Below are 144179 nucleotides of genomic sequence, written 5' to 3'. Positions count from 1 at the left end.
TCAAAGTTTAATTTAAAAGCTGACTTGGGCTCATCACATTGAACCTGGCAAATTCAATATGAGGTTCTGTAACTGTCCTGCAGCTTGTTCAGTCAAACCCGAGCAACAGCCATAATCCTCTATCTCTTGCACAAATTCACTACAGGTTTTTACCTGTGCAGTCTGCTGTGGAAGCTGTGCTTGAGCTGTGGCAGCATTCCTGGCATGGGGAGTTTATATGCGGCCCTAGGCATTAGTTACACACAACTGAAAGCTGTCTGGGAGGACATGGATAAGGAGAACTAACCATGCAATGTCTTAAGGCTGCCCAGGAGGTCATGGATAAGGGGAGCTAACAGTGCAGGGTCAATAGAAGCTGACATTGGAGACCTCCTTAACTCATCCCTCTCAGAGATGGTTTGTATGCAGGCTGCTTTTTGTACAGATGCTGTGAGATCCCAGAAGCCAGTAGTTTTAATAATAAGAGCCTCTCTCTCCTTTCCTGTGGGTCTATGCCACTGGTCCCATAAATAGCCCCCACAGTTAATGAGCAATTATGATAGCCTGGTTCAGTGGTTAGAGATAGTCCAAGACCCCAGTAGCTTCCTCCTTTTTCTTCACTTAATGGGATTCAATTCTCACTCCATACCCCTCCCCCCAGCTCCCAGGGGAAATTTGCCACACAATTTCCACCTCCAATCCCCTCCAGACACCTGTAATACTTTTCCTGTAACCTGACTAACTCAGCAGAAGACCACAGAGCAGAGCATACCACAACATGACCATTACCATCCTCCTCATTTGCAACTTTGATTTTAACCAAAAGTGTATGTTCAAGGGGTAGATCAAAATCTTTCATCAGAACATCATCATCATCATCCCAGATGTCTTCATCCCACATCTTTGGATCCACACAATGTATTAATTTGCAGATTTGTTTAACTGGGCTCTGGCGCAGTAAAGGACCTAATTTTTCCTCTAATTTCCTTTCTCAATTTTCAGCTGAGGAAACTAGTTTTTTTTAATTCTTTGCTTTCCCTATCTAGACTTTGGGGGTACCTACTCACACTTCAAGTTTTTCTCAGCTCTCCCTTTCAAAAGCCAAAAGTATTTCCAGTTTCTCCTGCCACTCCCCCTCAAAAATCAATAATGCTTTCAATTTCTATTTCTCAGAGATCAACGTTTGGGTTTGTTTGTTTTTTTTTTAATTATTATTGGTTTGGGTTGTTTTTTTTTTCAATTTCCCCCAACTCCCCCTCTCTAAATCCAGCCAAACTTTGAATACTTAACTTTCAGACTTCAGGATGGGATATTCTACATTTGCAGTTCACTCAGGGGTAGGTAGCTCAATAAGCAAGGTCCAAATTCTTCAAAAATCTGTTTTGAAGCTGTGTGACTGTTGTTTTAACTGTGCTTCCTTAGTTTTAGCCAAAACAGGGCCATCTTATCTTCACAAGATTCCCTTCTTTGCTGGTTATTGGGTCATCTCCACAGATCTTCATTCCCAGAGATAATATACACATCTCCTCCTTGCAAACATGTTAAAGTTTTTCCTGAAGTGCTCTCAATCAACTTTACTCCTGTCCCACGGTAAGAGAGGCAGTTTTCCCACACTGTCATCAGTGGCCTTCAGAGTCAACCTGCCAGATAGCAGAAGGTTGGAAGAGGGAAAGTTCACACTGGACACAAATACTGGCAGAATGTTGGTCGGCAGGGCAAAAACAAGACGTCCTCAGTTACACATGGTCCACAGCCCACTTCCAAACACCATTTTTTTTCTCTGCTAAAAGTTCTCCAAATGGATACAAATACTCCAAAATACTTCAGTGCCAGAGAAAAATGTGTTCCTCTGAGGCCAGGTTTTATCTTTCAGTTTCTTGGGCAGTGAGGACCCTCATGGCAAATATGAAATGGATGTGCATTACCTCTGCAGAGATGGAGTTGACAGTGAATGAGCACATGGAGTGGCTTCCATAACCGAGACACAATGTAGCATCTATCCAAGGAACAGCAGTGGAGAGCACTGCTACCAGGAGTAGCCATGATTTCTGAAAGGTAAGCTTCCAAAAGCTCTGCCAGCCAGTCCAAAGAACAAAACCAGAAAGCAAGTACCTTCCTCTGCTGCTTTCCTGTGATGTGAGGCAATCTCCACTACATTGGAACCTTATCTTGTGGTTGTGGTCACAAGAGCATAGTTTGGTGTTTTCAGACTACTGGTGTTAACATCACTTGCAGCAATAAGGTTACGACTACCCTGGACAGTGGGAAGAAAGGGGAAGCTCTGTTTGGGTTGCAAAACACTGAAATGGTAAAAATGTTTGGGTATCTGCTCAGTCAGCAGAGAAGGAGTAGCGCTGGCTTAGTCATTCAGCAGTCCTGACATCAGGCTACTACGATACAATAGGTTTCTGAAGTTTGGATGCTAAGTACCACTTCCTTATGAACCCCTAAGCCCTGAATTTAAATAAAGCATTTAGTGGCAGTGCTTACATAGCTCCTGATATCATGTTATGACCACCTCTTAGTCCTCAGTATTAAATTCTGCTAGATTTTCTCAACTGCCTGGCTCTCCTCCCTGTTCTGCAGTGGCAGGGATGAGGAAGCGTATCTAGGGAGAGGGGAGGTATGCTGCATTCCCAGTTGGGCAGTGGTGCCTGCAACCTCTGGCCAAGCTGACCCCCAGAACAAAGCCCAGAAGCTGCTCTGTTGTTGTAATGGAGGGTGGGAATTCAAGAGCCTTGCAACAGTGGTCTTGTCAGTCTTTAGAGAGGTAAGGACAGGGTCAGACTTTGCATGTGGGTAGCAGTGTATTTTCAGGTATCCAGAACCTCCTCCTAACCTAAAAAATATTTTAGGACAAGCAAAGGGTGCAAGAACACATTGTAAAATCTGTGCATGTGTTAACGTGAACAAACATACCCATTTATAGCCTGAAGAGCAGTCTATCTTTCTGCCTAAGATCCCAGCACTAGCTTCACTCACTTGCTTCCAGTTTTTCACAGCTACACTGATTTGAAGCCATGATCATGGTTTTCTTCTCACTTCCATCTGGGATGAAGTTAGATGCCTGCAATGTCACATACTATGAAGCTTCCTTCTCTTTCTTTGTGAAAGACTCTCACAAAATCAGAAAGGTAGCCCTTCAGTTCCACTTTCCTAGTCTAAATCCTTTTATCTGTGACCTCATGTTCAGATCAACATGGGCCTGCCGTTATAAAAGAGGGGAAAATTGGTTTTCCTTGTCCAGCATTCCAATCTTGGCATTAAAATCACGCACTGAAATGTGTGGTAGTGGCTGCAGGTGGGGATGGAAAATGTTCCTTCAGTGAAAGAGGAAAGATGTTTTTGAGACTGACTCATGGAGAAGCTCTCTGCAGCATGCTCTCCAAGGATGATAATCACCTCTGCATCGTGATCCAGCAGGAGGGCTTAGCACCTAAATGGTCATATCCTTTGAGGATTAAATGGTAGACAGTCCTCCTGATGCCTTGGCATGTAGCTGGATTTGACCCTGAGAGTTTCCTCCTGGTGTACAAGGTTGAATAGTTTTCATGATTTGTCTTCTTTCACAGCTTTTATTCCTTCTCGTTTAGTTTGAGGCTTCTGCTTGCTTCCATGTGCATTATACAGTGTGCTACTCCAGAGACTTCTAAACTTTTCTGTACAACTATCACATCATTATTTTGAATGGCAGTAAACAGAGGGGTTGTGAGAGGGTAGAAGAGAAAGAAAAAAAAATGTTTGGTAACAAAAATATCTTGTAGTCTGTAGTTTCAACCAAAAATTAACATTTTTGGTATTTTGGTTCCCATTCCTACTGATGGGCAGAGGGAGCCCTGCAGTCAGTGGCACTGGATGAGAACCCCGAGGAGGAGAGAATTTGCAGGCTCTCTGATGGTCCCATTCTTTGTGCAAGTGCCCTACTTACAGCATTTGCAGCATGTGTATGGCTTTATCCATATATTGTAGCAATCTGATCATCCAAACAGCACAGAAACCCTCTCATGCTCCTGTCATTCTGCTTAACAGTTGCACTTAAAATACAAGTTAAAAAGCATAAATTCCATAACTGACTGGACACTGCCTGCAACATAATCAGATTTGCTTTAGAGCAATTGCATTTCAAATTCATTGTGGACTAAGCTCAGCTGTCTGGTCTAATTTCTCCACGGGGTTACAGTAATTATTATTCTGTGATTGTTTGTTATACATTTCATGAATGATGACTTTGAAAGACATCCCAAGCAGAGATGTATATTTCTCATTACCCCAACCTGTGTAACTCATGTGTGCAATATTTTATAAAATAAAGAGCTAGCCAAAAAAAAAAAAATCTGATCTGTTTCTCTTCCTTCTCCAGCACTGGGTTTGTTTCTGAAAGTGGATAGATTTAATTTTATTAAAAGAGCTTTATTACAGCTTTAATATCACAATCATTTACCATAAACAATTGCAGATATGTTAGTCTATTACATATGATTAAAGGCATGCTGTTTTGGTGGGTTAAACTGTGTGCTACAGGGACACATTAAGATACTGTAGACTGAATGAGACCTTCAAACAAAGAAGAAAATTAGGTTGCTCTGGAGAAGGACACATTGTGGGACAGTGTCCAGGCCAGATGAGCACTGATCACTTAGTTCTCAACATGACTAGTCCCTGTTCTGACACTAATGAGAGAGGATCCCAAGAGGATATTATCCCAAGAGGAGAGAAAGGAGGATATTTTTACAGCATTGTGGGCAGGAGTCCTTTGACCACTTCACCACAATGAAAGATGTCTCATGTAGATGGGGACAACATCTGCCTCCCTCCTGAGTCCTATTGTCATTTGTGCCTGGATTCTGATCTCATGTCTAGCTGGGCTTGCAATGAAGTTGTGGCGTAAAGTCAAAAGCGGGTGGAGTTTGCTGTCTGTATAACACAGCTAAGAAAAGTTTGTCACTAAAGAGTCATAACTCCTTTTTCTACACATGGTTCTTGAAGACAAACTCATTCAGTAAATTATGGGAATTATAACTATTTTGAAATTCATTGCAAACATGTGACAATAGAACTCGGGAGTAAACTCAAACTTGCTGTCTACAATTAGCCAGGCAAATGATGAAGCACATTCTTCCTTCTTTCTTTCATCCAAATATGCTGTAAAAGGTTTTCTGCAAATAGTCTGGCTTGAAATCTCACTGAGAAAGTCAGTACTGAACTAGGAAAAGAGTTACTTTTTGTGTCCTTTCAATCAGGGTGAATCGTTATAAAAGGGTTGGCTCTTGCATGCTAAGTTTTTTCAAGGGGCAAGAAGTATCAGGACCCATCGCAAAGCAAGGTGATTTTTGAGTGCTTAGAGACAGATGCCTTTAGCCTGGAATAAAAAGTGTATTCTACTACAGAACTCATTGTCTTCAGCAGTGTGATCACTACCAGGTTCTTCTCTCTCCAGCCCCTTCTGAGATCACCTGAACTAGCCAGCACAAGCAGATATCCCCAATGTCATGAGCCAGAGCCACCCTGAGTATGTTGGTTAGTACAGTAATGTCGACTGCCCTGCAAATGGGAGGAGCATGTGGCTGGGGAGAGCAGTGGTGTGTAATGGATTATCTAATTTTCCTTGGCTTTGACTTATGCTCTCATGAACACATAAGACTGTGTTTGTGTGTTTGCCTGTGTGTGTATGAGAATAAGCAGGGTGAGGAAGCACAATTTGTGCAGGGGAGAAAGGTTTGTTCCAGTCAGCCCTGTGTACAAATCCCTTGTTGTGTCTTTTAAAATCTTCACATCACACATTTCCATTCTGTTTAAAATTTCCCATCTTCAGCTGGATGCCTCCTCAAAGGGAACCTGAGGTCCTAAGAGGCTTTCACAATTTCTCTGACTTTGTGGAGTCTGCTTCACTGGAGACATTCAAAACCGGCCTGGATGCATTCCTGTGCCACCTGCTCTACGTGATCCTGCTCTGGCAGGGAGGTTGGACTAGATGACCTTTCAAGGTGCCTTCCAACCCCTAAGATTCTGTGATTCTGTGACAGGAGGACTGATGCCCTCTTTGCTGCTGGTGTGGAGCTCAGAAGTAAATGTGAAACTGCTTTCCTTATTTCATAAAGAATTGGATCCTGCCAGCAGCTGTCAAATGCAGGACTAGGATATTTTACTTAGCAAGAAGGAAATAAAAGGGGAAGAAAGAAAACTCCTGCCAATTTACCAATGCCTGCCAATTTACCAGCTCCACCTAAGACACAGAACCTGTCATAATAAGGTCATGGATCTTTTCAAATTTCTCAGCCTCAGGAGAGGAGATACACACACATTCACTGGAAAATCTTTAAAAACTCACTTATTTTACAGTCTTGTTGTATGTAGACAAAAGCGTTCCCTAGAGGCAGCTGTGTCCTGCAAAAGGAGTAATATCTGAGAGGCTCAAAGCTGCCCTTAAATCCAGTGCCTGCAATTTTCTTTGACACAGAAGGTGGTGGCCTGAACTGCACGTTGTACCATGATATATTCTGCACTAATACAGCATCTTCTAATGTGCTGAAAAATCTAAGATTAAGTAAATAAGAGTTTTATGAGAGAATTGCACTAACATGTGATCAATTAATTAATTGATTCTGTTTATTAAAGAAATATTTTACTCTGTCTGCTGGGATGCTTTAAATCTCATGCCATTTATATGCTGATGTGTTTACTCTGACTCTGAGACAACCACACTGTGCAGTTCTCCTGGACATGAGTGAACATGTTGAGGCACTTGTATGTTTATCTGCCCTCCCCCATGGCTCTTATGTAAAACAGATATTAAAGATCAGGAGTTTATGTAGGCTAGCAAATCTTTATGTAAACAAAAAACTTAATGGAAGCGGGGATCTGTGCAGAAATGAGGAGTGTTGGACGAATGAATGGGGGTTATTCACTCATCTAGAAGTTGAGCTCATGGTGTGCTAAATTTAACTTCTTATTTAAAGCAGTCCTAATTTCACAGCAGCAACACTGGAGAACAGGCAGGCTTTGGTTACAGTGAAGACAGGGAACTTCCCGCGGATGTTTGGAAGCAGGCAGAATGACACAGGATATCTGCAGGGAAAGCACAGCAGGGAATGGGGTGTTCCTCACCGGAGGAGCATGCCATTTTCCCGAGGGATGCAATACCAGGTGCACTCAATCCTGTGCTGAAATCACTCAGGTGAAATTCTCTCCCACTGCCTGTGCTTTGATTCTTCCTGTTCCGGAGCATAGTGAGCTGCCGGCGCTCTAAGGCCGTGAGCTCCCCGTATCTTGTGCTTTTTTTCAAGGAAAGCAGGAGGTTCCTTCTCTCCTTACTTCCTCCCAGTGCCGCACCACTTTGATCTGCACATCTGCAGAGCAAGGCAGCGCTCGCAAACGAGGTGCGTGTTTGCGCAACTCCCGCAGCAGCAGCGGGATGTTGGCTGCGCGGCCCCTGCTCAGACGGGCGCTGCCCTTGCCGCAGGCGGGCACCTGACTGACGTGTGATACGGCCGCAGGGCTGCGTGGGGCTGAGAGGCTGCGCCCTGTTTAGAAAAAGCTCCTGGCGAGGTCTGTACAAAATGTTCAGATCAAAACCTCCAGCAATGCGAAGCCACTTGCGTTTGGGTGTCATTACTCGCTCCAGTGAGATTTGCTAAGAGGAGCTGCGAGCCGCCGGGCTGCTGCTCGGCTCCATTTCAAAAGAAACTGGCCTGATTTATAGTTTGGCATCAGTAGCATGTTCCAGTCCAACAGTCATGGACTGGCAGGGGAGCGGACAAAGTATCAGTATGTCTTGCATGAGAGATCTCCAAGTCAACAGCAAAGCACGCTAATGATCTCCCCTGTCATTAATCTAGGATGTGAAACATTGTGAAATACTCTCTGGGCATCAGGTGCCACCTGTCTAGACAAAACAGTAAAGTTTTGGGACAATCTGTTTTACTGTGCAACACATCACGTGCAGGTACAACTCTGATGTTTACACACTGTGCTGACACAGGGCTGCTGTCTCTGTTGCAGACGAGGTGCACAATTTCCCTGAGAGTGTAGGGCAGCAGAGTATTGGATTTGGCTTGTATGAGATAAATCCTGTCAATAAAACAGACACACTGGATATTTGGAAACATCCCCTGACTCAGCAAGACTTGCACAAATATTTTTCTTGGACAGTTACCATATAACCAAGTAGCTGCTACTACACATTTGCCCTTTTATGCCACTCTAGACAAAGGATTATCTGTTAGCAAGATTATTTTGAAAACAACTTGAAATAAAATGTTAGATTAAAATCTTGCACAAGAGATAAAAGTGTCTCTGGCTATGATATGAAAAATATGTACAGTTCATCCTTTAGGAACTCTCAGATCTCTTTGGCTTCGCTGGCAAGCTTTCTAACTTCACTCAGAGTTTAGTGGGGCTGGTGGTTATTCCCTGCTTCCCCCAACACAGGAATTAAGGACCCTCCAAGGAATTTATCAACAAGGAAGCAAAAAATCTTACACAGCATAGGAGGCTACAGATGCTAAAAGTATGAACAAATTTAAAGGGGGGAAAAAAAGAGAGAGACTGCACAATTTTGATGGTTTCAATCCCTTAAAGTGCTGTTTTCTAGAAGCTTTTAGAGGAACACAGGGCAAAGAATGTTCTTTATGGATGTAGGTGTGGCCTGACCTGTTGCTTTTCTTAAAATATCTGCTGGCAGTAGCTGGAGTCAGGATACCAAATGTCTGATCTTCTGATGAACAATTTACTGCTTCTGCTGTGAGATTCACTTGTAAACAGGCCTAGGGTGTAAAATTCAGATGGGAGGTGTCTCCTACCTGAGGGATATTTGGTTGGTCTGAATTGGACAAAGGGTATGTAGCTGGACAAATAAACAACCAAACCAAACCAAAACAAAACACACTATGTTTTCCTGTGCAGTGTTTTAGTGTCTCTTGGTTAGTAATGTAATACCTGACAAAAAAACATCTGAGCACCATCTTCACAGCCAAGGGGATCAGAAAAAAACTCTTTTTGGTATAACTTGCAGTGCTTCTACTCATTAATTTGTTCGAAAGATTTTGATGCCTTTACCATGTTTCCAGCCAACAAAGATGCAACATTACTAAAAATTGAAGGGAAATAACTGGGAGATGTAATAAAAAGTAAACTAGAGGATACAGAGCAAGGAGCTAAGCTCATGTGCAGAGGCAACAGATAGAGGCCAGGGCTGAAAGGCTGTGGCTGCACTGGTATGTGGGAGTCTGGCCCTGCAATCCCACTGTGCCCCCTGGGATTTCACACAATCATTTTCCAAGGTGAAATCAAGCTAACGTGTTTTTGGAGTCCTCACCTCTGAGCCAGACATAGGGAAATTTGTGCTGAAAGATGACTTCACACCTCACCAGTTTCAGAGGTCCAGTCATGTTCCTAAGGCTGCTCCTGTGCTGAACTGATTTGATGTACCAACATTTAAGGATCGAGTAATTTTCTTCCCACAGTTTTTTTCCAATGCTTTTCCTTGTAAAACACCAACACAGCATCAGCAATGGCATTTCTTAGCAAGTGCTGTTTCCATTTAGTCACTGCCATCTCTTAGTCCCCCAGCTTCAAATAACTGAGGTCAAACATGGTTCTTTCAGTTCCATACCCTGAAACTGTCCATCTAAGCAGCTGGCTGCCTTGTCTCCCATGGGCAGGCTTTTTTTTCCAAGGAAATCCATGATTCATCTGCAGATGGTTCCCTGGATCAGCAGGCAGCTCCACCCACAGCCAAGGAAACCAGAAGTCCCAGTACTTGCTGCCCCAGCAAGAACATGAACCCCAATACCACCATGGGTATTTCCCCATTTCCAGAAGCTCCTTGCCGTTCATTTTGGACACAATGCCTGGCTGAGCAGAAGGAAGGAGAATGGGTAGTGGACACACTATTCTTGTGATGAAATCATTCTCCTGCCAGTCCACCTTGCAGAAACAGGGGTACTGCAGAATGACATCCATGAGTCCCCCCTGGACAGGTGTGACTACTTTTGGGGTGACTGTTCTATCCTCCCGAGGAATGTGATTTGTTCTGGTCAAGCAGCAGCAAGCCTGTTGGTACTGTTACCATGTAACAGGCATGGTGGAATGCAGCAGGGAGCATTTCATGATCCACTTCATTTCCTGATCCACTTCATTTCCTGGGGAAGGAAAAGTGGGGCAGAAGTATGAGACTCCTCTTTCACTCTTCCCCTATATAGTAAGTGCTGCTTGCTGACCCTTGAAGTCAGACTTCTCTTGCATTTGGCACCAGCAGGAGAATTTGGCTTGCTCAGAGCATGGTTGAAAATGCCACCCTCACTGTTGACAGCAAGGTTTTCATTATGTCAGTGGTTATGCAAGGCAAAGATTTACATTATCTATGTTGATGTGAATCCAGGCAGTTTTGATCCCATAACTCAAGCTTTTTGAGTTGCTGCATTTTCATGCTGGATTTGTATAAGAATGACCTGCACCTGACCTCCCCTGGCAGCTTCACAAATGTAATTAGAGATCTCATGGTGATAAATTTATTTGTGGGTCCAAATAGTTTGGCAAATTCCAGATACAGTAACTTCTGGCAAGCTCTAAATCCAAATAGCCTGATGCTGCCCCTGGAACTTCTTCCCAGGGAATGCATACTTCTGGTGGCAGATGGACAAGGAAAATATCCTCCCTCCCTCTTTCCACCTTCTTCTTTTCTCAGAGGTACTTTCATAACGAAAAGTCTCTTGGCATCTGCTGCCTGGCTGAATTAATAGCAAACTCTGAGGAAGTGTCCTTTCTATGAGATTTATCTTTAAAATCAGATGTATGTTTTGATATAGTCAAATCCTGCCATCCACCGCCTACACCAGAGCATGTTCATGCTCTGAGGCTCCCAACTTAAAATGACAGGAGGTCATTGGATGTCCACTCCCTCCTTAATGCTAGTGACACAGCATTCATCATTGCAGTGGAAGAAGAGCGAACTGGAAAAACAGAGAGACATAAAACACTTTGCTAGGTCGGGTAGTTGTCACCTAAACATGAAGTAGTGGGAAGTAGATGCTGTAGCCCATGGCACTAATGAGGCAAATCATCAGCTCCAGGACTTAAGTGAAGGCCAGTCCTAGGACAACTAGAGCTATAGTGTTGGCCCCATGGGAGACCCAGAAGACAAATGCTGATGAGGCCACTGAGATACTTTACCCTTATTTTTATCTATTACAAATGTAGCCTGGACAGGCACATGGGTGGGCTTAAGGCCATGGTGAGTTGCTCAGCAATGTTCAATGAAGCATGGATTTGTCTAAAACCCATTTCCTTCATTCTGTCCAAACAGAGGCATCAAACATACTCCCGCAGTAGCATAATGGAAATTTTTTGAGACCCACCACAGCCGACTCATTATTTGAGGCTCATACAAAACGGGATAGTCTGTCTGGTGGTCAGCAAAGAGAAACTCTCTAGTACTATTGTGAGTGGGTTGAGATCCAGCTAGTAATTAATCCCTGTGGTGTATTTAGTGTGAGCTGCTGAGAGCTGCTCCTGCAGAGCCAATAGGTGCGAATACTTAATAGAACTTGCCACAAGGGTGTGTGCAGTTTGTCCCTTTCTGAGCACAAAAGTTCAGTGTTTGACACAGTCTAGAAACCACAAACCCATTGCCACACAAACACAACCGCTCTCTGAAACATGTTCTTCACCTGCCATAATCTTGGGTAAAGTACAAAGTTAGGGTATGTACCACCTATCACGTTAGAGCTATCTACTATATAGAGCATAGTGGGGTCTGATTCAGCTTTCATTCAAGTCAGTTGAACAATTCGCATGGACCTTGCCTGGGAGATAGCTAGATTCCACAGCAAACTGCAGTTATTTTGAACACAATCCAAACCACTCAGAAAGCGATGAGGAGTGCCACAAAGTCTGTTTTTCCCTGGTGCTGGCATCATTGGGGATAATACAAGACAATAAACATGCCTGAATTTTTCTGGGAGAAGGGATTTCACAAAGAAACAGACCCTTCCATGGGCTCCTTCTGGGAATAAAACAACTTTTTTTTCCCACAGAGGTACTATACTAAATCAGTCAGACTGCAGGTGCTACAACACTCTTTGGGAAACTGTCTTGGAGGCCTCTGCGTAAGGATCTCTGTTGCTTTGTTTCTTTGTTTCCTGCATATATAACTTTACTGGCTGTTGGGACTGGCTGTGCCCTGGCATTCTCTGTCAAAGAAGTAACAAATGTCTGCCGATGTCCCTGGGCACAAAACATTGCTATTGGGTGCATAGTGGACAAAATTAACAGTGCTGCAGACTTGGAAGAGGTTTTGGACCACACAGGTTGCATCATCACTAATAGACATGGCTCCTGGCTAGGCACCTTTGTGCTGTCTCTGATGCAGCGTTGTTTGAAGAAAGAGGAGAGGGGTGGGAGGAATCAAGTCATCAACTCTTACACTGACTGCCCAAAATTTTCACAGTCCTGACTAATGGAGACCTTCTCCCCTCTCCTCCCTTCAGATTCTGAGAAAACAAGGCAGTAATTCACATGACTCAACGCCTCTTTGAGCTGGGCGACTTTGCTCTTCTGCCTTCTCTCATTGCAACAGCAAATTGAGGACAAGAGAAACATTGCACTCAGTAGCACTGAAGTTTGTGGAGGTTGAGACAAAAGTAGTCACTAGCTTTTGGGTGCATATAAAGCTACAGGTTGCACTGTTATCAGGTGGAAACACAGAAAGTTAGAAATTCATGGAGAAGAAAAGAATCCAAACAGAAAACATCTGTGGCCTTCCACGTGGGACTAGAGAAATGCAAAAAAGAAGTAAGTTTGTCTCTGAGAAAAAAAAAAATCCACACAAGAGGATTGATTGATTGATGCTGAGGCCTCTGGCTCATGCAGCAGAGTGAGCAGTGGTCACACAAGAGAAAGCTATGCAGATGTAAAGAGTAAAGGACTGGGAAAGTTACAGCAGGTTTGTGGAGGTCCAATGAATCGACAGGGGCGTGTGTCTACTCCTTAGAGGATGCTAGTCTGCCAAAAGATGATGCACATTCAGATCACAGCCACAGACTATGCTGCCACAAGGGAAAAGACAGCACAGCATATTTTTCTATGAGGAGAATGAAATCAGAAAAGCAAAAATTGTGAGCTGACTGAGGGTCATTTACCACTTCCTTCAGTTCAGTTGTCCTTGCACGCTGGATAAAACTGACTCTCAGCTAGCTGATAGTGCTTCCATGAGGGGAAGCATGAAGGTTAACAGCTTTCACTTCATGCTTTGCTTCTGGATCACAGATTTCCTTGCCAGCACATTTTGTGTGTCTCTGTGTATGCTTGCAAGCTTAAAGCAACATCTGCCAACTTGAGCAGGCTCAGGCCACATACAGCATCTATGGGCTCTTAGAAACAACAGCCATTGCTTTTCGGGGCAGGAAACCATAAATATGCTCATAAATATTTACAAGACTGTCAGTTACTGGGATGCAGAGCTGTTAGCAAGACAGTTCTGATCAAAATATGGGAGATGGGGCTTCAGCTTGTCACTCTAATCTAGTCTGGTAATTGTCCAGCAAATTCATTTCTGAGCATGAGGAAAACAGTTTCCCTCCCTCTGCTTCACAAATAAACAACAGCCTCCATTGGAGGAGGGCTGCAAAATCCAGCACTGCTCAAAACATGACCCTTGAGGCTACATTTTTCAGCCCATATTTAAGGATGCCTCTCTTTCAGAGGGGCTACATAATTTCTCCCTGCACCCTCATATGTGGTAGGAAATCAAACACAGATATATCAGCTTAACCATCACCCAGAGTCCCAGGTCACACACCCCTGGCTCCACTCAGGCCAGTGCCAGCAGGAGAGACTCAAGTCACCCCAGTGTCCTGACTGACTGTATTGCTTCTTAATGAGGAAAGGAGACCATGCTGAGCATCTCCTGCAGGCACAAATGCTGACTTAACAGCAAGGTGCTTATGTGTCTGGATGGCTTGCTTCTAATATCCCTTGGAGCTCTCTGTGGCTGGGTCACATCTGCTGGCACTAAATCAAGCCTCTGAAAACTACGCTCACACTTGTAGAACCGGAAATTCACTGCTGCAAGCTGGATGCCATCCTTGCCTGAAGGAGCCAATTTGCACACTTCCAGGATGGGCCCTTCGAAAAAGTAATGCCTGCCTCAAAATTCAGATGGATTTTAAATTTATTTTTAAAGAGGTCATGGATTTTTTCAGTAGATGTTTGGTGTTAAAAAATTAGGAAGGCTTTTGCTTTGTTTTGTTTTGTTTTGTTTCGCTTTGCTTTGTTTTTTAATGACCATGTGGTAAAAGATGTCAAGGCTTGTGTGGTGGGTTTACACCACACAGAATTTGGAATTTAGAATCATAGAGTTATAGAATCAGTCAGGGTTGGAAGGGACCACAAGGATCATTAAGTTCCAACCCCCTGCCATGGGCAGGGACACCTCACACTACATCAGGCTGGCCAGACCCTCATCCAGCCTGGCCTTAAACACCTCCAGGGATGGGACCTCAACCACCTCCCTGGACAACCCATTCCAGGCTCTCACCACTCTCAAGGTGAAGAACTTCTTCCTCACTTCCAGCCTGAATCTCCCCACTTCCAGCTTTATTCCATTCCCCCCAGTCCTGTCACTACCTAATAGCCTAAAAAGTCCCTCCCCAGCTTTCTTGTAGGCCCCCTTCAGATACTGGAAGGCCACAATAAGGTCACCTCAGAGCCTTCTCATCTCCAGACCGAACAGCCCCAACTCTTTCAGTCTGTCCTCATAGGAGAGGTGCTTCAGCCCTCTGATCATCCTGCTGGCCCTTCTCTGGACACCTTCCAGCATGTCCATATCCCTCTTGTAATAGGGGCTCCAGAACTGGACACAGTACTCCAGGTGGGGTCTCACCAGAGCTGAGTAGAGGGGGAGAATCACCTCCCTTGACTGCTGGCCACACTTCTCTTGATGCAGCCCAGGCTCTGGTTGGCTTTCTGGGCTGCAAGTGCACATTGACAGCTCATGTTGAGCTTCTCATCCACCAGCACCCCCAAGTGCTTTTCCTCAGGGCTGCTCTCAAGCCAGTCACTGCCCAGCCTGTATAGGTGCTTGGGATTGCCCCAGTGCAGGACCTTGCACTTGATCTTGTTGAACCTCATGAGGTTGTCATGTGCCCACCTCTCCAGCCTGTCAAGGTCCCTCTGGATGGATCCCTTCCCTCCAGCGTGTCTGCTGCACCACACAGCTTGGTGTCATCAGCAAACTTGCTGATTTACCCTGAATTTACCCTGAATTGGTACATATCCACACTTACTCAGAATCTGGAAGTTAAATGAAAAAGATTTACAAATGTAGATTAAATACAACTGTAAATTAAATATAAATTGTAATAAACATATATACATATATATAACCCAACAAAGACCAGACCCCCCTGAACACCCTCCTGTACACTCCCCCGGACAAAGCCCACAGGGCTGTTGCCCGCTAAGAATTTATCTCTCTCTTGTCCTTGCTACTCTTCTTACCATAACCCAAACAGGAGTGAGCAAAGCCAAGCAAGCAAGGTCAGAAGAACAGGCAGGGCAAGAAGAGGAGCAGGAAAGAACAGGCAAAACCAATCTGTGTTTCAGATTATATAGAAATGTTGCAGACCAATGGAATGGGATAAAGATATCTCTTGTGTTCTGTTCAGCCCCTTTGGGCACGTTCATCCCCCTGGACTCTCTCAAATTCTCTGGGAAACTTTTATTTACAATCAGAACAGTAGTCCTTAAGCCTGTAACTGCTGGGCACAGTGTTTTAAATAGTACTCCACATCAGTAATCCAAAGGACAGAAAGCAAAAGGTGGCCACCATGACTAAGTGAAAGACTCCAGCATATGAAGAAATAAGAGGGTTGATACACATCATCTCATTTTCCCTCATCCAATCCACAATGGACACCAGTAGAAAACAAAAGTCTGGGAGTATTGGCTGGACTGGTCAGCAGGAAGCCCAGCAATGGGAATTGAGGTGGACTTAGTGCTCCTGGTTTGGTCAGAAGCCCACAGCTTTGCCAGACATGGGGAAGTCTGAGACCCATGCATGGAGCTGAGATTCATTGTTCCATTTTCAGTTGTTTGACTTCTGATTCTTCCTTAATGTGTCTTTTGGCCCAGCATGTGGCATTGACTTAGGCCTTGTTCTGGCTGACCTGTTGTGGGGCACCTTCCCTTAGGCAATGTATAACCCTGGAGCACACCAGGCTCTATCCACACAATTGTGGGATCAGATCTTGAAAGCAAGATTTCCTGGGGAGAGGTTGCCTTTTACTCTGTGTTTTTCCAACACATAGCTTAAGGGAGCTGCTATCCCAGTCAAATCTGGGCATGGCAGTCATATTACAACAGCAAAAGACCAGCAGCCTCTTGGTGTATCTTATCCAGTAGGCACTCACTTTGTAGAGTAACTTAGAGTCTTAAACCATGGCTCATGTTCAGGAAGTGTTTTGGTCAGTACTTCTGCATATTTTCAGGTCTGTGTAGAAAGACTCGCTCTTTTTTGCTAGTTGTTTTGGCTCTCAGCTGTCAGCTACATGAAAAAGTGGGAAAATAAGCAACTTTGTTAAGTTTCCCTGTGGCTTTTGCAAGGCACAGAAACTCAAGATACTGAAGACTTCCTCAGGTGTGCTGAGAACAAAGGGACCCTTCCAGTGGAGGCTGAAAACCCTGAGTCCGACCTAACTTATACTGCTGCATCTGCCCTGGGGAGCATGTGAAGCTTCATTATGATTCCTCTCCCCAGCCTGCTGTGAGTGAAGAATGACACACACACTCACTGTACCAGTGTCACTTGAGAGACCCTGATGCCCAGTGAGATGGTATGAGGGAGGTGTTCAGCAGCTCCAGGGTGTCTGATGCACAAGAACAAAGGCAGCCAGCACATGAGGTATTTGCCAGAGATGCCAATAACATACCTGATCCTGCCCATGCTATCTACCCCTGTGGCAACTCACAAAACCCTGGCACTGGCAGCTCTGCTGCAGATGCTGCTCTGCAGATGCTGCAGAGGTGAGCATCTGCACAGCTAAGTCCTAATGTAGCTGGAGTGATTCCATGCAGTTCCCTATCTCCCAATGGCACTGATCTCTCCATCCTGGACAGGAATCCTGAGGGGGTGTCAGCCCTTCACTTCTTTATGAAAATCTTCTTTCAAAAGCTGTGAGTACACTCTGCTTGCTCTGATCTGGCAGTAAACTATAGAGACTGATAATGGCTGTTCTGTGGGAGGTCAGCAGTATTCAGGAGAAAAAGAGAGGATGCAAAATGATGAGACACACTCCAACACATTCTTTTCACAGCTCTTGATGTGGTTTATAATATAAGATATGAACAGTGGGTGACTAATGAACTACAAATTTAACAACAGGTTTGGGGGATAATGGAGAACAAATAATTTATTATATATATATTATATATATATAAGATATATATTATTATTATCATTATCATTATTATTATTATTATTATTATTATTATTATTATTATTATTATTATTATTATTATTATTATTATTATTATATACATTTTATATATATATATCTAGCAGGGAGACAGAGAAAAAAATGCCACTTTTGTAGGGACTTGGTCTCTTGAAATGTTGAACAGCAGGTTTCTTTTCTAGTGTTTTCTTCATTTGCAGTCCTCTTGCTGAGACAGAGAAAGGTCAAACTATATGTATGAATGATGAAACTAGGTATGCATGAAGGATATAACTAGTTATCTGAAAAAGTTCTGAAGAGCCATGGTGAACACAACAGATATTTTGGAAAAAAAAAAGAAAGAAAAAAGTAAAAGAAAAAAAAAAAAAGAAACACCTGTAAGCAAGGAACTCTCTTTTTGAAGAGTCAAAGCCTAATTCACTACTGTGTCAAGACCTACAGGAAAATGGATTTGTCAAAGGCCCCTGGGGCTAGGGGTTTTCCAAGTGCATGATCATATTTTTCTCAGTCACATGTAAATAAAAGTGCTGTTCTGAAAGGAAGAAAAATTTGTATAACTCAATGACTTAACGTGACATTTATATTACACTTCAAAATATCAGCGTTATTGCTGGCCTCAATTCTACTGCCCTGCCTTGCTCAGTAAAACACAGACATTCCTGTTTATTTTCAACCACATGTTGAGATGCTTTGCTGAAGCAGTACAGCAGTCTTAACTCCCTGGTTGAAGCTGACCTTTGCAGCGACTGCTGTGACACCCTGGCATCAGGGAAGCCATCAGGGCTTTCCCCACCATCTTTTGCAGAGCTAGGAATTGGCTCCAGCACCCCATGGGAATTGCTCAAGAATGTGATGGATCAAACATTTTTCCTTAATATAAAACAGGAGCTGAAATGTGGCTCTTTGCCCATTTGGCTCCCAAGTACTCCCAGGAAGCTTTCATGCAGAAGAACTGTTAACCTGTTGGCAGTATTATGTCCCTGGGCTTTGAGGATGCTCCCCTGCCTGCTCTCTGGAGGAAGAAAGCCTGCTGTAGGATGGCATTGAAACTGCCAGAAGACTCATCAGGCATCAGGAAGTGCAATGTATATTCTATTTAAGGCTGTATTTCACATAGAATCACAGAGTGACAGAAGTTGGAAGAGACCTCTGGAGATCATCTAGTCCAAGCCCCGTGCCAAAGCAATTTCACCTAGGGCAGGTTTGTACCATATTAGTTTTATTGAAGGACTTAAAAAACACAAAGTAGGAGTCCCCAGAGGATAATGTAAGCCTCACTCCCTTCAGCATTAGTAACTTCACAAAAGAGAATTGAACCCCAGAAGATAACTGGTTAATATTTTCTCCCCTAATTAAATCATATCTGAAGAGTATGAAGGCACTGTAGGATTAATCGAAGAAATATGATCTCCTAAGCACTGTCTTGTGTTTCTGAAGCACATTTCCATTACAGGTCATGCATCTTACTTGGTCAGCAGGCAGAAGTTGGGGAAAGAACATATCCCCAGTCTACCCTTTCATTCACATTTACCTTGTTATTTGCAACTCAGTGCCACAGAAATTCCCAGCTGAGCTTCTGCTACAGATAGGAGAGAAACTCTCACCTAAAAACAAAGACAATATCTTTCTGCATTATTCAGCGCAAAAAAGAGAGTTGTCTCTTCCTGCTCAATGCATAAAGCACTAGAGCTTCTGCAGGCACTAGTCTGAAAAGAACAGGCAATGCTTGCTTGGAAGGTCCTGCATGTGGTCATGGTGGTGTCCATGATGTAAGAGGATAGTCACAGCCTTTGAGACATGACATGCCTCAGACAATGAGGACAATGTCTTTTGTGCAGAGGAAGTACATGCCCTGGAGGGGAACACATATTTTGTTTCACGCCGCAGAAGATGGAAGCAGTTACAAAGCCTTGGCTGCTGAGTTGCTCATGTTTGCAGTCCTGGACACCCTCTGTTCCTCAACTCCCTGGCTGCTGGCCAAGGAAGGCTTGCGAATAAACAATTAAACAATATCATCAGAGGAAAATTTTCCAGGAGTTCTGTAAAACATTGTGGTCAACTGAAAACAAAACAAGGCCCGATCCCTGGCAGGAGATGTTCAGGATGTTGGAAGGTTGAGCCTGAGCTGAGCCAAAATAAATCCCAAGGAGCAACAATAAGTCAGCAACCTCCACACTAAACAAGAATTTCCTTCAGTTTATCCACTGCTGCAGTGTTACTGCTCTGGTGTCCAGGTCCTGAAGAAAGCATTTTCTCAGAGACCTGAGGTCAAAAAGTAATGCTTCAAAAGTAATAGACACCTTCTCACAGTGCTCAGGACCACACACTACTGCAAGCTTTGGGCATGTCTCCAAAGAGAGGAGGGGAAGGCTTCAGACATACTGGTAACTGCAAATTTAGAAATGTTGCTCCTATTATCTTAAGAAAATAGTAATAAGTGCCCTATATGCAAACTGCAGAGTGAGGTTGCCCCGAGCTTGTGCTTTAGGAGAACCCTCTTTGCTGCTTCATGACAAATCATAGCGATGCAAAGGCAAAGATGGTCTGTCCATAAACAAGTCTGTGAAGATATGAGTTGGGTCAAGGAGATCTTGCTGTCTGATTCTTCAGACTACCACAGAGATGCCATTGGTGTCATGTAATGGACTCAGTTTAAAAGCACAGATTGAGGTTTTCAAGGTAGCTTGCAAAACCTGACCACCTAGCTCTCTGCAGATTACAGGGTGTCTGAGTGAGCAGAGATTACACAAGGTAGAGCACAGAGCAGTCGAAAAAGTAACCCAAAGTAACCTCCTCATCTGTTTTCAAACACTAGGCTTCATTCAATTTCAGATTACAAATTCAGCAAATCCTGGTATTTAAGTCTCAATGTCTACCTTCCAGATATCCCTGAGGTAGATCACAGCATTTTTCCAAGTCTGGGCAGGAATTCCGCACCTTCCTAAAGTTGATAGGAAAATGCTGGAACACTGGAATACCTGGAGAGGGGACAACCAGCAGGCAAAATTTCCCTAAATGTATTTTTTGGAAATATTTATGGATTTTAATGCAATTTGTGGATGCTTGAGTCTAGACTTACAGCTAAACTTCGATATCAAAGCAATGTATTTAATTCCAAAAATATTGTGTGCAACAATCATGGTCTTTGTTGCTCAGAGGCCGTGCACCCACATCAAACCTCCAGCATTCAACCACAGATGCAGTTGCACACTGAAGGGTTTTAATACTGAGTTTCACACCACAGATTTTTAATGTCTCCTTGTATTCTCTCACTCAGCTCTTGAATATCTCATGGTATGTATATACTGTTACACAAGAATTTATTACACACAGAGTCATCTCAGAGCAATAGGAAATCACAAAATTCAGAAGAAATAAGTTACCAAAGAGTTAAAAAAAAAAAAAGTTGACGTAACTTCTTTGTGACAGGACAGGAAAAGTAGAGGAGTGCACATTCATTTTCTTGTCAGAGGATTAAGACAATCAGAAATAATATTAAATTCACCTCAAACTTTAATATGCACAATAATTTTAAAAGATGTAACAATGTCACACACTCAGAGCCAAATAAAACTGCTGGGGTCATATTGAACAATTGTATTAAAACAAGAGAAACTGTAAAAAACAGCAGAAATAGATTTTTAGGACTACTACAGAAAACCTTGAAGAGTTGAAATTTTGTTCCTTGAGAGTAGCCCTGAAAAAAAGAACTTGGGATTGCTGGTGGATGAGAAGCTCAATATGAGCCACCAGTGTGCACTTGCAGCCCAGAAAGCCAACCAGATCCTGGGCTGCATCAAGACTTCAACAAGAGCAAATGCAGGGTCCTGCACTGGGGCAATCCCAAGCACCAATACAGGCTGGGCAATGACTGGCTTGAGAGCAGCCCTGAGGAAAAGCACTTGGGGGTGCTGGTGGACGAGAAGCTCAACATGAGCTGTCAATGTGCACTTGCAGCCCAGAAAGCCAACCAGAGCCTGGGCTGCATCAGGAGAAGTGTGGCCAGCAGGTGAAGGGAGGTGATTCTCCCCCTCTACCCAGCTCTGGTGAGACCCCACCTGGAGTACTGCATCCAGTTCTGGAGCCCCTATTACAAGAGGGATATGGACATGCTGGAAGGTGTCCAGAGAAGGGCCAGCAGGATGATCAGAGGGCTGGAGCACCTCTCCTGTGAGGACAGACTGAGAGAGTTGGGGCTATTCTCTGGAGAAGAGAAAGTTCTGAGGGGACCTTATTGTGGCCTTCCAGTATCTGTAGGGGACCTACAAGAAAGCTGGGGAGGGACTTTTTAGGGTGTCAGGTAGTGATAGGACTAGGGGGAATGGATCCAAGCTAAAGGAGGGGGCATTTAGATTAGATGTTAGAAAGAAATTCTTCACCATGAGGGTGGTGAGACACTGGATCAGGTTGCCCAGGGAGGTGGTAGAAACCCCATCCATGGATGTTTTTGAGGCCAGGATGGATGTGGCTCTGAGCAACCTGATCTAGTAGAGGATATCCCTGCCCATGGCAGGGTAGTTGGAACTAGATGATGCTTGAGGTCCCTTCCAACATGACAATTTTGTGATTCTGTTTGATTCCTTCCAGAAGTGCACAGACATTAGTGGTGCATGAGGGGTTTCTGGCTTCATGCAAACTAGAAATAGCACAGAAAGCTACTGTCTCAGATTAGTTCATCAATTTCTAGTTTTAGCCACAAGCAAGCCTAGAAAATTAAGGGAAAAAAAAAAAAAAGACCAAAGGAAATATTTGGATCCTGAATAAAGTGCAGATCTAGAGAAGCTAAAAATATTGATGAATTGCCAGAAGGGTCCTTATTTCAGAAAAAAAAAAAAAAAAAAAAAAAAGGCTGGTCTAGCCCTGACTTTAAGGGCATTGGGCCCAATCCCATTGCCACTTAAAAAGAAAAAAAGTGTCTTATCTTTGCCAAATGTGAACAAGCAAATCCATGGCAGGAGTGCTGAAATGGATGAAAAACAGCAGGATGAGTTCCTGATGAAAATGGAAAAATGGTTGAAAGTGTGCACACATACAAGCTAATAGCTTCCTTTTCTCCCTTCTCTGGGTCTTGCCTAAGGCCAAAATAACACAGTGGTCTAGCTAACAAACGGATGTCTGCTCTGTCTTTCAGTGGCAAAAACATAGACTTGCATTATCCAGAAGGTCTGACTTAAATGCTAGAGGAATCAGTAAAGCCAGCCAGAGTCTTTGAAGAGTGTTTTACAAAATAGTGAGGTGAGTGTATTAAGCATCTTGGGAATCTTCACAATTAGCAAACTCTGCACAGGAACTTGCCACACGTTTTCCAATAAAAAGAAAAAAACAACCCCCCCCAACCCCCCAGACAGAACACAAAACTCTCCCAAAAAACCCCAAACAACAAAAAACAAACACACAAAACACACACAAAAAACCAACACACAAAACAAAAAAAAAAAAAAAAAAAAAAAAAAAAAAAGAAAGAACCCAACAAGACATATCTCCCTCTAGGAAAGCCAGCAGCTCTTTTTTCCTCCTCTTTGTGTTGCACCAAGCCTGCATAGGAATGAGCCTCAGCCATCATTCTGCTCCCTTTGATTTCAACCATGCTTTCTCAGGAGCAGCGCAACAATGGAACAAGAGAGGGAAAGTGAAATCCAGAGATGGAAGCAAGGAGAGGCAAGATATGGAAAACTAATGAAGGAGAGAGATGCTGAAAGGCCAAATGGCAGTCATACTACTCCATTAGGCTCAGTAATATGGCAAGTGGCTCAGGATTTCTATTATTTTACTCTAAGTGGATCATGGGTGTGTACTGGGCAGCTGAGTACTTCATACGTCTTGGCTTTGTTCATACACAGCTTTTTTTTTCTTCTCTTCAGGTTTCCTCCTGTGGCATTTGCTGATGTAGGTCAATTTCTGACAGCAAGAGAGAACATGCTAGCACATGGCATTTAACCATGATGCCAGCCAGAGCTCCACCCAAAACACTCAGAAAATGTCTCTCAGGCCAAATCCCAGTTTTCACAAGATGTAAGTCCTGTCAGGATGCATCATTTGACAGCTGATTTAAATGAGTTTGGATGGAGCACTGTGTATGAGGAAAGAGGTGAGAGGAGAGAAGGCACTACCATTTCCTAGTTCTTCAAGCCCTGAAAAGCTTTACTGGGAAAAATCCAACTGGAAATGAAAAGAAAAAAAAAAGCTATCAAACCCCAAGGTGTAAGGTAATGGCCTCATGTACCACATGAATTCCAGGTGCTGGTGCATTAGAAACCTGCAAAGACTGACAGGTGCCAAATCTGGGCTGGGGGAAGGAGCTAGGGACAGTGTGAAGCCAACACCCCAGAGGGCAATTTTTCAAGGTCCAGAGGCACAGGCTACCTAGCTATGAATCACGAGTGGCATGCAGTGGAGGGCTCCATGAGCAGAATGGGGATGAAGGGCAGGATGCAGCTGAAAAAAAAAAAAGGACCACTCTCAGCAATGCTCCCATCCAATGCTGTGAAGAAACAGAAGGGGGAAAACCCCAAAGTCTTTCTCAAGAGGAATTTTATCTGAGAAAAAACTATGTAAAAAGCAGGAGCTCTTCTCTTCAGCCAACAGTTAAACACAAGATGAGCTGAAGGAAAAGCCTTTCGTTTTCACATCCTCCAAAGAGCCCCAAGCACACCTGTCCTTCTAAAATTGCTTTTAACTCCTCCCTTACCACAGTAGGGCTCTAAAAGTCTTTCCTGACCAGATGCATCCTTGGTGCCCTGCTCTGCTAATTAGGGATGGTTATTCCTTAAAAAGTAGTGCACTCAACTGTGTGTAGAAAAAGGTAGAAACCAGTTTACTCCCAAACACCTCTTCATGAGCTTTCCATGGAGTGTTTTCTAATAATGTGAACTGATGTGCAGAAAACCTGATTTCCTAATTGTGTGGCTGGGCTTTTTCCTAGCTTCAAGAGCCAAGCTATTAAAACTACCTTGGTGCTTTCTTTTATGCTCTTTCCTTCTACAAGGACAGACAGGCTGCTTTTACTTTGCTGCAGTGGAGTAATGATAATGCAGTGTGGGTTTAATGAGTTAGTTGGAGTGCAGATCTGTTTTCCAGGGGCAAGTGGTTTTGTCATCTGTATCCACTCCTGCCTTGGTGCCTGGCAGGCACAGTTGCCTCACCCATCCTGACTCTATCTTCTACATTGCAAACTGGCTGAAAACATCTCTTACTTGCTATCTCTCCATGAATATCTGGTCAATTTTCTCCTTCTTGATGGAAAAAAAAAATATCAAAATTCTCTTTCAGGATAACAGGGGTTATGAAATAGATTTTGCCTCACTTGATCAGTGTAAGTTGTACTTTTCTCTGAGAACAGCTCCCCTGGAAATGATGAATTGTGCTGTGAGGTTCAAGTAAGTAGAGGCAGCAACTGCTCACTGCAGGGAATTTTGCAGTTGAAGAAGATTTAGAAATTAAATGTAGATCGAAGTTTTCATTGAGGCTTATATACAAATAACTTATGCAAAGTTACTAGTGACTTAATGACTGGCAATCAATTTTTACTTTACAAGGGCAATGAGTTGCCTCTGGCCACCAATTATTTCAGAGTTACTTGAAATCCACCATGACAAACACTAGGCATGAAGCATCTAAAATCTTTCATCAACTTGTAATAAACCTTTTCCATCAGAACTTTCATGCAGGTTACGCAGTCCACGGTGCCTTTCCTGTTTGGATAGTGTCCAGCAGAATGCACCTATGTCACTAGGATGACATAGGATAAGGTGATCTGCTTTTTCTGTCATCTTGTCCAGGATAGCATGACAGGTTTGGAAAGATGAAGAATGACTCTGATAGGGCTGTGCTGATTTATGGGAGTTTTAGTTGTGCCCCTATAGCAATATTTAATTAAAAGTAAGAAGGGTTATTAGTGAAACAACAACAAAACCCCCCAATCTGCTAAAGATTAGTTCCTAAAGTTTTAATTTCAAGGCATATGGCTGTGAGAATTAAATTAGTATAGGGTCATTCTGGGGTTTTCCCCTTCTTTAGAGTCACTTTGGGAACAATTTTCCATCTTTGCATAATGTTGTGCCACTGCAACGTGATAAAATTCCCATACCAGTTCTGTGCTCACAAGATTTATTTCTTATTAAAGGGTCTCTGTGACTAGCCAAAAATTCCTCCCAGCACAATTTCATGGAAAACAGTTGCCAGCTCAGAGAGTTTTGGTTCATTAAGCAGACTGCTGATAGGAAGTGGACTGGGAACAGTCTTTAATGACTTGTATGAAGTAACTCTTAAAGTTTCCAATTTGTTTGACCAGTCCCTGTGTGCACACAGCCACCCTTCTCTTGCCTGGGACTTCAAGAGTGATTCAGTGCCTGCAACAAGAACAAGCCAGTACTCCTCATGTAGATCACACTTACCTGCTCATCCAGTCCCACTAAACCCAGTACAACCAGCAGTCACGGATGACTAAGTCAAACAGGTCTGATAAATGAGAAGATATTTAATGGCATACAGCTATGGAAAAGTCATACAGTTAATGGCATGCAGCTACTGAAGAGGAAAGCTTATGAAATAGAAAAAGAGAGAAATTCTGACACAAACAAAATGAACAGAACACTGTGAAAGTGTGGGGGGGCAGGAGGGAGGGGGAGAGAATGGCCAGGAAACATGTATCTATCATGTATCTTCTCAAACTTGTGCTAACTGCTCCCCACAGTCCTGACTTTGTTGTTTGGTTTTGTTTTTTTTTTTTTTCCAGCAAGATTATTCAAGTTGTGGAATCCAGAGAGCACCAGAAAACATCTTGCCCGATTCATACGTTCACTGATCCAATAGCCAGTTTTATAATTGAATCAGTGTCCTTGGAGGAGTAACTGTATATTTGTCCAAAAGCATTTTAAAGGGCTTAGCAACCAATTGAGACAGAACTTCCTAAGCAACACTCCACACCACCAAATATGCAGCTCATGAGTTTAGCATGCCATTTCTCTGACAGCAGACTTCTTCCTTCACTTTAACACGCAAAGATAGGCAGACCAGAGCCTCCCAGAGAGTTCTTTCTATAGAGGGGAAAAAGATGAGATTATAAAAAGCTATAATTTTGATATGATCCTTACTCACGTGCAAAACACCAAACTTTATTTTTTTCCTGCTGGAGTAAATCTTCAAAACATATCCCTTGTCTCTAACCCAACAGGTCTAAATTGGCTGCAAATTTCTTGGTTGTGCCCAGGGACTCTCTGTGCAGTGAGGACTTTATGGTTCTAGGTGCTGCAGAAAAGCATGCAGGAAAGAGGATACATTTTGCTCCATATGTATGACAACATGCAAACAGTCAGGGAAACAAGAGGGCAGGGAGGAAGGTGGAGAGAGCGAGACAGCAATATAAGCATGTGTTTCATGTAGCCAAGTGCAGCTAAGTTGTTGTGAGCTGCCATCTGAAGTCGACTATCTGTAGATGTGCTTCTTCCTAGATCATACAGACTTCTTCCTCTCTTCTCATGGAACTTGGAGACAAAGACATGCTGAGACTGGATGATCTTAAAGAATTATGCCTAGGACATGCAGAGCTATAGCTGACAACTTCTTTCACAAGGATGAGGGGTGAGCTCCAAATGGAAAGAGTTGTAGCTAAAATGGAAATTCTGGAAGGTCCTGCTTTGTCAGGGGAGGTGGACTTGACAGTCTCTGGAGGTCCCTTCCAACCTCCAGTGTTCTGTGATTCTGTGATAGGAATATTGGCACCATTTCATCTTCAGGTACTGTTCTTGAAGACAGTGTGATGCAGAAATGTGCTAACAGAAAGAAATCTGGAGGAGCATTGCTCAAAGTAGGTAATTCAACAGGGAGCACCTCTGAAAGTCAGAGCATCACTGGGTCAGGAAGTGTTTGGGAGATGAGGAGCATGGTCAGAGGTTAGTGTGCTGTTATGTGGCAACAGAGCTGAAGCAATCAGCATGTCCAGCTGCTGGAAAGTGAGGAATTCCTCTTTGATTTTAAGGAGGATACCTTTCACCTGCAATGGTCAAGCTATCTTTTAGCTGCCTTGCATATTTTCCAGGCAGTTAGGTTTTTCCAAAACACCTCTAGACTTTTATCGTAGAAAAGGTCACTTAACAACACCTCTTCTTGCAAGAATCCATGCTGCAGGAATGTCCAATAATCCCTTCACCACTGCATTGCTGGAATATGGATTTTCCAGCTGCGGGCAGAGAGTTAGTAAAGTGAGCAAAACTGCTCATGGTGCTGTGCAGTATCCTCAGGAGCACGTTTTGATTCACTTTAAGATAATTTAAAGACAGATTAGATGATTAATCTGCCTCTTCTGGATGCAGAGCTGAAATATGCAGAGTTAATGGATTTCCAGATTTCTGTTTTACCATAGAAAGAAGACAGCTGTGAATGAAGAGGTTTGGTCTGTTGCTCCCAAGGTGCAGAGTCATTACCATTCCAGGCACATGGGCTGTTGAGTGCTTTGGGCCATTCTAGGGTGCAGGAGCCTCCCAGTGGAAGGACACTTTCTCCTTGCTGCAGCAATGTTTCTTTTTTCCTCTTAGATGCCCCAGGACAGATGCTTGCCTGCCTTTCTCTCTCTTTGGTCTGCTCTTAGCTCAGGTTTCAGCTGGGATCCTGACAAACATTTCCAGAGCACTGGTGTTTGAATTGTGTCAGCATAGGAGTTAAAAGCTTTTCCATCTCACAGTAGCCAAAGAAAGATACTTTAAAAAAAAAAAAAAAAAAAAAAAAAAAAAAAAAAAGGGTCTTTGTACTGGTTTTGCTGTTTTCCTCTCCTGTAGTGGAAACTGGCATTGCTTCCAGTGAAACACAGCTGACACATTATTTCCATGCTCTTGCATGTCAGTCTTTGTGTTTATGGTTTGCAGAAAGGGTTGGATCTTTGATGTTATACCATTGAATGCTTTGTTTCTCTGGTGCAGAACAGTCTGTCCACAGCCTTCTGGTATAGCCTCGCTGCAGACCCTGGCACAGCCTAAACAAAGCAAGGGGGGGGGTCCAGCTAGTGTTTTCCTGGGATGCCCTCCAGAAGCAGTCAGTCAGCCCCTGAGGACAAAACATCCAACCAACTGTACCACATCATCAAAGCTTCTACCCTCTGGGGTACCAGCAAGCCTCTGCACAATGTTTCACAAGGCTCCTAGAAATGCTCCTTCTGGGTCACCCACACTGATGTTAAGAGTCTTCCATCTCTCCAAGTACTACCTTTTAGCCACCAAATGCTCTTCTTCCAGTCAAACCCTGAGACATGGCATTCTGAAAGGAATGACTGTGTTGTAAAATACTAGAAAATACAGTGAATGAGACAAAAATCCCTCAGTTATTCATGAAAAATGGAACTGATGGTGCAATCAGTATTGGATATTCATGTTTTCTTCCATTTGTCAGGTTTATTTCTTTTTGAAACAATGTGCTGCTTGAATAATCTCCTCTAAGTGATGATCACATAATACCTTTCACATTGTAAGGATGCACACTAACACATAACACCACTAAGTTATCATATCAGCTAAGGTTACCAACAGGATGACTGTCTCAACATATTGTTTGAGCTCAAGGAGCTCTGTCAAACCTTTGTACATTTGCACTGACAGACAAACATCAGGATGGGACCTGCTCAAAGATCACAAGAATTTAGGAGTGATGCAGAGTATTAGAAGAAAGATGTACATGAAGCAGGAAGATGAGTGATGGTTTTCAGCCACATGTGGAACTATTAATCTTTAATGACAGTTGATCTCATGTTGAAGCTGCTTGTACCTGTCTGATCATCCACTGTGAAAGGCTGGCTCTGTGTAGGATTTTGAAGGGACATTGTCTCTTTGGCAAACAAAGGGGGAATGGATCAGCAGCAGTATTTTTGTTGCTGCTTGAGTTTATGCCAATACTAAAGAAATCCTAGCTTTTGTGGCTAGCCCTGAAGCCTGCAGAGTTGTAGAATGTCACTGGCTACAGCTTGTCAGAGCAGGAAGGATGAGAGCTCAAGAAATGCCGAGCACTGGGAAAACTTCCCTTTCTGAAGCCACTGTGAGTATTTGTATCCATTCCAGGGATAGGGTAGTGCCAAATGCTATGGAAAAATTCATCTCTGGAACCATAAGGAAGCTGATTTAAACAACTGCATGAGAGAAATATTTACCTGGGTGCAAACAGTATGTGTGCTGGATTGGAATATCCAAGGCAACAATTCTCAAACCATTTTGTAGTGACACCATTCCCTGGATTAGACAGATGGGCTCAGCTTTCAGTTTCCATTTCCTCTTTACAGCCTTCACACTTTCTTTACCCAGAAATGTCTCCCTTCCTGCTATTAACACCTCTCCATGCCGTGAATGTCATCACGCCATCTCTTTTCTCAAGTCCTCAGTCAGCTCATTTCTAGTCTTTCCACACCAAGTGCTCATTCAAAAATTAAAAAGAAACACAGTCAATATTCCTAACATGGCTGTGCTAATAATGTATGAAGGATCATTTCTGGAAAGACCTCCAGCAGCCTGTCCTCATTCAGCTATGTTATTTCTGGTCACTCAGTCAGAGTTTGCTGTTTGTTGCTTCAGAGTATGCTAACAGCAAATGATCACAGTTCAGCTCAGGCTTCTCAACCCTCCTACTGCAGCTGGAGATGGGAGAGGCAATTTCTGGGATTTGCAAGGGCTGGTGATACACTAGGCCCCACCTTGCAGCTCATAGAAATAATCCTTGGAGGTCAAAAATGCTAGGTATTTTGTAAAGGCAGCCCTATCTTCATGCCTGGAGCAGTGAGCATTCCCCAGCTGGTTCAAATCATCTCTTTTGGCCAATAAAGTGTATGTCAAAAGCATGCTTCATGCAGTCTCCTATACATTCCCCAAGTTTTCCACTCTACAACATCCCATGACCTCTGCTATTTATAAACATCACAACACAGTGAGGATTTCTCACAAGAGAGTAAGGTCGCCCTCAGCCAATGGACAAACAAACCTGGCAAACACCTCCTGAGAACAACTGACTGAAGATCCCAGTTGGAGGCTGGTTTTGAACAGGTGAGGAAGGGACCTATAGGCCAAACACTACACCTATATTACCGGTTATCCTCCATTTCACTTTTCTTTTGGATGTCAAAAGATTTGCTGAAAAAGAAATACACTAAAATAAAATCACTTTGTCTACCAGTGCAAAATTTATTGTAGCTGGACACCCAGCTAGATAACAGGTAAAACCAGTGAATAATCAAGCTAAATGGTAATTAATTTTATTTTCATCTCTTTTTCTCTTATTCTTGACTCTAAAATCTCTCTGAAACATATATGACATGAACAGCACATAGTAGTTGCAGGCTTGTAGGAAATGTTGAGTTTGGATGGGAAACACTGGAAACTGAAACACATTCACAGTGTCAGATTGGGATTCCCACGGGTTGTGAACAGTATTTATTTCCCCCCCACACACCATTAGCAATAATTATATCTGAGATGTTCAAAATGACTTGGAAAGCTTTTGTTTGGAAATCTCAGCTGTTTCATGAGTACGATTTCAAGATAAGAACTTGATCTGTACCTTAAAAAAAAAAAAAGAGAAAAAAAAAGAGAAAAGCAAAAGCATTATGAGAATAATGACAAGGACAGTAGGAAATCCAAATTCAAAGCCAGTGCTCATCCAAGTATTATCACTCCCATGGTGACACTTGTAGCCTTTCATGCACTGATTACTTGCTGTCGTGGAGACAACCCAGATCCTTGTCACTTTGCCTTTGACCTGAGTTAATATGGACTTTAGTCTTTGGTTTTATTTTCGTGAGTTTTCAGGGATTACACACTGCCAAAGGCAGGTTTAGCTTGTGCTTGAAAAACAGCAGAAGCAATGCCTACATTTTGGTCCTGGTTTTATAGACTCACATTTTGATGATCCTGAGGGTCTTTTCCAACCTGAATGTTTCTGTCATTCTGTGATCTGGAGTTGCTCTTCTGATTGCAATAGCATCATCTGGCATTTACAGAGAAATGAGACAAGACCATGATGGTATGCATGACAGTAACACTGTTTTCTGTATTTCATCTCATGTGACTTTGAAAACTGCTTAAATGGTTTATTTTAGTAAGAATTTAAAGCCTGCAACAATTGATTTCTTTCCAGGGTATGCCACCCACAAATCTCTGAGAGCAAGTCAACAAACTTATTGCAGAAGTAGTTCCCACCAGTGTGTTGAACACTGAAGCAAATCTGACAGAGATTTCATAGAAGAGGAATGCAATTTCCTTCCTAAGAATGGCCACTGGCCTGTCTGGAGAACACTTGTTTGTTCTGATAGACAAATTCTCTTATGAAATGGACACAAACAGTTGGTATTGTGCATTTTCTGCCTCCAAGGAGATGTCCAGGGACTGAACAGGTACTGGCATCCTGAGCATCCTGAACATCCCACTCTGAGGCATGCTGTTGGGCAGCATAGAATCATAGAATCATAGAATCAACCAAGTTGGAAGAGACCTCCAAGATCATCCAGTCCAACCTCTCACCCAGCCCTATCCAATCAACTAGACCATGGCACTAAGTGCCTCATCCAGTCTCCTCTTGAACATCTCCAGTGATGGCGACTCCACCACCTCCCTGGGCAGCATATTCCAATGGGCAATCACTCTCTCTGTGAAGAACTTCCTCCTAATATCCAGCCTAAACCTCCCCTGGCACAAGTTGAGACTCTGTCCTCTTGTTCTGGTGCTGGTTGCCTGGGAGAAGAGACCAACCCCCACCTGGCTACAACCTCCCTTCAGGTAGCTGTAGACAGCAATAAGGTCTCCCTTGAGCCTCCTCTTCTCCAGGCTAAACACCCCCAGCTCCCTCAGCCTCTCCTCATAGGGTTTGTGTTCCAGACCCCTCACCAGCTTCATTGCCCTTCTCTGGACACGTTCCAGTACCTCAACATCTCTCTTGAATTGAGGAGCCCAGAACTGGACACAGGACTCAAGGTGTGGCCTGACCAGTGCTGAGTACAGGGGAAGAATAACCTCCCTTGTCCTGCTGGCCACACTATTCCTGATCCAGGCCAGGATGCCATTGGCTCTCCTGGCCACCTGGGCACACTGCTGGCTCATGTTCAGCCTACTATCACCCAGGTCCCTTTCTTCCTGGCTGCTCTCCAGCCACTCTGTCCCCAGCCTGTAGCACTGCATGGGGTTGTTGTGGCCAAAGTGTAGAACCCTGCACTTAGCCTTGTTCAATCTCATCCCATTGGCCTCTGCCCACCCATCCAGCCTGTCAAGGTCCCTCTGCAGGGCCCTCCTACCCTCTAACAGATCAACACCTGCTCCTAACTTGGTGTCATCTGCAAACTTACTGATGATGGACTCAATTCCTTCATCTACATCACCAATAAAGATATTGGGAAGCTCTATGCTGGCTTCAGTCTCTGGGACCATCAGTGAGACTTTTGATTCCCTCCAGAGCGGGAGAGTTCCCACTCAAACTTCTCTGAATTCAGCAGAACCTCCTTTCTGTCACCTTTAGTGGCCTGACAGAAGAGAGCAGCCCCCTGAATTCAACATGTTTTCAAAACAGCTTAAATAAGAAGTCTTGTCTGTGCCACGAGACTGTAAGCATTCCTTAACATCAGTTATTCTAGAAGCAAAATCCTTCCAATGACCCCAAACCTGTTACTCCCAGATGTCATATTCCCATTCAGTTATGCTTGCACCTGCAGTGGAAAATCCATGCTGCCTTTCTTTCTGCCTCTACACAGAGACACAACTACTCTGCCATAAAGCCAACTTCAAGCCACTGTACTACCTTTCTTCAGCTTGGCTGAACTTGATTGTTGCAAACAAATTTGGCAAGACAGTGTCAGGCTGATTGTTTCAGAAAAAGCATGGCTATGGCCATGCACTTGGCTCTGGTGACGGAAACCAGGAACACATTTCCAGCAGTCACAAAGAGGAAAGAAATAAACCCAACTAAACTCAACACAACAGAGGGACTGGCAGCTAGATGGCTTGGGCTTCATTCCACACGAAGTCCAATGGAAACCAGCCCCAGTCAGCTGGCAGCTGGCCCACAAAGGATCAGTTTAACCTTTGTCTCTCCATATTAGACACTTCATCCTGGTATTTATGAATTAAATCTCTCAGTTGACCCTGGGGAATTGTCATACATGAAAGAACCATAGACCCAGGAGAGAAAACCAGGATAAATGGCCAGGGAAAACCCAGGTCATGTTTTATACAGGGTGCTGTGGATTCGTTCTCCCATCCAATGACCATCACACCCACTAGCGAGTGTGAGGCTGTAGGTTCAGCCAGGATCCTTCATAATAGATCTCTTGTTGTCAGTTCAGTCTGCTTTAACAAATGCTGCTCTGTGCTGCAGTCACATTTTGGAGCTGAATTGCTCTGCTTCTTGTTTTGCAGGCAGAATCCAGTTGCTCATCTCACCTCCTGAGCACCATGGGCTCAGAGGTCTACATGGTCCCACTGATTTTCCATAACCCTACTCAACAAATGTTAGGATCTGAGTTTCTTTGAAAGATAAACCTGCTGACTAACTCAGCCCTTCCAGGCTTTCAGGAAATACAGCCATTTCCTGCTGGACAGTACTTCAGCATCCCATCTTTCAGTAGGTCTTTTAATGTCTTCCTCCTCTCCAGTCCTGCACAATAACAAGCCTTTCAGTCCTATGTAGTCCTCTGGCAGTGGTTTAGCAAAGCTTAACTGCATGGAGTTTTTCAACTTTATATTTGATCCATTATATTCACTTTTCCCTACATTTCTGCTTTTGGTGTATCATTATTGAACATATATTTTGCCTTCCTCCTTCATTACTAGTTTTTGGTGTCCAACTGCATTCTGATGTAATTCCCTCTTTCTGCTTTCCTCTCCAAGCTCTTCTCCAAGAATGAGGTAAGTACATCACTAATCAACTCATGCCTGAGTTGACAGTGAGTCAGCTGGGTGACTGAGTTGCTCAACAGAGGTACTCAAGTTCTGCACCAGAAATGGTCTCATTTCCTGGTGGAAATGCTCTTCCATGGAGATGTTAATTTATTGCTCTGGGTCCTGCAAAAATACACTATGAAGAGGCATTTACCATAATGTGGAATTCAAGGTGGAAAGGGAGTAGATAGAACAAACCTATGACCCCTCACTGAAATGGAAATATTAGATATTGAGGAGAAATTGCCTAGTCATATACAGACTGTGGCAGAGCCAGCCTTCACCTCCATCTGGGGAGACTTGGCACAATACTTCATTCAGCTGGCCATATTTCCTCTTTCTTTTAATGGCTCCTTGCATTTACTGACCACGTTGTGGATCCCTGTGTTACAGGCAGGAATGGAAGGGAAGGCACAGGATGGCACAGGGACCAAACCACTGCCTTGTATCATGTGGTGGTTTCATGCACAGTCACTGAGCCCCAGGAGAGGGGCACATGCAGGGACCACAGCCACAGAGCTTCTTAGCACAGCCCTCCACTGCTGGCTGCAGGGATAAATCCAACCATGAATGGGCTGGGGATGGTTAGGAAAGAAGGAGGGGGCAGAAGCCCACCCAGCCTGGTGGTGTGATTGCAAAGGCTCATGTAGCTTTATTGATGAACGATTCTTTGATGAATGAGTGGCTGTGCTTTGTTTTTCATTGTATGCTTGACTTGCACACAGTGCTAACTAATGAAATCATGGTTTTCTTTATTAAAATCACACGTATGTCACTGTTAGTTCACAGCAAACAACATGGCTTCATAGTAAATTTATACACTGTGTAATTTTTTTCCACTCTTAATGAAAAACACACTGTTTTGTTTGGACTGTCTCCAGACTTTTCAGTTATGAAGTTACTCACTGAAGGTGGAAGCATGTGGGAGGTTGCTTTAAGGAACATTACTATCAAAGCCATTTACTCTGAATATTGGCTGCTCTTTTACTTTATTTGGATGAAGAGCAGTATTTTCAAAAGTGTCTGAGCTACTTACGAGTCCATGGCCTGTACCAGAAAAATTTCACTGGTGCATGCTGGAGTGACTGTAATGTTTTTCCTTCAACAGTTGCACCTTCACACAGTAACACGAGGCACTGGAACAAAGGTGCCTTTTACTAGTGCAGTTTCTTTTGGTCCCTGAACCAGAATAACCTGGACTGGCACAAGCAGTGCTAGACTGGCAAAGATATATTGTCACAGGCAGAGTTGTGTCTCTTCCATTGTACTCAGCAAAATGAATGAAGCCACATTTGTGTGTGACTTAGGGCACTTGGGAACAAAAGTCCTTTTGACATTCAGCCAAAATTTTCTACTCAAACTTTATACTTCTTCAGCTATGTGAGCTTTTTGGTGAAATGCTAGCCTTGCAAGTATAGGCACAGAGCACTAATGTTAAAATAATCAAGCCTGTGCTATGAAGGCTTTCTTTTATAGCACTGTACACTAGAAAAAGCAGGAACTTGAATTTTGCATGGATGACTTAGATGTTTTTTCTTACACCACTACCTATTGTCTGCTTATTAATAAAATACCTAGCTTGGCTTACAGCTGTGCTCTAGGAAACCTCCAAAATACTCTTCAAATGCTGGAGAGAAAGAAAACCATGAACCCTGTTGGAATATGTGACATGAATGCCTACTGCTGGTAGTATCTGCTGCAGGACAGATTCTGCTGACACAGTTCAACCACTCTGCAAGACAATGCAAGCTAGAAATGCCCACTGGCTGGAAGCCACTGGAGAGGCAGAACTGTCATTTTTTCCATGTTCCTGGGATGACCCTCTCATATCAACAAAGCCATATATGTTCTTTGATGCATCCTTCTTGGCTATCAACAAAGCCATATATGTTCTTTGATGCATCCTTCTTGGCTGAGTTACAGCCATGGAGCATGAGTTAAAGTCAGTGCTGAGGAGTCCATCCTGAGTTCATTGTGGAGCACTGCAACTGGCATTCCTGAAAACAGGCATTAAAGCCTCAGCCCAGGCAAAATTTATATCCTTGCTTCCTGGGCCAGGTATGCAATTATTATAATCCACATTATGGATTCATTATAACTATATAATTCCTTCCATCCCAACCTGGTGGAGTTCTGTTGTATCCCAGAGACTTTACTCTCTGTAGAAAATGCTAAAGGCAGGGAAGAGGTTAGTCCAGCCTGGCTTCACTTCGTATCACTACTTACAAACATTTTTGGCCACGTCTGTCTTGCAGCTCAGCCAAGTGGCTTACCTGTGGTTGCTGCTCCTGCCAAGGCTGCCCTGGCACAGCAGTCCTTCTCCTTCCCCTTCTCCAAGGCTGACTTCTTTCCCTGTTGTTACAGTTTGAAGGGGGAACTCCATTGGATGTAAAAGAAAAATAATGATAAGGTCTATATTATTAATTGGATTGCTAATGGGATATAGAGCAGAGGCATAAAACAGTTCTCACTCTCTTTTCTTCTTCTGTCCCTTCTGCTTTCAACTTTCTCCTCTCTCTCCCCTGTGGTCTTGCCAGGGGTATCTCTGTTTTGACTACTGTGTGAGGTAATGGGAAGGAGGGAGGGAGGAGGGAAGGAGGTGAACAGCTCCCCTGGATCCATCCAAGGGGGTCTGAGGAGTTTCTGTGTTGTTTATAAATTGCAAATATATAGATATAAAAAACATATATTGCATATTTTGTACATATTCATTGCTTTCCATATTTCTACATTTTAGTTAGCTTGTAAATATCGCTTCATTTGCTTCCAAAACCTTCTGAGCTAGTCTGGCAATATTTTTCTTTTTTTTTTTTGAGGGGGTAGTAATACTCTTAAATTGGTTGGGGGGTAATTTCAACCCACCACACCTGGTGAGACATGGGCTTTCCCCTTGCCTCCCACAGCCTCTTTGGTCCCTGCCTTTCTCTGCACTGCTGCAGCCATGACAGAGCAGAAACTGGGCAGGGTGATCAAAACCTTCCTAACCATGTACCCTGAACTCACTAAGCACAGGTCAGATTCATAAGATGGTGAGGGCAGCTTTCAAGGACTGAAGTCTTTCTATAGCAGCTGGTTTACATGGTTTGTTTAAAAAAGAGAAGCTCTAATCTATGGATGGCAATAATGAAAACAAAACAAAACAGAAACCATCGTTTCTCCATTTCCAGGATTTTGCAGCACATACTCAGGGTAAAGCAAAACTCAAAACAAACCCAAAACAACACAAACCAAAAAACCCTACCAAACAAACAAACCCAAGAAAAACAAACAAATAAAAAACCAAACTAGCAAAAAAACCCAAGTGTCTGCCAGTTTTCTGCATAGAAATATATAACAATAATAATAATAATAATAATAATAATAATAATAATAATAATAATAATAATAATAATAATAATAATAATAATAAAATGCATATAGTTAAGTGGAAGTCTTCTAATTCTGCAAGTTTTCATGGAGTTTGTCTAAGCAAAATTACTGCCTGTGTTGCAATTGGGTTTTATTTGCGCACTTACAATAAATCATTAAACATGCCTGGTGCTCCCAGATGAAAACAGACATCACAGCACTGACACTAAGCATGTGTCCAGCTGACATGAAAAGAGGTCTGACAGTTGAGGGCCCCATTTCTTGCTTTTCTTTCCTGTCCACTCCCTCTGGTAGATTTGGTGTGGATGGATTGTGCTTTTATCTATGAGGACTGAAAAGCTGGACTTTATAGACATTTTGTACTTTTTTTCTCCTTTTGTATTCACCCCCAAACTATGCTTTTGAGGAATGATAATCCAGAAGGAAGACCAGTGTTTCTGAACTGTCAGCATCTTCCATTTCCAGCACACTTTTCTGCTGCCATATGTCTGCACAAGCTTGATGTGGGCATGCCCAGATGCCCCTGCTCGGCCATCCCTTCCCCTGCACAAGGCTGTCCACCCTTGCAGCCCTGTGCCAAACACTCATGAGCTCACCTTCATTGGCCCCTCCCAGATTCCTGAACCTCATAATGATCTTTCCCAAAATGGGGAAGTCCTCTCTGTCCTAGCAGAGGAGGCAAATGGGCATGGGCACAATAGGTTGCCATTTCAAGAGCTAATGCTATCACCAGCCCTGCTTGTGAGCGCATGACCCTTTGGCCAGAAACCTGGAAAGTCTGTCTGCTGATGAACCTCCTTTTGTTGGGTGCTGTGTACCTGCAGAGGGATGTCCCAAGGTGGACGTCCAAGGTGATGTGGGAAGGACAAAACAGCCACAAGTAAGAGTAATGTCAAGAGTCAGATTTCTACAGATGTCCACAGCACCACAATTTAACCCTTGATTTTCTCAGGTATAGGCTGGAAATCTTCCTCATTGTCATGGTAGTCATGGTTGTCATTGCCATCCTCCTTCCCCACATTTTGCTGAATACTTCCAATGGTCAGCACTGACAAACTTGGGGTCTAGAAGCCCACACAGCATTTCTGATACCAATGGGTTAGAGCAAGCTTGTGCTGTCCAGAGCTGGACCATTCTTGAGGCCTTTGACAGACTGTCTCCTCTTTCTGCCCCCTGCACCTCTCCCAGGTCATGCACTCCTCATGCCACCACTCCTCCCACTGACAGTACTCTGGGTAGGAGTGCCATGGACAGGAGTGTGCATATCTCTGAACAGCAGGGAAAAAGACAGATGATCTGAAGACTGAACAACAACTCACCTCTAACCTTGTCCATGATAAGATGTAGGAATGATGTTTCACAAAACAAAACAATGGTTGGTCACCTTTTCCAAACCCTTAACCCAGCCCACCTCAGGACAGTCTCTTTCCCTAATGTGCCTCTTTAAGAAATGCCATCAGGGCAGCCAGCTTTCCTGCAGCATAGTGTGTGAGCTGTAAGGACATACACATGATATTGGCATCTCCCCAGGCACAAAAATTTCTAAACAAAGTGATTGTCACTTGCTAGCATCTAGCTGTGGCTCAAAATCAGACTTCAGTGTGAGCAAACAGGACAGGGGTCTGGAAGGCAACAGCAGCTGGACTATCTCTAACCAGGCACATTTTTGAGTAACTCCCTTGAAATAAGGAGTGTTTACATATTTTGAAAAAGCAGGATTGCAAAGAGACACTTGAGGACAAGAAGAATGTACAAACTTCAAAATCTGTGGCAGGACAAGTATTAAAATATCCAGATATCATGAACTCTGGAAAAACAAACAAGTAAAAAAAAAAAACAAACCCACAATCTATGTCAGTCCTTGAAGCATCCTTCAATTTCTTAGTGGTAAAACACCATTTATATAAAAACAGTTTAATTTTGTGTTGAGCGTGGGTGGGAAATGGGAAACTTCTCCATATTTCAGTTGGCCTTTTGAGCTCTTGATAAATGAAATACACCTAAACCAACAAAGTCTTCCACCAGAAAAAAAAAAAAACAAAAAACAAAAAACAAAACAAACCAAAACCAGAAAACCAAACCAAACCACAAACAAACAAAAAGAAGCCCCATAATGCCATGGAAAGGGCATTGTTCTTTCTGAGCAAAAAAACCCCACAATCCAAAATCCATTCCTGAACTGGCCAGAAAGCCATTGAAAGGATCATAGACCAAATCCTGCACAGAAGGCAGGGAGTTTTCTCCTGCGCTGTGCCTCCCTCCCCACAATTTTTTACTTCCCCTTTCTCTGTGTACTGTGCCTGTTTATTTCCTGTAGAGTCATAGAACATTCAGATTGGAAAAACTATTAAGATCATAGAGTCCAACCATAAACCTAACACTGCCAGGGCCAGCACTAAACCACGTACCACAGCGTCACATCTATACATCTTTTAAATACCTCCAGATATAGTGACCTCACCATCTCCCTGGGCAGCTCTTTCCAATGCTTAATAACCATTTTGATGAAGAATTTTCCCCCAATATCCAATCTAAACCTCCCCTGGTACATCTTCAGGTTGTTTCCTCTTGTCCTACTGCTTGTTACTTGGAAGAAGAGCCCAATGCCCCCTCACCACAACCACCTTTCAGGTAGTTGTAGAGAGCAATAAAGTCTACTCTCAGCCTCCTTTTCTCCAGGCAAAACAATGCCCATCCCCTTGGCTGCTCCTCACCAGACCTTTTCTCCAGACCTTTCACCAGCTTTGTTGCTCTTCCATGGACACACTCCAGCACCTCCACTTCCTTCTTGTAGTGAGGGACCCAAAACTGAACACAGGATTCAAGGTGCAGCCTCATTGGTGATGAGTACAGGACACATTCCTGACACAGGTCAAGATGCTGTTGGCCTTCTTGGCCACCTGAGCACACCACTGGCTCATGTTCAGCTGGCTGTCAGGCAGCACCCCCAGGTCCTTTTCTGCCAAGCAGCTTTCAGCCACTCTGCCCCAAGCCTGTAGCAGTGCATGGGGTTGTTGTGACCCAAGTGCAGGACCCAGCAGTTGGCCTTGTTAAACCTCACACAACTGGCCTCAGCCCATCAGACCATCCTGGCTGATCAATCTGCACAGCCTTCCTACCTTTGAGCAGATCAACTCTCTCATCCAGTTTGGTGTCATCTGCAAACTTGCTAAGCAAGCACTCAATCCCCTTATCCATATCATTGATAAAGACATTGAACAAAACTGGCTCCAATCCTGAGCTCTGGGGAACACCACTAGTGACTGGCCACCAACTGAATTTAACTCCATTCACTGCTGCTCTTTGGGCCCAGCCATACAGCCAGTTTTCTACCCAGTGAAGTGTCCATCCATCCAAACCATAAGCATCCAGTTTCTCCAGGAGGATGCTGTGGGAGAAGTTGGCAAATGCCATGCTAAAGTCCAGATAAACAACATCTACACCCTTTCCCTCATCCACTAAGAAGGTCATTTTGTCATAGAAGATGAGGTTCATAAAGCAGGAGTCCATGCTGACTGGGTGTGATCACCTGGTTATCCTGCACATGCTGCACAATGGCACTCAAGATGATCTGCTCCACGACCTTCCCTGGAGAGGTCAGACTGATAAGTCTGTAGTTCCATGGGTCCTCCTTCTGGCATTCCCACCTCATTCCACGGACTCACAAAGAAATCCTATCTGTGGTGGAAAGTACCTGGTTTTTACCTTGCAACTTGACTCAGAGATGGTTTAGGCTACCTGGAGGAGGTTCAGAGAGCAATACAAATGAAGAACTGGAGGGGCTCTTTGGAGTGACAAGAAAGTCTGACAAGAGCTTGAGCGTGCAACAACTAGAGTAGGGAGCAGCAGATCCAGAACCACATGAAGGCTAAGAACAAGAAGGCTTTAGGCAAAATGGAAGAGGCCTAGTCACATCTGCTCCTGCAGCAGTTTTGTTCTCCCAGCCACACCTGGCCTGAGGGGGCAGATCTCAAAAGACTCAAAGCAGGATGTGGAGTAGACCCATACCCAGTGCTGGGGAGTGTGCCATGGACTCTGGGCATCATCACCCCAAACAAGTTGTCTCTCCAAGCTCCTGCTCTGCATGCTGCTTGCTGCTTGCTGGGGCTGCGTCCTGCGTCGCTGCACGTGTTGTGTATTTAGTGTTAGCAGATCACCATATAAACAGCCTGACCTTGCCAGCAAATGGTGATCCAGGGCTTCAAACAAAAAACCCCAGAGGCACTGCCATGTGTTTTCAGCAGGCGTTGATTTATTTAGCAGTTGTGTATCTTGGCTTTCTGCATGTTACATCCAGCAATCAAGTTCTGCAGGGCTGCTTTACTTTACGCATGCCATGTCATGGAAAGCCCAGCAGCACTAGGGCATGAGTCACAAGTCACCAGGGTTTGGGGAAAGGAAAAAGAAAATACAAAAATAAAATCAAACTCTTCCTTTCTTATAGTTTTGTGTTTAATAATGCCTCAGGTGATCAGTAATGCAATTTTCCTAGGAATGCCAACTTTCTGCTATTTTGCTTGAAGCAGACACTTGGCTTCTCTCAGTGTATTAAGTGTTTAGGTTCTTTAACAAAAGCCAGGTGGTGAATCAGCCCTTCACCTAAGACCTTGTTTCTTCAAATGTAAACTAGGAATTAGCATAGAGTCTTAAACCAGCTATGCTCAAACAGCATCAAAATAATAGTTTGGGGTTTTTTTAACCTTTTCCTCCTCCCCTCCCCCTTCCCCCCCCCCTCCCCCCCCAACTCTTTCTCTTTCCTATGGTTTTGCAAATCTCTGTGTGGACAGCTTCATCTATATATAAGCCAAGCAGCTTTGGTTCAGTCATTGTATGACCTTCTGTGGTTAAATCAAAAGTGGGAACACAGTCTAAGAAAAACATAGCTGTGCATAGCAGAAAAAGGAATGGGAGGAGAAAGGAGATTGGAAGAGGCAAGGAGGAAGAAAGGAAAGAAGAGGGAGAGAGGAAAGAAGCAGCAGGTTTTTTCCCTGCGCAGGAAAACTTTTCTATATAGAAACAAGGACAGGCCAGAGGTCAAAAGGTCCAAATGTGGATTTGAAAGGAAGGAAGACAGGCAGATAGGAGTAAGGAACAAAACTAATTAATAAGTGACTTTCATGAAATAAACTGTCCCTTGTCTCTGTTCTTTTTCATTCCTGTTCCGTTTCCTAAAGCAGACCAGTCTGTACTTCCACACAGACACACTTTTATGAGTAATTCCCCAAAAAAATAGCAGCTCTCCCAAGAAAGGGCATTTCTTGCACACTCCACACTGCACATGCTAAATACTTTATTGTACTAGATACAACCTCTAAACATTTACAGTAAGTGCACTTAATAGCAAATTTTTTTTTGCCAAACCTCACTGGCTTTCTCCATACTTGTGAGTTATAAACGTGGTCTTGTTTAAACAGGAAAACAAATGAACAGATTCCTGAGTCTCCCACATACACTTCTGGTTATCAGAAGTTTATCAAAGGCAAACAGGAACATTTCATAAAGGCTCTTGTTAAAATGCCATCAGCTTATCAGCGGGTTGGATTTCCATATGTCTCAGAAGACAGCATCATAATTTCATTTCCTTGTTTTGTTGTTGTTGTGTGGTTTGGTTTTTTTTTAATCAACTTCCTTTTGTCTCTCATAGACTTAGAAAACTACAGCAGGATGAAAAACTTCTTGGAAAATCCTCCAAGAGAAGAAAACCAGAGAAAAGAAAAGGGAACATATTCTTGAGCTGGCATGGCTGGACAGGTGAGTGACCTACACCAAGCCTTCGCTGTCAGCTTATGGCACAAGTTGTGCCACAGCTGTGACTTGTTGGGAAAGACAGAGTTAAAAAATCAGTCAGATCTTAGGGCAACTATTAAAAAAACCCTCATTACTGCCTTACTATAGTCAGACAGGTGTGCTTGGTTTCAGGAATCACTGAAAGAGCTCTTTATTGATCTGCCCTTCCTCCTCATGCTAGCTAACTCCTCCTCCAGCATTGAGCATCCTGGTTTGCAATCATACGATCCCAGAGAATGTGGCGGTTGACAAGAACTGCAATGTGTGTCAAGCACAGAATGCATTTTTCAACTTTTTATGTAAATGCTGTGAAGAACGACTCTACAGACCAATGCCTTTTTAAATGTGATAGCAACAGGGAGCTGAAATTCTACTTCATGATCCTTCTCTGAAAAAATCATAGTAGGAAATACACATTTTCTTCAACCTGCAGATGATTTCATTATTTATATTCCCTTTAATGCACAACTCTCCACCACTACAGCTGCTGAAACAAACACCATTGCATTTGAACTTCAAGAGGATATACTTGGACTAAAGGCAGCCAGCAGCAGAAGAATTTTAATGACTGCGGGAGGATCGTTGGTATTTTAAGAAGTCTTCTAAAACCTTTTGAAGGATTTGAGATAAGTAAAAACAAGTGGAGCAATTTTTTCTTCCCTAAGTACTTTACACTATGTTTTCACATAGCAGAAGTGAGTCTTAAAACTGCACAATGAAGCTGGAAAATCTGAACTGAGAAGTAAAAGTTAGAAAATGTTTGAGATGAAACCAAGTGGCATGGGAACCACTCTAAAGAAGAGAGTAAATGAATCCCTCTATTCCAAGCTCTGTTTTTTATTCTCTTTGCTCACAGCAGCTTTAACTTCATAAGCTTGCAAAGAAACACTCAATCCACAGATCAGATTCCTCAAGGATATAGGGAGATCATGTCAACAAAACAAAGCACTAATTAAATTCTTAAACAGTATCCACATGCTCAGTGAGTTCCTCTAGTGGAATCATACAAGCAAACTCTCCTGGATAAATCTACCCCAAGACTGAAATTTAACTGCTGTCAAGTGTTCAAAAGGTCCAGCTTCTTGAATTGTTGAGTGGCTCCTTGGAGAAGAGCTCATCTATGTATCTGGGCAGCAACTTCCACCTGTTTATTTGTCTTTGCAAGGGACTTCTGGATCCACCTGCATGTTACAAATGATGACACTCCTTGTTTAAAATTATTCACCCTTGGCTTCTCCAAAACCATTACACTTCCATCACAGTACACTAGGGTGAATCATTTGCTGCTATTTTTTAATACCATCCTCCCACCCTATCCAGGAGAGATTCAACAAAGAGCATGCAAACATCAGTAAAAATGGCACTTGGACAGGTCAGTCATACCCTTCTCCCCATGTGGGCAAGTTGGGGACAGGAAACAGTGCTCTCCCTGGATCCAGGGAAGAAAGCAACTGTGGGCGCTCTTGAGAAAAGGAAATTGCTTTTCAGTCAGATGTTCTCTGTCTTTGGAGACATTCTTACCCTCTCATCTCTTCTGCTTACCTGCACTAGCTTAACCATAAGGCAGACACTAAGAAAAATTTATGAGTGGCTTAGCAGGCAGTTGCTTCAAAATGAGAAAGTTCACACAGCCTGCTCTTCCCTCTCAGTACAGTGGGTAGTATGTATACCCACATATGAGTGCACGTGGATACAAAAACAAATCAACCTTTAACTTCACTTACTCTCAAAAACAGGCAGAAAAAAAAAGAGCTTTTTTGTCCAAAGCTCCAAATCCCCTCTGCCCACTCCATTTCAGTGTCCACACATTTGGCTTGACAGTACAGGTGAACTTCAGTTTTACTGAAAGCAGTGGCAAAACTTTCACTTTATTCATTGAAGCAGCAAAGCACTTTGCTCAACTGCTGTTCTTCCTTCCCTCAGCAAGGAACTGCCTTTTCCAAGCAATTTTGTGCTTGTAATCATAACATCCAAGCATCCCTTCCAAGCAAGAGATGCTAAAAACTCCGCTTTTTGCCAGGCTGACCCTCTCCCCTTTATACCTTCCCTCCCCAAACGGAAGAATATTGTCCCTTATGTCACATTCCAGTAGGGTACACTGAAGAATATACCTCTAATTTTTCTTTTCCCTTTGGCATTTTTTGTTGCTGTTATTATAGAGGCAAATTACGATGAGGAAAACAGCCCCAGGAATTTACTGTTGAGATATAGTTTACATTGTTAGGAGAACAGAGAGTTTCCCATAGAAAGGTCCCAAGTCTTTTTATCAGCAAGATCCCATCTTTGCTCACATTTCCCCCTGTCAAGGAGTTCTAATTAATGTCAGTGATTCTTGATAACTGAGATTCACATGAGTAGCATTTCTCTTCAAAACAGCCATACATGAAAAACTCCACGTGTTAGCTTAGCTACTCATAGCAATGGGCATGCACACCTGCTAGATGCACTATTAGATGCATCTCATGCAGCACATTGTAATCATTTGCAGCAGATGACTACTCATGTTGTCTTGACATGACAAAACAAAATTTTGTTCTTAATAGCCCACTGCTTTGGAAATGAAGGCTGCCTGATTTAAGAGGTACCCTGGAAATATTTTCCAGTGCAAAAATGCAGGTGTTTTGTTTTCAGTTACAAGAAAGTTTCTATTAAAAACATATAAACCTTTTTCACATTAAAGACCCCTTTGCTTTCTGCCATGAACAAGAAAAGCATCCCAATGCCAAAAATACTTTCATTAAAAAAAAAATCAACCTACCAACCTGACTGTAGCCCTTTAAGAGCTGTAGGGATGTGTTTTAGGAACTCGCCCATGGAAAGCCTTGGGACCCTTCACATGTTACATGTGTCACACCACACTTCAAAAAAAGAACATTAAATACCTTGTGACTAGAGTACTGTTTATTTCATAATCTAAACAAACACTGGGATACAGTCTATGCTTTTCTACTTTCCTGCAGACTTTACAATGAGCTTTATTTTTTTTCATAATTAAAACAATCTGCATACACACAGAACATGCATGCTCTCTAACACCAGTAATGAAAAGTAAGAAGAGTCAGTTTCCATCATCTTCCTGTTGCCTGTATTAGAAGAAAAATACTTTTGTTTTTACTGTAGTTAGGGCAGTGTGGCTAAGGATACGAAGACTAGAGCACGGTTTTACTCCCTGCACAGAAAATGTTCATCACAAGCATGCTGATGGTGATAAATATTACATGTCTATTAAATGATAGGCATACTTTTATCCCCTTTACTCCCTTTTTTAAAAAGACTAAGTGGCTACATGTAAATGCAGTGAAGCAGGTATAAGCTTAATTAATCAGAGTCTATTCAGACTGGCACCAAGACGCAGCAAAGTCCGACAAATTCTCAGCAAGGCTTTCCATGGGCTGTTGATGACCTTTGCCACAAGGCACCTGCCTTCCACTTTCTGAAAGTAGAAATCAAAGGCCTTGCAGGATGGCCAGTCCTGCAGACAAAGTACACTGCGCCGGCATGTCAAGCTCCCTGGAAAAGAAGCTCTTGCAGTCCATTAGTGTTTGAGAATAACTTGTGAGTGGGTTACCTTCCCCAGGGCCGTCTACCCACCCCACTCTGCAGCGTCGGCCGCTGCCCTTCGTCAGCCACGTGGCTGGCTGCGGTTCTACACCACCGAGTGGTCGTTGCTGTGGACACCAGCCAAGATGGTGTGGTTGAGCGAGGATGCTGACCGGTCTGAGCCTTCAGTTGGGCCATTGGTGCTCTCGCTGCGCTGGCAGCAGAGTATCTGCTTGAAGGTTGCACTCATCTCCTTGTCCCGGTAGGAGTAGATGATGGGGTTCATGGCAGAGTTGAACTCTGCCAGGAGCAGGAAGAATTTCTCATAGGCCAGGACGTTGCACTGCGGACAGCAAACGTCTAGGAGCAGCAAGACTAATCCTGGGGTCCAGCAGATTATGAAAGCACCTAGGAAGAGAAAGAGCAGGCAAAATGTAACAACACCCACAAATTAACTGCACAATTGCTCATCAAAATACCACGAGAATCTTTCCAACTGGAAGGGGTACTGTTTATTTTTCTCTTTCCAGAATATCATTCCCACATTATTTCTTCACCAACCTGATGAGAGGGATGCCTTTCAATGACCTCTAAATGGTTACAGGCAGCACATCAAAAGAGCAAGGCACTCCCCTCCACACTCAACATGTGAAACTCTGCTTGGCAAATACATTTGCATTTAAAGTTGATAATGAGGAACATTTTTTCCCTTCAGCTAGAGACCTCTGACTAATCAATCTCTTGATCGGGAGAAACAATGCTGCAATTTACTTCTCAAACTAACATCAACAAAGAAAACCTTTCTGTGAGTGCTGTGACCAAAGCATCAGTAATAGAGAAAGAGTGGTGCAGGCAGCAGTTCTCAAGAAGAAGAAAGGCTGGGTCTTGTTAATCCATTTCAGCCCCATTATGTAATGGAAAGTCCTAAACGCACATACTGCTTGAACTGAAATGCTGTCCTTCAACAGATCTACTTCTTTTCTTAGGGCTCTATTCAATAGACATTCAGAGGCTCCTCAGGCTTCAACAGTGCAAATACCAAAAAGCCTTACCCTGATTAAAATGCTTCCCCCTTCTTTCTCTGATTTGCAAGGCTCTGATGGGAATAAGGGCCAGAACAAAATTCAGAGTTCAATGCAGAAATAAAATTAGATGTTTCACACTTTATTGGAAGTAATGAGTTAAATGAAGATGCTAACTCCTTGCAAGGTTAAAGAGGTTTTAAATATAAGCATCACTGGGGAAGCCCTTACACATCTATTATGTCTCAGCAAAGATGGTGCTCCTGAGATCTTCCAGGCTGACATGCTTGACTGAGGTGGAAACCAAGGTCTTACCATCATCAGCCATGCTTAGTGCAGGCAGCAGCAATAGGGTTCCTGGTACTACCCAGTGAGTGCTGTTTTCAAACAGGTTCCCCTGTCACTCTGGTATTTATTTGTTAACATATTGCCTCTGATTTTCCGTTCAGTAATGCTCTCTGCAGGTCTAGCATCTGTCTACAGTCAGCCTTCACAGCACGCAGAATTTCTGCTGTGTCTGCCAAGGAGGTGCCAGCTATTTCCAGCTAGAGCAGTGGTGACTGTAAGCTGTGCAGACACCTTTCTGTTTGCATACCAAACTTACCTATACCAAACAGAAGAATGTTTTCCAAAGGCCTCTGCAAACATGCTGGGTGTGCCAGGCTACCGTCACGGGTTGCCAACCAGGCAACCACACACAGGCTTTCTACATACCAAGAAGTATCCATAAACTGAGCTTGCTTTGCAACTGATGATGCCACAGTGCCACTCAATGCCTATCACTTCTCAGACCAACAAAGCTCACAAAGGAGAAGAAGTTGGAAGCCAAGCTGCCAGTACAAAGCACCAATGTCTCTGGCCAAATGACTTTGTTAGGGAATGGCAGCAATTTTACAGCACCAGGATGGAACTCTCCCACGCTAAAGTGGCATCAAACATATGAACCCACTTCATAGCTTTTGTTTGCAGTTCTTTTAGATTCCAGCAGTCTTAGAAAAGAGTACTTGAAACCCATGCAAAGAACTGAAGTCTTTTGTCCCTTTATTCTGTCTGTTTCCAGAAAAGCAGAAAACGGCATCTCTTTATTTGCAAGATAGTCTGCCCTGATACCGAGGCTGAGGAGCAGCTCTGCTGAGCTGGTTTCTGCAGAAACTAATCCAGTCTTTCAAACTCAATCACTTGCTGCTGAAACTGTGCATGTTGTGTTCAACACACGTTGAACTAGTGAGCTAGTGAGGCAGTCATGGACTTTGTTCCAGTTTGAGCATGTATTTTCTGCCTCAGGAGAACATCAGAGAGGGGAACGCTGCAAGTCATGGAATCTACAGTCAAGGACAAAAGATGATGACAGCATCCTCATCAGGCCTGTAGCAGAAAAGTTCAAAGTGAGAACAATGGGGCTGGCAGGAAAGCTCTCCCAGTGTTGTTCAAAGCTGCAATTGAAAGCTTCCAATTTTCCAACATTTTTTTGTTGTTGTTGATGTTTTAAAAATCTTTTGTTAAGAAACTAAATAAGCCAGACAGAATACTCTGTTGATATAATTGTTTGGGTATGTTAAAAGCAGCAACAAAAAGAAGCAGTACAGTAAATCAGGTAGGCATTTGACCCTGAGAATGCCCCAAAGTCTTTGACGAAAGTCCGTATTCAGCCCTCTGCACTGAACACTGGTCTCAGATGGAGTTTCTGAGCCTCTTTGGGCTTCTTAGTATCTCAGATAGTCCAATAACCTATATGCTGAGGCCTGACATGGATGCACTCAAGAAAACGTGGACTGTGGTTCAGCAAGAAACTAAATGCTCTGTATAGATCATGTTAATGATGAAATAAAGATAAAAACACAGGGTCGCCTTCACACCCAACTCTGGAAGAGAATGCAAGTCGTTACTCTGCAAGTTACCACCCAGCTACTCATGCCAGACTTGGAGCTGGGTCAATGACAGGCTGGCAGCCAGAGTGTGGAGAGGAGAAACCCATGCTGCCCAGCTCCAGTCCCCAAGGGCAGTGTGGGCTTTTCACTGCCCTGGCTCCCAGCTGCAGACCAGGCTGACTTTCCAGTCAGTGTCTTCCACATGGCAGAAGTGGTAGCAGAAGAGCATGAAGCCTTCAGCATCACACCTATGTGCAAGCAGGGCTACCTTCAAGCTTCTCAACAGATTGCTCATCTTTCACCAGGATTTAAGGCCATTGAAGCCAACCTCATTCAGTCTAGTAGGTTTTGTTTTGTTTTAGCCCCTGGGATTTTCCTAGCAAAACTTCCCACCAGGCTAATGGCTCCCGCAGCTTATTAAATTAAGTGCTTGCAAATGGTGACACAAACAATGCCTTGGGTTTTCTCATTTGTTATTTAACTGTCTGTCCCCTGGAAAATACTGAAAAGGGGCATGTTGGAATTAGGTATAATGCAAGTAACATAAAAATGTTTGGCTTCTATTCAGATTTAGTAAACATCATCTGTTAAAAAGTTGAATTCTTTCCCTGAAAGGAAAAAAAAAAAAAAAAAGAAAGAGCCTGGAGCTTATTTTTTACTACTTCTTACTTGAAATGTTTGTCAAAGTAAAATGATACTAAGCTAGAAGGTTAAATTCTTCCCTGCCCAGAAATCTGTTGTGCATTGCTTTCATCAAGAACGAAGATCTAAACATATCACACATAATAAAACAGTGAGATCCAACAGCTCCCTGATGCCATATACACCAAAATCTTGTTGGATTCTGCTGAAAGCAGTCCAAAGCGCAGCATGAGTAATTTCCAGGTTAATTTTACAGATTTGGTCAAACCTACATCAACAACAACATACAAAGCATTCAGTGAATCAAATCTGCTCATCTTGGTGGATATGTCATTGCCATGCCATGGTACTAGGAGAGACTAACATGCACAAATAAAATTGCAGTTGGTAAGTCCTTGGGTGGCTGAAGCCCACTGTTGCCTGGAGAGATAGCTGCTTGAGGTGTTACCTCCAACCCTGTCAGTCCTTAGGAGCACAAAGCTGACTGAGCTGTTCATTTGCAGCAGAAGGTACACGTCTGTGGTGCATGGTCTGCCATGCAGGTCTGGCAGGCAAGGAGTGGGTGAGGAAGAAATGCCCACCAGGTTGAGGGATAAACATGAGACAGGAAAGCTGGAAGCAACCACTGAAATGGTACTGCATCTTTTGAAAAGCCTCAAGAAGACAAGATGAGAAAGGTCCATATAGACTGAGAAGCATGCATTACAGCAGGGTATCTGACTTACATCAAAGCAGTCATGACATTAATCTCATTTTCTGTTGCTGTGTGCTTTCTGCCACCCAGCGCTGGAACTGCAACTCCTCATGAAGAGTGTCTTGCTGTGCTGTGGTCCAAGTCCTCTGGGGGCTTTTCCAATGACCACAATATGTTTACATCACATCTGTCTTGAACCCTTGTCTGAGGCACCACTGTGAACTGTATTTCCATGGTAGGTAGATGCTTGGAAAATCCAGGATAAGAATGACAGCCTCACAGCAAGATTTGATTGCAAGAGAGTAAAATCTGTTGTGGGCATTAGGTATATGAAACAACTATGGTAAATCACATACAAAAAAATGAAAAACAAGAGGAAAGAAGAAACAGCAGTTGAAAAGAAACAAGGTAGGTGAGAATAAACACAGATTAACTAGTCAGTCATTACTAGGATACCAGACTGGACAGCTATTCATGAAACTTCTCAGGCTAGCAAGCAAAGCATTTCATGAGCAACCATTTTTTTATTTTGGTTTGAGGTTTCTTTGCCTTTTGCCTTGGACAGTGCAAGTCTGCATTGGTTCCACAAACATTCCTCTAACTCACAACAGCAAAATAAAAGAAATGCTTCTGCTCCTGCCAAGTCACACACTATGTCCCTTGGAGACTCCTGTGGTAGGCAGCTCTTGTCCATGCACACCTATTCTGAAACACCCTTTACTGTGTCCTTTGTGTTCACCCTCTTCCACCCATCCTGAGTGTTGACCCTGACTTTACTGATTTCTGTCATAGTCTCACTACATCCTGCAAATATGCAGAAGTCCATATGGAGGAGAAATATAGGGAAATGGCCTCTCTTAGGGAGCAAGGGGAGTGAATGGGGAAAAACCGACCTCACTTGAGGTTGGAGTTTTGGTTAAGATTACAGAAACAGGATAAGGCACTACCATATCAAAACCAGAAAATACCCATTTCAGCTGAACTGTGGGGACACTGACATTCTGCCACTGCTGCCTGCTTCCCCTAGTCCTCTCCAAATCTCCTCCTGTTCTCAGAGTCACACTTTTGATGTGTGGCTACACTACCTCTTCCATTTAGACAGCAGTGGAGAGGAAATGACACTTATCATCACTGCCAGGGACCAACAAGGAGAAGGGTCTTGTGGTACTTTCTGCAAGCTGAAAGCAATGCTGTGGGGTGATGATTTAACAAAACCATAGCCAAAAAGGGCTACAGAAATGCCTGTGATTTTCCATATCCCAGTACAATCCCGCCCTCAGCAGGGAAAGCCACTTGCTATGCTGGCTGAGAAGCAAGCTCATTAACTCCAACACAACTGCCCTTCTTTATGCCCTAGCCATCTGTAAGTTGTATCAATAACCCTCCTTATCACACTGTGGATTGTCTTGTGCATAACATGAATAAAGATAAGTCCTGCATGAAATAGTTTTTATTTGTAGCTACGTATTCTTTTCCCCAGGCACAAATATTAGAGAATGAAATCTAAACTGAATGCTGAGGAGTTATATATGGAGAAGATCCATGAAGATCATTTATCACAGTAAACACAGAGTGCAGAAGTAATTCTTTTCATTCTATTCTGACATCACTTTCACCAATTCACAACATTACTACAATAAAGCTTACAGTTCTTGGTGGCTGAAAATACTGTTGCTGTTTTTTTGTGGTTTCTGCTGGAAACAGTCGATGTTGGGGTAAGGTTTGTGTCCATCCATGGGATTTTTATGTGAACAAAATACTAAAATAAAAGTGACTACCACATATGGACCTGATTAAATAAATGTAAAATAATTTTATGCTAAATTTGGCAAATTTTGCAGAACTTCAGATATGAAAGGCTTGCCTCCTCATCCACAGACTCCAAAAGGCTTGGGGAGAATGACAGTGAAAGACAGACCTTGCAAAACACCCCAGGTCATGGAGAGCAGCATGCAGCATGCCAGCTAAGAATGGTCTTGTTGAAAAGGAGCTACCAAAACTCCTTCATTCATTTACTTAAGGTATCCTTCTGTGGGATTTTGAGCTATAGAGCTTGGTCACACTTTACATGAAGCGATGGCTGGATAGTGTAGGAACACAGAAAATGTGTCTTGCTCCAAAACTTATTTTTCCTTCCTGGGAGGAACACAGCATGTGTCTACCTCAAGTATCTGTCTTCACCTTTGAACTCCTGTGCAGAGAATTTACACATTCCTTAAGGCATGGCTACCTTTGTCAACAAACCACCCCCACTCTGAGGAGCCTGACTGCTTTCCTCTTGAGCCATTTATCCAGTTTAAAACATGCTAATGATTGAACAAGAAAGCTCCCTTGGGGCTCTGCCTGTGCTCTGGCTGGACTAGCAGAAGCAGCAAGCCATGCTCACGAAGACAGAAGTTCCAGTATATGTTTACCATCAACTCACTCTGGGCCTTAACACTTAGTATTTCACCTGTGTTTGTTTATCACTTTAATCCTCATCACCTTCTTTCCTTTCAGAACAAATAAAACAAATTTTAAAACATTTCCTAAATGGCCATAAGTCTTGACTACAACTGATGCTCCTGCTGGTGTACAGGCAGCTACAGGCTTTGCTACAGGCTGGCCTTTGCTCTACCTCTTTTCATCCAATGCTTACATTCCCATATTGCTCTTGACAACTTATTATTTAAATATTCACCTTACAAGTTGCTTGGTGGAATCTTTAGGTCTAAGCCCTCCTTTTAAACCAGACACATTTGTGCATCTATACCTGCTGCCTGTAGAGCCAAGTGAAGATAGAGATGACCCACTGTGACATTCACAGGGTGCTGACAACAACCATCAGCCAGCAAACCCATTGGCAGCAGTAGCCACACAACCACTGTCTTTGAGCATGGAGATGCTCAGACAGAAAATGCCTATGGTTGGTGGAACTGCATCTGCAATCCTCATACCTTCTTAGTTACACTTGGGGTGACTGACACCACTGATCTTCTCTTCCCACACCAGTGTGCAAGCCCAGACCAGAGGTAATGAAGAGCAGCAAGCTTCCCTCAGCAGGACTTTATAAAGGATATCTGTGGGAGTCCTCATGAACTTCCTTTCTGCACCAAGTGCTGGAGATGGGGTACATTGACACTTGGCCTCCTGGCTTTCCACTGAGAGATCCTATCTGTTGTGTATATTGCCACCTGGACCCTGTGTGGCCTTTCTACAGAGCAAGCCACCATAACTGACCCATCTATTTCATGGGTGGTCATTCAACTCTAGCCTAGGTTAGCATTTGCTTGGTGTCATTCTCTGATTTGTGCTTGCAAACGAGTTTGCTGTTCTCTGCCCACCTGATGCAGCTGCCCTCAAGTATTCCTTGGCTGACATCTCTGAAGGAGAAATCAAGCACTAAGGGTAATGGAGGAGACCAGCATTGTTTTTCAACTGACACCTGCAAACCAAAGAAAGGTGTTCAACTACCTCCTTGTTTCAAATGTACACTTGTCATGTTTTAAAGAACACCTGGCAAAGACAGCACGTGCAAACTGCTTCCCAAAAACAAAAGAGAACTCTCAAGCCCATGGCAGCTTATCTGTGTCCATTTCAATCCCTTGGACTGAAAGGTCATTAAGGAAAAAAATGGAATTCACCATTAACCTAGTGACTGCAGGACAGACACGGTGTTCCTACCACCACCCCCTGCTGAAGAGGAAAGTAAGCCTTTTATCTATAAAAGGCATTTTAGACAAAAACAGGAAGTCATTAAACACCAGCGGTCAGGATTCCAACTAATTTCTAAATTCATAAAGATATGAAAAGCTAATCTCTGAATAAAAGTCTGGCTGTTGCCAAAGCAATCTGAGCATTTACCTCTGTGTAAAGACAAAAATAGTCCCCATGGAGTTGTGCTGTTGCCAAAAAACTTGACACACAGAGGAAATTTTGGTGTCTTTTTCAACTTCCAGGCAGCCTAGATGAGCCTTTCTGCTCTGTTATGGACACAAATGCTCCTACAGTCCAAAGTGATGATAGCTTTGCTGGAAAAAGAGCACAAAAGCACTCCTGAGGCGTATGGTACTAGTCTCCCTGGGTCACAGTGACAAAGGACAGTGACAGGACTAAGAAAAGCATGCAACAGATGTCTAGGGGAAATTAGAAGCAAGAAACTGCCTTTCAGTCCATACCTGGCAATCTGGTTGCATTCCCTAGTTCTAACTCAGCCAGGATCCTCTTTATGGGTACCGATTGCTCATGGTCATGACTTGGGTCACCAGGTGGGTGATAGACTCATCCCTGAATCATAGAATTTTTAGGGTTGGAAGGGACCTCAAAGATCATTCAGTTCCAACCCCTCTGCCATGGGAAGGGACACCTCACACTAGATCAGGTTGCTCAGAGCCACATCCAGCCTGGCCTTAAAAACCTCCAGGGATGAGGCTTCCACCACTTCCCTGGGCAATCTGCTCAAGTGTCTCACCACCCTCATGGTGAAGAATTTTTTCCTAACATCCAGTCTGAATCTGGTGAGAGGCTTGTTGTAGGGCTCTGTGTGAGGCTTTCTGGTCCCAGACACAGAACACCCTGGAGGTGACCAGGTCTAGTGGCAAAGTGAACATGCCTACAGAAACGTGAAGGCTTGCAACAAGAGGTCGTCTGAGGAGGAGCAAGACATCTGGCAATATGCATGCAGGGCTCACAAACCAGTCTTTGTTCTGCCTGCCTCTGCAAGGTATATTTAGCATGCTTGGGACTTGGGTGTTTGACCACTTCTCAAGTACCTGCAGTTTTTGATCACATAAAAATCATGCCTGGCTGTGTTGAAACCCTCCTCTTTTGCCCATTTTTCCTTTGGAAATCCATATACCCCCTGCAGCGCTCTGGTACTTTCCCAGGGACAGTCACAATGCAACACTCAGACAACACAGTTTGTTCATCAGATTCCAAACAACTCTGCTTTAAAAGATTGTTTAATTGTATTTTCTTTTGTTGTTAAGGACATTAAGTGTTATGGGTATTATGTCTGGATAAGCTCCAGTGGCAACAGAAGTTTCCAAATGAAGCCTGGGCGGGTGCAATTTAATATGTAAAGAACTGCTTTGACTCTTACATAAGATGAAACTAATAATATTAGGAGAAAAATACTAGCCTCTCTGTGCTTCCTTAATAGGAATAAAATCTTTTTTCTCCCATGCTAGTACCAGAGTGTGAATAGCAAAAAGCATTACAAAAAGGTAGAGATACTTGAAGTGACTGTGTTATCAGCTCTGCCTCAACTGCAAGAGAACCTTGTGTGCTTTCCTTTTCCTTTGTGTGCAAGTTATGTGATAATAGCTAGCTGGTAAAGTTATGGTAGACACCCCTCAAGGGAACTGCATTAAAACTAGTTACACAAACCAGTTTTAAGAAGCAGAATCCACCATGGAAGCTGAGTTCCTCTGGGGAAATGGTGTGCATAAGCTTCAGAGTGGACAACAGGAGGTAAGGCCTCTTGGTTATGGAGTATCACTGATCTTCTTGGAAAAAGATCTTCCTGGAAAATCAGCATGTCTCTTGGGTTGGTTAGGATAGCCTGCTCCCCAAAAAGACCTTCTAGTCTCCATTTAAATGATAGCAAATCAAAATACTGCCCTAAAGCAGGAGCAGCTTTGCACAGACTGTACTACAGACAGCACTGTAGCAATTCACTTTTACACATCACCACTCAAGCAGGACCCAGACTTTCCTTGTGGTAAGTATACACTGACAGCTTATCAGAAGAGTAAATTCCAGGGTTTTAGCACCTAATTATATTTAATCATTTAAACTTAGAATCATGGAATCATTTTATTTGAAAAAGACCTTTAAGGTCCAATCATTACCTAACTCTACCAAGCCTGGTGCTAAACCATGTCCCTCAGCACTACATCTCTGGGGTTTTTCAACACCCCCAGGGACAGGGATTCAACCATCTCCCTGGGAAGCACATTCCAGTGTTTGATAATGGGTTCAGTGAAGAAGTTTCTTCTAACATTGAATCTAAACCTCTGCTGCAGCAACCTGAGGCCATGCCTGTCACTTGCTGTTAGGAAGAAGAGACCAATGCCCACCTCACTTACAAGTAGGTAGTTGTAGAGAGTGATAAAGTCTCCCTATAGCCTCCTCTACTCCAGACTAAAAAGCTTATGCAGAAAATACATTTTTTTTCCCATGTCTGTGTTTCTACAATGAACATGAGACATGGCTTAAAGGGCTGCAGCTACCTCTTGTTTTTCAGAGATGCCTCTGAATTTTCTTTGTCTGGACAAATATGCCATCACACCATAACTTACATCTTAGTTGCCAGGGAGAGTAAAAGTTTAGTGTTTTATCAACTTCTATGAAACCACTGTCTAGATTCATTAAAAATACTATCAGGCAGAAATAATCACTGCAACAGTGTACAGTAGGTTTTTTTTTTCCCCTGTCAGAAGGGTGTTTGCCATCCTACAGCACATAATTTTACTGGGGTAAAGACAGTATTTCCCATATTTCAAATATACTTGAAGTGGGAAACACAGTGAACAAGTCTGGAAATGTTTCATTTTTTGTGGTAAATATCTGGATTCCAGAGGCACCTTCTCTGTGTTTTCATTTGTACATAATAGGACAAAATCTATACTGATTTAAAGTCTTCAGGCAGACACAGAAGACATTGATAAAATTTACCCTTTATTTCAAAGCATAGCTTCAAGAATCATGCTGCCAAACCATGTATAATACTGGGGGGGGAAAAGAAGGTGCATCTTCAGCTATCCTATTCTCTTACCAGTACAGACCTGTGGAAAACCCTGGGAACTAACAGAAAAGTTAAAATCATAGAATCATAGAATTGTTTTGGTTGGAAAAGTCCTTTAAGATCATCAAGTCCAACCATTAACTGCCAGGTCACCACCACTAAGCCACTCAGCACCACATCTACAAGGCTTTTAAATCCCTGTAGGAAAGAAGACTCCTCCATCACTTTCCTGGACAGCCTGTTCTAACCCATGAGCCCATGCCCAGGGCCTGTGGTCATGGTGGTGGCTGGTGTCACTGTGCTCATTTGTATGCGGAAGCCTTTGCATCCTTCAGCATATTGAACTGATCCTGGTGTTTTCAGCTGGTTTTCAGGAACAGTGCTCTACCTCAAGCAGTCTGCTCCCTTGCTCTAAATTTAGCTCCAGCTAAGCAAAGTATAGCACCTAAAAGTGTCCACAAATAGTGCTTGCCTTTCAGCTACTGTGTTAGTAACACATTCTGCGTCACTGTGGCTTAAAGATTTGTATATAAATAGCCTCTGAAACCACAAAAAAGAGCACTACCATACTGTTCTGAAGGTTGCTCAATCTGCATGTTTCTGAGGATGTGATTCCATTGACCTCTGGCACACAGTTTGCTCCAGCGTCCCCAAAAAAGAATGTAGATTTTGGCTATGATAAAAAGAAACAATAATAATGAAGGGAAAAGAAAAGAAAAAAGAAAAAAGTACTCTCTTTCAGTTCAGTTACTCCCACCTATTCATGAAAGACTGATTGTATTGCAGCAGAATACTGAAATACTTTCAATGCCCAAATTGGGCTGGTTCCCAGCCACCTTCATCTCTTTCAAGAGTGTTCATGAGAACTGCCAGACAAAGGTCATTTAAACCCAGGCCCATATCTCCCAATCAAGGAAGGAAGACAAATTAACATTGCTGTTTTCTCTGCAGCATGCCTTGACCGCAGCTCAGCTTTGTCCTCTGTCTTCTGCTGCTGGGCATGAAAGAACTGTCTCTGTTCCCACTGAACTCTTCTTGGTCTCTCTAAGGAGACTGACAAGGATGAAAGTAATTATTTTCTACTGTCACCTGTCCTCAAAGGGCAAAGAAAACTTGACTCTCAGAGTGACACAGAGAGGGCAAGCTGCTGCTAGGGCAGAGCTCATGGCTGTGCTCATGCAAGCCCTCCTTACAGACCCGCTGGGGAGTTCACTGCTTCTGCAGGGCAAGAACTTGAAAATTCTTCCCTCTTAGCATTCCCTGCTTGCCAGGGACTTCAGCCTTCAAGGGACAAGGGATTTAAACAAAGTTCAGTATAAAATCTTTGTTACCTGAAACCTAAACCATGGACAGTTATTCAAAATACAAGACACCTTAAAAAATTCCCTGAGATGCAGCTCAAGCTGACCTGATAATAATTCACGTCAGCATTACGTATGGCAGAGCTGTACTTTACATCCTAAAATAACCTAATACATCTTAAAATAACTAATAACAGTTCAATTCAATGTGGAAGATCAGTTATATACAGTGCAGACCACACCAATGCCTGCCAGAGGCAGGAGATAGCTACCTGTGAAAGCATTTGCTTCACACTTGGAAAGCCTCAGACTGCATTCAGAGAATGACAAGGCAGTAGCATCCAAAACAACAAGCCTAATTTGTTCTGCATGCTCTGAATGGCCCTTAGAGATACCTAATCCCTCCTAGCTGATCTTGCACACTTGGTCCACTCACAACATCTGCAAGGCACACTGCTTTGATCACTCCATAGGCACAGGTCATAGATGCAGGGCTGAGCTGCCTGCTCAAAGAAAGGGGACAGCAGATAAGCAGGGAGTCAGCTGTCAAAGAAATTGTAACTCTGCTGACTTCCAGAAGCAGTTTTAAAACCAGCTGCAAATGGTATATCTGCACTGAAAGTCTCCAAAAGAGGAAAAAAAAAAAAGAAAAAAGGGGAAAAAAATAAAAGAAGAAGGAGGAAAAAAAGGCTCCTCTGTTCTCTTTCTGTGGAAAAACACAAGAACTCTCTGCAAGGTTATCAGTTCTCAAGAGAAGGTCTTGTTATGTCAAAACCACCTACTGTATTGCAGCCTTCTGTTTTACACAATACAGGGTTGAGATCATGAGTCTGTGTTGCAAAACAGAAAATCTAACCAGCATAACACCAGCTGTTGTTCCTCAATAAAAGAACTGTAGAATCAAGACTACTACCAAAACACAAAGGCAGCTTCCAGCTAATTACCTTCAGCAGCTGCACGGGTCTGCAGCTCACCTATGGGGCTGAGGAGGCAGCAAAAGGAGAGACTAAGAGAAAGGGTGAAACAGGGACACGATGATTAATAAAAGGCAGTTCTTCCAATTCCTGCCACGAGCTTCTGGATTGCTTCATGTTAAAAAAGCCCTGCAGCACCAAGAAGATAGTGTGTGCCCACCTGCATTGCTCAGTGGTACCAGCATGTCCAGGAGGTGGGCCTTGAGGACACAGGAAATATGTTCCATTGCAATGCCAGCCAATTAAAGCACTTAACACTGAGTACTCCTCCTCCAGTACACACACCAAACAGTGTCTGTGGGATGTTTTTGTTCAGCACTTCTCACAGTAAGTCAGATTGTTTTGGAACAGACACACTGATGTATGAATCCAAAAGGTTTCTACAGCTGTCTTTTTTAGCAGGTATGTGTGGGCTTGCACCTAAAGCAAGTGGGAAGGCTGCATAAGAGAAACTGAGAACTTTGAGGCAAAAGGCTCTTCACCAAGGAATTTTTGGGTTGAAACACAAAAAGAACAAAAAACCAAATAGTACATTTTAAGAAAATTGCTTGAAAAATCCTTCCAGTCAACAAAGTAATTGCTTCCAATGAGCAGCTCTGCTAGTCTAAATGAAATACACAGCTTTATTTTCTTCTTCAGGGAAGAACAAAAGCCCTTTCCATTCAGCAACACACTGAAGGAAGCCAATCAGAGCTAGCCTCATTTTCTTTTCAAATGCTTTAACAATGAAAGGAATATTGAGGCAAGCTCCAACACAGCAGCAGCATGTAGGGGAGTTGCATAAAGGAGGAGTCCTGATGCAAACTCAGATCAGATTTTGCTGGAGTTCATTTAAAGCTCTTGTTGATACATGCTGGCTTCTCACCATTTTCCTGCAGAGCTCAGATCAGTGGCCATAACAAAGCCAGGTTAGCAAAACTGGGTATGAGTACAGCAAGGCAGAGAGGCCATGTCAGTGCTGTAGGAAAAGCCAATGCCTACAGCTGTTTGTCTTTAATAGGCAGGCTTTGTAGTCTGGAGATTTATCATGGTTGTCTCAGCTAATAAAGATCCAAACCAACCTGCCTGATAAGCTTCAGATCTGCTAGGTTTTTACCAGCTGTTCTGCAAACTATGAGGTGAGGAGAGGAGCACAGGTTTTCCTATCTCTGGTACCTTCTTGGAGAGGTGAGGAACAAGAGATGAATCCACTTGCTCCTCCTCCAAAACTAATGAGCATTCCTTAGTCACCTGGTGACACCAGCATTTTTACCAACACCAGATCTCTCTCTGCTGTCCTGAACTTTGATACTGTAACTGTGCTCGTTAATGCTTTGCCTATGCACACAAGAATATATGGCTGGGAACAGCAAACAATCAGACAGGTTTTCCAGACAGACATCCTGCAAATGTGATGATTCTACAGTACTTCCAGCACAATTTTTCTCAAAACAATTCCTGTTTATATTTATCATTGACTATGCTCCTGCCTTAAAGAGCATTTATCAGAGGAGACACAAGTCTCACCAGCTCTTTAAAAAGATGCAGCATTGGCATCCACAGTAAGGCTACAGGTGCAGGGCAGGTAATGTGATCTGGGCAGGAGAGTCTTCACTCCCTGCTAAATGAATCAGCATTTGGCTGATCTTATGTCTGAAGCTGATTGAGCACTCTACAAAGCCTGTCACACTGGGATCACATCTGAGCTACTCGAGTTGGCAAGCTCTGTGTTCCAGTGCACAAGATGTTGCTTCTATTTGAAATTCAGCCAGCCTCCTCCTTTACTGGCATGCAGAGTTTTCTCTCCTCCTACCTGACCCACAGCTGGAGAAGCCTGCATTAGTGCTCAGACCACAGGGGTTTTGCAAAACCTGAGCTCTGCATGACTGAGGAACAGAATGAGTGAGAACACAGAGAAGGAGGAGCACTGCTGGACCCTGCTTCCCCTCTTGCTCTCCCAAAACCAGGACAGTTTTTTCCCAGGAAGTCATAAATGGTGTCACCATCTCTCACACAGTGATGGCCTTACTTTTCCTACAAATCATTCAGAGATGTTCTCATAAGTTAAAACCTGCTACTCTTGCCTGTCACAGTGACTGTCTGCTGGCACCTATGTTCTGTACATTACTGCAGCCGGCTCTACATTACTTCTACATAAAAAGACAAAAAGTGCTTGTAACGAATCCACAGCCTGGATATTCCTCTTGTCCTTTTCCTTAGCTGGCATCACAGAACTGTATTCACCAGGGTCACTTTGGGCAGGAGTTTATGTTGATAAAAGAGCATTGGATGCAGAGATCTCTCAGGATTCCTTCATGGCTGTCAAACACTGCTGCCCAGAAGCACTTTGAGTGTAAAATTCAGTCACTCTCAGAAGATGGTGCAAGGTGCAGGCAGGAACAAACACATCAAAAAGCAAGGAAAAGAGTTTGCCCACTCAACACTGTACACACTGTCAGGAGGCTTTGAGATAAGCAGGGAAACACTACATACAAAATCACAGAACGTTAGAGGTTGGAAGGGGCCTCAGGAGATCATAGGGTCCAACCCCCCTGCCAAAGCAGGATCACCTAGGGTAGTCCACCTAGGGTAGGAATGCATCCAAGTGGGTTTTGAATGTGTCCAGAGGAGGAGACTCCACAACCTCCCTGGGCAGCCTGTTCCAGTGCTCTGTCACCCTCACTGTAAAGAAGTTTCTCCTCATGTTGAGTTGAAATCTTCTGTGTTCAAGTTTGTATCGTATCCACTGTTCCTTGTCTTATTACTGTGCACCACCGAAAAGAGCCTGGCCCCCTCCACTTGACACCCACCCCTCAGATATTATAGACATTGATCAGATTCCCTCTCAGTCTTCTCTTCTCAAGACTAAACAGGCTCAGGACTCTCAGTCTCTCTTCACAGGGGAGATGCTCAAGTCCCCTAATCACCCTCATGGCTCTACACCGAATTCCCTGTCCCTGTCTCTCTTGAACTGAGGAGCCCAGAACTGGACACAGTATTCCAAATGTAGTCTCACTAGGGCAGAGTAGAGAGGGAGAAGAACCCCCCTAGACCTGCTGGACACACTTTTCTTGATGCACCCCAGGATACCATTGGCTCTCTTGGCCAGTAGAACAAGGACAGGGAAAGGCAGAGGAAAATCTAGGAATGTCCATAAGCTCATTGCATAGCACTGCAACAGACACATGTAAACACTTACATTTACAGATGCAGTTTAAAACTTAATCTCCTCCCCAGAAATGTTCTACGGAGACATGTGTAGAACAGATTTAAAGTGACGACCCCAAAAGTTATTTACAGCAGAAAAGGGCTGTCCATGACCTACCACCTATTCATCTTTCTCCCTGGTTGTGATTTCTGAGTTTCATGACACTATTGAAAGCTGTCCCATCAAGCTGGCATCACAAAAGCATGAGCTGTCTCCTTCTTGTGTGGAATAACCAGCAGCACAAACCCACTGACAAAACCCTTGCCACAACTCTTAGGTAAGTTTTCTGGGAACATTCATATTTAACACAATCTGCAACATGGTAAGAAAAGAGAAGGAAAGGAGTGTGAATTAAGCACCAACACTGCTGTTTCTCTCTGTCCATTGGAATGGGCTACCCAGGGTGCTGGTGGAGTCACCATCCCTGGAAGGATTTTAAAAAAGACTGGATGAGACACTTAATGCCATGGTTTAGTTGATTAGATGGTGTTGGGTGATAGGTTGATGATCTGAAAGGCCTTTTCCAACCTGTTTAATTCTGTGGTTCTGATTCTGTGATTTAGCACTTAATTGTTTTCCAAAAGCATGTTGTTATCACAAGTCTAGAAATTAAGTAATGCCACTGTGGCATTGTGTCTGTGTTGCCTGGTTTGGGTTTTGGGTTTTGAGGACCTGTGAAAGCCAAAACACTAGAATGCTTCCAAGGCAAAGGAAAGGACAGCACTGTCTGGGAGCTGTTGCTGGAAGGTGCCCTGGAGGGACCAGGACAAAGAGTCGAAGCAGCCTTCACTTGTGGCTTTCTCAGAGAAAAGGGCCAAGCAGTTTACTTTGGTTCCCCAAGGGAGAATCATGGCCACTCTCCATAATATTCCTTGACATCATGGCAATACAAAGGAGCCAAAAACCTCACTTATTGGAGGGAGATCTAAGCCCCAACCCAAACTTTCCATCCTAGTCATCTGTTTGGGTTCAGAGGCAATGGCTATAATCAGAATTTGAGGGCTCCTCTTTCTAGGGCAGACTCACCACTTACACCATGATTGGGGGTTTATTTCAAGCTTTTGTAGTAACTCAGGGACAGGAAACAATGCATCACATGCAGATGAAAGGCACATTTTATCAGCTCCAGTGCTCATGAACTCTAAGTGAGTCCTGGAGCCAGAGCTGACACTGCCACAACAAGGGCAGCTGTGGTCACAGCAGTGAGGGATCCCCTGGAAAAAATTCACACCGAGGGCACAAATTGCAATATGCGTGCACACCCTTCAATGTCAAATGATGAAAATAATCTAATACAAGTTCTCTCCATTTAAATTAAGGAACAATTCATACATGAAGTGAGCTATCAAATAATTAAATATTTCCAGATGTTTCTGTTACTGGTATCTCTCATGCTGGTTCAGGAAGTTTCTGAACCTATCACTACCCTAGCAATTCTTCTCTCACAGCTCTTTAAAATGCTGGCAGTCTGCCAGCCTTTTCCAAGCACTTTGCATTTAATTTTCCTAGGGCATGAAAAATGGAGGTGTTTAAACAAAGAAAACACACTGCCAAGCTTACAAGCATGCAGACTTCCTTTTTTTTTTTTTTTTTTTTAAATGGTCAGTCCATGTCACAGAAGTGGAGGAGATGGTTTCAAGATGTGATAACATACATCTCTTCTTATCACAATTTTCAGCATACATGGAACTCCACCATATCACACCACTGCAAAACCCTCCTTGCAAACTCATATACGTGCAGTTTTACAGGCAATTGTATTATCAGGACACCAGTGCCTTTCCTACACACTGTACTAATACTACTTTCATAACAACAAAAAAGTCCTAGCTCTTTAAAACACTGTCATAAGCCCATTACTTGTGCTGACTTTCTGTTGTTGTGGTGGTGGTTTATACTTTCTCACACATACTCAAAGAGATGCTCAGTGAAACTGCTGTACCCAACAGGCATTTTCCTTCCCTGTTTAAAAGGAAGAGCAGCAAAAAGAGGCAGTGAACTTAAACTTCAAAGAAAAAGAAGGACGTCAAAGCTTCTCTAATAAAACCTCTTGCGAGTATAATATTTTCTTTAGTAATTTTGGGGTTTTTGGGGGGAGATTTGCAGTCAACAGTGCAGTATGTAATAGGGACATCCCATAACTGACACTTTTCAAGATTCCCTCTAGTCTATGAGTGAAGGGTAACTCTTGATAGTCAACCTGTGGATGCAGGAGATCATTCTTAAAGCTTTTGGCAGAAAAGAATTGCTGTGGAGCGAAGTGCATAAGGTACAATGCTTACAAATGGATCATGCTCAGAGTTTTTTCACCTTTTTTTAAGGTCAGGACAGGTTTTAAAATCTGGTTCATGTCGTTGCTAAGATTTCACCAAGGTTTGCAGTGAAATCCTGGTGTTAACCAAATGCAGAACTTGTGCTTCGTCCAGCTCTGGATCCAGACCTATCCACTTGTTTTAAATGGAAAAGGAGACACTGGAAATTTGAGGCACTGACCTATGCAGTGTATCTCAGAGAATCACTATGCCTATGGCTGAACATCCCTCCTGAAGGGAAGTACTCACACAGATACAATTTCTTTCTGGATCAAGCCCTGGCTGTATATTACCTCTATGCAATCTAGCTTTTCATTTCTGGTGCTTAATGAGGTTCTGAGCTTAGTAGCTGAAAATATGTAAAAACTAGTTTAAAACAGATTATTTTTTCAAAAATTACCTTTTTTGGTGTTGAGTTTCTCAAAGCACTGAGGAGGTATTCAAAACAGGCAAAATACTGGGGAGCCTGGCAGAAAATGTACCCTCTGTACCTCTAACCACTGATGTGCAAGAGGACATGCCCCTGTCCTGATCAGCTTCTGTGGGCTCTGCTGGACCCAGAGGGAGCTACTCAAGGGAAGAAACACCAAAAAAACTCCAGAATCTTAGCAGCAATAGTAAAACCTGTGCAGGCCAGTGGGTTCTACTGCATCTTGGTACCCAATCCCACTTCCTAGGGAAGCTGGGAAGCCAACACCTGCCTAATCCAGCATTGCAGACAAAGTACTCACTACTCCTCCTGCTGAAGCAGTTCTCTCCTTCAGTCAGAGAAAGAAATCTACACAAAGGGCTCAGTGGTGAACATTTAACTGCACTATTTTCTAAACCTGATATGTGAACTATTTTACAGTTCCATATTAAAATGTAATATTTAAATTCTTTGTTCAAAATTCTTAGCAAGTCAATGTTTCTAGGAATTTCTGAATTTCTTCTGAGTGCAAGTAACTTGCAGATTGGCTGCAGGGTATGAAACAGAAAATTTTAGGGAAGGAAAAAAAAAAGAAGCCAAAACCCCTGGGAAAAAAAAAAAACAACAACAAAACAGAACAAAAACTTAAAGATTTTAGCAAAACAGCCTAGTGAATTAAGGCCTCCCTGTTCATTAAATCACGTTTGCTTGTAAAATCAACAGCCACATTCATTAAAAAAAAAGGTAAGAAATAAAATCCTCAACATATATTACCAATAACAAACAATTTGATTAGATCTACTCTTATGGTTCGACTACATCTGTTTTTAATGCACATTAAAAAAAAACATGGTTGCCACTGGCAGGGTGAGAATGCAGCAGAGACTTCTTCCATTTCACAGCCAGGTTCCAAAAACTCAGATGAAAAAAAGACTAAAATTGCTCCACTCCCAGCAGTAAATCTCTGTGTTCTGGGTATTTATACCTATGACCACAGTTTGCAGGAAAGTAGCTATCCTTTCTTTTCTGGGAATTGCCTGGGATTGCTTTTCCCTGCCACACCACGAGAGCCTGGCAGCCCACTCCAGCTCAGAGGCACCTAAGCTGGGGCCACCAAGGCTGTGGGACAGGGCTGTAATGACCCTGCAACATGCTCCCACAGCTCATGCTCCCGCACCATCCTGGTGGCTGGGCTGGCTCTCAGAGGTGCTGCTCCTGCCTGCCAGCTGAACAGAGGCAAGGCCACCAAGATAAAAGTTATAAAGAAAGGGAGTGGAGAGATGGGAACAGAGGAAGGGTGGGTGAAGAATCAAAAACATTTAACTAAAAGGAAAAATCTCAGAGCAAAGAGCGTCAGCCAGTGCTATGTTCCCTGGAATGTGCTTCAGAGGTCACATTTTTGAGTGCCCACAGCTTCATACACACCTCTCATGCTTACTTGATGGGGCAAGCAAGGCCAGTGATGTGTATCTGAAAGCCTTCTGCTCTTTAACACCATCACTCAGCAGTACAAGGTGAATGCAGCATGTGGATATTTGGTGGATTAATAGACGGAATGCTGAAGTGTTCATCTGAAGATTGACACGTTAATTATTTCCAGTTAATTAGTTTGCTTTCTTTGTTTATTTAAATTGATCTCTCCTCACTCTAGACTGAACCAAGCCAAGTTTTTCTGCTGGAAAGAGAGAACCCATCGCAGCTCATTTCACACAGAACACTGCTAAGCAGCCAAGGATAAGATGCTGATTATCCTCAGTGAAGGGTATATAGGAGCCATATGGAGTATTCAAAGTGGAGCTTGACAGGGCTCTGGGCAGCCTTATCTAGTTGAGGATGTCCCTGCTTACTACAGAGGGGGTTGGACTAGATGACCTTCAGAGGTCCCTTCCAAGACAGACCACTCTATCATTCTGTGATTACCCAATATAGATTCCCTTTACCTTTTTTTGTGTGACAGTAATAGGAAGGACACTAAGCTGTAACACATTCTGATATTACTCTCTTCTTGCTGAAGAAGATTAAATCCAAAATGCAATCAGAAGGCAAAGCCTATCCACAAGGCTGAACATTAGGCAGCAAATAAGCAGCAAGTAGTGATCCCTTGGTGTCTAGCAACCCTACATCTACAACTCCCAGCATTGCTTCTGCTCAGGACAAGGGCTTTCTGGGAAACTGGTTGCTAAATGCACAACAGGGACACTGCAAGTGACACTGAGGGGCCAAGCAGAGGAGGGAGATTTTGCAGGTGATAATTTCATGGTGTGGACAGAAGTCCCTGCCAAAACTCAGGGAGGAGGGAGCAGTCAACTGCCACATTAACAGATCTCTGGAGGAGTATCTATCTTCCCTCCTCACCTGGGCTGACAGGCTTTTTCAAGAGAGATTTCATTAAGCCTGGAGTGTGCCTGAGGGAAAAAAAGAATTAAAAAGGAAGAAACCCGCAGATCCTCACATCTTCAGGTGAATCCTGCAAATCACTCTATATTCTGGAACCAGAATGAAAGCAGAACAAGCAAAAAGCCAATCTGCTTAATTTCCCATTTTACTATGTGGCATAAGAAGTGCCTATATTGAAACAGTAGTTAAAAAGATATCTGCAATCTCTTTAATGAACAATGAACACATTCCATTGCTGTATACTGCACAAGATACTTCCAAAAGGCATGTTGTTGAAACAAATGCACAAATCTTCATGGAGCACTCAAACAAGCTCCAGAAACTATGCCAAGCATTATCAAAAATGCCAATACCTTCTGTATTTCACAGCATACACAGTGGCCAAGTATGTCAGTGACCAAGGTACTGCATCACCTCTTCAACTCTCACCTAATGGTGGGAGTGTAACCTCTTTTTCTCTAATATCAATTGTTGGCTTCAACACAAGAATTTCAGTCGGGACATTTTCTTGGGAAATCATTCTTCAGCTTACTAAATGCTGCTTGGTATGAACTGGCATATAGGGAAGAAAGGAAGAAAGAAAAAAACCAAAAAAAACAAAAAACCAAAACCAAACCCAGGCAAACACTTCGCAACTGCTTGCTTCAAATTAACTTTATGGGTAGTTTAACTTCTGAAACAAAATACAACACAAATTCAAATTTGACCGATTTATCTATTCATCTTGCCCGAATGTAAGTCTTTCCTTCCTGTTACTGTCAACTCTGTAGATTTATTTTCTTTTTAGCCTTTAAAGGTTCTATAGCACCCCACCACATCCATCCTGCACATTAAAACAGGAAACCCTTTCAGTAACCACTGGAATCCATGTGGCTTCTAGCAGCACAATCTACATTTCAGGTGACTTCTACCAAGTCAGTTTGAAGACCTTCTTCAAAAAATATCTTCCATGGCACTGAAAGTTATATCCATCTCAATGCCAACCACTCACACCTGAAACTGAAGTAATTTAGAAGTCTAATTTGTGGCTAGTGCAGTTACCAAATGGAAACTGTGCCTTTAATACACAGAATCACAGCATTTTAGAGGTTGAAAGGGACCTCCAGAGATCATCAAGCCCAACCCGCCTGCCAAAAGCAGGATCACCTAAGGCAGGCTTCACAGGAATAGAGTTGAAAGTCTCCAGAGAAGGAGACTCCACAGCCTCTCTGAGCAGCCTGTTCCAGGGCTCTGTCCCCCTCACCATAAAGAAGTGTGGAGGAACCTCCTGTGGTCTAGCTTGCACCTGTTGGTCCTTGTCCTATCACCAGGCACCACTGAACAGTCTATCACCTTCATCTTGACACCCATCCCTCAGGTATTTATAGACGTTGGTAAGATCCCTTCTCAGCCTTTTCTTCTCATGAGCACACACTTGAGAGCCCACAGCAGAAAAGTAGCTGATCCTGCAAGCTCTTTGCTATTCTGAAATTATATGAAAAAAAACCCACAAAAACAAAAACATATTCAGATGATTTGAAAATGAAGCATTAGATTACAAAATGGGCATTTTGATTCTGAGCTATCTAAAATGTGGGTCATGACCTCACCATGTCCTCACAGGTAGGAAAGATAACAGAATTTTCTCAGTTTCACCTGGAGACTGAAACAGCTGAGGACGTCTGCAGAACCACAAGATACTATGTTCACATCTTGCTTTGAGGTAGCAGACGGCTGGTGGTCTCCCCAGATGCACTCCACCATGCCTCCAGGACTCAGGAAGGGCAAAGTTTTAAAGCTGCGAACTGTTTTACTATGTGTTTGGAAAGCTCAAAAGGTAGTTCAAATGAAAACTCTAAGAAATACATTGCAGTTGCTTTTGTGTGCAGCAGCACATAAACAAGAGGGCTGCTGGGGTAGAGAAACTGGATAATGTCAATGGGAAACTCAGAGCGGGTAAAGGCATTTGATTCGGAAAGCAGAGAGCAAGTATCTCTCTGCATAGACATTACTTCAGAAATCATCCCTTGTAAACTAAAAATACACTACTTTTTATAGGGTGGAAGGAGTCTCATTTGTAGCTTTTCGTCTTCAGTCAAATCCTTTTTTTTTTTTTTTTTTTTTGTGTCTTCTTTCCACTTGGGGTCATGCATGGCAAAGGCAAGAGATCTCCTGGAAAACAAACTGGTCAGGCACTGAACTCCATCTCACTATTTGCCTCCAGAAGGGGAAACAGAACACAGTGTGCTCTGCAGACATGTCTTTGAACACCAAACATTAGCAGACATGGAATCATAGAATGGATTAGGTTGGAAGAGAACTTAGACATCATCTATTCCAACCCCCCCACCAGGATAGGGATGCCTCTGTGGTAGCTTTATTTTGGGGGGGGAGTAATTTCAACCCACCACAGCCTCTCAACTAGACTCAGCTGCTCAAGGCTTCATCCAACCCAGCCTTGAGCACCCCAAGCAAGGAGACATCCATGATCTCCTTGAGCAACTTATTCTAGAGTCCTTCTTATGACGGGGACTCCAGAACTGGACACAGTATTTGAGGTGGGATCTAACAAGAGCAGAGTAAAGGGGCAGAATCACCTCTCTTGACCCACTGTGCTTTCTACAGCATGGTACAAGCAGACAGGAGGTGTTGGGCTTTTTATTTGTAGAGAAGACATGACTTTTCTCTTTCAGCCTGCACCCTTCCCCATCCATAAGGCTCTTCACAGCCTGGGGTTGAGTTTTTGTAGTCCTTTTCCAAATTAACTGAGAGCAAGGAGCTGTTTTTCACCCAAAGTTGACAGTTTCTTACTATGTACTGAAAGAAACATACTTCCCCATTAAACAATTATAACCTGAAAGCAGACACCTCACTGCTTAAAGTAATGTACACAAACTCATGGCTATGCTAGCAAAGTTTTAGTTGTAACCCACTTCTATAAAAAAGTAGACCTTGTAGCACCAGCTGCTGATTAACAGGCACAACATGATTGACTTTTTAAGTTATTCACCAGACTCTTCAATCCTCACTCTGCATGCCAGCTGAAGAGATAAATAGAAAAACTGCCTGTTCCTCATATGCTGAAATGAAACTTTTTTTTTTTTTGGTAACTATATAGAAATTTTTCCTTCTAAATCCTGAGAGGTAAGCCAAATGCATGTGTAATAGCATTGGCACCGAAGCAGTGGGGCTATGAGGGGCAGCACGTCACACAGGAGACTGGCAGGACCGCTGGGTCCCTGGTGTGGTACTCCAGCCTGTTTTGGGGTGTTAGTACAACCCCTCCAAGTTCTGAAGAGTGAGCACATTTTTCCATTGCATCCTCTTATACAAGCAGGATACACTTATGGTAGACTGTATTAATTAAATATGCTTATTTTGATAGTTGATGAAGGTAACCAACTTCAAAAAATCCAACATATCATCATGGCAATCCACTTACATATCTAAAACCATTCAGTATGTTTTTCTTTTTTTAATTTCCTTTGATTCTCCTTTTATGAACTACAGTTTTCAATTTTACTTTGTTTAATGCAAGAAAGCAGAAATCATTCTACAAATATGCAACAGATTTACACAGCTTTTTCTATTTCTCTCCATATACACAGCTCCTGCTTGGAAAATTCATTTTTATGTTACTCCTTGTACTTCTAGAAAAGCAAAAAGCAAGCACTTGAAAGCAACTTCAAACAAGGGACGACAAGAATTATCAATGCCATATGTCAGAGCAAGGTTCTAAGGTTACATCAATATCAGAAGATGGGAAACAGTTCCCAAATCTGCTTTTAGGAGAACAAGGAAGGTAGTGAGTCCAGAGTTAGAGGAAACTATTTCCATGAAAAGAAGATAAATGCAGGAGCTTGGCAGCTTTTCCTGCTTGTAAAGCTAAATTCCCTTCCTTTTCTTCTTTCATGAAGGAAGATGTTTTTTAAAAAAGTCTTAACTGTCCTTGAATATCTGTGGTTATAGTAGCACATCTGTACTCGGATATCAAGTAGTTCATGGAAGTAAAAAGACACAAACAGAAAGCTCTTACTCCAACACAAAGAAATGCACCAGAATTTCACTCTTGCACTCCCCTCAAACTTATCTGAACCTTTTTTTGTTGGGTTGGTTTTTAAAGTAACATCATAGTTTTTTAGCACTAATATCAAGGAATTACTATGTCAACCTACTGCAACACACAGAGGCTGCTCTCTTAACACCAGCCCTGCCATGGCAGCAGACACACAGCCCTTTGCCAGGTATGTCTGGGACAGCTTTAATGACTAAATTTTCACTGCCCCAGATGCAGAGCTTACGGTCACCCTGTCCACAAACTTCAAACCATGCATCCCTGCACACCTCTTGTTCACTGGTGGGCCTGAAAACTATTTTCACTTTGGGTAGTTCTCCTTGGTCCACCACTTCATTAAACAGGACAGACCAACAGACAACACTTGAGTGTGAAAAGGAAATTATGCTTAACAAATGATGTCATAGCTCCTGAAGTCACACAATGTTCCACTCATGTTCTGGGTCCTTTTATCTGCTCTCCAGGCACTGTTGGGACTGGATATGTGTCCACCAGCAGACCTGCTACATGCACAAGAAGTGCACTGGAACATAGCATTTGTGCATGGATTCTAAGAAAATAAACTTCAGATACTTTTTTTTTTTTTTTTTTCAGGCTTAGCAAAGTGAAAGGGTAGCAAGGAAATTTCCTGAATAAAAACTGCAGAAAGCAACTGGAATTTATGGTTTTTGTTCTTTTTTGTTGTTGTCTTCAACTTCAAATAAGAGCAGCAAGTGGGTCTGAATGTGGCAGAAAATTACTAAAAAAATTTTTTAAAAAGACAGTCCATCTATGAGCTCAGCAACAGCATTCCCAGCTGTATGAAAAACAGAAAGCTATTCTGCTAATAAAGCCAGAACTACAAGAGCTCAGAATCACAATTTTCTTTCACATTCAGGTTCAAAATGCATTTATTTTAAAAAATGGACAAATGAAGCCTTTTTCTTGAATACTCTTTTCATGCTGAGACATGAGGGAGGCACAAAGGCTGTTGTATGAAGGCTAATACTCACTGCTGACCATTTCCCACCCCACTGAGCTGTTGTACCTCAGATGCCTCAGCAAGCTTTTCCACTGGCAGTAACTTTGTGTTTTGATGTTAAGAGCCATAGTGTCATTGAAACTATAAAGGCAAACATAACTTGGGGCTTAAAGTTGTATTGTTGTGTTTTGACAGATTACCTCAGGATTAGACAATCCAAAATACTTACTCACACTGCTCATGTGTGCTGAAGGAACACACAAGAAGGAAATTCTCCTCTCCCACAAAACAGCCTCTTGTTCTCAATGTTTTCCACTGGTGGAAACAAATGATTGTTCAGTGCCCCACTGAATGCAGTTTTGCAATGTGACAAGTTAACAGCTGGCATTTTTGTTCACATAGTTTCTCAAGCTGAGGGCTTGCTGTACATTTGGGGTTGGACTAGAAGACCTTCAGGGGTCCCTTCCAACCCAAAACATTCCACGACTCTACCATTTTGCCTCATATTTGAACAGTTTTCCCTGAAACAAAGGAAGGGCAAGTGGTATCTGAAAGCTGAAAATACAAGTCAGTGGCTGGACATGGTCATTACCCTAGACAGCAAGTGCTTTGCTTGAACAGTTTAGAAAGGATGCGTCAGTTTTAGTTGAAGATGCAATAAAATTATCCCAGAAAATCAGTGAGGAAATTAAGCAAAACATTTAGGACTGAACTCCCTGCACAACTATGTGCAGGATAACAAAAAGTTATCCTGCAAGCAGCCATTTTGTAAAAGCATTGTTGTTGCTTCTTCTAGAGGATAGATTCCCATCTTCTGCTCCAAAAAAAATGAAGCTTAAAAAGCCTTAGATCAGTAAGTCTTGGTCATGTGCCAACATTTTACATGGAAGGTTTCCTGCACACATCGATTTTCAATTTTTTACCTTACAATTTCTACTGTGGGTCTTCAGATTTTCTCAGAGTTTACCCAGATCTCTGGGTTAGAGCAAATGTCCCACAACACATCCTGCTCTCCACTATTTTGGAGAAGCCCAGATTGATGAGGACACACTGATGGATCTAACACTGCTAAGTGGATTCAGATGGCAGAGTGGGATATGGTACTAATTCATTTACTGTGGATTTGCACTAAGTGAACTTCACTCCTTGGGCAGAAGTTTGTTATTTCACCTGGGTCCAACAGAAAAGGTTGGATTCTATTGCTTGGGGGTAAGGGTGTGATTTCAAAATCCTAGCATTCATCAGGAAAAATATAAATCAGTTTTCTTGGCCTAATTGAGAAGAATATCTGCTTTTGTCCCTGCAATTCATTTTTAGAAGCCTTTTGGAAACAAAAGAAAGTCCATGCAAGCAAGTAACTATTTTTTCCCCCCTTTTTTCTTTTTAATCAAAAGCTGAACATGAGTACAAACCAAAAAGTGCTTAAGGTTTATCCCTCTCTGGGCATTCTTGGAGGAATGCAGAGAGCTTTTCTTTGCCCTTTAAATTTATTTCTTCCCTGAAAAGGTAATAAATTATACTGAAGTCAGGGGAAAGACTTTTATTAAATATGGCCTCATTTCTATCGTAGGTAAAGGAGTGGATTTACTAAAAGGATTTCCCCCCTCGGAAAATGAAGTAAAATAAAACCACATTCCTGCCTTGGGAAATGATGGAAGTTTCTCAAAGAACAGTTTCAAAGTATCTCAGTGAAAATAAATAATACTTATTCTTAACTTAAGGGGGAAAGAAGAGGGAAACTTCCAAATGGTTTCCCCAGGGTTAAACAACGAATTAGACAGGGATACTTGGAATACTTTAAAGAAAAGACAGTTACCAGGGATGTATCAGCCTTAGCCAAGGATGCCATAAATTTAATTGGAAGAGGCAGTAAAGAAATTAAGCCAGACATTTAGAACGAGACTTCCAACACACCCAGTGATGCTCCAGGTCCACAGAAAGAGTCACCTGGATCCAAGGCACCAATAACTTCTGTTTCTGCAAGGAGAGCTTGCATAGGCTTGTTTAGAAGAAAGATACTTAATGAAGTTTATCACACATACTAACCATAGTGTAATTTCCAGATGCTGTGTTTACTCATTTTTTCCTTTCAATATCCTTGCCAGCCAAGCAGATAATTTGTTTGGAACTACTAGAGAAAATGTCAAAAGGTCAACTGGAATTCATTTGCAGGACTCTAAATGGCAATAATAATGATCAGTGAGTGAGACTGAGAAACAGATGTAAGAGAGCACATATAGTACTGCTTTTACCAGCAGCATCAAAAAAATCAAACAAGATTAAAGTGTCTTACATTTAAGAAACATTCCAATCAGTGTATAAGTACATACAGATTATAGCTTAGATCCTTACCAAGTTTTCATATCTCCATTACTTTAACTGAAAACAGAAACCTATTTTGCTGACATAATTTAAGTGAATTTTTAATAGTCCTTTGTGAAAATTTGTCTCCCTTTTATAAAACAGTGATATATTTGCCTAATGCAGTAATCAAGCTGTATTTTTCAAGTGAAAATATGGACATCTGCATGTATGAATATAAATATATTAGTCAATATTTTATGGAGAACAAACCTTATGAAAATTCTGTTTTCTCCCACTAAATCAGAGCAATTTCACAATGAACTCCTCTAACGAATATAATCAATAACATGAACACTTCCATTCTGCTTCAAGTATTTGCAATGCTGAAAATACACTTTTTTTTTAAAGTCAGTATCAAAATATCACAAAGATGCATTAAAAAAAATAAAAAACATTATCATACAATCATTAAGGTTGGAAAAGACCTTTAAGATCATTGAGTCCAACCCTAACCCAACTATCATGACCACTAAACTACATCCTGAAGCATCATATCTACACACTTCTTGAGCACATCCAGGGATGGTGACTTCACCACTTCCCTGGGCAGCCTGTTCCAATGCCTCACCACTCTTTCAGTACAGAAATTTTTGCTAATATCCAGTATAAACTTCCCCTGGCACAACTTAAGACCATTTCCTTTCATCCTGTCACTAGTTAGCTGGGAGAAGAGCCCAACACCAGCCTCACTACGACTTCCTTTCAGGTAGTTGTAGAGACCAGTAAGATTTCTCCTTAGCCTTCTCTTCTGCAGACTGAAGAACCCCAACTCCCTCAGCCACTCATTGTATGACATGCCCTCCAAACCTCTCACCAGCCTCATTGCTCTTCTCTGCACCTACTACAGGACCTCAATGTCTTTCTTATACTGTGGTGCCCAGAACTGATCACAGTACTCAAGCTGTGGCCTCACCAGGGTGGGGCACAATTACTCCTCCACTAAGAAATGAGAAAAATTTAAACAAAGCCCTGTAGAACAAGGTGTTCTATAAAAATACCCAGCAAAGTTATGATTTTAATGAAGATTTCACTTTTTCATGCAAATATTTTACGAACCAGCTTGAAAGTATTGTCACAGTGCAGCTCTGAAGGCACTTATTATAAACCTTCCCTCCATACTATTGTATGGAGATACAGTAATATTACAAATTAATCTTATAAACCTCATGAGGACCACTCTATTTAGACTACAGTCGTCAGCCACAATTTCACAGTTTACCCAACTATGGGTTGAATTCACAGTTTATGCACTTTTAAAATACACTTATCCAAGAACACTGGGACTGCACATAATTGCACCCTGTATGCTGGAACAGAAAGTCATTGATGCTCAGACTTTTAGGGCTGGTGCCAGTTCCAGAATTTATTGCCCTGTTTTTCTATTAGGATTAAATCAATATACAAGTGACATACTGTGACACAAGGGTCAGGCAGGGTTGGTGACGATGAATGAGCACCCATGCTTCACATTCTCCCACTTGCAGAGAAGAAGTTGTGAAACATGCTGCTCTCATCTGAACTCCAGCATGATCTCATGACCCTCCCCAGCTAAGGAAAACATAATAAAGTGAAGGACAAAAGCCAACTCGATGCCGGTCTTCTACAAGGCTAACTCCAAACTGAGATGACATTCTCATTTCCAGTAATTTCAGGGAAAATGCTCTTGGAGAGCTTGGCTTTCTTTGTGTCAGCATGGCTCCTCAGGGAGGAGGTGAATAGATGAAGTTGTATTCTTCCAGTAACAAGGCTCACAGGTAAACCCTGGCTTCTCCTCTTATTAGCTGCATTGTGCTGCCACAGCTGCCCAGGTGGTCAAGAAGGAAAACAGCATCGTGGTCTGTATCAAAAACGTGTCCAGCAGGAGCAGGGAAGTGATTGTGCCCCTGTACTCAGCCTTGGGGAGGCCACAGCTTGAGTACTTGTATTCAGTTCTAGGCACCACAGTGTTATAAAGACATTGAGATCCTGGAGTGTGTCCGGATAAGAGCAATGAGGCTGGTGAGGGGTTTGGAGGGCATGTCATACAATGAGTGGCTGAGGGAGTTGGGGTTCTTCAGTCTGCAGAAGAGAAGGCTAAGGAGAAATCTTACCTGAAAGAAAGTTGTAGTCAGGCTGGTGTTGGGCTCTTCTCCCAGCTAACTAGTGACAGGATGAGAGGAAATGGTCTTAAGTTGTGCCAGGGGAAGTTTATACTGGATATTAGCAAAAACTCCTGTACTGAAAGAGTGGTGAGGCATTGGAACAGGCTGCCCAGGTAGGTGGTGAAGTCACCATCCCTGGATGTGCTCAAGAAGTGTGTAGATGTGGTGCCACACACATCTGTAGTTTAGTGGTCAGGGTTAGGGTTGGACTCAATGATCTTAAAGGTCTTCTCCAACATTAATGATTCTGTGTTAGCTTTGGACCACCAGAATAACTTCACATGGGCAGGAAGGTCTGCCAAAGTTCATGTGATGCCCATAATCACACCTCATCTAGACAAGATCATCTTCATCTCATCCCAGGACCACTTACTTGGTAACTGATGAAATATACTTGATGATGCTCAGGTAGGTCAAAGCCTTGAGATTTGGGAACTTACAAAGACAGGTCACCCCACTTAACCATGCATAAAGACATGACTCTGGCAAAATACATGGTGGTGTCGTTCAGACTGTGGTACTACTTCATGGTCTTTTTTCTTTCCTACTGAAAATCAAGTGCTCTTACTACATGAGAAGAGGAAACAGGAAGAGATACAGACTGCATGCCAGAAAAGACAGCATAGCTGTTGAAAACACTTTCAAAAAATCTGCCTCCACAGAATCTCATGCTTTTGATCTTGGAATAAAATGCTGCATATAAATCAATCACCAGAAAGGCTGAAGTTATCAACAATGCACTTTATTTTCTTAACTGCTGAGCTACAGCATATGTTGACACTCGAGTGAATTACCATAGCTATTTGCTGATTTCCATCTCCATTTGGTCCCTAATTGTGAAAGAAAAGCTACAGAAGTACAAAAATAAGTCTTTTACGACTGTGGCAGAAAAAGAGGGCAGGAAAAAAGCTGTTGCTGAGCAGTTCCACACTTCCAGATGTTTGTACTGAACTTCCAGATGTTTTCTTGCATTTATTGGTTCACTATAATAAGTAAGGAACTGTCTTCAAACACAGTGAGATGACTTTAAATCAAAACTGTTTATACAAAACGAAATTTCACTTAAAAAAAAAAAATCTATGCCCACATTAGTTTCCAAATCTTACAGAATAAACCACGTTCCTCAAAACAAAGTGGATGGTCTTACAGTCAGGAAAGACCTAAGTTTCTCTTCAGATTCTGTTAGCATAAAGGGTAAGCAAGCATGAATTCATTGTTTGCTCTTCCTACATTCTGGGGGCCAGCTGAGGAGTCTGACTCAGCAGATATGACTAATTTTGGCCAAACACCATTCAGAACTCACCCAGCGCAAAAGGTTAATTGGTAGGATTGGTGAAATTGAGAAGGGTTGTTGCTAATATTGTTATTAAAAGTTCAGTTTTAAAACCCCAGAAGCATAATCTCACAGTCTAACATAACAGAAGAATGCCCAAAGACATGTATGGACACATAGAGAAGAGTTGTCTGCATTATAGAAACAATTAAAGGTGGGGATTAACAGTATTTAAGCAGAATAATATACAGGCTAACTTGGCAATGGTAACAATCCAAGCTGGTAGTTATCTAGAAATGCAAGTATGTAAGAACCCCCAGCCTTTTGTCACATTCCAGGCCATGGAAACACAGAGCAGAGATAGTTTTTCAGCCCTGAGCTCTGAAATCCTTTTTCAGAGCTTTCGCTGCTTCTTAAAGCAGTAGTTATTGTCATGCATTTTTGAGACAAACCTACATTTGGCCTAGCCAACTGTGATCTTCATCAGAAAAACAGTTTAGCTTTGTCCTTGAGAAAAATGAGGATGGAGGAGAGGACACCAGCTTTCAGTTGTTGTATCTGCTATGTTTCTGCCAGTTCCCTTGATCACTCATTTAAACCTAACACATGGTGGTGGCAAAAGACAGCATTACTGAGCTGCAAACCAAACCAGACTCAGCTTTATGGCTATGTGTGATACACAGACGAGTCCTGCCTTACCCCCAGTGCAAAACGAAAGGAATGATCGAGAGAAAGAGCTTTATGTTCCTTGTTACTTTCGAAAGCTTTCAAAAGCAGCCTTGTTAAAAGAAAAAAAATGGGCTCAGCTTCCTCCTGTTTAAAATATTTTACTCAAGGAAAAAAAAAAAGGGGGGGGGGTGTAAAGTAAAATAAAAATCTATTCTCTGATTTTGACTTGTTCCTAGGATTCTGCTGTGTGGGATGACGCAGTGTGCCAGACCCCGACCGCTCCAGCTAGCGCGTCAAGCGCCCGCAGCCCTCCCCACACAATCCGCCTCTTGTCAGCGGCGGCTGGCGCCCGCCCCGCACATGCTGACAGCATCGCGGCCGAGAGGGCTGCGGCCCCTTCGGAGCAGCTTCTCTTCTCCTTCTGGAGCATGGCAGCAAGGCTCGAGGAGGGCAGGCTGTGTGAGGCAGCTAACAAACAAGCAGCTCTTGTGTCAATTCCCTCCTGTTCCTGCCCTCTGAAACTCAGTGTGTGGATGGGAGCAGAGAAAAAGACGACCGTCTTCTCGCAGAAGTGAGGCTTTGCCTGGGAGTACAGCCAGCAGGACGAATTCAGGGAGGCTCGTTTATGGAAGCTTAAAAGTTAAACCCTTTGTTGCTGCCCCAAATCACAAGGGGGTTACTTATAGCTGAGCAGCGTTCTAACAAAGATGCTAAGACAAGGACTGGCCTGCATTCCTCTGCTAAGTTTACTGACACTCCAAGCTCCGTTTTCCCTTGGCTCCAAAGGCATCCTCCCTCCCATCCAAAATGAATTGTCCTCCCCTTGGTAAATGGACACCAGCTCACTTCCCCACTCAACCGCGGGGCAGAAGAGGAGGGAACGGGATCGTAAGAATAAACTGAAACACTTCCTTTCCACTCTCCACCTCCAGCAAACGGTTTCTGCCTCAAACAGCAATGCATTAACCTGATCTGCACCACCGAGAAAGGCAGAGGGTCTCTTCCTCTGTTATTGAGGTTCAGTGATGCAGAAAAGCAGCCAGACTGCATGATACAAAAGTCTGGCAAGTTGGTCTAGGCAGCCCAAGGCACTGACCTTTCCTGGCTTTCCTGAAGCTGACACAGATAAACTTGCAGCTCAGTGCAGTGACAACCTTTGAAAGAAGGCACTCAGGAAGTAAGACACTTGAAATTAAATCCACTCCTCCTGAAAACTGTAATTCAGACTTGCAAGCAGACTTCAAGCAGTGTCAGAGCACCAGGATATCCACCTGATCAGTAGGGCTGACTGTATCATTTACTCCAAACTGAGATACCACCAAACCTGTGCTTCAAAGTGGTGCTTAGCTTTTTTTCCCTTAGAACCACAACAATCCATTGGAAGTGCAAAGTAATACCAAGGTGGGAGATCCAAATACAGGACAAAGTGTCACAGACAGGGGATGCCTTTGTTTTCTTCAAACAGATTTAACAAAATAATACATTATCTTTCTGTAAACAATGTGTTATGCAGATTAGGTGTTAAAGCAGAGTGCATGCATAACACTGAAAGAATTTAACTGCATCAGTGTAAGAAATAAGCTCCTGTTTGAATTTTGAAGAAAGCTTCGACATGTACTACCTGCAGTCCCGGAAAGTCTTACTTCAAACTGCCCCAGTGGGGAATCAGAGATATTACTGAACTACATCAGCCACTAAGCTTGAGTCACCTTCAGTTTGGCTAATGCTACATAACCCCTGGAGTTGTTCCACTGTTTCCAGAACAATACCTGGAAACAATAAGATATGATCCTTGTAAACCTCTACTGTTGTGGCCACACTGGGTGGTCTGTGTGTCTTCTCTGTGATCTCTGCTTACAGGCAAATGGACTTGCAGTCACTACCCAAACTTCCAACTGTATACATACCACTGGTCCCATACATGTGTGAAATTAGCTGCTTACTTTTCCCACCCTTTTATTATATTTTTTTTAAGACTGAGCCAGTCTTTCACCTCAGAGGAAATATTCCACTATTGTATGAACAGCAGTTCCTTCAGGAGGCCAAACAAGGATCGATCTCCTAAAAAGAAGACTGCAAAACCTGATTTTTTTCTGGTGTTCTTAACCTCATCTTGCCTTCTGTGAGGAGGATTTCAGAGGTGGGAAAGGACAGGTTTTCAAACCACCAGGCAGTTTTACCCACCGCTACAGCTTTTCTTACAAAACTCACATAATTTCTTTCCCTGAAGAGAAGAGCAGGACACATAGGATATGACAACTGCCCAGGTTAGCTGACTACACAGTTCATGATTTGATTGCAAGACTAATCACTAGTCCAGAGAGCAATATGTATGTTCTTAAGCTAACATGTGAGTTGACACAGTAACTCACATGGCAAATATTCTGCCGTGGTTGTGCAGCCAGTAACTGCTAGAAAGCACAAGCTACAGGGAAAAGCCACAGAAATCAGGATGTCAAAGCAAGAACTGGGGCTATGTTTTGGGCTTTGCATACTGTGTGCAGGTGCATTTCTGGACTACCAGGGTAACTTCATGATGCAACAGGGTACTAGTATCACAAAAGATCTGTGCAGCATGCTGCAGGATCTCATGGGTTGGGACAAACAAACAACTGGCATCCACCTTGTCTGCCTGCAGCTCACTAACATCTGCAGCAACAAAGAACAACAAACTGCAAAGAACATCAGAAGGGAATGGCACCCAGTATCCAGTCTTTGCATAAGGAAACTGAGAGCCCCCAGCCAAGACAAACCCCAAATACAGCTATTCACAAAAAGACAGGAACCTTCAAATTCCAAAGTGTCTTGTATTTGCTTCCTGTTTCCCCGTTTTCCAAACCCTGAAGCTTAGGCACCTCCCAAGCACTGTGCGGACGCACACCAGTGCCTTACATGCTACTTTTCGGTTTTAGTAAACTGGCAGATGTGCCAAACATGAAAGACCTGAGCCAACTGAACACACAGTCCTGTTTAACATGCAGAAATCTTTTAGTCAGCAGCCTGGGACCCCTCGTTGTTCTCCATATATGGGACCACTGCCTGAAAACACATACAACACCTTTTGGGTTGCAAAAAGGACGCAAAAGGTACTTCAGTGGAAGACTGAGTCTTCCTTATACCATTTTAATGTTGCAGCCGTTTGGCACCTTCAGAGGCAAAACAGAAAACGCTGCTCAGGATATGCTGCTACAACAGCTTTTAAACCTGTACTGCTGAAAAAAAAAACCAAAAACAAACCACCACCACTTTGCTTCTTGAGGGCCTGGATTTTCATCAGTTTCATGTTACAGGGTTGAGTGACCAAGTCTCTTCTAGACATTTCCATAAATAGGCTTGATAGTCTCAACACAGTAATGAATGCTGGGGATTATTATTGCTCCCCACTTCTTCTGGTGTCTTCTAAATGCTACTGCCCTCCCAGGAGCTGGACATGCATTACTGAAACCATCTGATAAGAAACAGAGAGGGGAGAACAAGGGAGTCAGAGCAAACACTTACCAAGCACAATGACCACAGTCTTTAGGAGGCTCATCATGGTGTCCCGATTCCTGCGGGGTCCAGAACTGTGTCTGGACATTCTCATAGTCCTTTGGCGAACGTATCCAAAGATATGAGCATATAGGACCACCATGACCACAAAAGTGACCAGGTTGAAAATAGCCCAGAAGACCAGATAGGAGTCACTATAGAGCGGTGCCATGTTGGAGCAGTGAGTGATATCACAAATACAGTTCCATCCAACGCTTGGTATGGCGCCCATGACGATGGCCATAGTCCAGATAACAACGATCACCACCACCACTCGCCGGTTGCTCATCCGAGTGTGCAGCTGCATTCGGAAAACTGTGATGTGCCGCTCGATGGCGATGGCCAACAAATTGGCTACAGAGGCTGTCAGGCTAGTGTCGATGAGACCCTGACGAAGCAACCAGGTGCTTACAGTCAATCTTCTAGTGTTGGGTCCTGTGTTGAACATTAAGTAAAAGTAGGCCAGCCCTGCAAAAAAGTCCGCAGCGGCTAAGTTGGCCATTAAGTAATAAATAGGAAAGTGGAATCGGCGGTTGACATAAATAGCCACCATAACCAAGAGGTTGGCCAGCATTATGAAGATGCAGACGGTAATCCCCAGTCCCATTACAAGCTTGCTGACAGTGTTCCACTCAGTGGCTAGATATTTTCCACTTCGGTTATAAAAGAAGGCAATGGTTTCATTGTAGTAGCACTGCGGTTCGCTCATGGCTGTGGACTGAAAGAAGATGGGGGTGGGGGGAAAACAAGAAAAAAAGGAAAAAAAAAAGAATGACATCAGAACTGAAAACATATGTGTGTCTCCATGGACAAGACATGCAGAGAGTGGGGAGGGGTCTGGAAGGGAACATACTTCAGAACAAATTTATTTTTTCAGACCAAATGGCATTCCACCACTCAAAAACAATTGCTCTGAGGAATCTAGTAACAGCAACCAGATTAGAAACAACCAGAAATACTTCCATCTGCTGTAGGAGCTGACATGGTTACAAAATGCACAGCAAATGAGCTTCTGACCAAGCAGACCTGCTGAAAAATTCACTCAGATTGGCATGCAATTCCTAATTATTAAAGTTAACTGTTACAGGACACCTTATTTACTTTATCAGTGGGTAAAACTGTTGCTTGTAGTGGTGATTGAAGAAGAGTTCCTCAAAGAGGAGGAAAAGTGGGTTACTTTTCACAGCATATTTTGGCTCATTCAGGTCTCCATCAGAAACATGTCATCTCATCCTGTCTTAAAAACTGAGAACCACACTCTAAATTATGATCATCAATGTGCCCCAAGACTGTGACTTGCCAGGGCCAGGGGCCGTGTCTGTCCCTAGAGCATGAAGTACATTTATGAACAAGAAAAGAAGCATGCCACTGTAATTCTATTGAACATGCTACTTTTTCCATCAGCCACATTTCTAACCAGGGTTTGAAGTAGCCCGTGCTTTTAAGTATAACTCATCTGAACTGGCTTATTCCAATTTGAAACAGGAGAGAGGCAAGAAATTAGTAAAGCGGTATTTGACTTAGCTAGTTGTAAAAGCATGAAACCTTATTTCTTATATTAAATGTTGTTATGAATATGTCAGGGAATACATGGTTAATTTTCCTCACAGAGTACTTAGCTGAGCACAGCTACACATGCAACAAACAAGCCTCATACTCCACCAGAATGCAGAAGTTTTCTATAAAACTGCTGGCTAACAAGAAAATGCTTAATGAGTTTCCTTCTTCAGTTATAATCAATTACTTGAGGTGTAATTCCCAAAAGGCAAAGCTTAAAAAAATGAACCCCTCTGAATAACATCCTGGTTCCTTGTTTAGTATGGCTTAATGATGAGGATATAAAAGTAGGAATTAAAAAAAAACAAAAACAAAAACAAAAAACCCAGAACCAACAACCACAACAAAACCACCCCAAAAAACCTCCCACAAACCAACCACAAACAAAAAAAACCCCCACAAATCAAACCACAAAACTTATGTCCAAAAAAGTTTCCTTCAAAGGAGACCTGACTCTGACATTCTGCTTTTATGTCTGTGAAACTGTGTTGACTCAACTTGAATTGTCCCAAAAAAGAGTAGTTGTAGCATGAAATCAAATTAAAGAACATATCAAAACCACTAGAATATGAGAAAATCTTCCCATTAAAATATGCAAACAAAACCCTATGTTTTGGACAGCTCCAGTCATTCTGCAGAAAATGCTACAGCTAACTTAACCTCAGGTTGAAACCAGAAATGTACAGAATTAGGAAACAAAATTAATAACTGGACTCAAGTGAAAATAATTTCCTTAGAATTCCCCAAAGCATTTGCCATTTCCTTTCGTTTCCCTGTGTTTGTCAACACAATTAAGCTCATTCCAATAAAACAATATATAAAACTTTTCACCTGTATCCCTAATGCATTACATGACATTTAGACTCACGTTAAAGAAAAGACTTTTTTTTTTATTATTTTGCCTGCAACCTAAACATTAATCGGAAAACATTTGCATACCCAGCTAAAGTAAATAGTATTTTTCAACACAGTGACTATAAAAATTTTTACTGTTCCTCTAGGATACAGCAAGTCCTAGGTTAGAAACCTTTCAGCCTTCATTATTTTAGAAATTTTAGAAGTTCTCGTATAGGATCTCTCTGTTGCATAGGAAAAACATCAACAACAAAAATCTATTTATAAGGGATACTTAACAAGGGGATACCTAGCTACAAGACATCTGGATTTAATTCTTTGTTTAAAGACCATGCAGTAGTAACAGGTCAAGTATAAGAACCCTTGAGGGAGAGAGGAAGTCATACGAATGAATTGTGGCCCTTCTTAAAGCTTGCCAACATATGCATTAATTATGTGAGTGCCCTGGGTTTGGTTTGTTGTTTTTTTTTTTTCCCTCTGTCTGCAGGAGTATCTGGATGCAGTCTTACAGCCTGAGTTACAGAGGAGGTCAGGACTCCAGCACCTAGTGGACTTCTGCGCTCTTGAAGAAATTCTCTCTTTGTCCATTTATTTGTAGATCTAAATGTTTCTTTCAGACGATTGCAGCCCATATATAATGACTCCTGCTCTGCTGTTATGGAGGGATGCCAGCTACACCTGGCAGAAAGTATGTTTAGTTCAGAAATTTAAAATGTGGTGGATAGCACTTCCATTTTTGGTGGCCGTGTTTTGTGCCTGGGCTTAGAGTGTGAATTACCCTGATTTTGTAATAACCTTTTCAAATGAAATCTGAGACAAGCTGTAATAATTAACACCAAGCCAGGGCTGAATGTATGCAGCTCACATAAGAGTACATTAAATGCTACAGTCAGACTTGTTGAATTTAAAGCACTTGAGCAGTCTCAGAGGAACAGCATGAGGCTCCCTATCTGCTTCTCTCATTTTGAAAACATGAACAAAACACTCTGTTCACGTAAAGTGTTTTGGAGAAGTTTCTGGGGTTAGGGTGTGCTAAAAACTGGGATCTTCTTTACTTTAAAAGTAATTACTTTAAAAGTAATCTTCTCAGTCCCACAGGAAAGAAGAGCAGAAAAGCAGGCAGTTTGCTGACAGAAGTTCAAAAAGGGGACTTCCACATGATCAGCTTTCTCAGATTTCAGTGTATATTTTACAGAAAGGTTTCTGACCTCTCAGTTCACGAATATACAAATCCCAAGGCTTTGCATTTACTGGTGATGCTGCTATCTAACTGGAAAGGCTCAAACACGGGGGGGAAATACAACATATCCCTGAGTACCGAAAGTGTTAACATACCATAATGGCATATGTAAGCAGGCAGACCCATCCCCTCTCCTGCTCCTGAAGGAAAAGGGGCAGGGAAGTTTATATTTTAATTTCCTGAAGTTTCACTCAGTGTGTTTCATCGCCTGAGTAAGCCAGATGTGCAGTGCCCTGAGATTTACCTCATTCATTTAGTATTTCTCAACAGAAGTTTCAAACAAACTGAGCTGCAAATTGCCCGCGTTCACTAAGCCTCTAGAACACATTTGTGAAGAAAAAGACAACGTTTGAATTATAAACAAACAAGAGACATAAAGAAAAACAGGGTACAAGCAGGCTAAACACAAAGCCTTCTTTAACCATGTTAGGTTGATCAAATACTCAAGACACTGCTGTTCCAAACCAAAGAACAAGAAAATCCTGAATACATGAAGTTAATCTCTTCATATCATTAGAGGTAGTTATAACCACAAGACAGGACATATAGACCAGGAAATCTGGCACCAATACTTAATAAATAAAACTCACTCTGCTCCTGACAGGCTGGAGAGATGGGCACAAGCCAACCTCATGAGGTTCAACATGACAAAGTGCAGGGTCCTGCATCTGGGTCGAGGCAATCCCAAGCACAAATACAGGCTGGGCAGTGACTGGCTGGAAAGCAGCCCTGAGGAGAGGGACTTGGGGGTGCTGGTGGATGAGAAGCTCAACATGAGCTGTCAATGTGCACTTGCAGCCCAGAAAGCCAACCAGAGCCTGGGCTGCATCAAGAGAAGTGTGGCCAGCAGGTGAAGGGAGGTGATTCTCCCCCTCTACTCAGCTCTGGTGAGACCCCACCTGGAGTACTGCATCCAGTTCTGGAGCCCCTATTACAAGAGGGATATGGACATGCTGGAAGGTGTCCAGAGAAGGGCCACCAGGATGAGCAGAGGGCTGGAGCACATCTGCTATGAGGACAGACTGAAAGAGTTGGGGCTGTTCAGTCTGGAGAAGAGAAGGCTCCCAGGTGACCTTATTGTGGCCTTCCAGTATCTGAAGGGGGCCTACAAGAAAGCTGGGGAGGGACTTTTTAGGCTATCACGTAGTGATAGGACTAGGGGGAATGGAATAAAGCTGGAAGTGGGGAGATTCAGGCTGGACGTGAGGAAGAAGTTCTTCCCCATGAGAGTGGTGAGAGCCTGGAATGGGTTGTCCAGGGAGGTGGTTGAGGCCCCATCCCTGGAGGTGTTTCAGGCCAGGCTGGATGAGGCTCTGGCCAGCCTGATGTAGTGTGAGGTGTCCCTGCCCATGGCAGGGGGGCTGTAACTAGATGATCCTTGTGGTCCCTTCCAACACTGACTGATTCTATGATTCTATGATTCTACAGTGAACACCCAGCCATCCCATGGCCAGAATGTCACCTTAGCCTTGGCCTTTGCAGCCACTACCTGCTATACTTGTTCTCTCAGTCTTTCTCCTCTGAGGGACCACAATAAGCAATGTGTAAGCAATATTTCACTGTATTGTGTTTGACTGATCCTGCTGCTGCCCCACCCCTTCAATACAGCTTAAAGAGCAGGGTAAGGATTTGGATCCATGCCCTGGAGCCGTTTGCCCATGGGATTTTCTTGAGTCATCAGCACATTACCTGTTTCCCCTCACAGGGAAGAGATCTGGCTGCCTGAAGTAAGAAGGTGAGAGGGGATCTCTGGCTCCTGCCAGCTCAGTGCTGAGTGACAACCCACCTGTTGAGGGTCGTATGTGGAAAGATGCTTAGGGTAGGAAAAAAAACCCACCAACAAGTTTTCAGACACCACTGATTGATATTGTCTAAATGAAACATGAGTTAGCACAAGGTGCCTGAGGGACAAATGAGCAGTTTGCAAACCCCACCACAATCTGAGTGTTTGCAGAGTTCCTCAGGCCACCTAACAAAGAAATGAAACAAAACACAACAAAAACCAAAACAAACCAAAACAAAGGAGAAAAAGAAATTTTTAAAAAATAAAAGACACCCACCTCAGCATGCATGGATGCACTTATTTCTTGCCAAGAGAAACAGAGCTGTACATTCTTAGAATACTGAGGTCTAACTTTCACAGAGCTTTTAAAACTTGGAAGCCACAAAAATTGTTCCATATCTAAGAAAAAAAGTTAATATTTTAACCCTAAGCTCTCCAAACAGTCTGCTCCTCTGTTTTTTTTTTTCCCCTTTACTGAATGAACCTTGACATGCTGCTGTTTTCTTACTGTGATTGTTTAAAACTGTCTTTTTATTTTTTCTCCGCAAAGTTCAAGCAGGGAAAGCAAAGGAATGTAAATAAGTCACTATTGGGTGTAAGAAAGCAAAATAATGATTGTTCTAAACACTTCCATTAGAGAGATAGAAATGTTTAAGAACTATTACTCAAAACAAGGTTGGGGAGTTCGGGAGGTTTGCAGCTTGCTGGGCTTCTGTCTGTCTGCTGCTTCTTCTTTTCTGGCTGAAGATAAAACACTGACCTTGACAAGATAAGTCTAACAGCCTCTCTGCTGCTTGACTCTGCCTTCTGCCAGGGGTCTGGGGAGATTCCTTCCTGGGGGAGAGAGGCCCTTGGGGAAGAGGCCCCTTGGGGGAAGCAAAGGGGGCTTGGTTGTGTGTTTCTGTTGATTGTACATATTTGTAGGTGTTGTGAATAGTGTCTATTTGTACATATTCATTGCATTTCATCATAGATTGTAGTTTTGCTTTTAAATACAGCTTTCATTTGCTTCCAGACTGGCTAGCCTGGTTATTGGGGGGGATTTCAGCTCTCACACTGCTACCCTTACCCAGCACACAAAAAGAAGATGAAAAGCAATTTATTTGGCAATGAAGTCTGAAGAAGATCACAATTTTGCATAAATGAAATGCCAAGTCCAAGTCCTGCAGTCCCCTTAAAGTTGGCAAAACTCTGAGGAGACTCATTCTATACAGGATGAGCTTTTAATTCTGAGGTAGCTATCTTCTGAATCCCTCAAATACTATTTGTCATTCCAAGCGCTACGCAGTTCAGCACAAGGGCTAACCTGCCTGCTCCCTCAGTACAAAAGCGAGGGGACGAGTAACACACACAACTCACGGCTGAGATGAAGAGTTCAATATAACATGAGATATCATAAGCACAACGCATAATTACCTTAGCTAGTAATCAAATTAGTCTAATAGTACAATACATGAATACCTTATCTTATCCTAAGTGCAATAGGTATCTTACAGCTTTACAGACAGACTGGAGAGCTGGGTAAAGAATAACTTAATGAAGTTCAGACAGGATAAGTGCAGAATCCTGCACCTGGGAAGGAATAATGAACTGCACCAGTACAGGTTAGGAGGTAATCTGCTGGAGAGCAGCCCTGTGGAGAAGGACCTGGGAGTCCTGGTGGACAAGAAGTTATCCATGGGAGAGAAATGTGCCCTTGTGGCCAAGAAAGCCAGGGTATCCTTGGGTGCATTAAGAGTGTGTCTAGCGGATTGAGGAAGGTTCCCCTCCCCCTCTATTCTGCCTTAGTGAGGCCCCACCTAGAATACTGCATCCTGTTCTGGGCTCCCCATTTCAAGAGGGACAGGGATCTACTCCACAGAGTCCAACAGAGGGCTACAAGGACGATTAAGGGACTTGAGCACTTCCTTATGAAGAAAGGCTGAGGGACCTGGGGCTGCTAAGTCTGGAGAGGAGAAGACTGAGAGGGGATCTAATAAATATATAGAAATACATGAGGGCTGGGTGTCAAGAAGAGCTGGCTGTCGAGGACAGCCTCTTCTCACTTGTGCCCTGTGATAGGACAAGGGGCAATGGATGTAAACTACAGCACAGGAAGTTCCACCTCAACATGAGGAAGAACTTCTTTGCTGTAAGGGTCACAGAGCACTGGAACGGGCTCCCCAGAGAGGTTGTGGAGTCTCCTTCTCTGGAGACTTTCAAGACCTGTCTGGATGTACTCCTGTGTGACTTGCACTAGATTCTATGGTCCTGCTCCGGCACAGGGGTTGGACACGATGATCTCCAGAGGTCCCTTTCAGCCCCTAATATCCTGTGATTTAATGCAGCAGTGAATGAAAAAGCAGTAGCGCTGATCTCAGTTGAGGCAAATACTGTGATGTTTACCAACATATCAGGAAGGTCAGAGCTGATAAACTTTTGGGAACTGCCAGCTTTTAAATCCCCAAATACTAATTAATGATATAGTTAAAATAAGCATATGTAAGCACAAGAGTAATGGAATCAATATGTAAATACTTTCTCAACCCACAACTGCAAAAACATGGGTTTTATGAAGGCAAAGCTGTAACAGATGAGGAAAAAAAATCAGTATGCAACAAAAAATTCACCATCAACTTAATGAAAAGCACAAACTATTGTTCTAACTGCATAATGCTAAACAAGAGGTTTAAAAGTATGGAGGGCAACACAGTGTTTCCTTTGAAGATAAAAGTGGAAGTTGAAGAGGCATTTACCCAAATTTTAAGTGAAAAAAATAAATTAAAAAGTCTTAAGGATCCTGATTCATTATAGACTTATGCCTACCATGCCTTCTGTAAAGATATAATTTTATCTGGATAATTAAAGCATGAAACTCTACCACCAAGATACAACAGTCCTCACATACCCTTTTCAGAATTCCATCTCCCTATTGATGGTGGAAAGGATTTAAAGAAAAAGCTTGTATGATAAGATGTGGTGGTTCAGTCACCAATGAAGAAGTACTTAATTTCACTAGACTTAAGTTTGCCCTTCACATACCTGAAAAGACAGAAGGAAATGAGCCTTTTTTCAAGGGGATCCCTGTAACTCTGCTACTACATGATAAAGGACAAAGTTACTTATGGATTGTGTGGCAATAGCTAGCATATCTAATAATTACTTTGTTGCTGTGGAGCCTCAGAACTGATTAGTGTTCCATTTACTATAAACTGAACTGAGAAGTTCCTACAGTTCATGTATGAAAAGGGGAACCCAATGTATGAGCAACACCTGAACAGGCTGGAGAGTTGGGCAGGCAGAAATTTAATGAAATACAACAAGGACAAATGTAGAATCCTGCATCTGGGAAAGAATAACCCCATGGACTAGTATGGACTGGGGGCTGATCTATTGGAGAGCAGTGAAGGGTAAAAGGACCTGGGGTCCTGGTGACGACAGGATGCCCATGAGCCAGCACTGTGCCCTTATGGCCAAGACAGCCAGTGGCATCCTGGGCTGTGATAGAAGGGATGTGACCAGTATGTTGAGTTCTGGGTCCCTCAGTTCAACAAGGGCCTCAAGGAACTGCTTGAAAGAGTCCAGCACAGAGCCACAAAGATGATCAAGGCAGTGGAACATCTCACTTACAAGAAAAGTCTGAAGGAGCTGTATCTCTTCAGCTTGGAGAGGAGGAAACTGAGGGGTGGCCTCAATGATGTTTATAAATATGTGAAGGGCAAGTGTCAGGAGGATTGAGTCAGGCTCTTCTCAGTGATGCCTAATGACAGGACAAGGGGCAATGGGTGCAAGCTGGAGCACAGGAAGTTCCACGTGAACATAAGGAAAAACCTTTTCACTGTGAGGGTGACAGAGCACTGGAACATAGCATGTGTTTCTATGCACCCTGCTCTAGGTAATCCTGGTCTGGCAGCAGGGTTGCACTAAATGATCTTCCAAGGACCTTTCCAACCCCTAATATTCTATGACTCTCTGATGTATACAGTCAGTGTACCACAGAGACCCAGTCAGTCACCAGCAATACCGGAAAAAAGAAGCAATTGACTGCTGGAAGGTATAATTCACGAGTGACACAGATCCTGTTGGAAACTATGATTACAGCCTCCGAGACTGACTACAAAACCAGAGAGGGTGTTGACCTTTCTTAGTGCTTATTCACTCTCAACTAGTATAAACCCAAGTTCAAAAATAGCTTCCGTGGGCTAAAAAAAGGGATGGGTCAGAGCAGGAGGCACAGCTAACTCTAAAAATGCCTTTCTTCTGGAAGATGCCAGGGTCAGTAACTATCAGGTCTGAAATACCTCAACTTAACCCCACAGCTTTTCAGGATATATAAATCAGGAGCTGTGCAATTCAATATTCAAACACAAGAGCATTAGTGAGGAGCACTGCAGGTCAGGAGCATACTGAGGTGGCCCAACAGGACCCCAAATTACCAGCTCTGTGATTTTGCCTTCTTGCACTTTCTGCTGCTAAGAAGGAAAGGCAGTGAGCATGCACATGCACACACATGTGAGCACACATGTGTACATACACATGAAGTCTCTTTCACTGAAGAATTCTTTAAGCAATAGGAGATTTAGGAAATTAAAAAGCTACAGGAAATTTAAAAGCTAGAAGAATGGGGAAGAACTATCCACAGAAAGACAGAATGAATCAATCCTTGTGTTTTATCTGCTTTTCCACAGATACAGAAATTTCAGAGGAGCTGCATCCTGCAAAAGCACTACATGCATCTTCTAATGAATGCTTTCCAGCTAAGGAGGAAACTCTTTGAATCAAGGCATAGTCCTACACCATCATATTGACCCTTACATTGGCCTAAACACTTTGATTACTAAAAACACTTTGATTACTAAAAAAATTTTCTCAGACCACACCCCAGTTATCTGCCACCCTGTGTCTGCCTTCCAACCTTCCCCCAAACAGAAGCCACTGCTGCAGTGCAGAGATATTGCAAAAATAAACTAGTTGGCTTTGCCACCAGGAGAGATTGATCTGACATGGTGAGGCCAAATTGGGTAGTTGAGCCCAAACGTCTCATACAGAGTAAAAGAATTCCTGCCAAGCTCTTTAAGTTTAATTTTCTTCTGGGGGAGCTTTCATGACAACCTGAGCTTCACAAACATTAGCCAAACATGGATACAAGCTTAATTCCTCCTGGCTTTGTAGGACACACAGGAGGGACTCTATATTCTATCATCTAATTTCGTGACTGAAATATGCCACCTTTTAATCTTCAGAAAAAGTTTGTTTCATAATGCAGACTAAACTTCTCCACTGCTTCAACCCATTCACTCCATGGTTGCCTACCTGCCTTATCCTCAACTTGAACATCACAGCCAGACATCTGACTTGCTGTGAGTCCCTGAAGGCTGCTATGCATGCTCAGTGCAGCTCAGGACAGACTTTCCCCAAAGACCCCAGCCGTGGGAACAGCTTTCTGGAGGGTGGTGCAGCATGCAGTCTCTGTGTCACTTTAGAAGTTATCAGAGTGGAAGAAACAGGAGGAAAAAAATAAATTGAAAACCTCCATCTCTAATGTCCCAAGTGAGTTTCCATGCATAATGAATTACCACATGCATCCTTTGGGCCCAGTCTGGTGTTCAGTGAGCCAAGCTGGGAATTAATTCTTGGCTCTAGTAGCTGAGAGTCTGGCCTTTTACACTAAAAATTCTGTAGGCTGTTGGGGTTACTTCCATCTCCAGGGCACACCTTCCACAGCTTCTCACCACTCAAACCAGAAAAGCAGGGGATTTTAATTTGAAGGCAAAACGTTTATTCAAAACTATGCTAATGAACACAAAAAATTTGATTTTGGGGTGGAAACTGACATTTCCAAATGTCCTGTGTTTATCATGGCAAATACCCTTTTTTTCCTTGAAATATAGACCAGTTCACATTTCTTTTGCTTTCATGCACTATTTTGTGAAATATATAAACAGAATACAGAGAGAAATCTTTCTCAAGATTCTCTCTCAGTAACTTGGTCATACAGTACTGAGCAGTTGCCTACTTTGAACAACAAGGAGAAGCATTTTGAACCCCTGGTAATCTCATATAAGAATAAAAGCACCCAAAAAGTATACTGCTATTTATGTTTCCCCTATGATGCCTGTAACTGGGTGGATATACCTCAAATTACAGAGTGTTTCTTCCAGTCTCACCATTCCCTTTTGTTTTCTGGTTTACCTTATTTACAACCACCAGAGGTCTGTTTTGGTAAAGAGGTTAATTTGTTTACTTATCTAGAAGGTAAGAAAACAAAAAATCTGCACATTTGTGCCTGTAGAAATTAAATCACCAAATCAAAAATGCAAATTGCATTTGCCTTTGTTGGGGAAAGGAGTAATAACAGATGTGCTACCTCACAGGAGTCTCTTCTCAAGCATCATTAAAAGATGAAAAAGCTACTGAGGATGACCATTCTGTGACAAGGACAGTTTAAATCCCTTCCACCCTAATTCAAATAAAAAGACAGGAAAACAGAGAAATATTCAGTAGCATAGTGTGGGACATGAAAGACCACTATAATGAAAACTGCTCTGGATTTATCTTTGGAACAGCTGCAAGGCAGTTATTTAAATGTACTCATTTACTTCTAGTATTTGGCTGGTAGGATCCACTGCTGGCAGAAGCAAAGAGAGAATGATGAATTTTTGTTGTTTTCTTGTTTTAAGCATTTCTGAAGCACTGTTGGAAGTCCCTGGTTCATTAAGCAACTGGAGCCCAAATTGTTTCTTCTTCAAAGGTTTCACTGCAGAATTCATTTCATGCCATTCACAAAGAGAGAAGATAGTAATCACGCAGAGTACACATTAATCAGTTTAGATCACCACTTATTATGTTTCCTTTTTGCAAACAGCAAAGCCCTCTGGGATGCTAAATGCTTCTTACAGAATTATTTAACTTTCCGCTTGCTGCATTATCAGACTAATCAGGTTGCTATGATATAGTTTTCCTTATACATAGCTGAGGTATGAAGTCATTACATGTACCACAAATACCCCTAACTTAAACCCCAGAAAGTTCTGCTGTACTTTGTTTCTCTCTCTTTTGAGAGCTGAATGGTTTATCTAATCTGAAATTACTAGATTCTGACTTACATTAAAACCCTGCTGCCAAAATCTCAAAGCATATCCTGGAATTTTTTCATTTCATTGACTTGACATACTGTGAATGGTGCCCCAGGACTATTTTCTAGTTCAGATTTCAGCTATGGATAGCAAAACTACCTTGAAATTTTATTTATCCTTCACACCTGAACAGAACCAAGATGCCATGAATCTGTGCTCTTAATCACCACTTCCTACATCTGGCAACAGGATGCTAGCAGAGAAAGAAAATGGGAGCAGAGAGTTGTGGACAGGTCAGTGCATAAGAAGGTACATGATAGGAAATGGGTTGCAGGGAGCACCAAAAGCAGTTCCTATGTTTACAAGCTATCAAGAGGAGCTACAACTTCACACCTGGTGTCAAGAACTGGCTTTCAAAAAGTTTTTCAAAATGTGAATCTTTTATAACCTGGCTCGGAAGACAAATCTTGAGAAAGATACAATTTGCAATTAATTACATTAGCAAGACCTTCCCTCATTGTGGTCCCAACAAGAGCATCTGCAGGATTCAAGGCCAAGCAGAAATCTGTCAGGCTCAGCTTTAGATCGCAAAATGCCTTGCTGAGGCTGGAATTCTTCCCTACAGTAAATAATTCCTGTTCACCTTCTGCTGTTAAAGGACTGAGGATGAGCAGAGGAATGTTCATTACTGATACATACACAGACATGCATTGGTATAAAAAATAGATAATCATAGAACCCTACAAGTTGGAGAAGACCCTCAGGATCATCAAGTCCCACCATTAACCCTACTCTACAAGGTTTACCCCTAAACCATGTCCCCAAGCACCACATTTAAGCAACCTCTAAATACATCCAAGGTTGGTGACTCAACCACCTCCTTGGGCAGCTCATTCCAATGCCTGACCATTCTTTCAGTGAAAAAATTCTTCCTAGTATCCAGTCTAAACCTACCCTGTTGCAGATTGTGGCCATTCCCTCTTGTTCTGTCACTAATTACCTGTGAGAAGAGACCAGCACCAACCTCTCCACAATGTCCTTTCAGGTAGTGTAGAGAGCAATGAGGTCTCCCTTCAGCCTCCTCTTTTTCAGACTAAACAGCCCCAGCTCCTTCAGTTGCTCCTCATAAGATTTATTCTTCAGGCCCTTCAGTAGCTTTGTTGCCCTCCTCTGCACTCTCTCCAGCACCTTGACCTCTCTTCTGTATTGAGGTGCCCAAAACTGGCCTCACCAGTGTGCTCAATCACCTTCCTGTTCCTGCTGGACACAGCATTTCTAATACAAGCCAGGATGCCATTGGCTTTCTTGGCCACCTGGGCTCACTGCTGGCTCATATGCAGTTACTCCAAGCCTACACTGACCAGACATTAAGGAAACTGACTCTGCTGGCAATGCTGAAGGGAAAAAAAAAAAGATTAAAAGATAAAGAAAGTTTAAAGTAAAGTAACTGAGATGTCATGTAGCTCATGCAGAAAGCATGCAAGGCTACTTCCAAGTTTTTGAATTTAAAAAAAAAAAAAGCTTTATTTAAAAAATTAGTCTCTAACTGTATTCTGCACTGCACTGTGGCATCTGTTCAGTTATAAAAGGCAAAACAATATCCTCCAGGGGAAAAAATTAAAAATTAATGAATGTAGTTTTCTAGCATATATCCAAAATTCATTTGTATGTCAACACAAAAAAGAAAGGCAAGCCCAGACAGTTTGTCTGGAAAGTGGTTTACTTCAACACCTCCATCTAACAATTCCTTTCTTTAGCTATGCATCTCACTACAGCCTTGCCTGTTAAAAAACTCTTCATAGACTTATAGAATGGTAGGGGTTGGAAGGGACCTTTAGAGATCTAATTCAATGAACACCCCTGCCAAAGCAGGATCACCTAGGGCAGGTCACACAGGGTTTTGAAAGTCTCTGGAGAAGGAGACTCCACAACCTCTCTCTGGACAGCCTGTTCCCTCACAGGGAAGTTTTACCTCATGTCAAGAATTTCCTGTGTTCATTTGTACCCATTGCCCCTTGTTTTATCACAGGGCAGCACTGAAAAGAAACTGACCCCTTCTTCTTGGCACCCACTCTTCAGATAGCTATAAACATTGGTAAGATCCCTTGTCAGCTTTCACTTCTCCAGGCTAAACAGCCCCAGGTTTCTCAGCCTTTATTCATAAGACACATGCTCCTGTCCCTTAACCATTCTCAAAGCTCTCTCTTGGACTCTCTCTAGTATTTCCCTGTTGCTCTTGAACTGGGGAGCCCAGATATGAACCAAATACTTCAGATGTGGTTTCACCAGGGCAGAGTAGAGGGGGAGGAGAACCTGCTTCAACCTGCCAGACACACTCAGTGTGTCCATTGGCCTTCTTGGCCACAAGGGCACATTGCTGTCCCATGGATAACTTACTGTCCACCAGGTCTCCAAGATCCTTCTCCATGAAGCTGCTTTCCAGCAGGTCAACCCCTAACCTGTACCAGTACATAGTGCTGTTCCTTCACAGGCGCTGGACTCTACATTTATGCTTGTTGAACTTCATTTGGTTTCCCTTCACCCAGCTCTCCAGCCAGTCCAGGTCTCACTGAATAGCAGCACAGCCTTCTGATGCGTCAGCCACTCCTCCCAGTTTTGTATCATCAGGAAACTTGCTGAGGGTATACTCCCTGCCTTCACCTAGGTCACTGAGATGTTGAACCAGACAGGACCCAGTACTGACCCCTGAGGAACACCACTGGCAGCAGGCCTCCACCTGGCTGCTGATCAGAACCCTCTGAGCCCTACTGTTTAGCCAGTTGTCAATCCATCTCATAGGCTGCTCTTCTAACTTCCTGTGCTTACCTACCCTCATATGTTATAGAAGACATTGTCAAAAGTCTTGCTGAAGTCAAGGTAGATAACATCCACTGCTCTTCCTTCATCTACCCATCTTGTCACACCATCATAGAAGACTATCAGATTACCCAAATATGATTTCTCCTTGGTAAATCCATACTCACTGCTCCTGATAACCTTTTCTTCCATGTGTTTAGAGAGGTCCTCCAGAATGAGTTGCTTCATCACATTTCTAGGGATGGAGGTGTGGCTGACTGGTCTGTAGTTTCCTAGGTCTTCCTTCTTGCCCTTTTTTGAAGACTGGAGTGACATTGCCTTTCCTCCAGTCACAGAATCACAGAATCAGGCTCCTCTCCTATTGTCTTTCAAAAATGATCCAGAAGTAGTACAGCAACATCAGCCAGCTCTCTCAGCACTCACAAGTGAATCCTATGGGGACCCATGGATTTGTACATGTTCAGTTTACCCAGATGATCTCTAACTCAATCATCACTGACCAGCAGAGAGTCTTCCTTCCTCCAGGCTTTTTCTCTTACCTTTAGGGTCTGGGATTCTTGAGGGCTGGTCATAGCAGTGAATACTGATGCAAAAAAGGCATTTGGTAACTCTGCTTTCTCTGCATCTTCTGTCACCAGGTCATCTACCTCATTCAATAGTGGGCCCACATTTTCCCTATCCTCTTTCCCACTGATATATTTGAAGAAGGCCTTTTTGTTCTTTTCTACTTCCTTTGACAGGTTTAAGTCCAAGAGGGCTTTAGCTTTCCTTGTTGCATCTCTACCTGCCCTGACAACATTCCTGTAATCATCCCAAGTGACCAGTCCCTTTTGCACATATTGTGAACTTTCTTCCATATGAGTTTTTCCCACAGCTCCTTCCCCATCTATGCAGGTCAGATCTCCCATTCCCTCTGCTTGATTTTTTGCTCATAGAAGTGCACCTATCTTGAGCTCTGAGGAAGTGTTGTTTGAATATTAACCAGCTCTCTTGGGGCCCCCATCTTCTAGAGTTCTAGCCCACAGGATTCCTCCAAGAAGAGAACAAAATTAGCCTTCCTGATGTCTTCCTTACCCTTGGAAACACACAAATGGTTCCCAGCCAATTGCCTGGTGCTGTTCCTATTTTACAGAGGATTGAACACCGTATTAACCATCAGACTCCCAACTGTTTACTGAAATACATGGGAATTCATTCATGCATCTAAGTCTGCCCATAGGGATATCAAATTTGGGTCCATCTTTACAGCATGAAGTTGAGAGAATGGTATTTTGTACCATAACCTCCCACACTGAGATATCAGTCATTGCTTCCTGCTGCCACTTCTTTTTCACTTCCAAATCAAGTCTCATTAAAACACAGCCTCTAAAACCCAAGCACAAAGGAACAACTTTCTGGGTTACCAATCAATAACCAGAAACATCCATTTATCTCTAGTCTTTGGTCTAGTGATGCAAGTTCAGGGAAGGACTTATCCAGCAGAAACCTGCCACAGACAGACAACATGTTCATTTATCCACCCTATGTACAACAGAATGGTGACTATACTGATAGAGTCCTTTACAAGTGATACATTTTACTCCACTCATTCTTGCACCACAGCTGACCTTACTTTCTCTTCAAGAAGGCAATCTTGAACAGTGATCCTTAGATACACAGAGCCTTCTCCTCTATGAAGAAGGCTCAGAAGAGAGACCCTGTGGAGGCAGGGGTGCAAATGGCTTTCAGAGGATGCAAGGAGATGACGTATGGGAGTCTTTTTCCAGAATGGGAGAAGACTCTGGTAGCAGCCAGGCAGCATGGAATAGAAGCCTTCAGCATCACAAAACTCCTTATCTGATCCTAACAGATACTTTTAAAATACACTATTTCTCCATTTGAAACACAAAAGGAAGAGGAGTGTAAAGGTATTTCTCCAGAGTGGATTTTAGATTCCACCCATTTCACATCACTATCCATTAGTGGACAAGTTTTTTTTAATTTCACAGGATCGAGGGATCTCTGAACTATTGCGTTTCTCAGTGCGTATTGCCAAGAGGTTGTAGTGTCCTGAGCCAAAGGATTTCTGCAAACAAACAAAATTTTCTGACATTTACCATAATTGATTGTGGTGTCCTCTTCATTAAAATATACATTAAAATCATAGAAGCATTCAGGGTTGGAAGGCACCACAGGGATCATCTAGTTCCAACCTCCCTGCCATGGGCAGGGACACCTCACACTACATCAGGCTGGCCAGAGCCTCATCCAGCTTGGCCTCAACCACCTCCCTGGACAACCCATTCCAGGCTCTCACCACTCTCATGGGGAAGAACTTCTTCCTCACTTCCAGCCTGATCTCCCCACTTCCAGCTTTATTCCATTCCCCCTAGTCCTATCACTACCTGAGATCCTAAAAAGTCCCTCCCCAGCTTTCTTGTAGGCCCCCTTCAGATACTGGAAGGCCACAATAAGGTCACCTCGGAGCCTTCTTTCCTCCAGACTGAACAGCCCCAACTCTTTCAGTCTGTCCTCATAGCAGAGGTGCTCCAGCCCTCTGATCATCCTGGTGGCCTTTCTCTGGACACCTTCCAGCATGTCCATATCCCTCTTGTAATAGGGGCTCCAGAACTGGATGCAGTACTGCAGGTGGGGTCTCACCAGAGCTGAGTAGAGAGGGAGAATCACCTCCCTTGACCTGCTGGCCACACTTCTCTTGATGCAACCCATGCTCTGGTTGGCTTTCTGGGCTGCCAGTGCACACTGACAGCTCATGTTGAGCTTCTCTTCCACCATCTCCTCAGGGCTGCTTTCCAGCCAGTCACTGCCCAGCCTGGATTTGTGCTTGGGATTGCCTCGACCCAGATGCAGGACCCTGCACTTGGTCTTGTTGAACCTCATGAGGTTGGCTTGTGCCCACCTCTCCAGCCTGTCAAGGTCCCTCTGGATGGATCCCTTCCCTCCAGCCTGTCTGCTGCACCACACAGCTTGGTGTCATCAGCAAACTTGCTGAGGGTGCACTCAATGCCACTGTCCATGTCACCAACAAAGATGTTGAACAAGACTGGTCCCAGGACTGAGCCCTGAGGGACTGCTTGTCACTGGCCTCCACTGGGACATGGAGCCATTGACAGCCACTCTTAAGTTGTAACCACAGCTGTGGATGCAGCCACATCCTTAAGTTTTAACAGAGATTTGGGTCCCTATGAAGTCAAAAGGACTTTGAAAATGCCTTTTGTAAGATGAAATCTTGGCTGTTACCAACTTCTTATTTTCTGTTTGTAATATTTACTTCACCAGACAATACAAGTACTTGGTGTTCAGGATATGGAGGTAAAGAAATTACTTAGGTATTTATAGATATTAAGTATGAAACACACTTTGATTCATGAAAGCAAGAATAGTGTGTTAGTAATTGTAAGTATATTATTCATTTTATTGCTGCTTTTGGCTTAAAAGTGTAGCTTTTCAGATAAGGACATTGAAGCTGAAATTTCCTGTTGTAATATTCCAACTGAACCACATTATGACTTTCTCCTTTGTGCTTTTTAGGCACGGTAAAAGTCAAACCATAGTGCAGGGATCAGCTACATGGATTCCACAAAGATCGTATTTTGCCATATTATTTTTTAATTCTACAAATAGTTGTATAACACATCAATGCCACATGTCAAAGTACCAGAACATTCTTAGCAAACGAGTGTCTTTGAAACAGCATTTCAGGAAAAAGAAAAATCCCTCAGTGACTCAGGAGTGGGACAGGAGGAAAAAAAAAAGCTAGGATTCAAGGACAGTCAGTTCAGCTGCTAGTTTCATTGTGATCTACTCACCTCAATCACCTCTGGTTGAGACATCATGGAGGACGGCACCAAATCAGTGGGGATATCCATGGTAGCTCAGAATGCCCCTGCTGTCCTTGCACACTTGCTCTGTACCCACAAACCCTTGGTAGGAACACAGAAGCACTTCCTCAGACCCTAGTCATGCTGGCATTTGCTCCTAGTAGGAAAGAAAAAATAAAATTATTGAGAATAACACAAAACAACTGGATATGCAGTCACCATCCAAGCCCCCCCTGGCTGCTGCAAAAAGCAGCCTGTGAGTTTGCTTACATGGCTGTTCACAACAGATTTGCAGGAGTTTCAAAGGGCACAGTTGAATTTGGTCCAGAGCAGCAAGAGAATCCACTCTACCACACAAAACAAAACTCACACAAACTAAATATGGCAAGGAGGCTAATGAACAGATCGTGTCCACATTTGCAAGGAAAGATTGTCACCTGCAGAACACTGGAATCGTGTTAAAGTCAGGGCTTTTTCCACACCAAAAGAAAAACAAAACAAACAAACAAAAACCCACCACCACCAAAAAAAAAAAAAAAAGCCTTATGAAAAACTAACTACTTGCTGGAATGTAGGGCACATTTATTTACAGTTTGGTGACCATATGAGCTTTTCTCCTCTGTTAAAAAAAGAACCTTAAACATTATGATGTCTCTATCCTTATTTTAACCATAGTTACTTGTTTTGCCAGAATAGGCACAGATGTGCTATAGGGGAATACATTGAATTGCTGTGTAAAATCTGATCAGATGATCTAAGAGAATGAATTTATTTTCATAACCATCATCTTTATCAAGGTTAGACCAGCTTCTGCACACATTGTTATCCTTTTGTGCACAGAAAAGCAAACAAAAAGGGAGAAAACATTAATCACATTTTAAAAATGAAAAATATGGCTACTGCAGTTTTTTCCCCTCAGTCAGGCCAGATATATACAACACAACCCATAAATTAGTCACCACACAAAGGATTTTTCTCTATATATCTACCACTTCCTATTCTGTCAGTCAAGGCAGAAAACTACTCACACTACGAATATTCAGCATCCAACAAAAATACCAAAACCCACCCCAAAATTAACTGCTATTTTTCAAACTGAGACCACGGTGTAGTCATATAGACAATGCTAGCAACCTTCCTGGCCACCAGCTCATTTTTGCAAAGGCAATGCTTACTTACTAAGCCAAGAAATAACAGAGAAGTGCTGTAGGAAAGTTGCACTCTGCATGCTTTTCTAAGTTAGTTATGTCTTGTTTTGTTGGGTTGTTTTTTTTTTTTTCCTTCAGTCTTGTTCATTTAAACTCAGCCTTTGCATGTCACTGTGGAAATTATTCCTCCTTTTTAAAAAGCATCATCTTAAAATTAAGCCTGTTTCATATTTCAACACATCCCCACATGCCTTACGTCATACATAGCTGTCTCATCATCCAAGCTTTTGGAATGACTTTGGAATCACTTGGATCACTTTTTCCATCTTTATATAGCTTTCCAGTGACCCCTATTCTTTCCTACTCATTTCTTGCTAGAAACCTTTCATACTTTCCACTCCTTGCTCCAAATGTCTACTACTATACTCATGAGGAGGACAGAAAATGGAGATTTAGACTCCTTCAATAAAGTCTTCACAGAAGTCAAAGTACCAAGCCACATATCTTTCGTGCTTCCTGTTCTTTTCAAAAGTCAGAATTTTGTTTCTGTTCACGATTTTTTCCACTGTGCATGGCAGGTGAAGGACACAGAGAGCTTCAAACTACTGGTTCTGACTTAGGGAAGGTTTGCTGGTTTTCAAACAGTGATTTTTCAATAAAGCGCCATCAACAGCCTCAAGATCCTCAATCAGCACATCTCATCACTGTTTTGTGAGCTGTCATAAATGTAACTTAAATAAGAAAATCTTTGTTTCTCTTCTTTTCAAAACAGGCTTAAAGAACAGTGACACTGCATCTACTTTACAGCAGCCTGATTTTAGTTTCTTCTAAAATGTATAATTTTCTCTTAATTCTGAAATGCTGTCACTCTTGGATAATTAAGATGGTGAGAAAATTACAGATGAAGCAAACTTCAGGGAAGACCATCGAGACCACAATTAGAGGTATGCTTAGAATACTGTTTGCCACATATAAAAAGGAGATAAAATGGTAATATTTACTAGGGAGCATCACAGATCTGGAACAAAATCTAAGGAAATGGAAATAAAACAAAAAAACTTAATTCTGTTCACACTGTAGCTAGCTCTGTGTATTCCAGTTAGAACATGAATGTCAGAAAATGTTTAACCCCATAAAATCCAGCAAGCAGTTTAACAGATGAGAGGAGAAATATGCCTGTAGTAATTTTTCACTGTCTCCTCAAAAAGCAGAAAACACAAGGTTAGTAAAAAAAATCCTATGACCATTTTGCCTTTCCCATTCTGCACCTAGCTGTATTTTCATTGTTTATATTGCACTCATCCCTCAACCTGGCTAGGAAAAGGAAGGCTCTACTACATAGCCCTTGTTTCTCAACCTTCTGAGGATGACATTCACATTGATTAAGACTTTCTGCCAGGTGCTTGAAGTCCTAAAAGCACTCCAGCTGAAAACAGGTAGGACTGTACAAAAGGACTGTCCCCTCATTCCCAACCCACCCCTTCATCTTGAGGAATAATAAAGTACAAATAATAAAGGACTGTGATTTCACAGCATTGCAAATCCAGGCTGGCTCCATTCAGGCAAACAAAGGTGGCTTCTAACATAATACCCATGTGAGCTCGGAGTGCAGCCCTGTGTTTTTCAAGAATTGCAAATAAAGGGAACAGGATCCTCAAATGAGATTGACTGAAGGGCATTAGGACAGGAACTGTAATCTCTATTATAAAGAATGTCTGAAAGAGAAAAGCACAGGAGCAGCTTCTTACTAATTACATTCTGATGGCTTGTTGCACTATAAAGTGCTGAAAAAAACACCCAGATTTGGAAACAGATTCACAAGTATCATTCCCAAACATGGGAACTGCAGGTGTCACCCTACATACTATTCTCTAGACACTGCTCTCTTTACTGAGTGCATCTAGAGAACTTCCAGTATCTGAAGGGGGCCTACAAGAAAGCTGGTGAGGAACTTTTTAGGGTGCCAGGTAGTGATAGGACTGGGGGCAATGGAGCAAAACCAGAAATGGGTAGATTCAGATTGGATGTTAGGAAGAAATCCTTCACCATGAGGGTGGTGAGATGCTGGAATGGATTGCCCAGGGAGGTGATAGAAGCCTCATCCCTGGAAGTTTTTAAGGCCAGGCTGGATGTGGTTCTGAGCAACCTGATCCAGTGTGAGGTGTCCCTGCCCATAGTAGGAGGGTTGGAACTAGAAAATCCTTGAGCTCCCTTCCAACCATACCAGTTCCATGATTCTATGATTCTAACTGGGGAAGCTGGTACAGATATGGGAGCTGAATCTAAAATTTGTAAAATCCAGATTATAGAATTTCCTGTTCTCTGTGAAGATAGCTCACCTCTGAGAAATTATGTTTCACCATGGACTACAAAAATTAGAAAGTAATTTATGGTAATACGTTGAGGTTTTGGTTAACTGAGGGGAAAAAAAAAAAAAGAAAAAAGAAGTCAGCTGTCACTCAGCAGACTAGCCTGTATCTAATGTGCATAGCAGGAACTCATCCTCACCAAACAAAACATGCTGCTCCTCCACATGCTTTGATTAAGCCTCATGATTTCTGGATCAGCTCTCTGAGACCACAGAAAGGAGGAACGATGAGTTTTGTCATTACTTGAAGATGTTAGGAGAAATGCAATCATGTTATCCCCAAAGCATCCATCCTTGAAAGAGCTGCTTCTAGAAAATCTGTTACAATGGCAAGAAAATAGTACCCTAATTCCTTCCCTGTTTCTTGCCCAGTGCACTGTAAGCTGCAATTTACAACTTCTGCATCACATCCAACTCACCTGAGCATTCAAATATACAGTGCCTCTGCCAAAGTAGGGTGCTGTGACTGAAAGGCAAACTGTGTTTTCACAATCTGTGGCGATTTCTTGTCAGACAATTTAAGGTGTCCTGCACTGTTGCCATCTTTATGTTTTGACTTCCTTCCCCTCTATCAGAGCATCTTTTGCTACCACAGACTGACTTCACAGACTTCAAGTTTCTGGATCCCATTACTCTGAAGACGCTGTTCTGCTCTGACCTTGGAGCTGTTAAATGTGATTTAGCTGAAGAAAGCTACCCTCCCTACATAGCTCTGCTAAATAAAAGCCTAACTTACAGTTTCTCAGAGGACAATTTTAAGTCCTAATTGATCCCAGATGGATAGAATCTGTAAACCCATCAAGGAAAATGAAGCATTTAAACAACAGTTACAAGGTGAGAAAAAGTTCTCACGTAAGGGTCCCGCTTACAGATGTCACTTCAGAAACATTCCAGATTTCGTGTGGCATCTGAAGTCCTGGCATCACTCATCTCTGGCAGCCTCCTTCACTAACAACTGCTGCTTGCAAGCATTAGTTTGTAGAATACAGAAATAAAAGCATGACCCTGCCGTGGCTGCCTTACTTGGCAAAAAGGCAAACAAACACCATACAGGCAAGAGCAACAGCTTGACTTGACCTGTCTACCACTTTATTTCACCTCTTGTTAAAGTCATGGTGATAATATGAAGTTACTTGCTATGGACTCATGGAGGTGTTTTTGTGCTCTTTAGTAACCACTTGGCTAAGAAAAGAAAATATACTGATACACCAGAAAATAAACATGAAAGGCAGAAAAAATTGGTTTCAATTTCATGCTGCTAAGAAAAGAGCAGAGGTTTTCCTGTTACTCCTTCCTTTACTATATTGACTGCTAGGGAATATTACAAAGACTTGGACTTTCTTTTACAAGTTACATAGCACTAGATATTCCTAAGAGAAAGGTAGCACCTCTTTTGAGTCCTTGTATTATTTTCTGTAAAGCCTATACCACTTTGAATGAGAGAGACACAGATTCACTCACAGAAATGTAATTCACTTAGGTTAAAACTGTTGTGAAAAAAGTTACTTATTAGCAGCTCTTCAAACACTTTTGAAATACACTTTAAAGGGATTGATAAGAAAATCAATAAAAAGCCCCAGAATGTGTCAATGTGATTTCATAGGTGAGCAGAGGTTACCTGCAAGTGGGAAACAATAGTCCCAGCAGACTAGCAAAGGGAAAAACACACCACAGAAATGCAGATAAGAAACTCTTTGTTTCCCAGAAACTGCAAGGCAATCCAAACTCTGTTGTCAGCACTGACTACCATGAAACAGTTCCAGCAAGCCTTTACATAAATATACCACTCCTTTTTTTTTTTTTTTTCCCCTACTTTTGCATTAATCAGTTCATCATTGGTTAAAATGAGGGGAAAAGGGGGAAAGCCACATGCCAGCTCCTTGTCATGTTACCTCGGGACATTCCTCCTGTTTCCTCACATGGCAGGTCTGGAACGGTGCTTTTGCAAACATCTTGTTTCGTATCAGGGACCAGACTGCTGAAGTGAGTTTGGTATGTGGGGTAGTATCACAAATGAATGTGCAAAATGATCTGCAGAAAGCATGTGAAAATTTACTGGATGACCTGCCCAAGCATAAGGACAAGCTGAACTTGTTTAAGTGCCTATGATATCTACAACCCATATTTCCTCCCAACTGTGCCCTCTTTCTCTCTGTTCCAGGGTGTGTTCTGCTTGCAAATGAAGATAACCTTCTGCACCCTGTGTTAAGTTGCTCAGCTATTATGAGAGCTACAACATATTCATAGCTGTGATACAGCACTGAGCAAAAGAAGCTGAAAACAAATAGATTTCCAGAGAGATGGTGTGGCCTACTGATGTATTCTTGCCTTAAACTCCTTCTGAACAACAGCAAGATGCCTTTTTCCACTTAATGAGACACTTTATCTATTGTGTCCCCTTCAAATTTCTGATGTCTCAGAAAGGAGACCTCCCCTTCTCTTGCCTCAGCAGTTGCTTCCATACAGTTTGGAAGCTGGTGCAAAACTAACTGTCCCTGTCAAAGTTTCCTGAACATGTGCTTGAATGCACACATTTTACTGGTGTCTGCCTGGCTGTTTCACCTGTCACCCTGGTCTAGAAAACAGGCTAAAGGTTGCTGTCGTATTCACTGTCCATATTACTATAGCAAGAGGTATCAGATGGATCATTTACAGTAGTAATTAAACAGGTTTAATAGCAACTAATCTGAAATGACACTGTTGGAGTTAGGAATTATTTTGTCAATAATAGCATGGAAGACAACATCTATTTCTAATGTCACAGGGACTGATGTGAGCCCTGACTGGGTTGCATCACTGTTCATGTGTACCCTTGTAGCAGACAGGAGATAGAGCTATTCACCATGCCTTCAGACCAGATACCAACAGACTGCACAAGTTACACCTGTTGTCACAGGGCATGCAACACTACCCTCTCTTGTTCCAGTGAAGATGATCAGTTACACAAACATGCCTCCTCCCAAAGCCTTCCCAACTGTTCCTTCTAGTCACTAGACAGATTGCTTTAAAGAGCTGTGGAGCTATAGCATCTTGCCCAATTTCTGTTTTTCAGAAGAATTAACAAATTCACCGTGAAAACGGACTTGTGAAGTTTTATTGAGGGGTTGTGGAAGTCTGAGGTGTGCCAGAGGAGTACCAGGGGAAAGGGACAATGTTTCTCATGTTGGCTGCACCACCACCCCTAGAAACAGTTCCTGCCTCCGAAGCCAAACATGTCTGGAGTCCAACTTCACTGTCTAGCAAGAGAGATTTTACTGGAATTTACTGACATATGGAAAGGTTCACACAAAAATATAAAATCCCTACCTTGCAAATATTGCAAAATAAACAAAACCAACCACAAAATCAAAACCACACAAACCACAAACAAGCAAACAAACACCCCCATAACCTAGAGTAAAACATACTTGATTGTCAATGATGTTTCCTACTAGCAAGTGTATCACAAAAGTTACAGCCAGCTCTTAGAAACTGGCCTGGTTTTTCAGTCTAAGAAAGATCAGTGGTGGATTGAAGGCACAACAAAACCAAGCTACTCATTTGCTTCTGCAGAAGAAACTGAGGTCTCCCAGGAAACAAAGCAAATTTTTCATGCTGCTGTTGTGCTAATACATCACACAGAGACAAAACAGGCATCTCAGTCCTCCTTGTAGTGAGACACTGAAGTGGCCACACTATTCCTGATACAGGCCAGGATGATATTGGCCTTCCTGGCTACCTGAGCACACTGCTGGATCATGTTCAGTCAGCTGTCAACCAGCACCCCAAGTCCTTTTCTGGACCCAGGAAGGTCACAGAATCACAGAATGACAAGGCTTGGAAAGGACCTCTGGACATCATCTAGTCCAACCCCCCTGCCAGAGAAGGTTCATATAGAGCAGGTTGCATAGGGCAGCATCCAGGCAAGCTTTGAACAACTCCAGAGATGAAGACCCCACTCTGGGCAGCCTTTTCCCATGCTCTACCACCCCTGAAGTAAAGAAATTCCTTCTTATGTTTAGACAGAGATTCCTATGTTCTTGTTTGTGCCCACTACCTCTTGTGCTGTCACTGGGAACCACTGGAAAAAGTCTGGCCCCATCCTCCTGACACCCACCCTTTAAGTATTCATGAGGTCCTTTTCCTTAGTCATTTCTTTGCAGTAATCAATGGTTAATTCACTTTGACATTAAATGTCAGTTCTTGACAGATATTAAGGTGAGACTTTGCATGCTGGGTGAGTTGATCCAACAGCATCAATTTCTATCTAGATAATTTCTGCTTATGGAACTTCTATTACTGGTGAAGTAATGCGCTGTTTTAACATTTCCAGAGCAATTATTAAAGAAAAAAAAAAAAAGTTAATTTTCCATCCTGCCACAACAAAGACACTGGATAAACAAAATATTCTTATGGCTTTAAAGGGAGGGAGGCAAGGAGGAAGGAAGGAAGACGAGGAAAGAAGGAAGACATGCACAAGAATAATGCAGTATTTTGTATGTTTCACTGTCAACAATGACTTGTTAACAATAAATAAACTGGTGACTACAATGGACAATTGAGCTGGTTGGCCCAAAACTCAGAATGGTTGGCACTAAATCCCCTCTCCTGCCATCACTGGCTATATGGTAGTGGGATGAGATTTTGTAACATTCCATCCAGCATGCTGTGGGCTGCATCCCAACATGCAGAGCTGCAGGGGCACTAACAGAGCTGCATTTACAGGATGTTTCATGCAATGCTGAATGCTTATAAACATCTGCAAAAGGGCTGGCAGTGAGGAAGGCTGAGAGAGCCTCCTGCCTAAGTGCTGAGAGAGAGCCTGAGAATAGCCTGCAGCGAGAGCCATTGCTATCTGCCATCCAGTGTGCTGCCTGACCCACCTCGGAAAACTGGGGAGACCAGGGTAAAAGAACTTTAACACCCCAATGGATTAGATCACAAAGTGAAGATTCCCAGTTCTGACTACTGAAAGATATCTTTCACCCCGTGCACATCATCTGCTTTCTGGCTTTCCACAGGGGTTTTTGTTTGTTTGCTTGTTTCTTTGCTGGGGGGTGGGAGGGGGAATTTTTTTATAATTATTACTATTGTCCGTTTCTTTTTACAATTTGAGCATTTGTCTTTTCCACAACCAAAAACATAGAAGAACAAAAACCCTCACAAGTTCAGATCTAACCCAGCCACTGAACACGTCAATGTAGATACTGCCTATACTACTGCTGCTCCAACTTCAGAGCAACAGTGTCCTAAACAATTGTCTTGAAAGTTGTTCAGTGCCACAAAAATACACCACAGATTTGGGGATTCTGTTAGTGCTACAGTTCCAATAAGTAGTACATCTGCTTCTACGCTTGTATGATGCCTGCTTTGATTGCACTCTGTCAGCCAAAGCATACATTCCATATAACAGATAGTACAACCACCTCTTAGCCACTAATGGCATGTTTAGGGGTGCAACACCTTGAAGATTGCTTTACTGAGCACAGCAACAGCTAACCAGAGCATTCAGCTTTTACTTAAGGCAGAGCAAACCAAAATAATTACAAACACTACCTTGGGAAATTTAACCTCAACTTGCCCAGCCACCTGTAAGACATCTTACACTCAAATAAAAAAAAAAAAAATAAGGCTAGGAGAGCTAATTTAATGAGATCAGATAAAAATGTGAAAGTCCCAAAGGAACTCATTTTTCCTACTTTGCTGTCTGCCCTCAGCCAACTCACATGTGAACACCTCAAAGTTTTTAAAAGGTGCTCCATGGAAGTTTGCAATTTCCTGAAGCTAGAAGAGACTTAACAGTTTCCACCACCTCAGTCATCACTGTCAGAAGCACAATACTGTTAGCCTTCCTTAAGTAAAGAAAAAAGATTAAGTTTTCAGCAGTAATCTGAGGCTAGAAAGAAAATTATTTAAATACAATAAAAAGAAAAAATTGCCCATGCATCTGTAGGACTCTTCCACAACATGATAATCAACAGATTTCAAATCTATATCATCTGCATTCACAGTGCAGCCTGTGCTTCAGTCAAAAATAAATAAATTACATCAGCAAATCCTTTCTGAATAGGAGCTCTGTGGCTAATCAGGAAAAGATCATTGTTCTAATCTCCATAATTAATAGCACAAGCAGTACAAGACTACTGCTACATCTTCCCTTTACAGAATACATCCTGCAAGGAGTTCAGTGTCAGGTAGAGACTCCTTACCTAAGCTAAATGGTTTCATGAACTCTGCAAGGGGCAGTGTTGTGTGAAACTGTCCCTTCTTCCCCACTGCCAGATTAAGGAGACAATCTGTCACCTTATTCATTTACCACACACTGAACTAATTTACAACAATAAAATAGCACCACTGCACCCCCTGTGAGGAATCTTCTCTCGCTGAGCACACATGGGTCAAGCAAGTCATCATCCCAGTCATCCCACCAAGGCAAGATCAGAGTCCCTGCCAACTCCCTTAAAAAAATGCAGATCATTCTGAATACATAAAAGAGAAAAATGCCCATTCACAGATTTTCAATGCAGAAGAATCAGTAGGTTATATATTACCCTGAAGCATTTATCTGGCTGGGAAATATTTTCCATGTGCTACTCTGTTTTGCCTGTCACCATGCCCCATATCCCTCTTGAGGATGACAAAAGCAGGCTGACCACAGTCATGCACTGGGTTCCACCAAAGGGCAGACAGTTCAATAGTCTGTAATTAACTTATGCATGTCTGCCTTTCTCCTTTACCTGTTCTGATGTTTATCCCCAGAAGTGACCTTAAGATGTAGCCATTGTGAAGCCTCTTTGGTGAGCAGATTATTTCCAAAATTGCAAGCTGTTAATTCTTTCTGGAAGTGTTTTTGTCTTGGGGTTTGGGAGGGTTTTATTTGTTGTTTGTTTTGATGGGGCTTTTTGTTGTTGCTTGCTTGGAGGTTTTATTTTGCTTTGGTTTCTTGGATTCCTTTGGTTTATTCTGGCAAACCAAGAGTCTAATCCTGTGCCCAGGAAGTTCAAATGCATTTTGTTGAGACAGGAGGACTCCCACTACCCCAAGCACCTTGCTGTAAATCCAGTCCTGCTGAAGTCAGAGGAACTCTTCACCATTCTTTCTGCATAAGCTCCTGTTGGTTACTCAGGGCAAAAGGTATTTGAAGAGACAACATTACAGCATTTGTAGAAGCAGAGTGGATTCTCATTTGGCCCACTATGACACTGTTCAGATTAATGGAAGTGACCAAGAACATCTTGAAAGGAATCACAGAATTAACCAGATTGGAAAAGACCTTCAAGATCATCAAGTCCAACCTATCACCCAACACCATCTAATCAACTAAACCATGGCATTAAGTGCCTCATCCAGTCTTATTTTAAATGCTTCCAGGGATGGTGACTCCACCACCTCCCTGGGCAGCCCATTCCAATGGCCAATCTCTATTTCTGTGAATAATTGCTTCCTAACATCCAGCCTAAACCTCCCTTGGCACAGCTTGTGTCAGTGGTAGCAAGCTGCTCACTTAAAAGGTCATTTCTAAGGCACATAAACATACCATCCCGATGGCAAGAAAGTAAATACTGTTGTAGCTGGTTAAGAAGGATTTTTTCTGCCTTTCTATTTTTATATGTTCAAAGCAACTAACTCCTTTCCATTAGGATATTCTAGGGATTCGTATCTTTACAATTCTGACTTCTGCTATCAGAAGAGAATGCCACATTTTACTAATAAATAGAAAACACATTTTGAAAAGACAAACTCATAATATTTGGCATTGTAACACATGAAATCATGAACACACTCATCCTAAGACTTGTCAATTAAGGTACAAATTGGACTGGTACCAGCAACAGGCTAATCCGCAAAGCATGCAGCATCATGTGGGTTTCTCTGCATACTGCTAGGATGAGATTAAAAAAAAAAAAAAATCCATCTAAGCATGCAGAGGCAAAAAGCCCTCCAAGAAGTGTTCACAATTTTCTAGTCAAATCTCAACATTTTTGCTGAAAATGTCACCACCATGCTGGCCACAAGTTCCTTTTTCCTGTTAAACACAGGATAGTCTTTCTCTCTCTACTACATACTGAGGGACTTGGAATCTTATTTACCATTGGAGAAAACTTCAGTTTAGTTTGTATAGCTGTCCTTTTTAAGAATCCTTTCTGCATTTCCCTGACCTAGGTCAGTTTGCATCATCCAGTGCAATTCTCTCTTGCTGAACCTCCCTTCTTGATTATTTCCATATTGTATCTATTCCACACCCATCTCTTGGGCAGCATTTTCTTGCTGTTTTTTTACAGCCAAAATGATACTTCATCTTCTCTTGAAGACTCCTACTTCTCTGAAAAAGCTTCTTCTGAGCTTTGTCTGAAAAGTCCAAAAATTCTCCATGGCTTCCCCAGTTTTCTGATTCTGCTGCAGTTCCTGCTTTAAAACCAATACATCAGGTTGCCTTTCCCTTACTATCATTAACCTCCAGACTTTATTACAGTAGTTGTCTATAAGGAATATAGCTTCTCCTTATGACCTCCATTAATGTTTGCTTGTTAAGGATTGCTTAGAGAGGATCACTGCTTTGCCATTCAGCAAGGCTGAAGAACCTCTTCCCACTCTCACTTAGGAGAATGAGTGAGCCTCTGGCCAAATGCAGAGGGTGCTGGCTGGTACATCCATGCTTCTTCAGACCTTTCAGGAGCTTTCCTTCAACAGAATGATCAGGTCAGCATAAGGTAACACAAAAAACTCTGCCAACTCCTGACAAAAATTGCTTTAAAGCATCTTTACTAACCATACCACCAGCTTCAAGGAACTACAGCAGCAGCCTCACTGTTTGTTTTTTTAATTAGTGAGTGCTGGAACAGTAACCCTGGCTTTCTAATTTCTCTGTTCCAAGTAAAAGCAACACGAACCAGGAAGCTATCATTTGATTTCAACCTTATCTTACTACTCTGAACTTCAAAAAAAGAATTGTCAGAATATAAAGAAGACAAATACTGCTAGACTTCAACTGCTGGAAAATAACACAAATCTGCTCAGGATTATGTAAACAAGTAACTACAATGTGGATGGTCTCTCATACCACAACCACAAGGAAGCGGCTGTCATATGGCAATGTTTTCATAATCTCCACTTTCATCATAATGACTTCTGAAGTACCAAACGCTTCTAAAACAAGTCATTTCAAAACAGTTTCTGAAAGTCTTTTAAAATGGTTTATTTCTACTGACAGACTACATTTGAAGAAGTTAACTATCAAAGTTTAAAGTCACCATGGATAGCTCATCATTTAAGATGTGTCATTAAGTATTACCATCATCACGTGGGCATGTAAAAGAAGAAATTTTGGTGCAAGCTTTTGTTCTCCTCCATTATAAACAAACAAACACACACAAAAAACAAACAAACAAAACCCACCCAATAACAAACAAAAAGAAAACCACATACCAAAAAGAAGAAACCAAATACCAAACCAAACGAGAATAAGCTGCTCATGGATGTGATGGAGCACGTCCAGAGAAGGGCCATGAAAATGATTAGAGGGCTGGAGCACCTCTCCTGTGAGGACAGACTGAGAGAGTTGGGGCTGTTCAGTCTGGAGAAGAGAAGGCTCCAAGGAGACCTTCCAGGATCTGACAGGGGCCTACAACAAAACCAGTGAGGGACTTTTTAGAGTGTCAGGTAGTGATAGGACTAGGGAGAATGGAGCAAAAATAGAAATGGGTAGATTCAGATTGGATGTTAGGAAGAAATACTTCACCATGAGGGTGGTGAGACACTGGAACAGATTGTCCAGGGAGGTGGTAGAAGCCTCATCCCTGGAGGTTTTGAAGGCCAGGCTGGAGGTGGCTCTGGGCAACCTGATCTAGCATGAGGTGTCCCTGCCATGGTAGGGGGGTTGGAACTAGACAGTCCTTGAGCTCCCTTCCAACCCTAACAATTCTATGATTCTATGGTTAAAATTATTCTGAACGTTGGGAGTGTAAGAAGCAGTTTCCATAACACAGCACCAAAATGATGTCATTGCCTCACACTGCTGTTTGACAGAATTTAAGTCCTGGTGCACTCTTATCACTGTTTTGCTTGCTAATTAATATAAGTAAAGATGACAATAGTAGGTAAAGTTACTTGTATCAAGATATATACCACCATGCGAGATACCAGGATGCTTTTCTCCAGTTGTCACCTCTCAGCAGCAAAAGCAGCAAGAACTTGTCTCCTCAAGAACTTACAGACATGTAATCATTTATTTCCAAAAAGGAAAAAACAAAATGAAACAATTCAACACTTCTGTGGATCTGCAGCAGAGACTCTAGTTGCTAACCCCACCTGACATGATCCACCTTCAGCTTAAAATTCAGGAAAGTAGTTGCATGCTGGCATTCTTCTGAAACAAGTTTGTATCTAACCACTCAGGCAATATCCTTTTCACTAGATAACAAACATCTGGATGAAAACGGAATGTCACAATTCTCTAAACAGCTTTGAGGGGGGCCAGCACTAAAGCAAATACTTCTTTCCACCACCACCCCATCCACAAAACAGATGTTCAGTCTTCAGGAAGAATGAACCACCCACAAAATACAATAATCTGGAAATTCCAAAACCAGGGAAGTCCACAACTGGTCATGCCAAACCCCAAACCCCAAATTATAACTGTACCCTCCTAATATAGATCTATACAGACCCTGACCAGTAGTGAGCAAAGTTTAATCAAGTTTATCTGAAATAGAAATTTGCTGACCACCCTCTTAAAAAAGAAAAGAAAAAAAAAAAAAAAGACTTAAAGACTACAAAGCATCAGCTTAGCATGGTTCAGGCCAGCACCAGTGCAGGCACAGTAACTGTTTTATCAGCCCCTTAAATTAGAAATAACAGTCATGCTGCTTCAGAAATATTTTTGTAACATCTACAGCAGTTCAACTGACTGTGCTCCAGGCCGTTTCTGCAGTGCTGTACTTTGCATAGTTAAGCTGAATGAAGTTTGAAAGAATTTAGAATCGACAATGAGAAAGAATTATCTTAATGACAGGCTTTAAATTCCCTATTCTCACGTCACTGCTTTTTCCCAAGGCCACAAACAAACTTATCTGATGGACAGCAGTGACCCAGAAATAAGATCTTACCTTTGATCTTGCCATGATGGAGGAGGAGCAAACCCAGTAGCTCAAGACAACAAAAATCCTAATGTCGACAAATGAAAGATAATTACTTCTTGCCCACCATGTGAGTCTGATGTGCTTGGGACCATACACCTAGAATTTGTGAGTCTGTGTTGTAAAAATCAGGACTGGTTACAGTTTCTTGGCAGAGACCAAATAAGCTTCTTTATTCACAAAGTCTGCACCATATTCTCGATTGTCTACTGCATCTCAACTACTTTGGGGTTTTGAGGAACAACTGTTAGGAAAGATCAGAAAGTAATACACTCCTCAAAATACCCTGGGAGCAGCAGTTGCTGTCAGGGATGCTTAGCAGAGAGCTGCAGCCGAATGCTGGGTTTTGACCTCAGGTAGTTCATACTGATCATTCCAAGAATTCAAGATTTATAAATACAAAGCAGTTCTGAAATATGCCCTGAAAGGAGAAAGATGAAGAATACCACCAAGATTTCATCACCTTTCCCTCTGACCCTTGCTCTCTCAATTATCAAGTGAAGTTTAATGCAATTTAGGCTGCTGCCTATCTGAATAAGCAGGTAAACACAGAGGATTAGCACACAGCTTGACTAATTCACTTTAAGAATTGACTTGGATTAACTCAGAGTTGAACGTAGCAGACAAGCTTTAAGGTAATACAAGAGGTCACATGAATTAAGGAGGTTGTTGTAAATTCACACCATACTTCAGTGACTACTCAGCACATATACTGCCTCACAGTGGAAATAAAAAAAAAGTCAGTAAGCAGAATGAAGTTAGCATAAAAACAGAACAATAAAAATATTATAGCACATACAGTGACAGACCAATGTCCAAACACTATCTAGCCTTTTTCATCACTTTTCTGATGCTCTCATTTTGCACATCTGTTAAAGAGCAAGAAAAGAGAAAAAGCCATTCTATCAGAGAAAAGTCCACCTGAATACCAGCACATTGTTCTTAAAAATGAAAGCCAAAACTAAATAGTAGTTTGCCTCAAAATCTTCCCTTGGAACTCAGTGCACATTAGCATGGGTACAAACATTAAACACACACATACTTCAAAGCCTCCTTAAGACAGTTCTTAACAAAAGCATAAGCCATGGACCACTAGGACTTTTTTTGTGACTATACAAATAAACCAAGAAGTCCAAGGGAACTAGGCCACAAAAGGAGAACATACTGAAATCCACCCACAAAACAGATTTTTTTAGGCATCCCACAACTGCAACCCACCAGCTGCATCCACACCACCAAACTTAAAGGCCCATGCAGAGTTCCTCTGATCACTGAAATAACCATTTAGATGTGCTAGATCTCATTTTCAATCTCTCCCACTGCTTAACTGCTTCTCCCAGGTCAGCTAACCTTATATTTCCACTCTGCTCTTCTCTCATGAGACCTCACCTGAAGTCCTCTGTTCAGCTCAGGGACCCCCAACATCAGACATGGATCTGTTAAAGCAGGTCCATAGGACAAAGACAATCTGAGGGCTGAAACATCTCTCCTGTGAAGACAGGGAGACCTCATAGCAGCCTTCTAGTACCTAAAGGGGGCTTGTGAGGAAGCTGGAGAGGACATGTAGTGATAAGACAAGAGCTAATGGCTCTAAACTACAAGAAGATAGATTTAAATTAGACGTAAGAAAGAAATTGTTCACTGTGGTGGAGGTGAGGCACTGGAACACGCTTCCCAGCAATTGTGGATGCCCCATCCCTGCTTTGAGCAACCTGATCTAATGCAGAAGTGTTCCTGCCCATGCAGGAAGATTTCTTGAAAAGAATGATCTTTAAGGTACCTTCCAACCCAAACCATTCTATGATTCTAAGACTCCATATGAACACACATCACAGTGAGCTGGTAGAAAGGACAGTGGTTTGGAGAAACCCAATGCCTGCTACTTGGTCAGCCACTGTGTAGAGTCATTACTGGGCAGAGAGGTCCCACACCTGCCTTCGGTCCTACAGTGGTCTCCTTCTAAGGATGCACCACTTAAACCAACAGGCAACCCTCCCAGCATGGAAGAGTGAAGTAATACAAACTAACCAAATCCTTGAGGTTTACCAGTATAGCTATAGTGGCATCCCCCTCTAGTGGAGATGCAGCTTATGAGAGCAAAAGTCCCCATTGCAGGGTCTCTGGGGGAGGAAGTTAATCAAATCACAAGTGGAACAGTCAGAGGGAGATAAGGGGAAAAGGATGACTTCTTGCACAATTACAGTAGTCAGTTTCATGTCTGAGTTTGCTACCAACTGAGAAATGTCACCTCATCTTGGTAACTACAAGTCAGCATTTTCTCTCCCTCCTCCTCCACATGCCTGCCAATGCTGAAGCACAAAGGAGCAGCATATAGCTTCAACACAAAAGCCTTTCCCACACTTCTGGGCCACTCTTCTGAAGGAAAAGGCTGTTTTGCCACAATAATCGTGACAAGAGACCCTTCACAGAGTCCATGTGGCATTCTAAGAAAAATTTAGAGGAGAATTAAAATAGCAGTAAAACACATCTCTCAACCCAAGCTTTGTCATTAAAAGCTGGGCAACTGACTTCTGTTTGTAAGAAGCTTTGAAGGAAATGCTGAGGACAGAAATATGCAGGACCACGGCAGAAGTGTTTGTTCAGGCATATTAGTTTTAAGGCATTTATGTGTTCTACAATCATGTAATTCCCTCCTGTCATCAGGTTGTCATCTCTCCCTGCATTTTTTTTCCTCTAGGATATTTTTGCATGTGAAATTTAAGCAACCCAAGACTGGGGATAGAAGCATACCACACTTCATGGAGAACTAAGCTGTGCTATTTCTATCAACTGTCTGCAAAAACTGCAATAATCCCAGAGACTTGTTTTAAGTGTATTGACTAATTACTAGTATTGCTTTGATCACAGTAACACCCTGAATTCTCAGTCAACTTCTAGTCTCACTTGCATGGGGTATTTGAAATAGGACACTGCAAGTGCTGTAAACAAGAAGCTGGAAGACTAGAGGAGCAAGAAGATTAATTCAGAAAAGTCTTCTCTAGTTTGCAAGGTTTCCATATGGGGAAATGCATTGCTCTGAGGTGAATCACAGAATGTTAGAGGTTGGAAGGGACCTCCAGAGACCAACCACTCTAACCTCCTGTCAAAGCAGGATCATCCAGGGCAGGCTGCATAGGAACTTACTCAAGAGTTTTTTGAAAGTTTCCAGAGAAGGAGGCTCCACAACCTCTCTGGGCAGACTATTCCAGTGCTCCATCATCCTCATCATAAGCAAGTGTCTCTGTGTTGAGGTGGAATCTCCTGTGTACTAACTTGTACCTATTGTTCCTTGTCTGATCATTGGGCACCACCAAAAAGAGACTGGTACCTTCATCTTGACACCCACCCCTCAGACATTTATAGATGTTAATGAGATTCCCCCCTCAGCCTTCTCCTCTCAAGTCTAAACAGCCCCAGTTCTCAGTCTTTCTTCACTGTTTTTCATGTCTGGTACTCCTGGAAAGGAACAGAAAGCAAACAAAAGACCATTAAACTGAGTATGTATTTGTAATAGTATCTTTTAGGTTAAACACATCACATTCAAGATGATGTTCCCTGAGCACTGGGGACCGATCCAGACATCAATTGGCCTGGGATTGCTTGTTTTTCTGCAGCATCTCAGGAAAACAATCAGTGAATCCATTTCCTTGAGAAGAGGAATGAGGGAGCACAGACCTTGTTGGAGGTCTTGCATCTGCCAGAACGCAGAGGAGAGCAGGGAGATAGAAACAGTTGAATACCCCAAAGACTCCTTTGCTGAAAGCCAAATCTACAGAATCTGATGATTACATGGATGGTAAACACATGCTCACATGGGACACCTGGCATGTCCTAGGTGTCACCATGGCATATAGGACAACATGCTCTTAGAACCTTGGCTGGTACCTCCTGATGAAGACAGAAGTGTCTGCAGATGTCCTTGGCACAGCCCTGGGGAGCATTGGAGTTATTCTTCTGCACCAATGATTTGCCAATCAGTCATCCCAGCAGAGCTGTGCACACACTTGCAAAGACATCTTCCAAGTGCAATAGTCAATGTCATACAACACAGTATTAATAGAGAATTTGCTGCGCATCACTCTCCTTTGGGATTTACAGGCTTATCATCATGAGTCTGAATATATTCTAGTCTACTGCATGTTCCTCTGCCAATTTCCCAAATGCTTTTTTACGTCAGTAATTAGTTTTATGTACTCAAAACCAGCAGGCAACTACAGGACTGTCCTACAAAGCTCAATTCTATAAGCATGACCTGAGGCAAAGTAGCCAAATTGCCCCTTTATATCCTACATTACAGCTTCATTACCACATCACAGAATCACAGAATGGTTTGAGTTGGAAAGGACCTTGTAGATCATCTAGTTTCACCCTGCCATGAGGTATCTCCTACTAGACCAGGTTGCTCAAATGTTCATCCAGTCTGGTCTCGAATACTTTGAAGGATAAGGCATCCACAACTTCTCAAGGTAAACCTTCAAAGCAAAACCTTCCCACTGCAGATCACCTCAGCACTGTACATCCCTTGTAAAACTATTGACTTGGTCTCTACAGGGAATCCCTGCAAAAACACCTATCACAATAGGCATGGAAACAGCAAGTACACAGGAAGTACATGACTTACTTCTGCTAGCTGGAGTGTTAATGAGAGTGGTCATAAATGTCTGGATAGGAAAGCAAACACACACACACACACCCCACCAGCCTTAGCTACTATTTCATATTTGGTTACAAACAACTATGAAAATGGTTAGTAAAGTAGCAACAAAATCATAAAGGTGCCAGGACCCAAAAAGTGACATCACAGCTGCACAGGAAGAGATTGGAAAAAACCCACAACAACCACAAGAAAACAGATTCCACCAAGAAAGTCAGTGAGCACTTGATGCAGGTGCAAGACCCAAAGGAATTCTGTGTTTTGACCACAGTGACTACCACCACAGACACTCCCAATGCAAGGCATCCTCTTCTAAGAGCAAGCTGACCTCCTCCTGACACGGCCATTGGCCTAAGATACTAACATGAAGCTCTCCACTGAGGTCCCGTGCCTTCAGTCAGTCAGTTGAGGATCAGCAGCTGTAGCTGGCACTACTGATTGACAATTTGCTTTTCCTTGCCCCAGAGCTGCAGGAGAGCAGATGTGCTCACCACCCACTGGGCTAGCACTGCTGGGAGCTGATGGGACAGTGACCACCACTGTATTGGCAGCATCTCTGGGACCAGTATCAGCCCTTCCACATTGCTTGCCACCACTGAGGCTGATTTGTAGTTGAGCAGCAAACAAACTTGGGCTTTCTTCTCCACCAGCATCCCAGTGACACTGGCAGCCTGGCTGGGTACAGGAAGGCATGTTGCCCTTCACATGCAGCAGCTGCAGAATGCCATCCTGGTTCCCCGTCACCAGCAGCAGCTAAAGACTTCAAGACACAATCCTGCAGGTCTGACATTGGCAAGTCAAAAGCAGATTGCATTATCTGTGACTAAACATTTGGCAAAATCCAGTGGCTATGGACCCTTTGCAATGCCCTGCTGCAACAAAGAACACATTTGCCATGCTTCCAAGGTACATAACTATTTTCTCCTGAGAAACATCTTTCTTATTTTACGCGAACACCAACCTGAAGTGTAACCACCAAAAAACCAGATGAGATCTGTACAGCATCTCCCCTGACTTCTCAGAAACCAGTAAGTCCTTGCTAGAATTTGTGTTAAGCTTAGTACTCCTAAATAATCACCCACCCATCCAAAGGAGATAAAAACTTCTCTGTGCTGTAAACAGTAGGGGTTTAAAAAAAAAAAAAGAAATAAATTAAGCAGAACTGTAGCTAACTTCTTCACACACACATACACACAAAAAAATTATACTTATCTAGTTACACATTTTTCCATCCAGGCTGAAAACAATTGTCACCAAATGGCCAAAGAACTTCTAAGAAACATCTCTGCAAACTGCTCCCATAAATAATGCACTGGCACTGTTTCATGCTTGATATACACACCCTAAAAATAGGAGGAGGAAGGAGGGAAAGGGGCTTTCAATGAAAAACAGTATGTGTTTCCTCTGCCAGATTTTTACCACTCTTAAAGTCTCCAGCATTTTGTACAGAAAGATCTTGCCTTTGATGTCAATCCAATGTTTTTATTTTTTTTTTGCTTGCTCCTGCAAGCACTGCAGTATGCAATACATTTTCTAGCTGGCAAAGAAATGGATATACTGTCTATAGAGGGTGCCTGTGAAATTCACCCTGCTCAGTAGGTCACTCTGGCATGTAAATTCCTAAAGAAAAAACCTAAATGGTGTCTAGGCTTCATGTGGCATATTACAGTGTATTGAAGTTCATCATATACAACCATTAAACTCATCAGCACTTTTCCCAGCAGTTTCAAAAATCCACTTCAGGAGATATTTGCCTGTTAGTCATTGTCAGAACCAAAAGCAGGAAGATAATATTAAGCTTGCATACTTGACACCTTTGTATTTTGAAATAAAAGGTGAAAACATATTTTATCTTGAGCATGCCACATGGAAGCCAAAAACACATTAAAAAAAAAAATTAAAAGGACTTCTTCAAAGCCTCTCAAGTTAAAGTAATACAAAATAAATCAGTAAGGACAAAACTGTAATCCAGTTCTCACCAATACAGTACCTGCACGCTCAAAGCTGCAGGCAGCCTTTCTACTTTTGTAACTGGAAGTATTTCTCATGCCATCAATCCACCCTATTTACCACCACCTCAGCAGCAAACCATGCTGCAATACAAAGGTGAGAAACAGCAAGAGGAAATGCTTGCCTCCCATTTCTCCTGCAGGAAGGAGAGCCAGGTCATCATTCAACTCCACCAGCAACAATCTTCATGGAATTTGGAAAGCAAACTGCATGGAGTTTGGAAAGCAAACTGCTCTCCACATGCCCCAGCCTAGGACACCATCCAGGATATTCATCCCAGGAGCAGTCTGAGGAGAAGGAACATGGTTCCCCCCACTGCCCAGCAGTGCTGCTGGCAGGGCCACACATGCTTTACCCAGACTCCTTGAACCACAGCAGCTACGTAAGTCTGTGGCTGTGTTTTGTCTGCCAGAAGCAAAGGAAGAAGGTTTGCTTTCTTTTTAAGATGAAATACTTCTTTACCCTGGAGTAAATGTGCCAGAGCTCACCCATCTATGAGCACTAACATAACTGCCTGCATTATGTGGCTCAAGAAGGAGCCAGAACCAGTAAGCAGATGGAGGACTGAGAAAAATGTGTTTAACAAACTACTCCTATAGGCTGTGCCTGTCAGGAAGTTCTAGAGACTTTGCACCAATCCAAGAAAGGTTGTTATTGTTCCTCTATACAGAAACACAAAGCTTTAACTACCTCAAAAGGTCTTTGCCAAGAGCTTATTAGCATAATACAATGATTATGGAGCGGCCATGTGGGATAGGGACACATGTATATTACTCAAACTGGCACTAAAGTTAAGCTCTTTTCCTTACCACTGCTAAATGTTGCACAAATAAAATCTGCATTTTCAAGAATATGAGGCACCAGTCACTAAACAATGGAAACACTAAAACTAAGAGTGCAACCCTCAGCCAAAGAGTGACCACAACCTTGTGAGTCGGGTGTGCCTTTAATCAGCTTCGGTTGTTGGGAACAATATGAGGCAGTTAAGAAACATCAATGGATGAGAGAAGGAGAGATCTGGATATACAGAAGCAAACATTTACCATATTTCTCCTCTATCTTCATTAGAAAATCAAAACAAGGCACCAGACCTGCTTCAAATGTTCACTGTCACTTGCTTCATCGCAACTATGAGAGTGCAAGAATGCACTGGTAATGCTTCTACTTGACTTAAAGCAACTAAGTTTGAATAAAAAATGAAGAAAATAAACATTCAAGACACCTGAAATGTAAGCAAAACAGCAGCTCTTATTCCCTTGATAGAGCTCACCTCTGCCCAATGGATAGTTTTGTATTTCTGTCAAAGCAACATAGCAGCCTTGGTCCTGATGCAAAGCCATTTGATACCAGTGCAGACTTTAGCATTGACATCCATGGGCCATGGATGAAGCCTTAGGCATCTGAGCTAGCAATAAAGGAAACTCAGAGAAAAGAAGAAATATGCAAGTTTAACCCTATGAGGCTGCACCACTGAGGAATGTCATATTTCTACCATATCACCCTCACAACGCATAGAGAAGTGAAGTCAAAGCCACACTTGGGATGCTACATAACCACTACCAGTTCAAGCCATTTACCACCTCAAGACCATGATGATCCAACCTTTCTGGAGAGCAATGGGCAGTGTTCTCCTTTCAAATTATCACTATGCAATAAGACTTCCAAATAAGAAAGTGCAAATAGTTTTTTTTGGCGTTGCCTTTTATAACTCTTGTATTTTTGTTTCCCTCTTTTTTTAAAACCACACTTTATTTTTTTATGTTTTCTTTTCACACTACTACACTGTTAAAAATAATGAAAGATAATCTACTGTGAAGGAAGAAGCAGCGAAATAATTACATATAAAGAACTAACCCACAAATTAAAGATGCTGAAGAGATCAGGCATTGTTTGCTCTACCTTTCTTTCCATAAAACAGTTGTATACTTCCTTTCCCTCATACTACTTGTAGCAGCTGCAGTTCAAATCACCCACTAAATGAATTTAAACTGAAATTGAGTGTTCCTCAAATTACATGCAGTCTTCTTCATGAAAGGGAGATAATACAAATTCAGTAAATTCTGTTTCATTCTGAGGGGAAATGATAATGAGGACAACAGCCTCACAGTGCAACCTGGTCCTATTCTCAAATATCTTCTAAGTGTTCTTGGACCATCACCAACTGGTACCATGAATAGCAGTTACGAGAGTTCCCCAACAAGCCTTCCTAGTGACAGGGCTGCACCCAGCTTTCCCCTATGCCCATGCAATAAAGCAGTGACATACACAGCAAATGACAGGGCAACAGTGCTCAGGGAGTGCTGGCAGGTCACCACTCAGACATGCTCAAAGCCAGCTCTTCAGGCATCTGGAGAAGGCAGCTGAGCACTAATGCACAGAACTGCTGGGTACTCAAAGGTGAGATGGTGGTGGTCTCCCAAAGACAAAAGCAGCTCCAAAGAAATACTTGCCTTTTGGTTTAGACCTCTGAATATTGGACAAAGCAAACTCACCATGGAGAGACTACTGAGAAACAATTAACTGTTTATTGAGGCGTGATTAATGGCTTGTCACAACAGTGTAAAAGCCAATCCAAATAAGTTCTAGCTAAGTTTTAGCTCCAGAGCAAAATGCTTTCTTCAACACACCCTCACTATGTGAGGCTTACTACAAAACCAAGTGAAAGACCGATTCTTTTTTTCCATTTCTTGGAAGAGTAGAGATTTTTTTTTCTTAAGAAGAGCTGGAATTAAATTTTGGGTTCAGTTCCCCAGAGTTACTGATGGAAACCATACAGCCATTAAGTATCTTTGCACATAGTGATAAGATTGTCTGTTACTCACACGTTAAGTTCACATATTAAGACTGGGTACACAGTGCAGCATTACTTCAATTTTGCATCTCCCATGTGTTTTGTCTTCAAAGCTGTTTAACCTTTCCACCCTCAATATTTGTTTTGAACAGAAGAGGAAAAGAAAGCAGACACCAGTCAGTATTTTCCTCTTTCCAACCAGCGCCATTACTGGTAACTTTTCAGAACAAGGCTTAGAGCAGCCAAGGGTCTAACAAGGGCAACCTGTCGTAGGGAGTGATAGGGTCAACACCATACTGAGCATGAAACAGCATTTCTCAGTGTTCCCAAATAGTATTTACTTAGTTAATTCCAGCTGAAAAGACAGAACAAAAAAAGTTCATGCATATATATGCAAAGGATGAGGCAGTGTCAATCTTTCCTGGAAAAAAGACAGCATTTTATTTCATTCTGTTAATATTTAATAAAAACAATAGTAAAGCACAGGCCTTCCAAGTTGTTTTGTAAGTTGGAGCACATTATCAGTTAAGGAGAAACAGACGGCACGCCTACAGCCAGCATTAGCGAGCCGCGGGACAGAACTTCACCTAATGCCTATGCATACAGAGCAGCACTTTAGCTCACTGCTGAAATTGCCAGAATGTATTACTGTAATACTCCAGCTCACTCCATCTTCGCAACAAGAGTAACAGGCTGCATGGCATGTGGTCCTGGCTGCCAAATTGAAACATGACTCTGACCTGAGAGTAACTCATTTTAGACCAAATGGTTCAACACACCAAACCTGACTTATCACACAAGAGGCTTGCTTTGAAAAGATGGAGTTGCGGCAGTTTGTAGTAGTAAAAGACCGCAGCTATCCCAACTCCCTAACACTTTGGGGCCACAGATTGCATGCAGAGAAAGCTGTTTTGCCTTGACTTTTCAAAAAAATTGCAGCAAAGAAAAACAAAAAGAAGGGAGGATTTGTGCAGCTTCTAATTTATTCACAGGCAACTGAAAATCAGAAAGGTGTGAGCTCATTTCATGGAGAAATTCACAAGAAAAATAAAAATCAGACATTCCAACATTTTTCTGATAAAGGGCTATGCAGAAAACATCTTATGCTGCTATTGGAAGAAGGTTTTTTTTTTTTGGGGGGGGGGGTCCCATTGTGGAGACTCTTAAAAAGAACATGCCGAAAGGAATGAGAGGAAGAAACTTGGTCCCTCTGGTTCCACCTCTCTCTTCACACTTCAGTTTGCTAACGGCTTTTGTCCTAAAGCTTGCTCCCCACCCTCCTGGTCTTTCTCTAATATTCCGTACCCTTGTGCTTGTCATTCATCCTTTCCATGATCTTTACCTTTGTAAACGCCACGGATACACGTACACGGCTCCCATCCGACTTTTTCCAGGCTCTTTCTTCGTCTGAAGGACTGAGGAAGTCAGGATAGAGAGGTGGCAACCATTTTTTTAAGTTAGGACTTTTTCCACTGGCTTAATTTGGTACAAATGAAGCCAAACAGACTTCACACATACCAAATAAAAAAAAAAATCAGAACAAGCTTTAAATAAGCGAACAGTGGCAGCACTGTTAGTGTTCCTTAATCAAACAAGTGTCCATTACTTATTCCGGGCCAACCCCAGAGATGTTACACCAGCAGAAACTGCCTGACCCGACGCCAACAGCCCAGTAAAGCCCATCCCTAACGAGTCCTTCCCCGGACCCCGCCGCTTGCAAACGCACCTCCCCTTTACACTTTTGCACTCTCTGCCCCCAACCCCCTCCCAAAATTACCACCAGTTTCAGAAACACTGAAGAAAACACAACAAACAAACAAACAAACAGACAAAAAAACCCACCCACCAAAAAGAAAAAAAAAAATGGAGGAAAAAGGCTCACTGGACGCGGATCACCAGGGGGGAAGGGAAGTGGGCACTTTCTGCCGGGCGGGGGCGGCGGGACCCCCCGGCTCCGCTCCCTGGGCGCTCCGTGGGGCGCTTACCTGCGGGGGCTGCGCGGGCGCGGCTAGAGGGAGCGCGGCGCCGCCGCGGCCGGCGCGCTCGAAGGGAGGGAGGAGGGAGAGAGAGATGGGGAGGAGGAGGAGGGATGAGGAGGCACTGGGAGGGGACCGGCTCCCTCCGCCCCCGCTCCGCCTGTCTCCGCCGGGCGGGGGCCCAGGTGCGCCCTGCGTCCACACGCCCTCGCCCGCCGGACCCCGCTGCGGCCCCTCGGCGAGGAAAGAAGGCGGCGGGGAGAGTCGGTAGCCTGCACTCCTCCCGGCTGCGCGGATGGAGGTTGCCCGCTCTTGACGGCAGAGCTCGGCTGGGCGCGAAGAATAAAGGCGGTGGGGTTACACCGCAAAGGCTGCGCGGCGATGTGCAGCTTGGTTTTGGGGTCACCACATTTCACCTCCTTCAAAAGTGTGCCGATGGACCGTTTGGGAGCCGCCGCTGCCGAAAGAATCAGTCTGTAGGTTCACCAAACCCTTAGAGTTGGAAGGCGCAGGGTTGCACCACGGTTACTTTTCCAGAGTTAGAAGAGTTATTTTGCTATACAAAACCAGGTTCGAATTACTTCTCCACTCCCCCAAAAGTTTTTGCAGTGAATTAGCCTGATTTAGTTGGATTGCAGTAGCATCTAGAGGCCGCTTTTGCATGTGCATGCATCGAGCGAGAAGACTGTGCATGCTGCACAGCGCTTCTCGTTCAGTGGCTGAAAAAGCCAGTGGTTTCTAACCCCTGCAGGGAGATTTCTAGACATTCCTAACAGCCATACAACCTAGCAGTGCCTCCAGCAGTACGAAAATGTATAATGAAAGACCAAGCCCATTCAAAGTACACGTTGTGTTTCCAAAGGAACCTGAAAGCTGCAGACATAGTACTCCTCAAGTCAGATGTTTGTGCATCATCAACGCAGCAATGACACTGCCATCCATAACTACTGACATCACCTACTGTATCATAGATATTGCTATCAGAAAGATTTTCAGTATCCATGTGAGCAGAACTTTTGCTGCCATGGCTGCTAGGAGTCTTTCACTTTAGGAAGCAGTGAATGCTTTTTTCCTTTTTTTTCTTTTTTTTTTTTTTTTTAATTTTCTTTTTTCTTTTTTTTTTCGATTACCTTTTTTCTTTTATGTGTGTGTGTGTGTGTGTGTATATCAAAAATGTACTGGTATGTAAACATGTTTCCAGAAGTTTCATCCCCACACACTCTTGGACCTTGTTTTTGTATTCAGTGTTGTGATTTATCACAGAAGCTCAGCTTCAAATGGAGAAAATCTTGTTGCAGACTATTAACTTCAGAACAAGTTTAATTTCGTCTTCTACCTGCCTTCAAATCAAGTTACCAACTGTTTACAGGGACTGACCAAGACACATGTTCTGTTACAAGCTCCAATGCCTGGTTTACCATCTGTATGCTAAGTACCGGACAAGTCTTAATAGTTCCTCATGTGCGCATGGGCTGCATACAGGTTGGACAACAACTACAGTTTGGAAACTGCTCAAGCTGGATGTCCTGCCCTGGTGGTAGAAATGGGGTGATTTGTGTATGACTGACTGGTTGAAAAGCAGGTCTTGGGAATGTGAAAGTGATTCCTCCAGTGCTACACCCAAACATTTTCATTTTGTAGCTTAATTTTGCTTAGCTTTTTGGAACAGAAACTGCCTGCACGTGTCTACAATTCATGCTCCTTGCTCAGCCAGTAGCCCATCTACCATGATAACAACCCAGACTAAATTAAAAATAATCTAAACTTCAAGCAAAGGATGCGCTGACAGGATTTCTATCTTTGTGGCAAAACCTACTGCCCCAAGCATGCAGGAGCATGTTTCAGTGGGACTGTGCAGTTATGAAGACACTCGGTGGGAAGAACTACTGCATCTGCAGATTCAGCATTACCACTCTCTGGCCCCCACAAAAACATGTCACCTGGTATGATTACTCAGACTTGCTGGTTAGGACCTTTCAGTAGTGAGTCTAGCTACTGACACTTGAAGGAAAACAGTAGTCCTCTGCTCACTGGGAAAAGCTGATCTGTGCCTGAGATGGAATTGTATGAAGGCAAAATGGTGACCTAGAGTAAAAAAAACAAGCGTTTCTGAGTCTGCCCTCAGTGAATTGATGTAAAGGAGCAATGTTTTTTCAGTTGCTTTGATTTCTGTTAGTGACTTCAGACATGTTTGCTCAGCCCCAAAACAGTGACATGCCATTTATTTAAGGCTCTTAACAATTCTTCACTGCTCCTCTCTTGGTCTAAACAGAAAATATAGGGAATCTTCAGTAAATCTTAGAAACAGACAAATATTGAGGGTCCAGGGGAGATCACATGGTCTGACAGAGTTTAATGAATGTAACTTCTATGAGACTTGGCTGTGCTGCTCCGCGGTTTGAAACATGCTTGTGCAATCACACACAGATGTACTGCATTGCAGGGAAGTAGTTTTCACATCCTTCAGTCTGGAAACATGTCTGTTTCCAGAACAAACCAAGTTCCATGTGCTCGATTTTGTGAATTGATTCAGAGCAAAATACGTGCTTCGTATGTACACACACACACTGATATATTTAATCCTCAGCCTTCATGCAGTTTCAACTGAGTGTCTGCTAGATTAGTCATACAGACCCAGAAAACTCAGACATCTAATTCCTTTTCAGGCTGGGCCTGGAAAGTACCTCTGGTGTTTTCAATTAAAAAAATAAAAATTCAGGGAATTTACAGTTAAGAAGTCTCTTCACTCTCTCACTTCTCTATGCAGCATACTGTAGTGTTCCTGTAACAATGGATAATTTCATTTCAGATTGGAAATGTGCCGAATCTTTCAGCAAAGTAGATGCTTTGAAGGAAGTGTTAGACAAGACCACAATTAATGTCTTAATAGGGGAAGAAAAAATTACAAGCTTCAGCATTATCTGAGATAGGAATAATTAGAGAACTTGAGAAATACTTTCAGTACACACTGGTTTTTGATCACTTTTAAGTATGTTCCAGTTTCCCAAGACACCACTGTGGGTAGTGTGGTGCTAAAGCACGTGTTATGTTATGAAGACCAGCTCCAGCAATGCACACAGGGTAAAGCTCTCTCTGGAGCTTGTCTTTTTTGCTCATTTGTTATACACAGACTGTCTGAAGCCCAGTGCTGCTGTGTAGGGGCATGTGTTCAGAACAGGATGCGGTGGAATCTGAGCAAATAACATTACCCACAGTCGGAAAACATGCTGCTCTCCTGACCAGCTTCAGTCCCACAGAAAGAAAGCAGCCCTGTCCATAAATTCATGACATCTTTGCTGCATTGCAATGTTTCTGCCCTTGTTCAGTCTCTTCTGGCCTCCTGCTATGCATTTATAGCAGCCGTGCATGATGTCCTAAGAGCCATGAACTCCTCTGAAACCTGGAGAGCTCTCAAGGCAGAAAGCAGCTTTTTCCATGCAGAGTGCCTCTCTCCCTGCCTCAGCCTCATGCTTCTCAGATCTGAGCTCATCCTAATCGTGTACCATAGCTGGTTGCTGAGAAGCTATTCTGCTGTGTGACCATTCTGCTCCTTCAAGCCAAACTTTGGCTTTTCATGGCTTTTTGCTCATATCCAGCCCCCAACAGCAGGACCATATGACTATAACTAAAGGAAAAGTAAGCGTCCATGAGTGCCTGAGCATGCTGAGGATTAGGGATGTAACTACTAAAGCAGAGGAGGTGGCTATTCGTGTAGTCTCTGTGGCAAGGTCTGTTTCAGATAAGGCTATTTAGGGCAGCCTATTGCCAGAAACAAGAGCAGCATCAGTGCAAGTGACCAGGGGATTTGGTCTTTATGAAAGAGGCTTTCAGTTTGTCCTGGTGCTTGAACCATCCATGCCCCGAAATGGTTGCACCAGGGTTTGTAAGATGCTTCAGGCAAGTTATTATCAGAGATGCAAAGGAGTTCAATTGCTTGAGTGGCAAATCCAGAAACAACTCATGCAGGACCCACCTGGATGCATTCCTGTGCAGTCTCCCTAAGTGACCCTGCTTTTCAGGGAGTTTGGACTCAGTGATCTCTGGAGGTCCCTTCCAACCCTTAAGATTCTGTGATTCTGTGGCCATAAGTCTCAGCTTACTGTTAACAATCTTACAACCCATATAGCATCAAGTGCTGGAACACACAGGTGCTGATGGCTGTGTGAAGCACACAGAGCTTGTTAAGAAGGGGTGTGTGGGCAGGAATCAGCCTTCTAGGAGAGGAGGTTGGGAAGCTGTCTATCACAGCTTCAACACCACAGAGGAGGTGAGGCAGTGAGGGGGAGATGTGAGTTTTGTAGTAAGGGCAGAGATGGGGATAGCTGCAGGTTCTACACGGGGAAAGCAGTGGTAGGAGGCTGGGGATGTGTGTTTTCCATGGGAGGGCAGCAGCACTGAACAACCTCATGTGACATATGTCCTTCACCTCTGAGCTATGCCTGGGCTGGAGCTTGGGGCAGTGTCACTGATGCTGTTTTGGGGAAGCTGTGCATTTACACAAGATGTGTAAAAGGCCAAGTGTTTTCCAGGACACTGGTACTTGTTGAGAATTTGGATTTTCAAGCTCTCTAAGAAACAGAATTTGAAAGTTATTGAGAAGACTGGATACTGAACTTTGTTCTGATTCATCTCTTCATCAAGCATAGGGCCCCAGTCTGCCATGTAAGGACATAAATCCCCTTTCTCATGAAGATACAGGGAGACAAGGGGGAGCTTTACTCCTGGCAACTGAAGCAGCAGCCAGTGGGTGCACAGCTTTAACACACCCCTCCAGCACCCACCCCCGTCTCTAGCTGCCAGGTCCAATGAGAGTAAAATCCTGCCCCAAGAGAGGTTGTTAGCTAACAGATAGCATCTAAAATACAGTTTATCCTGTGTTCTTTCTCCTGTAACCAAATTATATTATTCCACCAATAAACTGAATTCCATACTACTTTGCAGGATTAAAAGAAAAAATGATCCAAAAAAGTCTGACAGTCACTTCTGTTATATATAACTTTGCACATCAGTTTGCAGATGTATATAGCTTTTGCCTACCAGTATTTAAAAGACAGATCTTTATGCTGGAGCTATCATTAAAAAAAAAAAAAAAAAGGCAAGTAAAAATTCAATCCTACATTGGAATTGCATTTCATTCAAGTGACATTATTTGTCATTAGTGTCTAAGTGTTGCTATTTTCACTGTAATATAATTTGCCCTTTCTCTCTCTCTTCCAGAAGTTTGGCATTTTGAACAACGAAAACTTTTTCAAGAGGTGCTTGTGTCCATAATGGGATGAAGAACACTCATGTTGCCAGAGGAAAAGTGGTGTGGGACTGAAGCTTTACCCAAACAAATCTCAAAAAAAAAAAAAAAAAAAAAAAAAAGCCCCTTCCAAAACGTAGGGCAGGGCTTGTAATAGCTGAATGGTAAAAAATTTGGATATATTTAGTTAATGAAAGCTCTCGCTTGAAGGTAAGATTGGGTCATTTATGTCTGCACAATAACAGCCCCAAAGCAGAACATATGAATGCCAGATGGCTGGAACTGTTCCATTAATGAACTGATGCTTTCATTGTTCTGAATTTGATTTTGTAGCTTTTTGCTTATAATGATTTGATTGCACCATTAAAAACCTTCAATAACCTCCTGATAAATTATTCATTCCTCAAAATGCAAACGTGGAGATGCCTCTCAGCCTGTACTTTCCACTGGCCTTAAATGGGACTTGCAGGTGTGCAACACCTCTGTAGTCAGACTGATAAATACATTTCATGCTGTTTCCTTAGTGCTGCCATTTAAATAATGTATGCAGGACCCATGCACATTATATTCTTCTAACGCACAGGAAAATTCATTCCAGGTGACACTCCATCAGAGTTAATGGGGTTATCCAGTGATGAATACACAAGATAAAAGAAAGTCATGGAGGTGTGTACATAGGGAGAAATTCTTTCCAGAACATGTGAAAATACAGGAACAATGTCAGACATTGGGAGATGCAGTCTTCTCCCTAAGCACATACCTACTTCATTGAACATAATTCCTATTACAATAATCTTCCTGGTCTCCAGGTTTAGTTAATGAGCAGTCTAGGAATCCACTCTTTGTGTATGTTCCCACAGGCACATTCATTTTTCTGGCTTACACACCTCCTCTGTAAACTTATTCTCAGCTCCTCTTACTTACAACTACAACACTGGCAGTATCTCCACTGTGACTCTGCACCCATCCTTTGTCACAGACAGACCTGGTGTAGTTGGGTGAAAAACATATCTCTATCATCTATGGATCTGATTCCCATGTCTGAACAGAACTTATGGAGAGGGAGCATGAGAGGGGAAAAAATAAAAAAAGAAATCCTAAATATTAATTTAGCAGTGAGGAATGTCTTCCTATCAAAGCTGGGCTTCTGGTGTACACCTTACCTTTGAGAAACCGAAGGGGCTCTAATTCCTAGTGCCGGAAATGAAGCCAGGTCTCTATTCTTCTTTTACTTCCATTTCGATTCTTTTAAAGTCATACCTTTAAAGCAAGCTAAAATTAAAGGTAAAACAAATAAGAAAAGAAGGAGAAAAAGAAGGAAAACTGTAGATGCAGAATGCTCATAAAACTCTTGGAGACATACTCTGCTTTGTTCTGTTCCCTGGGGCTTATATGTGCCCCTTTTTCACCTAGCCTCCGCAACCTCCCTCCCCACCCCGGTGTTGGCAGGGATTAGTCATCTCTGATACAGTTTTCTAGGGCAGGGCCACACTGCAGGGGTCAGGTGGCAAAGGGAGATTTTGGTTTCCGCACTACTTGGCAGGATGAAGAAGTACAAAGGCAAGCTGGGACAGAGAAAGGCATGGATACCAGGTAGCAGAGCTGGCAACCCTTTTTTCTAGGAACTTCTTTTTCCCTCAGCAGAACACAGGTTTTGCCTCATGTGCTCTGTGCAGTTTGCTCCTCCCGGACTTCACCATTGTGTCTCCGGAATACAAAAGAGAGGGGCTGACCTGCAGCCCTGAAGCCAGCCTGTAAGGATGAGATTGATCCCACTATCTCATTCCTCATTCCACCTGGGACACCATGGGGTATCTAAGACCCAGCATGCAGGTATTGGTTGCACACTGGAGCTGTGAGAAACCCTTCTGTGTCTTTCTGGAATAATAGAATGGACCCTCTGGGGAATCTCAAATGGAAACAGACATGTAGGTTTAGATGTAGTTCCCCACCAAGTGAGAGCAAGCCAAAATGATGGAGACCCCTCCAGGGAAGCAAAGCCCATGTAATGCAGAAAACCAGCTGCTGCACCTTTACAAGTGCTGTACTGGCTGGCTGCCACCACACCGCTTTCCTCTTAGGCTGATGCTGCACGTTCAGTGAAATGCACCCTCTCCACCTCACACCAGCACAAAGACTTGAGGTCAGCTGAGCCTCATTAGTTAATAATTAAAGGCTTGGTTGCCTCCTACTATCTGTTGCCGTTTAGGGTTGAATCACTGCTTCTGTTTACAAATCCACACGTAATGTTTGCAGCATTTGTTTGCAAATGTTCTTGTAGTTCCTTTGTACTGCCTTCGAAAAGCAAGCAGAGTCAGGGCTACAAGGAAAAGCAAGTACAATGCTATTTGTTAAATGCCAGTGGAGTGGAGGATCACACCCCTTGACTTCATCAACTGAAGCCACTTCAGATGTGATGAAAGTCTAACTCCATATTTTTTAACAGAGTAGCACACTTTCTCTGGTATCAAATCTGCTTTTTTGAACGTCTGCCAGAAGTGGGCTGGCTGGGGCCATATTTTTCAAAGGTTTCTGGATGCCCAGTTTTTATTTCTTTTAGTAGGAAGAAGGTGTCCAAAATGCAGAGAGAAGTCTGGTAATTTCCACTGCAGCTCTTTAGAGACATGCTCACCCTGATGGTGACCTTCTCAGTACTGAGAGAAACCAGAAATAGCTCCAGTTCTGTTTTTGAGCTGTGCATAAACCAAACATAGGATCACATCAGATTGGAGGTTTTAAATCATGCTTTCAGGAGTGAAAAGCCTCCTAGGCAGGGCAGATCAATGAGTCACCCAAGCAGGGGCAGAGAAAAGCCTCAGGAGGGCATACAGCTCTGAGGGGATGCCAGTGAAGGACACCATAAAGGGGCAGTGGAATCAGAAAAGAGCCAAAGTAAAGGAACAGCAATGCATCAATCCCGTCCCCTGTGCAACCCACCACATCACAAATGGGCTGGGTGAGCAAAGCAAAGAGAACAAAAAGAGAGAAAGAGATGTGTCAGGAATAACCCAAGATGTTTCTCTAAATGTTTGCTTATTTTCATTTTTCAGTACCAGAATCACTAGCTGGAAGCTTGTTAACTGGCAATAAATTAAATTAATTGAAATTTCCTGACATGAAACTGGGGATTTTGGCCCATGACAGAAAGAAGCTGTTTGGCAGGCAGAAGAACGTGGGTTGTTGGTTTCTATAATTTTGTGGGTGGGAGATAGGAGTGATGGATGCCAGGTTGTTCAGGACTAGCAATACCTGAATTCAAGTCCTTGCTCTGCTGTGGCTTAAGATTGTCAAGGCAGCAGTATGTAGGTGTTTTTATGGAAAACATGATTTATCAGCCCTCAGTTTTGCACACAAAGGACAAGTAGCCAAGGCAACGTCTGTGGCAGCTATTACACTTAAGGTCAGACTTAATTACTTTTCCCTGAGCCTTCAAACGTAGAAGTTGAATGAAAAGAGCCAGTCTGATTCTGCATCAGCTTGGGCAAGAAGCATCCTGCCTTCCAGAAAGGGGTAACTGTGCTAAATGGCAGGGGTATGTGTGAAAAAGTAGTATGCTGCATTACAGGAGTGAGACGCTGACCTTTCTAGAGGTTAACAGGCAATGCACAAAATGGAGATTTTTTTGTTCATTAGGAGGAAACATGAGAGTGTAATTAGAAACAGGCCATGCTGTACGGTTTTGCCTACTGTGAGTATTCAGCACAGTAGAACAGAGGAAGGTACTCAGTAGTTTGGGGATTGAATTAACAATTGAAAACGTGACATTGAATGATTAAAACAGGCACTAATTTTTTTCTCTGTAGGAGTTAGGAGACTGTCTGCAGTTGAGTTTTTGAACTTAAAATCTGTTGGGAAATGGCAACTTTTTTTTTAATGAGATTTTTAAACATATTTCAATAATATGGGTACTGAAAAGGAACATCACCATTTGAATACATCATTAGGAGGGTGCAGCAATAAGAGGCAATAGAAAAACTGAGTGTGACCTATTCGAATTGTCCTGGAACTTGTTCATAGCAGACCTTGAGCCAAAACTCAGTCTTCCTCTCCCCAGCTGTGCATGAAGGCTGGAAAAAAAAAAAGTTTTCTTCTGTCTTTGAGGCAGGTCCATACACTCTGTGAAAGTTAATGGGAACTGTGGAAGCAATTGCCCTACACAAAGGGAGACTTAGAAAAAAACACGTTATTAAAATGCTCAAACAAAAGTTTGGTCTTTAGCATCAACAGCCTAAATTAATATATTGAAACTATTTTGGGGTTTTTTTTTCCTTCTCAGAAAAAAGACTCTCCAAAAAGATGCAGAACATTGAGGTTGTTGAAGAAGTACATCAGGGTGCAAGGCTATTCAGATTTATGTACCTTACCACTGAACTGCATGTGCTTGCTGCCCTGTACTTAAGCTACTTAAAGTAGAGGCTTTAGAAATCTGGCCAGTCTGGACAGTTTTCTGCTCAAGATCATGGGATTGTTACTAGTCAAGAAGAACTTCTTAAGCCAGGGGTTTGCACGACATCTGGGTCATAGAAATTACTCCTGACTCAAGTGGCGTTAACAGGAGTGTCACTGTGCCTCTTTCCATTCAGCTGGCATATACCAGACAAAAGTCATGGCCTGAGAAAGACCATGCATTTTCTAGGTATCATTTTGAGGCACGTATTTTTTGGTTGCAGATCTGTCATCCCAACAGTGTATCTTACATTCTGACACACAGTGAAAAATACATGCTTGAAAAATACACGTTTGAAAATATCAGGAGAATGCAAGGAGAAGAAAGAAGGATTCCCTTCATGTGAATGCCAAGAATCAATTTTTCTTCTTCAAGGCACACTTGAGGATTATGAACAGGTGAACAAGCCAAATGAAATCCACTCTTTACCCTGGGTTCTTCTCGTCTGAGCTGGATTTGCAGGGGCATGGCAGCTAGTCTTGATGTATCTCAGGTGAGGTGAGTTTACCATAAGCACTGAGTAGGTGATGTTACCAGTTGTGGGAGATAAGTGAAAAATCTGGATATAGAATGCTTAAAGAAAACTATCATTGATGAGTGTACTGAAGTCATGTATAGTCTCTAACAGTCCATATAATGTGCTAAGTAAGCCTTGCAAATGCCATGATTTATTATACCTTCATGAACTTTCCTAGGATAGTTTTTAAATTTGCTGTATTAAAGGATACATTTTCAGCCAAACACTCCTGGACCCTATTATTCTCTCTTGCCTTTTGAACTGTGACCTGTTCTTCATGCCTAGTGTGATTCAGCCAAACTTTAATTTACTGCAGTAAGTGAAAGATTACATTTTGTGGAGACCTAATACCTAACAAGGAGACACGCATGAAGTCGTTCACACAGTAACACGCATAAATTCTGAGAACTCCAAAAATAAGTTACTGCCCCAAACTACAGAGGTTGTGTAGGCAATGGTGAGTTAATGATTGACGTAAAAATCAAGTACTCAGTGTCAGGAAAGGGCTAGCATAAGTTGAGTGGTCCACACCACTGTCTTCACACCTAGGTAGCTCAGCCTGTGACTCCCATTAGGAATTGAAAGAAGTGGAATAAAACAAAATCCCTTCCTCATCAAAATAGGAATACACCCTCATATTTTAGCACATTCCTGGGAAGACTGGAGAAAGGCACTCCTTGTGACTTGGGGAGGGTGGTTTCCAGATGCTCTTTTGGTCAGTCAGTCAAGCAGGGATTGCGAGCCGTGCTGCTCCTCAAATTGCAGCCCTCCTCATGCTGCCCATTCAGCAGAACAAATAGCCATGCTCCCTGGGATGAAGTTTAAGCATAAAAGGCAACAGTACTTCCCCATTCTGCTTCCAACAGAGTTAGGAGCTTGGGCTTGGTGATACCAAAGAATTATTTGCTTTATTTTGCTGGGAGTACAAGAAGACTCTGCATACAGGGAATAGCAGATTTACTCTCAGAGTAAAGATGCTCCCTTTATGGAGCAGGAAATGCTCCTTTCAGAATCCTCAGCATGACGGAATATGCCTCCCAGTATCCCATCATGTTCTAGTTTCCACTCTGCCTCTAGATCTAAGGACAATAAATCCACTTCTCTTCTACCCACACATCTTTTGTCTGGGTGACCTGTAGAAAAAGCATCTAAAAAAAGCATCTTCTAAAAAATCACTATCCACAGAAACTCTCTTCAACTAGGAGTGATGGAGATAAGGCTGGAGGGAGGAGAAGTGGGGGAGGTGGGTGGCATGTGTGACCCATGAGCTGGGCCTCCGCTACAATTCAGACCAGTTCCCGGAATTTCTAGAGAAGCTCAAGGTTTCAGGGAGGATGAAAGTGAGAACAGAGTCCTTCAGAAAGGAGCTTTGAAAAGCTCCTGGAATTAGTCTTCAATTTAAAAAAAAAATTAAAAAAAAAGCCTTTTAATGTCTTTTCAAATGCTCCGCTTAATCACAGAATCATAGAATTGCCAGGGTTGGAAGGGACCTCAAGGATCATCTGGTTCCAACCTCCTGCCATGGGCAGGGACATCTCACACTGGATCAGGTTGCCCAGAGCCACATCCAGCCTGGCCTTAAAAACCTCCAGGGATGAGGCTTCTACCACCTCCCTGGGTAACCTGTTCCAGTCTCTCACCACCCTCATAGTGAAGAATTTCTTCCTAATACTCAATCTGAATCTACCCACTTCTAGTTTTGCTCCATTCCCCCTAGTCCTATCACTACCCAACATCCTAGAAGTCCCTCCCCAGCTTTCTTGTAGGCCCTCTTTCAGATACTGGAAGGCCACAATAAGGTCTTCTCAGAGCCTTCTCCTCTCCAGACTGAGTAGTCCCAGCTCTCTCATTCTGTCTCCATAGGAGAGGTGCTCCAGCCTCCTGATCATCCTTGTGGGCCTCCTCTGGACACATTCCAGCACGTCCAGATCCTTCCTGTAATATGGGTTCCAGAACTGGGCACAGTGCACCAGGTGGTCTCTCACCTCATTAAAAAGCAGAGGGGCAGAATGACCTCCCTCCACCTGCTGGCTATGCTTCTCTTGATGTAGCTGGCTTAAAAGCAAAACCTGGTGAGAGCAACATCAGAGAATGTAACCTCTTTGGGGCAGAGACCAAGTTTTGACTGTCTCTAGCAGAGAGACACATCAGTTTGGAGTGGAACCTGTGACTGCTATAGTTAAAAAAAAAATTAATAACAACAGTGCAATTGATACACTTTGCACTGTCAGAAACATGTAACTTCTGAGTTTGGGCTTCAAAAACCATAAAAAGTACATTGAAATTGAGTGTCATTTCTACTAAATAAATTCTATTCTTCCCATTCTTACTGATGCAGACCTTGTCCTGGTTTCACTTAAGCTCAGGTTAAAGTTGCATTTCATTGCCATAATGCCACAGACATGAATTAGAACTCCTTGATGACATCATAGCGAAGAAACTTGCTTGCTTTTGGTAACTGGCAGTGGTCATGTCACTTCTGACTTTCAGCAGTGCAGAAGGTAGTATATGTGTTGCAGAGACACAGAGAAAGAGGTGAAGAAGGGGCCTCTGACAAAAGGAGGCCAATCTCTAACGACAAAATGAAGCCTGTGCTGGGATTTAAAATGGCAATGTCACAGCTTGGAGCTGCTTTGTCAACGCTCCACCCACCGCTGTGGAGTGGTAGACTTGATGGCTCACAGGTGGCAGGACTGTAATAAGCCAGGAAACCATCAAACAAGCACAGCTGTAACCCATAAAGTTCCCCTTCTGCCCTGCAGCAAATCTGAAAACAGCCTAATTTCAAATGTCCCTCCTTCTCATGTCCTCAAAGCATGTGAATATAGCTTAGGATGTCATTACACATCTCTGCTTTTATGTTTAATCCTAAATTGTCTGGTACTTGCCTTGTGCTGAAGTGAGCAGTAAGTTTCATGAAAGCTCTTGTGACTTACGGCTACTCAAGCCTGGACTGGACTTGGACCTTGGACTGGATGATCTTGGAGGTCTCTTCCAACCTGGTTGATTCTATGATTCTGTTCTAAGTGTTTTTCTCTTGCTCACCTGCTTGCCTACTTTTCACTGCACTCTAGTCCTTTACTAGTAGATCTGAAAATTATCTCTATTTAAACAACACTTCCTCTTCTCAATCCTGCCTCCCAGGCCCCACCAGTGGGGATCAGGACTATGCAAGATATGTATATATTAGAATAGATATTTGTGGTCTCTGTAGCTTGCAATCAAAGCATGGCTTTCAGAGAGCAGGAGGGAAATGTATTTCCCATGGAGAAATGAGACAGTCAGAGATTTGTTCAAAGTTGTCGATGTAGCTTGGTGAGAATTGAAAGGAGGACTCTGGAGCTTCCAACTGCCAGGACAATGAAACCAGATTTGTGCAAAATTTGCTCAGCTCTGATTAAAAGAAATAAGTTTTTCATTTGTTTGTTTAAAAATAAAACCCAAAGGTTTTACCTTTGGTATGTATCAAAGTATGCACAAGTAAAATCCCTCATTTACAGACACACAGAAAGATGAATTCAGAGTTTGGGAGGGTGAAGTTTGGCTTGTTCTCCTGGAGGTGTGCCTGTTTACACACGGCTGAACTAGAATTATGATGTCCTTGACAACATGCTTCATTAATATTTTTGTACCTATGCATCTGCATCACAATCTCCAACTGTTATTACTCTGTTTTTCAGTTGTTTAAACTTTTCACCTTCCTGCTGAGCTCCTAATGGAACAGATTCCTAATGTTCTGGTTTCTGGTGTGGTTGATTTTTTTTTTAATTTTTATTTTTAAGGCTTGCACAGATTGTCCAGCACTTTGAGCATATATAACAGTAGGACTAATTTTTTTTTGCCCTTCCTCATTCTGAGGTTCCTCTTTTGGCTTCAAGAGCAGAATCTGCCAAACAAGACACTACTCAGCACAAATAAAGTTAGCAGGAGGAGCCACTAAGCGGAAACAGAACTCCTGTCCTTCAGCCAGAAGCCATTATGATTTCTGTGACAATGCAGATCATGTTGCACTGTTGTTCCTACAGTCACAATAAGAGGAACAGTCAGTTCTCAGAAATATGTGATTTTATTTTAAGCAGCTTCGCATGGTAGAGAGACCTGAAATAACACTGCATCCAGGCTCCTGCAAAGAAAAAAATCAGGACAAAAAGTTCATCTCCTCTTGCTTCTCTTGGTGTTTAAAAATAAAGCTAGAGGGGGCTGGGAGTAGCACAGCTGGCTGCATGAGGGTCGCACCCACAAAAGTCAATCTGAAATTAACCTCCAAAAAAGTGTCCACAGAACACAGTTTTGGAAAATGCTTGATCAGATGCTTCAAGAACTAATGTTCAGATTTAATTCTAAGTTACACCTTCTTGTTCTTACGACATAAGGAGTACTACCTTAACCTGCTTGACACAGCAACAACACAGGTACTAGCAGATCACAGAATCATAGAACCGTGGAATCATAGAATTGAATCATAGAATGGTCTGGGTTGGAAGGGACCTGCAAAGGTCATCTAGTCCAACCCCCTCTGCAGGTTGCCCAGAGCCCTGTCAAGCCTCACCTTGAACATCTCCAGGGATGGGGCCTCAACCACCTCCCTGGACAACCTGTTCCAGTGTTCTACCACCCTCACAGTAAAGAACCTGTTCCTAACATCCAATCTAAATCTACTCTTCTCTAGTTTGAAGCCATTGCCCCTTGTCCTATCAACACAGACCTTTGCGAACAGTCTCTTCCCATCTTTCTTGTAGGCCCCCTTAAGGTACTGGAAGGTCATTATTAGGTCTCCCCAGAGCCTTTTCTTCTCCAGGCTGAACAACCCCAACTCCCTCAGCCTGTCCTTGTAGCAAAGGCGTTTCAACTCCTTGATCACTTTTGTGGCCCTTTTCTGGGCCTGATCCATCTTTTCCACCCCCTTCTAGTGAATGTATGATACAAACTTTTGTTTTGAAACACAGTCTAAACCTTTAGATACTAAGGGAAACACCATGGAAAATGAAGAGTAGATGAGTAACATCAGGCAGAGAATGCACTGGGAAAGAAAGACAGTGCTGCTAGAAGCTCCTACTTTACAAAGAATGGATCTGAGAGAAAGGAGAAAATGCACACTGGAAGTGAATAAATGACAACCAGAGACAACCCAATTCTAGCTGCATGCAGAACAACTGGATATCAACCCATTGTGCAAGATCTGCAGGAGCAGAGAAATGTGGAAATCTCAGGAACCAAAAGTACGGCAATGAAAACTCCTGC

General features: G+C 42.7%; 1 protein-coding gene across 1 annotated transcript; it reads right to left on the bottom strand.

Annotated features, from left to right (window-relative positions):
• Positions 1 to 47123: 47123 nt before the first annotated feature.
• On the bottom strand, positions 47124 to 102704 carry LPAR1 (lysophosphatidic acid receptor 1). The gene is made up of 3 exons (XM_054397903.1): positions 102657 to 102704; positions 83511 to 84258; positions 47124 to 47425 (listed from the first exon to the last, which is right to left on the bottom strand). Exons 1-3 carry the CDS (start codon positions 102681 to 102683, stop codon positions 47124 to 47126), a joined length of 1077 nt encoding a protein of 358 aa, XP_054253878.1. The 5' UTR covers positions 102684 to 102704.
• Between the last annotated feature and the right edge of the window lie 41475 nt (positions 102705 to 144179).

The sequence above is a fragment of the Indicator indicator genome, chromosome Z (assembly GCF_027791375.1).
Source record: "Indicator indicator isolate 239-I01 chromosome Z, UM_Iind_1.1, whole genome shotgun sequence".
Taxonomy (NCBI): Eukaryota; Metazoa; Chordata; class Aves; order Piciformes; family Indicatoridae; genus Indicator; species Indicator indicator.
This window is presented reverse-complemented; position numbering and strand designations above follow the sequence as displayed.

Coding starts and splice junctions, on each gene's coding strand:
- LPAR1 (XM_054397903.1), bottom strand. CDS start 102,683: ATGATGTCTCAACCAGAGGTGATTGAG. Junction 84,259..102,656: donor CTCAACCAGAGGTGATTGAG/GTGAGTAGATCA, acceptor ATCTTCTTTCAG/TCCACAGCCATGAGCGAACC. Junction 47,426..83,510: donor GACTGTGGTCATTGTGCTTG/GTAAGTGTTTGC, acceptor TTCTCTTCCTAG/GTGCTTTCATAATCTGCTGG.